This window comes from Oryza brachyantha, chromosome 9 (genome assembly GCF_000231095.2).
Source record: "Oryza brachyantha chromosome 9, ObraRS2, whole genome shotgun sequence".
Classification (NCBI taxonomy): Eukaryota; Viridiplantae; Streptophyta; class Magnoliopsida; order Poales; family Poaceae; genus Oryza; species Oryza brachyantha.
In genome coordinates, this window is record NC_023171.2 from 3,018,909 (window position 1) to 3,163,087 (window position 144,179).

The window sequence follows — 144,179 nt, forward strand, 5'->3', positions numbered from 1 at the left end:
GAGAGTTATATGGGATGTGCCATATAACGTCCTGATTTTTTTGGAGTCCAAAAGTTCCGTTAATCAAATATCCTGATTATCGTACCAAACCCCCGAGCTCAATTGTTTCAGAGAAATAATAAATTATCTATTCTTTTTCTCGACGTCCTTGACTCTCCAAAATCCGTGCGACTAAAATTCTTTTCAGAGAATTTAATCGCACAAATAAAATTTCCCGTCATCGGAAATTTACTTATTTCAGTCCTTAATCGCCTCGACGAATTTTATTCGTCGTATCTAATCTCCGTTCAGAATATTTTATTCCAAACTTCTACCGTCAAATTAAATATCTTTTCCTATCTTCTATCCGTCCCAATATTCCTTTTTATTCTGGACCTGATCGTCCAAATAAATATTAATCGCCTCATCCTTTATCTATTCCTTTTATTGCTAATTTCGATCCACCGACTAAATATCATTCGCCCCGTCCTTTATCTGTTCCATTTATCCCAGACCCTGTTATTTGGTGAAAATCAATTATTCATCTAATCTAAATATTTCCCGGAAGACAAATAAATTGTATTCATCTCTGTTCCATCAATCCAATATAGCACTAATATTTTTCGCGGGTGGCGTATACATTTGCATACACCGCGACAACACAGTAAACGGTCTTCCCCCATCATCAAATCGTTTTGTCACAATCATAGTTACTATACATGCATGCAGCCTACCCCTACTCTCGCATGATGGTTGCCTCCACGATGCACTACTGCATCATACACAATCAAGCACGCAAGCACTGGGAGCATGCATGCACTGCAAGCGCACAAACAACAGCGAATCCCTGCCTGCGCCGCCACGATGCTGCAGTCACCGTCATCGTTGCCCATGCCCTACCTCTCTGCGCCGCTACGACGCTGCAATCGCCGTTGCCCCACGACGTCACCAGCCGGCGTTTGTCCCGCCAAGCCCATCCCCTGCCGCCAACATCGCGTCGCGCCACGCCGCGCCGCCGAGCTGCCCCTCAGCCTCATGGTGCCTGCCCGACGCGTCGTGTCGCTGTCGCGTCGCCGTCGCGCCGCCATCATGTTGCCATCGCGCCGCAAATCGCATCGCCATGCCATGCCGCGCCTACCCATCGCCATTGCGTCACCATGTCTTTGCAGCCCCCTCCGCCACGCTGCGCCTGCCCATCACCGTCGCATCACCGCCGCACCACCCATCGCGCCACCAATCGCATCACCCATTCCCTGTCGTCTCACCCACATTGTCGCTGACCTCGACTGGTGTCAGCCGCTGCCTCGACTCCCTATAAAAGGGCGGGCAGAGCCCTGACGCCGTTGCCCCTCCTCAAGCCAGCCGACAAGCAGCTGCATCCCTGGCTTGCCACTGCATGGCCACACTGCCTGTGCTCGCTGCCTCCCCACTCCTGGCCCTGCCGCCCAGGCCACCGCTTGCCCCTCCCACCGTCGGCGCCCTCTCCTCCTCTGGCCACCGCCCTCTGCCCTGGTCTCCTCTGCTCCGGCTGTCGACCTGCATGCTGGACGCCGCTGTCCTCCCTACAGCCACTAGAGCAGCCACCTCCAGCCGGCCTAGCTGCCCCTACCGCACCTCGTCCTCCCCGCCACCTCTGTGTGAAGAAGAAAGAGAGTGAAAAGAGACTGCGAGAGAAAGATGAGAGAGAGAGAAAAGAGGAGGAAATAAAAGAAAATAAGAAGAAAGAGAAAGAGGTGGAGCCCACCTGGGACCCACCTTGCTGGCTGCTGACGTCAAAATATGAACGTTGATGTGACACACACGAAGATCTGGGAGTCAATCTTAGACAGCTCCAGTGCAGAACCTAAATTCTTAGAAGGTGCGCGAGAGTACTGCGTGCCAGTCAGTTTGATTCTGTAACTGACGAGATGAACAATAAAACAGGCCGATCGGCTATTGAGCCGATAGGTGAATAAAAATCGAGCCGATCGGATGTTGATGTTGCAACGGTTAGCCGATAGGATGAACGATCGGTTGCAAAAAGCTTAGATCGGCTAGAAACTTGATAGAAATAGACTTGAATCAAATATTAGACCAACGTAATCCACCAAGTTACTTATTAATCTTAGTCGATCGGACGAGACCCTTATAACCAGATTGAACCAAACATACATAGATCGGACTTAACCAAGACAGTATGCAGTTGAGCACGATATAATTATAGGAAACATGAAGATCGATAAGGCTAATAAGTAAAACAATGAATTACTTGGAATAATTAAATAAACAATGAATTCTTTCTTGCGATCGGCTAAAACCAATTTGCGTGTAATTCTCGTGAGCCGATGCAACATAAATAACTGCTGATCTAAATAAATCAAGTCGATTGGTGTAAAAATAATGCAATGAGGCAATCGACTACTCTATTGATGTAAATGTAATGAACATGTGGATTGGCAAAGATCATCGGCTATAAACGACTAACAAACGACCAAGATCTAGAAAATATCTAGTCCAGATTGCTAAGAATAATCGTAGAAGATCAGACCCAACCGAGATAGTTCAAGATTACGCCTAGCAATGTCAGGCTAGATACTAAACAGATCTAGATTGCTATTAAGCCAACGAGCCGATGAGCGATAACTTATCGGCTGGTACTCCAATAAAATGATGAGCAAAATACATTGATCTGATATAAACCATATGATAAACGCAATCTACTAAATCGGACTAAACCAAGATAGTATTAGATTGAATATGTTAAATAGCAAATATCAAACCAACGTAGATCGTCCAAAGTGGTCGACCAGATCAACTCAAAACACGAAAGTGATCTAAGCTGAAACTGATACAATAACTAGCAATCGCACAACCAGATTAGAAGATCGGACTGAACCAAGACAGTTCTAATTTAGCCGATGTGATTGCCTTGGCTCGGCAGAACGTAGGACTTACCCCTCTGCTGGAGATCGAGACGATGTAGACCCGCATCAGGTGCCAAGTTTCGCCGGAGTTGAAACCTCGGAAGAGGGTGGCGATGCGCCGAAAGTAGATGATCTAAATTATGATGTAGATAATTTACAATGACCCCGGACATACATATTTATACCCTCGGGTGGATGCTAGTCTGTGTTGGACATGACATATGACTCCTAATAGATAAAAAGAAATAACAAACTCCTATGTAGACTTTATCCCTAACACACAAGTCCCGATCGGACTCTAGCTCTGTTAGAGATAAAGGAAAAATGTAAACTAACCCTAATTAACCGATAAAATTAAATTACACGGACTCTGATTATTCCTAAATCTATCTGTAACATTCTAGGCCCAATCGGACTCTATTTCTTATCTGATCCAGACTCTATCGGCTGAATCTGAGTTGTATTCTGCCTGGCCTTCTATCTGATTGCGCTGTTTCCTGTTCGATTCGGTCTTTAATCACAGTTTAATCTGCAATGGCAATTATCCAAATTCTGGCATTAACATTGGCCCACCACCCCTTTTTCTAGCCTCCATCCAAAAATAAGTCTGATATCCCTCCTTTCCTTTTTGGCCTTTTTTCATCCAGGAAAGGTCTGATTTTCATCCTCTAGTCATCTTTTTAGGGCTGAGGCCCATCAGTCTACTTCGTCACCTTCTGAAGTCCAAATCGCATCCCCCTTTTATTCGGAATCTAAGCCACTCAGGTATAATCCTTCCCGTCCTAATCCATCGAGTGATCGAGAGTAATACCGGGCTATATTTGTTCTATTTATTTCTAAACATATTTGTTCACCTTTATTATTTATTTAATCCTAAAATATTTATTTCGAACTAAGTATTTATTCAAAACTATTTATTAAATACAAGTTTAGTCCCTCCTTTATCTGAAAACATTTTCAACTATAATTATAAGTATATTTATCTATTTTCTAAATAAAGTATCTATTGATTGAAAACCTATATTTTATTTATAACTATTTTATTGGAAAAAACCTTTGTTTTATTTAAAACTCTTTCTAGCTGTCGTCCTCCATTTTAATTAGTTTATTTATTTCCATTTTAGAAGAGATTTATTTTATTTCAAAAACCTTTAATTGCTTTCAAAACCCTTATTTAATTTCAAACCTTTTATTTATTATTTGTTTCCAAAATAAAAGTGTGTTTCCAAAATATTTATAAAAGTCTTTGCCTTTTCCCAATCGTTTATAGAAGTCACATCGACTGCTTTTTATTGCTAGCGACCTCATGATTAAGTCGACCGTTCGCTTTGTTAGTGTTGGGAGTAGCGAGCGAGTCATGTGAGGACGCATGAGTAGCGAGTGAATTGTATGAAGATCCGGGTGTAGCAAGCGAGTCGTGCGAATAACCGGTTTCGCAAGACTTCGAACCAGGCAAGTCACCACACCTTTTGACCATGTTGAACCAATGTTTCGAAAATGCATTCTTTTACTTTAAATTGCATGCAGAACAATTAGAGACCCATTATAGTTAGTTATACCCATCATATGCTTGATTACCCTGAAACCTTTGTAGCTTCATTACTCAACTATAATCTAGTCGACTTATGGCATTGCTTAGCCCTACTATTAGCTGCATTTTATTCAATATTATACTTTTGAAATGATTATGATGATGTTGTGGAATTACTCAGTGGGAGTAATTACATGACAGCAGGTGAAGACATGAGCGCCACCCGACCATGTTGATAATGAGTTGTTAAGATAAAAACTATTTTCGATTGGGGCACAATGGTGAGAATATGGGTGGTTCTAGGGAAAGTTAGCCCACCCTGGCTAGTTAAGGACCGAGCCATGTAGCTATACATGAAACGATCACTGTACAACCATGTTTCTCGAATGGGTATAGACCTACCTAGCTTAGTAAATAGCCGAGCGGAGGCAGTGCCCAAGCCATGGTGGTTGTTATGAGTGTGCACAAGGGATGGCTAGGAAGGTCAGTCCCAGTGAATTGTGAAGTGTTGTGTATGTGTTTGTTGGTTTACTCCTCCCTCGGGAATGCCAGAACTCCCCTCACTGCTAGTAATTGTACGTCTATAGTGCAATGGGGACTAAAGTTTATGGAATGGGCACTATCGAAGTAAGGTTATCGAAAGGCTTTGCCATGACGTCTCATGTGTTGGGACGAGGCTCATGTGTTGGGTAGTCCTGGAACACGGGAAAAGTATACAACCACTGTAGTTTGTTTAAATCTATTCGAATAGCCGCGATCTCGGATATGAGCTGTCACGCCCAGAAATTTCTCACACGAATTTCTGAACTTAATTGTGTATTAAATCCCTGTCTAGGACCAGCCAGGGTACACAAAAAGACAATGTTGATTACATAACCATCGTTCTTAGAAACAACTGAAAATTACACTTATTCTAGCGGAAATGCAGCGGAAAGAAAAACAAATGGGTAGACTAGCTCCAGCGGGTACGGCTCCAGTCCACAGGCAACACTTCGACGGCGGAACAGCTCACTCCTGAGAGGCACCTCCATCGGACTCTGCTTCTAGCTCTGGGTTGGGGAAAGTTAAGCAAGGCTGAGTACAAACCACCGTACTCAACAAGTAACACGGACAAGGGGGAAAATAAATGATGCATAGGGATTAACAAGGACAGGCTAGGGTTAGTTGCGATAAAGCAGCAGTTTAAACAAGTAACAGAGATTAAAAGAATAAAGGTAATTTAAATACAGTAAAGCATAAATAGATAAACAGTTGTAAAATACCACAACACTGTCCAACGTTACACCACGTTGCAACAGGCCCAACCACTACTCAACGTTACACCACGTCGCAGTAGTCCCGAGAGATAACCAATTTACTCAAGTAGAGGTTCACTAATCACAGTGAAGCTGGGAGCTCGCCCGTAACCGTGGGCACGGCTATGCGAATAGTTTATACTCTGATCAGAGGTGCACTACTATACCCACAAGACACGACTCCACTACACTTGAACGTGCGCCGACATACCACCACGGCATACCGGAAAGGAGACCGTGATAGGACCCGTTACACAACCCTCCCTATTTAATCGTACCACACTTCAGGTTTCACCCCCTCCTTTACACCAAGTCGGGCAGTCCCCTCTTGTGCCTTGGTAGATCCGGAAGCAGTAGAAGCTTTCGTTACACCACTATTGCCCGTCCATACTCCATCACGCCTACCCTTGCCTGGGTACGTCAAATAGTTCGAAGTCATGCTCCAAATCCCACCTTACCCATTTCGGCATGTGGTTAGCACTTATTTACTTCCAGGTTTCCCGTGAACCGGTCCTTAATCGCCATGGGTGCGACTCTCAAAACCATGCACCCACAGCCCACCATTATCAATATTTTAGTTGACATTAACCCGAACCGGGTAGTGAATCATTATCTCGGCTATTCAGAACTAAGCATAATTAAATATGATCCCATGAGCTATTTGTTCTAAGCATGGCTAAGCATTAACCTAGGCCTGACTCTAATCAAGTTACCCCTGGTCCAGCAATGAATAAAGTTGGATAAACAACGGCGTAATAATAAGGTTTACCCGAAAACAACATAAAGTAAGTACTTTTAATTAAAACAATGCATATTTGAAATAAATAAGCGGGGAATTTGCAATAATGGGTTCAATATGTTCAAGGGTGAGTGTCACTTGCCTTGCTCTAGCCCTTGGGGAACTTCGGCAACGATCTCGAAGTAAACCGGCTCTTCGGCGGGGTCCGAATCTAAGCGACAAAGCACAAAAATAAATAAAACAGGCACAAACTCTACTGAAACAGCAAAAGAAACTATTTTTAATGGATTCTTGATAATTTTATGAATTTAATGAAATTTGAATGGACCCAAACGGAGACTAGATGAATTACTTATGAATTTTAGAAGTTTTCTGGGTTTTTTTAACTAAACAGAAAAGTCCTAAATCAATTATTGCGCAATTAATGGGGCTGCTGACGTCAGCGAGGAGAGAGGAGGCTGACGGCTGATAGGTGGGGACCACCTGTCGGTGAGAGAAGGGGAGAGGGAGAGACTGACACGCGGGTCCCACGGGAGGAGAGAGGAAGGAGGGGCGCGGGGTGACTGACGGGTGGGGCCCACTCGTCAGCGAGAGGGAACAGAGAGGAGGGAGCAGAGCGCGGCTCGGGCTGACGGCGGCGACCGGCGGGAGCGGCGGGCGACGCGGCGGCAGCGGCGCACGGCGACGGCGGCGCGACGGCGACGGCGCGACGGCGACGACCGGCGAGCGGCGACGGCGCGACGGCGACGACGGCCGAGGCGGCGACGCACGGGCGCAACCTGGCAGAACAGCGGCGACGGCGACTGGCGAGCGGCGACGGCGCGGCACGCGCGGGCGCAAGCGACGGCGGCCAGACGTCGGCGACGCGGAGGCGACGACGACCACGGCGGCCGGCGGGAGCGGCGGGCTTCGGCCTCGTCCGGCGACGATGCACGACTCGGCGGCGGTCGGCCGGAAAGGGGGAGAGAGAGGGGAGGAGGATGGGGATGCTCACCGGCGGCGGCGAGAGCGCGGACGGGTCGGCGAGATCGAGGCGAAGGTGGCGACGCGGGTTGGAGCGGGAGATCGGCAGCGGCGGCGGAGATCGACGGGCGGCGGCGAGGGGCGAGACGCGGCGGCGGAGAGGTCGGAGGAGCTGCGGCGGGCGCGAGACGTCCTCCGGCGACGACGAGAGCCCGGGAAAGGTCGGCGACACCGAGGCGGAGACGATGACGCGGCTAGGCGGCGACGACCGGTGACTGGTGGCGAGATTGCGCGGCGGCGGCGAACGGCGGCAGCGCGGCGGCGGCTCGAGCGACGACGGAAAACGAGCGACGGCGCGCGGCGACTCGGGATTTATAGGGTGGCGGCACCGGCTAGGGCGGGCGGAGGTTGGAGACCGAGTCGGCGACGACGCGGTCTCGGTGGCGGCCGTTGCGGCGGCGGCGGTTGCGGCGCGGCGGCGACTCGGACTCGGCCGGCGCGGGCGCGGGCGCGAGCGCGGGGAAAACGGTCACTGACAGGTGGGGACCACCTGTCAGTGGCGCGAGAGGGGAGGGAGCGGCAATGGACTTCGCGGCGCGGGCGAGCGGGCGAGCGGCGAGCTGGGCCGGAGCCGCGGCCCAGGCGGGAGCGCGCGCGGGCGGAGGGAAGCGGCCGGTGCGGCTGGGCCGGCCGAGCGGGAAGACGGGCCGGTGCGGCTGGGCCGGCCCGGGAAGGAAAAAGAAAAAGAAAAAGAAAAGGAAAAAGAGAGAGGGAGGAAAATTGGACTTCGGCCCAGTTTGAGAAGGAAGGAAAAAGAAAGGAAAAAGGAGGGAAAAAGGAAAACCCCACTTTTGCCGAGTTTTAAATTAATTTGTTTGGCCAAATTTTATACTTCTGCAATTTGAATTTAAATCCTGTTAGTCGATTTGCGAGCCTCGATTTAATTGAATTAATTCCTTTTAGAGGGATTCTTCCTGAGTTAATTAAGCCAATTGTTATTTACGGATTTCTTTTTACGATTTAGGCTTAGGACGAAACTCCGGGTGTGACATGAGCACCGGGACATGACATACACTTGGCTAGACTCATAAAACCCAAAAGATGAGTATGGTGATGAGAATAAAAGATGTCGTGTGTTGTCTAGTTAATTCACTCCTTGAGTAGCAATGGGTTGAATTATCTAGAAGGTGGCATGGAAGGCATGAAGGGAAACCATCAGTGGATGGCAAATAGAACCTTCGTGACTATTTAATTACAAGCATGGTATATAATTTGCTGCTAGAAATAGGTTGTGTGAAAACTACTTGAGAAAGCTGCTTTTACAAAAAGAACCCTATAGCCTTCCTTGTTGTGGCCTTGCATATGTATATTTCCATGGTGATTTGTTGAGTACCTTGTACTCACCCTTGCTAAATCCAAACCTCCAGTGTTCAAGATGATTTGGCTCTAGATCTGTTGTAGAACTATGAAGTTGTCCCAGCTGAAGCGGTCATCTAGCGGTTCTTGTCTCCCAGTCGCCACCTGTGTCGTGTCCGTGTGCTCTTCTGTTCCCTTTCGCTTCCGCCGCTGCTGCTGTAAAGGTTTTGATTTAACCAAAGGTTCGTAATTAAACCCTTTCAACCTTATCTTTTTGTCGTGATACGTGATGATCCAACTATGTATGTGTGTACCAACTACTTATCCAAGGATTGGTACTGATAAACGCATAAGGTTATCGATTAGCAAAATCGGGGGCCCACATGCCATTAGTGTTCTTATTGAGTGTTGATGTATAATCCTTAGACTTGAGATTATCATAGTTCCCAACATGTGTAGTGAATTTGCATGCCATGCCAAAAGTGATTCAGTAGTTAATAACAAGTTAAGTAATCTATGACATGATCAAGTGAATGCTTGAGCTACTGAAGAGATAACACATATTTAGCCTTGAGCTTTAATCAATATCGTGGGGCAAAGGAATTAAGACAAAGGTACACTACAAGTTTAGTTACAAAGGTACACTACAAGTTTAGTCGATGTTATCTTTATGTTTGCTCAGCAGGTGTTAACGCTGAAAATAAAAATCAACGGTCACACACGTAGGCCTGGAAATCAATCTTAGACCATTCCAGTGCAGGATCTAATTCTTACAAATACTAGGCGTGCCAGTTAGTTTGATCCTGTAACTGACAAGATATAACATAGAAAACAGTTAACCCTGAAATCGCTATCGGCCGAACAGCCGATACTGTTCAAGGACCCTAGCCGATAGAGTATATGATCGGCTTTACAGGAATTTCACGATCACAATTATAAACATGTCCGATCGGCTAAATCAGAGGTAGGATAAACACTAAATTAGCCAATCAGCCAATTAATCTTAAAAGATCGGGCCTAACCGAGATAGTCTTAAGATTAATCAGCCGATCGAACTACTCCAGTACTTATCGCACGCGAAATTATTAGCCGACATTAGACTAAACATGGAATAATACGTAAACTGGAATGCTACACTAATTACTAGCATAAAACAATAAACACCAATAACATAGGTGCCCAATCCAGATCTAGAAGATCGAATCTAACCGAGACAATACAGATCTATATATAACCACGCATGATGTCAGATGAATATTATAGCATGCAAATAATGAGATAGCAAAGCAGCGTAATCCACCTACTAATTCATTAATCTCAGCCGATCAGACATACTCCTATGGATAGATCGCACCAAACATACATAGATCTGACCTAACCGAGACAGTATGCAATCTAGTACGATATAACCAAGGGAATGTGAAGATCGATGAAGCTAATAAACTAATCAATAGACTACTTGAGATAATGCCGGCTAGAACTCCAGCAATAAACCCTCGCAAACCCTCCAATCCAATTTGATAACATGAACATAGCAAACCCAATTGATCGGACCGAACCGAACCGAGACAGAATCTGATCAACCAGGCTCATGCGAACAGATCGGACCAAAGAACTCAGGAGGACTTGATCGAGAACTACCATTACCTTAAGCTAAAACAGATTAAAATAATAGTAGAACCCAGCCCGCCGATCAACCATGCAAAAGATCGGACTTAACCAAGACAGTTCTGTCTTAGTTGATCGACGGGTTTTGACAAACAAGAACTTACATTGCGAATCTGACAAACCCCGCGCCGAAAGCTCAAGCAGGTCGAAGATTTGAGGCGATGCACCAAGTTGAATTGATCTCGAGATAATTTACAAGGACCCCGGTCACCTATATTTATAGCCCTCGGGAAATAACTATCTGGATAAGAATCCGCTACTACCTGACTTTACATTGCTTGGACTCTAATTGAATAACAGAATTCTAAAAAAACTTCGAGATAAATCCTAATTAATCTACATGGACTCACAGTTAAACACTGAACCTATCTCCAAGCTTTAGGCCCAATCGGACTCTCACCCCTGTCCGACCCGGACTCTATCGGCTGCAACCACACGGCACCCAGTTTTCCTGTCTCCAGCCGATTCAAACCTTCCTATCCAATTCGGTCTTCAACCGCGTTTCAATCCATAACGACTATTTGCCAAAATCTGGTGTTAACACATGCCCCCCAATTTCGGAATAATTCATTGTTCTGAAATTTTCTCTCTTGTATCCGATTTCCGCCATTGGCCCACTCTGTTGTAATGGTACAATCTCAACGGATCCCCTGTTCTACCGCACTGTGCCAATGGCTCTCTTCGCCTACTTGCGTTATAAGTTTTCGCCCTTTCTAGACTTAACCACTTCTCACCATTGCCTCCTTATTCCCCGAGCTCCGACAATCTTCACTCCCGCATTCAGCACGCTCGCCCTTCTCTCGAGCTTTCACTTTTCGCACGAAATCACCAAGTCAATCGCCGCCACATTCCGCCTTCCGGGCAACCCTTCTGCCTCAAGATACAACCCTTCCTGCACCGTCGAACCTTTGCTAGCAGCAATGGCTTCAACGAGTTCTTCACAGGATACTCCGTACGAGGTCCCCAAGGTAAGTTCTCATCCTGGCACCAACTACCACCGTTGATCCAGCTCCTACCACTGACATGGCACCGGCGCCAGCACATCCAACTTCGCCAGCTGGCCCATCCCCGAGATCTAGTGTGAAACGAAAAATGGTCGTCCGTCGACCTTCTCGGCAAGCCACTTCTTCTACACAGGTATACATCCGATGACTCCTCCATCGTCTAGTCTCGTATCTATGGCTAACGTTCTGTTTCCTCGTGTCAGCTTCCTGATGCCCCCAGCTCACTGACTCCGCTGGCTGATACTGATCCGACATCAGCGTCCGTCCCGGAGGAAGTTCCCTTGCCTGCTAGCACGCCTATCCAGTTGACCGACGTTGCTTCCATGGCACAGCTAATTTTTGTTTGATGTCGGCCAATACCTGGAGCCGTCTGAAGTTGATATCAAATAGCCCGTCCATCTGCCGGCTGATCTCAAAGCACGACTTCAAGACATCCTGGGCAGGCTGGACTACTCGATCGATACACTGATCAATGATGCTGGCTCGATCAGATCGAGAATCGAGGAAGTGCAAGACGAGTTGCCAGATGATCTGATTGACGCCATCGCCCCGGCCGGCTGCATTGAAATTCATAGACTTCCGGTGCTGAGGGCTCGCCGACGGATTAAAGACCACACCTCCCAAGTTGCAGCCCAAGCAAAGGTGCAAGCCGCTCGGGAAAAGGCCATCTTAGAGAAGGCCAAGCTAGACGAACTTCAGTCGGCCGCGCTAGCCATATCGGCCAAGATCGCCGATCTTCTGGCGAAGAAGGCTGTCTTGGAGGCGCAGCTAGCCCAAGTTGTAGAGGATCTCGTGGCTGAAGAAGAGAGACTAGCCAACCTGCCATCGGTCGTCACCGCTCAAGAGCAGACGTTAAAGTCAGCTGTTCAAGCTGCAATTCACCGCCGCCGATCCTTGAAAACAATCGCAGGGACCGACGCCGATGACTTGAGGATCACATTCAGGAGGCCGACGATGTTCACCTGCGTGCGATTGCCGCCTTGAGGAGATATTTGGGCCTGTAATTTTAACTTCTCCTGTGTGACCGACTTGTTGCTACGACTTGATTTTTTATTGTCCCTTGGCACTTTTGGCTTTCAATGAATGGCTACCGTTTCCGTCTTGATTTGTGATGAATTTTGGTCTAATGGCGATGTGTTAACATCGACCATCTTGAGGCGATACTTGATTGTACCGGCTTCCACGTTAATCGGCTTTAGCCGATCAAGTGTTTATCCATACGCTCGGGTAGTATTTCTTTAGGTATTTTCTGTTTAACGCTCTCCCGAATACTTCTCCATCCAGTCCCTCTAGCATGTATGCATTTCCAGGCGCACACTTGTGAATCCGAAAGGGTCCTTCCTAATTCAGTGACCACTTGCCGAAAACGTTATCTCTGGATCCAATCGGCAAGACGAGCTTCCATACCAATTCACCTTCTTCAAAAGTTTTTGACTTACTTTCTTGTTGTAGTGCCTTGATACTCAAGTCTTGTTTTCTTTTATCTTTTCTAGCGCCCTTAACCGGGATTGGGCAACTTCTTGTGATTCGTCCATCATGAGATTATAGTATTCATCCGCTGTCAATTGATCTTGCAACATCAATCTTCTGGAGCCGATGTTATTTTCCCACGGGAGTACTGCCTCGTACCCGTATACCAGCTGATAAGGTGAGACCTGGATGGATCCGTGGCATGCCATCCGATAAGCCCAAAGCGAATCGGCTAGCGAAGTATGCCATCTCCTAGGTTGTTCGGCTATCTTTCTTTTTATTAGCTTGATCAGACTCTTGTTTGAACCTTCTGCCTGTCCATTAGCCTAAGCATAGTAGGGAGATGAATCGAGTAGTTTGATTCCCATGCCAGCGATGAATCGTTGGAACTCCTCTGAGATAAATACTGACCATTAGTCTGTGGTTATTGTTTGAGGAATCCTGAATCGGTATATGATGTGTTCTTTTATAAAACTTATCACATCGGCCGAAGTTACCCTCTTCAATGGTATGGCTTCGACCCACTTGATGAAATAATCTATAGTTGCCAGTATGAACTTATGTCCTTTGCCTGACAGAGGATATATCTGTCCGATCATGTCGATGCCCCAGCCCCTAAATGGCCAAGGTTTGATGATCGGATTCATGGCCGATGCTAGAGATCTCTGCATGTTTCCGAACTTTTGGTAGTCTTGACAACTTTTGTAATACGTGAAGCAATCCTCTAGCATCGTCGGCCAATAGTACCCTACTCTCCTCAGCAGCCACTTCATCCTGTAGGCTGATTGATGGGTGCCACATATGCCGTCGTGCACTTCGCACATTACCACTTTGGCTTCTTTGTCTAGGCATCTCAGCAGCACGCCATCAATTGTCCTGTAGTACAACAGATCTTTGAGTAGCACATATTTGAGCGCTTTGTACTTAACTTTTCGGTTGGCCGATGACGAAGGGTCTTTCAAATAATCGATAATTTCTTGTCGCCAGTCATCGGCCTCCGCGCACGATATACTTGCTTCTTCTACCTGTTCCAGCTGGGTTATCTCTGCTTCTGCATCTGAGTTCATCGGCCGGTAACCCGATGCCTCTTGGGCGAGGGAGTTTGCTTCAGTGTTTTGCTCTCGAGGAATATGGGTCAATGTGATTTGCTTGAAGTCCTCTAGCAGTTCCTTAGCTGCTTCTTGGTAGGTTTTGAGGACGTCATCTTTGCACTCGTATTCCCCAGATAGTTGTTTGATTACCAACTGGGATTCTCCCATGACTTCGACTGCCTCGGCATATATTTCTTTTAGCAGCTCCAGCCCTTTGATTAGTGCTTCATACTCGGCCTGGTTATTGGTCCGATACGGCTTGATTGTGTATGCAAACTCGAAGCATGCCCCCCCGAGGTGAGATTATCATCAGGCCGATGCCGCATCCATGCCTACAAACCGATCTGTCAAAGAATACCGTCCAAGGCGTGACTTCGACGTAATCGGCTTCCTTGTGGTGCTCGACTATGAAGTTGGCCATTACCTGTCCTTTCACTGCCATGGCCTACACGTATTTTAGGTCATATTCTGTTAGTGCCAGGATCCATTTACCCATCCTTCCTTTCAGGACTGGGGCTGATAGCATGTATTTTATCATGTCGGCTTTACACACGACCGTGCATTCGGCCGCCAGCAGGTAATGCCTTAGCTTGGTGCATGAAAAATACAAGCACAGGCATAGTCTCTCGACTTCTGGGTATCTGGTTTTGGCATCCAACAACTTTCTGCTCAAGTAATATACCACCCTTTCTCTGCCTTCTATCTCTTGGATCAGTACCGAGCCGATAGTTTTGTGATCGGCTGATAAATAATGTTTGAAGGGTACCCCTTTTTTGGGTGGCATAATAACTGGAGGGTTCTTCAAGTATTCTTTGATCTTGTCGAACGCCTTCTGGTGATGTCACGCCTAGAAATTTACACCAAATTTCTGAACCATAGCATGTATTAAATCTCGGTCCAGGAATCAGCCCGAGTACACACTATGACAAATTAATACACAGTTCCACGACTTAAAAACAAATAAAAACAATTATCTATCGAAATGCAGCGGAAAAAGAAAAACAAGACTAAACCATCTAATCTTCAGCTTCAGCTGGCGATGATGGCTCCACACCACAGGCATTCTTGACGGCGGACTAAACCTTACTTCAACCTTCGGAACAACCTTCTTCTGACACAGGCTCTGGCACTTGCTCTGGTGGGGGAAAATTACGCAAGGCTGAGTACAAACCACCGTACTCAACAAGTAACACCCAAGAGAGGGAGAATAATGAATGCAATAGGGTATCAAGGGATAGGCTAAGGTTAAATTGCACAAAGCTACAGTAATTTAGCAAAACAGTAGATAAAATAGACTGAAATAAAAGTAAAGTAATATTTAAAATAATCATCCACTGTCCAACGTTACCCCACGTTGTAACAGGCCCAAACCACTGTCGAACGTTACACCACGTAGCGACAGGGTCAACCTTCTGCCCAACGTTAAACCACGTTGCGACAGACCCAAACCACTGCCAACGTTACACCATATTGCGCAGGGTCAAACCAGTTCCAAGATTAATAAAATTATTAAAGGGGTTCAACTAATCCCAGTGAGTCTGTTAGTTCGCCCAATAACCGCGGGCACGGCTATTCGAATAGTTTTACTCTGCAGAGGTGTACGACTTTACCCACAAGACATGGCTCCCAAGCATGTTACCATGCCCCGACGTATCACCATGATACCTCAGTACGGAAACCATGATAAGACCTTTCACCTAACCCTCCCTAGACAATCGCACCACACTTCAGGTTTCACCCCCTCCTTTACACCAAGTCGGGCAGTCCCCTCTTGTGCCTTGGTAGATCCGGAAGCAGCAGAGGCTTTCGTTACACCACGATTGCCCGTCCATACTCCATCACGCCTACCCTTGCCTCGGTACGTCGAATAGGGACAAGCTAGATTACGAGTCTCACCGTTGCCCATTCTGGCTCGTGGTTAGTACGTGTAAGACCTTCAGGGTTTCCTGAGAACCGGTCCTTAATTGCCATGTGCACGACTCTCAAAACCATGCACCCATAGCCCACCATAAGCAATATTTTAGTTGTATTAATCCTCAACGGGATATTAACCATGATCAAAACCATTAAAGGTCTATCAAAGTGTAACAGTAATTAAATAAGAATTGGTGAGCTAGTTGAACTATAAGCATGGCTAAGCATTGCCTAACCCTAATTCTAGTCAAATTAACCCTGGGATGTCAATAATAATGAGTGGGAATCAACGGATATAAAGGTAAATGCCCAATAGATAAATAAAGTAAATACATTTGAATACAATGCATGTTTGAATGTAAAAGCGGGGGATTTTATAATCATAGAGTCAATATGATCAAGGAAGGGTGCCACTTGCCTTGCTTAGACCCACGAGGAACTTCGGCGACGACTTCGAGAACGAACGACGCTGCGACGGGGTCAAAACCTACGACAAACAAGACAAAACAAACAAAACAGGCCATAAAACTATTAAAACAGAGAAGGAAACTATTTTTAATGGATTCTTGGCATTTTTCTGGATTTAATGAAATTTGAATGGACCTAAACGGAGACTAGATGAATTACTTATGAATTTTAGAAGTTTAACTGTGTTTTTAAACTAAACAGAAAAACCTTATTGATTTATTGCGCAATTAATGGGGCTGCTGACGTCAGCGGAGGAGAGAGGGGCTGACGGGTGGGACCCGGGGAGGAGAGAGAGGAAGGGGGTGGCGGACGGCTGATGAGTGGGACCCACTCGTCAGTGGCCCAGAGCAGAGGAGGAGGGGGAGGCAATCCCGGCCGGAAGGGGGAAGACGGCGTAGGCGGCGGAGGGTGGCGACGGCGACGACCGGCGGCGCGAGGGCGACGACGTCGGTGGCATCGACCGGCGACCGGAGGGCGACGACTGCGTCGGCAGCCACCGGCGCGAGGCGACGGGCGGCGGCGCACGCTGTCGAGGGCGACGGCGACGGCGCGCGGGAGGGAGAGACGATGACGGACGCCGGCAGCGGAGGCTTGGCGACCGTGCGAGGACGGTGACAATGAGCGGAGATGCGACGGCTAGCGCCGGCAGCGCACGACACCTAGCGACGGCGCACGGGATCAGGTGGCGGCGGAGGACGTCGGCCGACGGCGAGCGGCGGGGCGCACTCGCGGTGGCACGAAGAAACAGAGGAAGGGAGGAGAGCGGGCTCACCGGGGTGGCGCGGCGACGACGGCCGATGCGACGAGATCGATCGGCGCCGGGCGACGGTGGCGCGGCGGCGCTACGGAATGGCGGCGCGAGGGAGAGGGGGATGGGATGCGGCGTTCGGCCGGGGAGGTGGCGACGACGCATCGCGGCGACGGCGGCGATGGCCGCGCAGGGAGGAAACGGAGGGGGATGCAGCGGGGTGGTGGGACAGCGGCGCGAGCGGGTGCGGCTAGAGGAGCTAGACGGGAGCACGAGGGAGGAGTGAGGTGGCGTCGGCCAAGCAACGACGCAGCTCGGCGGCTGAGCGGCGTACGCGACCGGAGCGGCGGCGCACGACGACGGCGCAACCGGAGCAGTGGCGCATGGCGTCGACGGCGAACGGCACGGCAACGACGGCGTGACGGCGACGACGTCGGGCGGCGACCCTGCGGCGGCGGTGCGTGGCTCCTGACGCTTGCCGACGGCACGGGGAGGTCGGCAGATGTCACACCCGGAGTTTCGTCCTAAGCCTAAATCGTAAGAAGAAATCCGTAAATAACAATTGGCTTAATTAACTCAGGAAAAATCCCTCTAAAAGAACCTAATCCAATCAAATCGAGGCTTGCAAATCGACTAACTGGATTTAAATTCAAATTGCAGAAGTATAAAATTTGGCCAAACAAATTAATTTAAAACTCGGCAAAAGTGGGGTTTTCCTTTTTCCCTCCTTTTTCCTTCCTTTTTCCCTTCCTTCTCAAATTGGGCCGAAGTCCAATTTTCCTCCCTCTTTCTTTTTTTTCCTTTCTTTTTCTTTTTCTTTTTCTTCCCGGGCCGGCCCAGCCGAGCCGGCCCACTCCCCCTCGGCCAGCCCAGCCGCGCCGGCCGCTCCCCTCCGCCCGCGCACGCCCCGCCTGGGCCGCCGCTCGGCCTAGCTCGCCCCGTCACCCGCGCCCGTGAGTCTGCGCCGCCTCCCTCCTCCCCTCGTGCCACTAACAGGTGGGCCCACCTGTCAGTGACCGTTTCGCCGCCTCCGCGCCAGCCCGCGCCCGCACCGCGCCGCGCCGGCCGAGTCCGACTCAGCGCCGCCGCCGCAACGGCCGCCGCCGAGACCGCGTCGTACCCGACTCGGTCTCCAACCTCCGTCCGCCCTAACCAGTGCCGCCACCCTATAATTCCCGAGCCGCCGCGCGCCGTCGCCCACTTTCCGCCATCGCTCGTGTCGCCGCCGCGTTGCCGCCTCTTGCCGCCGTCGCGCAATCTTGCCGCCAGTCGCCGGTCGTCGCCGCCCAGCCGCGTCCTCGTCTCCGCCTCGGTGTCGCCGACCTTTCCCGGGCTCTCATCATCGCCGGCAGACGCCTCGCGCCCGCCGCAGCTCCTCCGACCTCTCCGCCGCCGCGTCTCGCCCGTCGCCGTCACCCGGCGATCTCCGCCGCCGTTGCCGATCTCCCGCTCCCACCCGCGTCGCCACCTCCGCCTCGACCTCGCCGACACACCCGCACCCTCGCCGCCGCCGGTGAGCACCCGCATTTTCCTCAACTCTCTCTTCCCTTTCCGGCCGACCACCGCCGAGTCGCGCGCCGTCGCCGGACGAGTGCGAAACTCGCCCCTCCCGCCGGCCGCTACGGTCGTCATCGCCTTCGGGTCGCCATCATCTACCCGCCGTCGCTTGCGCCCGCGCGTGCCCGCGCTCGCCGCTTGCCAGTCGCCGTCGCCGCTGCTTTGCCGGGTTGCGCCCGTGCGTCGCCGCCTCGGCCGTCGTCGTCGTCGTCGTCGCCGTCGCGCCGTCGCCGGACGTCGGCCGTTGTCGTCGCGCCGTCGCCGTGCGCCGCCGCCGCCGTGACGCCCGCAGCTCCCGCCGGCCACCGCCGTCCGCCCGAGCCGCGCGCTGCGCCTCCCTTCCTCTCTATTCCCCTCTCGCTGACGAGTGGGCCCCACCCGTCAGTCGTCCCCGCGCCCGCCTCCTCTCTCTCCTCCCCGGGCCCGCGTGTCAGTCTCTCCCTCTCCCTCTCTCTCACCGACAGGTGGTCCCCACCTGTCAGCCGTCAGCTTCCTCTCTCCTCGCTGACGTCAGCAGCCCCATTAATTGCGCAATAATTGATTTAGGACTTTTCTGTTTAGCTAAAAAACCCAGAAAACTTCTAAAATTCATAAGTAATTCATCTACTCTCCATTTAGGTCCATTCAAATTTCATTAAATTCATAAAATTGTCAAGAATCCATTAAAAATAGTTTCTTTTGCTGTTTCAGTAGATTTTGTGCCTGTTTTATTTATTTTTGTGCTTTGTCGCTTAGATTCGGACCCCGCCGAAGAGCCGGTTTACTTCGAGATCGTCGCCGAAGTTCCCCAAGGGCCAGAGCAAGGCAAGTGACACTCATCCTTGAACATATTGAACCCATTATTGCAAATTCCCCGCTTATTTGTTTCAAATATGCATTGTTTTAATTAAAGTATTTACTTTATGTTATTTTCGGGTAAACCTTATTGTTATGCCGTTGTTTATCCAACTTTATTCATTGCTGGACCAGGGGTAACTTGATTAGAGTTAGGCTTAGGTTAATGCTTAGCCATGCTTAGATCAAATAGCTCATGAGATCACATATAAACATGCTTAGCCTCTGCTGCTTCCGGATCTACCAAGGCACAAGAGGGGACTGCCCGACATGGTGTAAAGGAGGGGGTGAAACCTGAAGTGTGGTACGATTAAATAGGGAGGGTTGTGTAACGGGTCCTATCACGGTCTCCTTTCCGGTATACCATGGTGGTATGTCGGCGCACGTTCAAGTGTAGTGGAGTCGTGTCTTGTGGGTACAGTAGTACACCTCTGATCAGAGTATAAACTATTCGAATAGCCGTGCCCACGGTTACGGGCGAGCTCCCAGCTTCACTGTGATTAGTGAACCTTAATAATTTGAGTAATTGGTTATCACTCGGGACTACTGCAACGTGGTGTAACGTTGAGTAGTGGTTGGGCCTGTTGCAACGTGGTGTAACGTTGAACAGTGTTGTGGTACTTTACAATTGTTTATTTATTTATGCTTTACTGTATTTAAATTACCTTCTTTCTTTTTAATCTCTGTTATTTGTTTAACTGCCGCTTTATTGCAACTAACCTTAGCCTGTCCTTGTTAATCCCTATGCATCATTTACTTTTTCCCCCTTGTCCGTGTTGCTTGTTGAGTACGGTGGTTTGTACTCAGCCTTGCTTAACTTTCCACCCCAGAGCAAGAAGTCGAGTCCGATGGAGGTGCCTCTCAGGAGTGAGCTGTTCCGCCGTCGAAGTGTTGCCTGTGGACTGGAGCCGTACCCGCTGGAGCTAGTCTACCTTTGTTTTCTTTCCGCTGCATTTCCGCTAGAATAAGTGTAATTTTCAGTTGTTTCTAAGAACGATGGTTATGTAATCAACATTGTCTTTTTGTGTACCCTGATGGGTCCTGGACAGGGATTTAATACACAATTAAGTTCAGAAATTCGTGTGAGGAATTTCTGGGCGTGACAGCAGAGGCGGCGAAGAGGAAAGAAAGAGGGAGAGAGGAGAGGAGAGCTCACCAGCGGCGATGGAAGGCGGCAGCACGTCGGCGAGGAGGAGGAACGGGCGATGCCGAACGGAGCGGGGCGACGACGTCGCGAGCACGGACGGCGACGTGCGGACGACGAAGTCGGGCACGATGGCGAAAAGGGCGAGGAGGCGGCGAGGAAGCTCGGGTGCATACCGGCAGTGACGAAAGCCGGCGGGAGGTCAGCGAGGCCGAGGCGGAGGTGGTGACGCGGGTAGGCGTCGATGTTCGACGGCCGACGAGGAGATCGGCGGCTGACGGCGACGGAGGGAAGCTTCGGGCGGAGAGGGGGAAGTGGCGGCGGGGCAGAGGCACGGGGATTTTATAGGGTGGCGGCGCCGGCTAGGGCGGGATGGCCGGTGGAGACCGAGTCGACGACGCGACGGGCTCGGCGGCGGCCGTTGCGGCAGCGGCGCGGCGTCCGGAGGAGTCGGGGCAGAGGCGGACTCGGCCGGCGCCCGGGTTCGGTCGCTGACAGGCGGGGCCCGCCTGTTAGTGGCGCAAGGGAGGAGGGAGGCGAGGCGGACTTCACCGCGGCACAGGCGCGGGAGTGGGCGAGCTGGGCCGACGGCCCAGGCGGAGGGGAGCGTGCGCGGGAGGCCGGTGCCCTGCTCGGCTGGGCCGGCCGAACGGGGAAAGTGAGTGGCTCGGCTGGGCCGGCCCGGGAAAGAGGAAAAAGAAAAAGAAAAAGGGAGAGTAGGAAAATTGGACTTCGACCCAATTTGAGAAGGAAGGGAAAAAGAAAGGAAAAGGGAGGGAAAAAGGAAAGCCCCACTTTTGCCGAATTTTAAATTAATTTGTTTGGCCAAATTTTATACTTCTGCAATTTGAGTTTAAATCCTGTTAATTGATTTGGAACCTCGATTTAATTAAATTAATTCCTTTTCGAGGGATTTTTCCTGAGTTAATTAGGCCAATTGTTATTTACGAATTTCATTTACATATTTAGGCTTGGGATAAAACTCCGGGCGTGACAGGTGACTCTCCCCCCACAAGAATTCTTGATCGACTTTTAATTCCAGCAAAGGAGAGAAGGATTCGATTCTTCCGGACAGATTTGATATGAATCTCCGGATGAAATTAATCTTGCCGATCAAAGATTGTAATTTCGTTTTGTCTTTCGGGGGTTGAGTGTCATTTATCTCTTGGAGACATACTTGGGTTATCTCGATTCCTTTCTTGTGTACCATGAACCCCAGGAATTCTCCTGCCGAGACGGCAAAGGTACACTTGGTAGGATTCATCATCAGTCCGTATTGCCTTGTTCTTTCTAGTACGCGCCGAAGGTTGCTTAGGTGTTCTTCCACTGTTCCGGATTTGACCACGACATCGTCTATGTAGATTTCTACCAGGGAACCGATCAGATCATGGAAGATGTAGTTCATGGCTCTCTGTTAGGTTGCTCCAACGCTTTTAAGTCCGAACGTCATAATGACCCATTCGAACAAGCCGATTGCCTCCGGGCATCTGAAAGCCGTTTTGTGGATGTCTTCTTCCGCCATAAATATCTGGTTGTAGCCAGCTTTGCCATCCATGAAACTTATCATCTTATGCGCTGAGGCTGCATCTACCAGCTGATCAGCTACTGGCATTGGGTATTCATCTTTGGGGGTTGCCTTGTTCAGATCTCTGAAATCTACGCAGACCCGTAGTTTGCCATTCTTCTTGAGTACCGGGACTATGTTGGATACCTACTCTGCATACCGACAAGGCCGGATGAACTTGGCATCGTATAGCCTAGTAATCTCTGCCTTGATCGGCTCATACATGTCGGGTTTAAACCTTCTCGGTGGTTGTTTGAAGGGCCGACAACCTGGTTTGATCGGCAGTCGATGTTCGACGATCGATCGGCTTAGACCTGGCATCTCATCTCATGATACTCCCATGCAAAACAATCCACGTAGTCTTTCAATAATTTTATTAATGCTTCCCAGAATTCCGGGGTCAAGTTTGCACTTATATATGTCGGCCTTGGCCTGTCTTCAGGTCCTATGTCAATCTCTTCTAACTTATCGGCCGACATAAATCCCTGACCTAGCTTTCCATCTAAGTCGTTGTCACGCCCAGAAATTCCTCACATGAATTTCTGAACTTAATTGTGTATTAAAATCCTTGTACAGGACCAGCCAGGGTACACAAAAAGACAATGTTGATTACATAACCATCGTTCTTAGAAACAACTAAAAATAACACTTATTCTAACGACTCCAGTCCACAGGCAAAGCTTCGACGGCAGACCAGTGTCACACCCGGAGTTTCGTCCCAAGCCTAAAATCGTAAAAAGAAATCCGTAATTAACAATTGGCTTAATTAACTCAGGAAGAATCCCTCTAAAAGGAGCTAATTCAATTAAATCGAGGCTCGCAAATCGCCTAACTGGATTTAAATTTAAATTGCAGAAGTATAAAATTTGGCCAAACAAATTAATTTAAAACTCGGCAAAAGTGGGGTTTTTCTTTTTCCCTCCTTTTTCCTTTCTTTTTCCCTTCCTTCTCAAATTGGGCCCAAGTCCAATTTTCCTCCCTCTTTCTTTTTCCTTTTCTTTTTCTTTTTCTTTTCCTTCCCGGGCCGGCCCAGCCGAGCCGGCCCACTCCCCCTCGGCCGACCCAGCCGCGCCGGCCGTTTTCCTCCGCCCGCGCGCGCCCCGCCTGGGCCGCGGCTCCGGCCCAGCTCCCGTGCCGCGCCCGCGCCGCGAGTCCGCGCCGCCTCCCTCCCCTCTCGCGCCACTGACAGGTGGGGCCCACCTGTCAGTGACCGTTTCCCGCGCCGCGCCGGCCGAGTCCGACCTCTCCGCGCCGCCGCCGCAACCACCGCCGCCGCAACCGCCGCCGCCGAGACCGCGTCGTCCCCGACTCGGTCTCCAACTTCCGCCCGCCCTAGCCGGTGCCGCCACCCTTTAAATCCCGAGCTGCCGCGCGCCGTCGCTCACTTTCCGCCGTTCGCTCGAGTCGCCGCCGCGCTGTCGCCGTTCGCCGCCGCCGCGCAATCTCGCCACCAGTCGCCGGTCCTCGCCGCCTAGCCGCGTCATCACCTCCGCCTCGGTGTTGCCAACCTTTCCCGGGCCCTCGTCGTCGCCGGTGGACGCGTCGCAGCTCCTCCGACCTCGCCGCCGCGTCCGGCCCCGTCGCCGTCACCCGTCGATCTCCGCCGCCGTTGCCGATCTCCCGCTCCCACCCGCGTCGCCACCTCCGCCTCGACCTCGCCGACCCGCCCGCGTTCTTGCCGCCGCCGGTGAGCACCCGCACCCTCCTCCCCTCTGTCTCCCCCTTTCCGGCCGACCGCCGCCAAGTCGCGCGCCGTCGCCAGACGAGTGCGAAGCTCGTCCTCGCCGCCGGCCGCTGCGGTCGACGTCGCCTTCGCGTCGCCGTCGTCTAGCCGCCGTCGCTTGCGCCCGCGCGTGTCCGCGCTCGCCGCTCGCCGGCCGTCGCCGTGCCAGCCGTCGCCGCTGCTCTGCCGGGTTGCGCCGCGTGCATCGCCGCCTCGGCCGTCGTCGCCATCGCACCGTCGCCGCTCGCCGGTCGTCGCCGTCGCGCCGCCGTCGCCGTGCGCCGCCGCCGCCGCGTCGCCCGCCGCTCCCGCCGAAGTCCCCCAAGGGCCAGAGCAAGGCAAGTGACACTCATCCTTGAACATATTGAACCCATTGTTGCAAATTCCCTACTTTATTTATTTCAAATATGCATTGTTTTAATCAAAGTATTTACGTTATTTTTGGGTAAACCTTATTGTTATGCCGTTGTTTATCCAACTTTATTCATTGATGGACCAGGGGTAACTTGATTAGAGTTAGGCCTAGGTTAATGCTTAGCCGTGCTTAGAACAAATAGCTCATGGGATCACATTTAATCATGCTTAGTTCTGAATAGCTGAGATATTGATTCATTACCCGGTTCAGGTTAATGTCAACTAAAATATTGATAATGGTGGGCTGTGGGTGCATGGTTTTGAGAGTCTCACCCATGGCAACTAAGGACCGGTTCACGGGAAACCCTGGAAGTAATTAAGTGCTAACCACATGCCAAAATGGGTAAGGTGGGATTTGAAGCATGACTTCGAACTATTTGACGTACCCAGGCAAGGGTAGGCGTGATGGAGTATGGACGGGCAATCGTGGTGTAACGAAAGCCTCTGCTGCTTCCGGATCTACCAAGGCACAAGAGGGGACTGCCCGACTTGGTGTAAAGGAGGGGGTGAAACCTGAAGTGTGGTACGATTAAATAGGGAGGGTTGTGTAACGGGTCCTATCACGGTCTCCTTTCCGGTATACCATGGTGGTATGTCGGCGCACGTTCAAGTGTAGTGGAGTCGTGTCTTGTGGGTACAGTAGTACACCTCTGATCAGAGTATAAACTATTCGAATAGCCGTGCCCACGGTTACGGGCGAGCTCCCAGCTTCACTGTGATTAGTGAACCTTAATAATTTGAGTAATCGGTTATCACTCGGGACTACTGCAATGTGGTGTAACGTTGAGTAGTGGTTGGGCCTGTTGCAACGTGGTGTAACGTTGGACAGTGTTGTGGTATTTTGCAATTGTTATTTACTTATGCTTTACAGTATTTAATTACCTTTATTCTTTTAAGCTCTATTATTTGTTCAACTGCTGCTTTATCGCAACTAACCCTAGCCTGTCCTTGTTAATCCCTATGCATCATTTATTTCCCCCTTGTCCGTGTTACTTGTTGAGTACGGTGGTTTGTACTCAGCCTTGCTTAACTTTCCCCCCCAGAGCTAGAAGTCGAGTCCGATGGAGGTGCCTCTCAGGAGTGAGCTATTCCGCCGTCGAAGCGTTGCCTGTGGACTGGAGCCGTACCCGCTGGAGCTAGTCTACCTTTGTTTTCTTTCCGCTGCATTTCCGCTAGAATAAGTGTAATTTTCAGTTGTTTTTAAGAACGATGGTTATGTAATCAACATTGTCTTTTTGTGTACCCTGGCTGGTCCTGGATAGGGAATTAATACACAATTAAGTTCAGAAATTCGTGTGAGGAATTTCTGGGCGTGACAACCAGCTCACTCCTGAGAGTCATCTCCATCGGACTCAACTTCTAGCTCTAGAGGGGGAAATTGGGCAAGGCTGAGTACAAACCACCGTACTCAACAAGTATCACGGAAAAGAGGGTAATAAATGCTGCATGAGAACTATCAAGGACAGGCTTAGGGTTAGTTGCAATAAAGCAGCACTTAAATAAATAACAGAGAATAAACCGAATAAAGGTAATTCAATACATTAAAGGATAAGTAAATAACAGTTGTAAAATACCACAACGCTGCCAACGTTACATCACGTTGCAACAGGCCCGACCACTACTCAAAGTTACACCACGTTGCAGTAGTCCCAAGATAAAATCAGTTTACTCAGGTCATTAAAGGTTCACTAATCACAGTGAAGCTGGGAGTTCGCCCGTAACTGTGGGCACGGCTATTCGAATAGGTTATACTCTGATCAGAGGTGTACTACTGTAGCTACAAGACACGACTCCACTACACTTAAACGTGCGCCGACATACCACCATGGTATACAGGAAAGGAGACCGTGATAGGACCCATCACATAACCCTCCCTATTTAATCGCACCGCACTTCAGGTTTCACCCCCTCCTTTACACCAAGTCGGGCAGTCCCCTCTTGTGCCTTGGTAGATCCGGAAGCAGCAGAGGTTTTCGTTACACCACGATTGCCCGTCCATACTCCATCACGCCTACCTTTGCCTTGGTACGTCAAATAGTTCGAAGCCATGCTTCAAATCCCACCTTACCCATTCGGCATGTGGTTAGCACTAACTTACTTCCAGGGTTTCCTGTGAACCGGTCCTTAATTGCCATGGGTGTGACTCTCAAAACCATGCACCCACAGCCCACCATTATCAATATTTTAGTTGACATTAGCCCGAATCGGGTAATGAATCATTATTACAGCTATTCAGAGCTAATCATGATTAAATGTGATCCCATGAGCTATTTGTTCTAAGCACGGTTAAGCATTAACCTAGGCCTAACTCTAATCAAGTTACCCTTGGTCTAGCACCAATAAAGTTAGATAATCAACGGCATAATAATAAGGATTACCCGAAAAATAAATACAGTAAATACATTAATTAAAACAATGCATATTTGAATAAACAAAGCGGGGAATTTGCAATAATGGGTTCAATATGATCAAAGATGAGTGCCACTTGCCTTGCTCTGGCCCCTGGGGTACTTCGGCGACGATCTCAAAGTAAATCGGCTCTTCGGTGGGGTCCGAATCTAAGCGACAAAGCACAAAAATAAATAAAACAGGTACAAACTCTACTGAAACAGTAAAAGAAAGTATTTTTAATGGATTCTTGACAATTTTATGAATTTAATGAAATTTGAAAGGACCTAAACGGAGACTAGATGAATTACTTATGAATTTTAGAAGTTTTCTGGGTTTTTTTTAACTAAATAGAAAAGTCCTAAATCAATTATTGCGCAATTAATGGGGCTGCTGACGTCAGCGAGGAGAGAGGAGGCGCACCGACAGGTGGGGGCCACCTGTCGGCGGGAGATAGGGTGAGGCTGGCAAGCGGGCCCAGGGGAGGAGAGAGTGGGAGAGAGGGGCGAGCGGCTTGCCAGGTGGGCCACGGGGCGAGGGAGAGAGGGTCAGGCCGATGGGTGGGGCCCATCGGTCAGAGAGGAGAGCAGGGGAGTGGGGAGCGTGTGCTCGGCCGACGGTGGCAACTGGCGGCGGTGACAGCGGCGGCGCACGGTGCGGCGGCACGGCAACCACGCGGCGATGACGAGGCGAAGGCGATGGCGCTGGGGCGGTGCGTCGGCGGCAGCGAACGGCGCGCGCATGCGACGGCGACACGCGCATCGGCGGCGGCGACCAAAGAGGGGAAAGGGGAAGGAAGGAGGAAGGGAGATGCTCACCGACGAAGGCGAAGGCAAGGGGAAGCACGGCGAGGACGAGGCGAAGGTGATGACGCGGTCCCGCGGGAACGACTGACAACGAGGCGTGGACGGCGGCGCGTTGGCGACGATGTCAAGCGCAGCGGCGAAGAGGGCGAGGAGGTGACGAGGGCGCTCGGGTGTCCTCCGGCGGCGACGGGGGCGGCGGAAGGTCGACGAGACGGCGGGACACGGGGTGACAGCCGATGGGGAGGGTGGCGAGGCGCAAGCGGCGAGATCGACTGCGGCGGCGAAGTGATGCGGCACGGCGGCGGCTCGGGTTGGACGGGGAAAGCGGCGGCAACGCTCGGGAGAGGGGGATTTATAGGGGAAGGTGGCGCGATTACGGCGGCGAGGTAGTTGGAGACCGAGTCGGCGACGAGGCGGACTCGGCGGCGGCCGTTGCGGCGGCGCGGCGAAGGCGGGGCGGAGGCGGACTCGGGCGTGGCCGGCGCAGCGGGGTGCGGTCGCTGACAAGCGGGCACCGCTGTTAGTGGCGCGAGAAAGAAGGGAGGATGGACTCCGCGGGCGGGCGCAGCGTGCAGGCGAGCTGGGCCGAGGCGGCGGCCCAGGAGGGAGGGAGGGAGGGAGGAGGCGCGCGCGGGAGAGCTACCGGCTCGACTGGGCTGGCCTGGCCTGGAGGGGTTGAGGGATGGGCCGGCTTGGCTGGGCCGGCCCGGGAAGGAAGAGGGGAAAAAGAAAAAGGAAAAAGAAAAAGAGAGAGAGGAGGAAAAGTGGACTTCGGACCAATTTGAGGAAGGGAAAAAGAAAGGAAAAAGAAGGGAAAAAGGGAAACCCCACTTTTGCCGAATTTTAAATTAATTTGTTTGGCCAAATTTTATACTTCTTCAATTTGAGTTTAAATCCAGTTAATCGATTTGTGAACCTCGATTTAATTAAATTAAGTTCTTTTAGAGGGATTTTTCCTGAGTTAATTAAGCCAATTATTATTTACGGATTTCTTTTACGAATTTAGGCTTGGGACAAAACTCCGGGTGTGACAATCGTCAACTGCTCTAGTTAGGGTGTTCACTGGGACTCCTGATCGCGTATCGGCTGGATCCCAGTGTCCGATACGCTCAGGAATTCCCCCGACCAGGGTTTTCCGGAGATGCATTCATAGCCTTTGGCTTCCCATGTGGGAAGGTCTGTTGTGGCTATGTTCACCGATCAGTCAGCTGTGATCCTTTCCACCTGATCTCCATGCCATTGTATCAGACTTTGGTGCATGGTAGAGGGAATGCAGCAGTTGGCGTGGATCCAATCCCGGCTGAGCAGCAGACTGTAAGATCCTTTTCTGTCGATGACGAAGAACTAGTCGGCAGGGTTTTGCTTCCGACTGTAAGTTCTACGTTAAGGAACCCCTTGAAGAGTTGTCCCCGAAGTCTTTGAGCGTCATGTTAGTTTTGATAAGATCTTTAGGGGTCTTGCCTAGCTTTCTATAGGTAGACTACGACATTAGATTCACCGCCGCGCCGCCATCGACTAGCATATTTGCCATTGGCTTTCATCGACATGCCCTTGGATATAGAGCGGCCGAAGGTGACGATGGTCCTTCTCTGCCGACTTCTCGAAGACAGCTGGTTGCGAGGGCAGTACGAGCTGGGCTGTTACCTCTTATACTTCTTCATCAGACCAATCAGCCCTGAATTCTGCTGGTAGAATAACAACCATGTTTATGTTGACCGATGGTTTGTGAACCTCCGACTTGATATGCCACTCTTTGCGTGTCTTTTTGGGTGCTGGCGGTTGTTCTTCATCTTGTTGTTGTTGCTGCAACTCGCATTGATGGAGCCGCTGTAGCCTCCTCTTTTGGTTCTTGGTGAATAGGCCGCTAGGGCACCATTGGTCAGGCTTCATCGATGGCGTATGCTCTTCGTAGTATTGTCCGATCTCCTCTTCATCGTAGTCCTCATAGTCCCGCTCCCGAGGACCCAACCTGTCGTGTACTGTTACATGGCCCCGTGTCGACCGTGGTGGGGTTCTTGATCTCCGGTGACGTGGCAGTCGGCTGGTGCAATCTCGTTCCTCCGGTTTGCATTCAGGGCAGTCTCCCTTGGATGGCAGTTGTATCCTCTCCTCCCAGCAGTACTGGAAGAACAGGCAGTCCCAATGATCATCATATCGGGACAGCCCGTCGTGCCTTTGGCTACTCTCAAAGCGTCAGTGGTACCTATTCATCATCGAGGTGGAAGTAATGTTATTCGCACCTGGACGCCTCCTTCAACTGCTGCTTGACCCATAGCCGATTTTGGTATAGACCATATTAACGGGAAACGGATGTCCGTCAATCTTCATCGGCTTCCTGGTTTCTTCAAACTTGATGCGGCCTTGTTCAACCGCCACTTGGATTTGATGCCGGAAGATCTGGCAATCGTTCGTGTGGTGGGATACAGAATTATGCCACTTTCAATATTTTTTTCTTTTTCAGTTCTTCAACTGATGGTATGACATGCCCTGCTAGCAGCTAGATGTGCTTCTCTTGTAGCAGGAGGTCAAAGATTTTTTCAGCCTTGTTGACATCGAAGTCAAACTTCTCTGTCTATTTTGCTCCCTTGTCCCAAGGACAATTCACCGGCTTTTTGTTTCTGGTCCACTCTGCCAGTCCTATGTCAGATTCTTCGACGTCGGAGTCCGACGACTCTTCAGCCAGGTAGGAGATGCGGCGTTGGAATTTGTCCTTCCTAGCCTCCAGATATCGGACCTCATGGACCGACACCTTCTGCACGAGATGGGCTAAACTCTTGAATTCTTGTGCCGAGAATTTCTTCCTGATTTGGCCGAGCAAGCCCTGGAACGCTAGCTCGGCGAGCTGTTGATCGTTTAAGTTTAGTCGATAGCATCGGCTTCTCACGATGCGGAACCTCTGGACGTAATCATGGACCGATTCGTCTATCTTTTGTTTGACTGTGGTGAGATCGGTCAACGCCATCTCTTGCACTCCCACGAAGTACTTGTGGAACTGCTTTTCGAGATCAGCCTAGCTCCTGACCGAATTCGGTGGTAGGGATGAGAACCAGGTGAAGGCCGATCCGGACAATGAGAGCGGGAAGAAGCGCACTTTTAGCGCATCTTCAGTCGATGCTTCGCCACACTGGGCTAGGAATCGGCTAACGTGCTCAATAGTTGATGTGCCGTCTTGTCCTGAGAATTTAGAGAAGTCCGGTACCCTGTACCGGTGCGGCAACGGCACCCTCTCAAACCACTCTAGGTATGGGCACCGATACATTGTTGTTTGTTCCTTCGGCCTTAGGCCGAAGCACTCTTGCATGATCTCTGCTATGTGGTCTGTCCAATCCTCATTCTTGAACTGCCCCTGGGCACTGGGTCAGGTTGACGGTATTGGTTCCCGTAAATCGGCTCTGGCCGATGTGGCCATGCTGGAGGTGGTTGGTACTATTGGGTATCCTGGTAATATGGATCGGCGTGTCGAGCGTTCCTTGGCGGAATCCTCTCCTGGTAAGGTTGCCTTGGTCTCTCTGGAATCTCCTCCACGTGCACGCGGGGATGTTGTGTTATCGGCTTTTAATCCCTTGGATCTCTTTCATCCCTGTACTGCCGATACTTAGGCCTTTCCCCATCTGGGAAGTATTGTTACACACGGAGTTTTGTCCCAACCCTAAATTCATAAAAGAAATCCGTAAATAATAATTGGCTTAATTAACTCAGGAAAAATCCCTCTAAAAGAACTTAATTTAATTAAATTGAGGTTCGCAAATCGATTAACTGGATTTAAACTCAAATTGAAGAAGTATAAAATTTGGCCAAACAAATTAATTTAAAATTCGGCAAAAGTGGGGTTTCCCTTTTTTCCTTCTTTTTCCTTTCTTTTTCCCTTCCTCCTCAAATTGGGCCGAAGTCCAATTTTCCTCGTCTCTCTTTTTCTTTTTCCTTTTTCTTTTTCCCCTCTTCCTTCCCGGGCCGGCCCAGCCGAGCCGGCCCATCCCTCCACCCCTCTAGGCCGGCCCAGCCGAGCCGGCAGCTCTCCCGCGCGCGCCTCCTCCCTCCCTCCCGGGCCGCCGCCTCGGCCCAGCTCGCCTGCTTGCCTGCGTGCCGCGCCCGCCCACGGAGTCCATCCTCCCTCCTTCCTCGCGCCACTGACAGCCGGGGCCCGCCTGTTAGCGACCGCACCCCACTGCGCCGGCCGCGCCTGAGTCCGCCTTCGCCCCGCCTTCGCCGCGCCGCCGCAACCGCCGCTGCAACCGCCGCCGCCGAGTCCGCCTCGTCGCCGACTTGGTCTCCAACTACCTCGCCGCCCTAACCGCGCCACCTTCCCCTATAAATCCCCTCTCCCGAGCGCCGCCGCCGCTTTTCCCCGTCCGACCTGAGCCGCCGCCGTGCCGCATCACTCACCGCCGCAGTCGATCTCGCCGCTTGCGCCTCGCCACCCTCGCCGTCGGCTGTCACCCCGTGTCCTGCCGTCTCGCCGACCTTCCGCTGCCCCCGTCGCCGCCGGAGGACACCCGAGCGCCCTCGTCACCTCCTCGCCCTCTTCGCCGCCGTGCTTGACGTCGTCGCCAACGCGCTGCCGTCCGCGCCTCGTTTCCGGTCGTTCCCACGGGACCGCGTCATCACCTTCGCCTCGTCCTCTGATCAGAATATAACCTATTCGAATAGCCGTGCCCACGGTTACGGGCGAACTCCCAGCTTCACTGTGATTAGTGAACCTTTAATGACCTGAGTAAACTGGTTTTCACTTGGGACTACTGCAACGTGGTGTAACGTTGAGTAGTGGTTGGGCCTGTTGCAACGTGGTGTAACGTTGGATAGTGTTGTGATATTTTACAACTGTTATTTACTTATCCTTTAATGTATTTAATTACCTTTATTCGGTTTATTTTCTGTTATTTATTTAAGTGCTGCTTTATTGCAACTAACCCTAAGCCTGTCCTTGATAGTCCTTACGCATGATTTATTACCCTCTTTTCCGTGTTACTTGTTGAGTACGGTGGTTTGTACTCAGCCTTGCCCAATTTTCCCCTCCAGAGCTAGAAGTTAAGTCCGATGGAGGTGACTCCCAGGAGTGAGCTGGTCTGCCGTCGAAGCTTTGCCTGTGGACTGGAGCCGTACCCGCTGGAGCTAGTCTACTTTTCTTTCCGCTGCATTTTCGTTAGAATAAGTGTTATTTTCAGTTGTTTCTAAGAGCGATGGTTATGTAATCAACATTGTCTTTTTGTGTACCCTGGCTGGTCTTGGACAGGGATTTTAATACACAATTAAGTTCAAAAATTCGTGTGAGGAATTTCTGGGCGTGACAAGTATCTAGGCCCCCTCTAGTGTGATTCCCCATCAGGAGCCCCATCGGCGGTCACACACGTAGGCCTAAAAATCAATCTTAGACCATTCAAGTGCAGGACCTAATTCTTAGAAATACTGGGCGTGCCAGTTAGTTTGATCCTGTAACTGATAAGATATAACATAGAAAACGGTTAACCATGAAATCGCTATCGGCCGAGCAGCCGGTACCGTTCCAGGACCCTAGGTGATAGAGTATAGGATCGGTTTTATAGGAATTTCATGATCACAATTATAAACATGTCCGATCGGCTAAATCAGAGGTAGGATAAACACTAAATAAGCTAATCAGCCAATTAATCTTAAAGGATCGGGCCTAACCAAGACAGTCTTCAGATTAATCTGCCGATCGAACTACTCCAGCACTTACCGCACGCGAAATCATTAGCCGACATTAGACTAAACATGGAATAATACGTAAACTGGAATACTACACTAATTACTAGCATAAAACAATAAACATCAATAATACGTGCCCAATCCAGATCTAGAAGATTGAATCTAACCGACACAGTACAGATCTAAATATAACCACGCATGATGTCAGATGAATATTATAGCATGCAAATAATGAGATAGCAAAGCAACATAATCCACCGACTAATTCATTAATCTCAGCCGATCAAACATACTCCTATGGATACATCGCACCAAACATACATAGATCAGACCTAACCGAGACAGTATATAATCTAGTACGATATGACCACAGGAATGTGAAGATCGATGAAGCTAATAAACTAATCAATAGACTACTTGAAATAATGTCGGCTAGAACTCCAGCAATAAACCCTTGCAAACCCTCCAATCCAATCTGATAACATGAACTTAGCAAACTCAAATGATCGGACCGAATTGAGACAGAATCAGATCAACCAGGCTCGTACGAACAGATTGGACAGATGAACTCAGGAGAACTTGATCGAGAACTACCATTACCTTAAGCTAAAACAGATTAAAATAATAGGAGAACCCAGCCTGCCGATCAACCAGGCAAAAGATCAGACTTAACCGAGACAGTTCTGTCTTAATTGATTGACGGGTTTCGACGAACAAGAACTTACATTGCGAAGCTGACAAACCCCACGCCGAAAGCTTAAGCAAGTCGAAGATTTGAGGTGATGCGCCAAGTTGAATTGATCTCAAGATAATTTACAAGGACCCCGGGCACCTATATTTATAGCCCCCGAGAAATAACTAACCGGATAAGAATCTGCTACTACCTGACTTTACATTGCTCGAACTCTAATTAAATAACAGAATCCTAAACAAACTTCGAGATAAATCCTAATTAATCTACACGGACTCACAGTTAAACACCGAACATATCTCCAAGATTTAGGCCCAATCGGACTCTCACTCCTGTCCGACCCGGATTCTATCGGCTGCAACCACACGGCACCCAGTTTTCCTGTCCCCAGCCGATTCGAGCCTTCCTATCCAATTCGGTCTTCAACCGCGTTTCAATCCATAACGACTATTTGCCAAAATCTGGCGTTAACAACAGGTCAATATGTTCTGCTAGGAGCCGTTTTTGACACGTGGACCGAAAAGGAGTTCTTGGGTTCCAACAGAGTATTCATGAACCTACGATCACACATTTAATGGGCTAAAATACGGGAATATGATGTTGATCCAATATGGTCTTAGTTTGGATAGGGATCCCAGTAGGACTTCTACGGGCCTTGTAGGCCTGGTTTTAGATATTTTATATACATGGGCGAGGAGGCTGGTTCATCATGTTCAAAATCCCTAGTCATCCTCCTCCCGAGCCAAACCCTAGCCGCACGCGGACACTAGCACATTCACGCATGGCGTTTCTTCCCTGTTCGTGTGGATACCATAAGAGGCACCGCTAGATTGCAGTGTTGATTGACAATGTTGCGTCCTGAGGTGCATGTACATCGAGTAGAGAATATTAGACTACAATGATCAACTACTTCAATTACATCGATGCACGTCGTATGAGAATGATTCATACTTGTATGGCATGGTAGAAAATTTTATTTTATGTTATTGTAGCCTACCCGTATCCCTACAACAACCTCTCTGTACGTGGAAGACACGACGCTTGATGCTGCTGAGTGCATCCTGCCATAGGCCACGATGAAGTCTCAACGCTCGTGTCCTCAACATGCTTGCCCTATATGAATGGTCCTTGCTGACAACATGAGTATAGCACAGCCGTTTTCTCTGATGTGAGATGTAGAAGAAAGGGTATGGTTGAAGATGAATGCATTTTTGGAAAATTTAAATACTTAAAGGGTGGCAGATTGGGAGGGCACTGGGGGTGTCCACGTCGGATGATTTCCTCTTCCTGGAACAGTTCGCTGTTACCACTGTGCTCTCACGCCGCTTTGTTCTCTTGTTGCTTTCTGTCCGGTTTGTGCGTCGCCGTCTACGCTGTGCTGCTTGCTCCCGTCACGCTGGGTCCCGCCGCAGCGCGTGGGGCGCGCTTCCTGGCCCCTCATGCCACGTTCACCGCTGGCCCTCTCTGCCCCTCTTTTTTTTTGTCTTTCTATCTCTTGACACCGCTCCCTGCCGGGTGGGGCCCTGTGGGTTTCTTCAGTCGTCGTGCCTTCCTACCGGCGCCTCGCGCTTTCTTTTTCTCTCCGTCGCGGGGGAGGCGCTGCCATCAGTTGTCGTGCGATCTGTTCGGTGGGTCCAGCTACCCTCTGTTGTCTTGTCAGCAATTACTGCCTTGCCTTTCTTCTCCGTCGCTCAGCTCGCTCTGCTCGTTTTCTTCCTTTTTTTCTCGCTCGCCTCGCCTCGCTCAGCTTCTTGCTTCCGTTCGTTTCTTTTGCACATCTCTTTCTTGCTGCCGTCATGGCATTGGCCGGGTGATGCTCTTGTGTGCTGAGGTTTGTGCGGTCCGGTTCGCTTCCGTTCCTCCTTTGCTTTTGCGGGTTATTTCTCTGGCCTCTAATGTGTTTGTTCTTTCCTGCAGGTTCATTGGTTGCGACGGTCCCGCGGCTCCACACCGCATCGTCGTCTCTCTTGTGCTCTGGTCCGTTCTGGGTGCTCACTTCGTTCCCTGCTCTTTCTGTCCCCTCTCAAGATGGCGGAGATGGACGTCTGGGCGGCTAGCCTGCTGCTGCTCCCCTTTCCCTCCCCGTCGATCGCTCCCCGCCACCCGCCGCTCCCCAGGTTCCTCTTCCTCGGCGCCTTCGTCCCGCCCTGCCCACCCGCGTTGCGCCTCCTCCTGTCCCCCTCCATGCGGCCGACGGTGGTGTCGTACCCCGATGGAGCGACGCAGATGTAGACAACTAACGCCGGCCGCTCCTGGGGCGGTGGACACGTCCGTTGCATGCGTCGGACGTAGGGGGCGGTCGGCGACAGTTGGGTCCGGCAGGCAGCAGCTGCCAGCAGAGGCCGGGGTGGCGGAGGCAGCTGCTGCGCGCGGAGGCCGGCTGGCTACCGGCCGGATGCGGGCAGTGCGGGCAGCGGAGGTCGGGGTGGTCTTCACCGGACCTCGTGTCAATATGAGTCGGCCGTCGGGGCCCTGCCCGCCTGCGCTGCGCCTCCTCCGTCCCGCTCCTCACGGCTGACGCTGGTGTCTGTTTAATATTTTTAGTATTCTTACTACTATATGTCACATACTCCAAGCAGAACGACAAGTTCCAGTGCACGGCCTACTCGGAGGTAAAACCTGTAGCTGACCCAACCCTTTGTTCATTCATTTCCCGGCTTGAGCTGCAGCATGTTGTTGCACCATGAGCTGTTGGTGTTGAACTTGCTTGCAAAATCACTTTGTGGTTTACAAAAAAAATTGTTTGACTAAATGGATTGAAAAATTAGTCCCTTTTGATGCTTTTTCTTGGCTGCATCGTACCTGATTGAATGCTTGGGAGGAGAGGACAGATGGTTTGGTAATGGATTTTGATGCTTTTTCTTGGCTGCACAGATGTCTCTGATGGCGAGCCTCAGCAACCCGTACATCGTCGACTACAAGGACGGTTGGGTTGATGAGGTAAAAAAATCTCAACTTGAATTCTGTTCTGGGAATAATTTGGCATTCCTTTAGATGAAAGGTTTTTAAGTTATTTTTCCCTCTCTCTCTTTGATGGTTGCAGGGGACCTCTGCCTGCATTGTGACAAGTTACTGTGGAGGAGGTGGCATGTAAGACCTCTGCCCCCACATTTTCACACTTTAACTGTTCCTAAAATTTTACCATTCAATTTTCCAAGTTACTGACACCAAAATCACAGGGCTAAGAGGATCAAGAAGGCAAGGGGTGTCCTTTTCTCTGAAGAGGTAAGAACATAAGTCGCCGTGTTAGAATTAATGATTTCTTGATTTCTTCCAAAACCCTAGAGAGGTGGGGTAAATACATAATTAGTATGGGCCTCATGGGCCTCTACATGGGCCACACCAACACCCCCCGCAGTCTGAACTTACCGGCGCAACGGAGTTCAAGACTAGACAAGAAAGAAAGAACACACAAGAACACACCCCACCCACAGTCACAACTAGCCATTGGCGACGTTGAGACTGGAGCGAAACTCCGAGAAGGTCGACAAGGGGAGACCCATGGTGAAGATGTCAGTCAACTGGGAGGTAGTCGAGACATGGAGAACTCGAACGTGGCCGACAGCAACTCAGTCGTGGACAAAGTGCAAGTCGATCTCCACATCCTTCATCCGCCTAATGCTGAACTGGGTTGGTGGAGAGGTAAATAGCGTTGACGTTGTCGCAGTAGACGAGAGTGCTCTTGGCGAGCGGACTATGGAGCTCCGCCAAGAGCTGTTGGAGCCATGAAGCCTCAGCCACACCGTTTGCAATGGCCCGGTACTCCGCCTCAGCATTGGAGCGGGAAACAACGGGCTGACGCTTGGACGACTTTGACGACTAAGAGACAAGGTTGCCGCCGAGGAAAACGGTGTAGCCGGAGGTGGAGCGGCGAGTGTCCGGACAGCTAGCACAGTCAACGTCGGTGTAGACAATGAGCTTAGTGGAACTGGACCGGTGAAGGGCCAGGACATAGTCAACGGTGCCACGAACATAGCGTAGAAGCTGCTTTAGAGCAGCGAGGTAGGACTAGCGGGGATCATGCATATGGAGGCAGATCTGCTGGATGGCGTATGTGATGTCTGGCCTAGTGAAAGTGAGGTACTGCAAGGCACTAGCAAGGCTCCGGTAGGCAGTCGGGTCAGAGACAAGATCGCCTAAGTCTGTAGAAAGCTTGGCCTAAGTGTCGACAGGAGCGGAACACGGCTTGCAATCAGTCATCTCGGCCCGCTCTAGAATGTCAAGAGCATACTATCTACGGTGAAAGAAGAGGCCAGAAGGGCAAGGCTCAACAGTGACCTAGGAAGTGGTGGAGCACACCAAAATCCTTCATAGCAAACTCCTGCTGCAAGGACTAGATGATGCGTTAAAGCAAGGGCTGACCAGACACCGCAAGGATGATGTCATCAACATACAGCAGCAGATAGGCAGTGTCAAGGCCACGATGGTAGGCAAATAGGGAGGTATCCGACTTGCACTCGGTGAACCCCATGGAGACCAAGAACGTGGCAAACCTGTACCAAGCCCGCGGAGCCTGCTCCGGTCCATAGAGGGACTTGTTGAGGCGGCAGACCATGTCAGGACGACTGGAATCCACAAACCCCTCTGGCTGGCTGCAGTAAACTGTCTCAGACAAGGTGCCATGGAGGAACGCGTTCTTGACATCTAGCTAATGCACGGGCCAGGAGCGAGAGAACCGCGCGCACTGTGGCAGGCTTCACGATCGGGTTGAAAGTCTCATCATAATCCACACCAGGCTACTGAGTAAAGCCCCAGAGAACCAAACGAGCCTTGTAGCGGTCCAAGGAGCCATCAAGATGGCCCCGAGTGATTGGGCCGAACCGTCTGGGCCATGGGTCCGGACCGTTCGAACCGGACCTCATGGTCAGGCAGAGGGCTGGGGCCGGACCGTCCAGCCCCTGTGTCCGGACCGGCCGACAGGACCTCACGGCCAGCTAGAGGGTCAGGGTCGGACCGTCTGGCCCCTAGGTTCGGACCGGCCAGCTGCGGAGGCGGTGGTGCCGGCACCAGGGCCGGTGCCGACCTACACCGGTAGACGAGTACCGGTGGGCCAGGAGAGGACGTCGGGGTCGCGCGTGGCATAGCTGTGACCACCGGAAGTGGAGTTCCTACAGGAGAAGGGTACACAGAGACAGGTGGCTGGACCACCGGGTCAGGAGGAAACACGGACTCTAGGGTGGGATCAGGAGAGGGAGTAGTTGAGGTGGAGTAGGGTAAATCTGACTCATCAAACACAACATGCCGGGAGAGATGGACTCGACGAGAGGTGAGGTCGAAGTAGCGGTACTTGTGGTCAGGGGAGTAGCCAAGGAACACGCACCGAGTCGAACGAGATTCCAACTTATGAGGAGTGGTGGCAGAGGTGTTAGGGTAGCAGACGCACCCGAAGACACGGAGGTGATCGTACTGGGGAGGAGTTCCGAAAAGGGCATGGTGTGGGGTGGGAGCTAGGGAGGTAGTGGAGGGGAGTCGGTTGAGAAGGTAGGTGGCAGTATGGAGTCACTTGGCCTAGAAGCGAGCAGGAAGGGAGGCCTGGAGAAGGAGGGTGCGCACCACATCATTCATGGTGCGGATCATCCGCTCAGCCTTGCTGTTCTGCGGGGAGGTGTACGGACAAGACATGCGCATATGAACACCACGGGAGAGGAAGAAGGCACGAGAGGCACTATTGTCGAACCCGCGAACATTGTCAGATTGGACGGCTTTGATGGTGAGGCCGAACTGAGTGGTGACCCAGGCGAAGAAGTGGAGGAGCGTGGAGAACGTGTCAGACTTAGCGCGCAATGGAAAAGTCCAAGAGTAGTGGGATAAATCATCAACAATCACCAGATAATATTTAAAGCTAGAAAGACCGATGACAGGAGAGGTCCACAGATCATAGTGAATAAGATCAAAGGCATGACTCGCATGCAAAGAAGAAGAAGGAAAATGAAGTCTAACATGACGGCCTAACTGACAAGCATGACAAAAATGCCCATCAGTTTCCCTAGTACAAGTAAGATCTGCACTACGACTGAGTCGGGCCAAAACGTCGCGACTGGGATGACCAAGTTGGCGGTGCCAAGTAGTATAAGAAGCGGTAGTGGCAAAACCACGGACGAAGGTGGAGGCGATGAAGCAGCAGAAGCAGGAAGATGGAGGGTGTAAAGGGGTCCCTAGCTGTCACATCAGAGGAGTGGATGCCGGGAAGCCAAATCCTTCACAGTAAGACCATAAGAGTCAAATTCAACAGAACATGAATTGTTACCAGTAAATTTGCGAATGGAAAGAATGTTGTGGACCATCTGTGGAGCAACAAGAACATTAGGAAGGCGAACGGAACCAGGAACAGAGCCCACAGAGGTGACAGGAAGGCAAGAACCATTGCCAACCATGATGGCAGAAGGGCAGGAGGGATGGGGAGGATGGACGGAAGAAAGGATACTAGCATTAGGCGTGGTGTGGTACGAGGCTCCCGAGTCAGTGATCCACTCCGCGCTGACCGGCGGCGTCAGCTACATGGTGCTGAAGGACTGGGCCAGTGCCATCTGGTCCTAGCCCCCCGGCCATGCTGGAGGCGGTCGAGCCAGAGTGGGAAGAGCCCAGGACACCATGGAAGCAGGGCCAACGAACATGGCCACGAGCTGGTGTGGAGGGCGAGCCCCGCTTCCCGAAGTCTGGAACAGCCACATCAAGATGTGCCCTGACCATGGGTTGCTGAAGGATGGCCAGGGAGCACCAGGAGCAGGTGTCGCAGCATGAGGAGCACGACTGCCCCCACCTGAACCACCACCCCCACCTGAACCTCCACCACCACCACTATGCCCACTCTAGTGACGGCGCCCGGTACGAACCCCCCACCCCCGCTTGGCCCGGGGGGAGGAGCGCCAAGGAGAGAAGTGGCAGGCAGGGCCGAGGAAGCCGGTGGCGCAGTGACGAGCGGTGGAGGTGGATGAGGAGGACAAGCCAGGCGAGAGGCCCCGGATGATTTCGTTGAGGCAGCAGTCATCGCGAACCGGCAAGAAAGTGGGGAAGGGCTGCTGTCAAGGAAGCCAAGTCCGGAGAAGGTTGTAGTTGCTGTTGAGACCCCTCAGGACATGGAGCACCAAGATCTTGTCGCACACCAGGCAGCTGTCACGCCCAGAAATTTACACCAAATTTCTGAACAATAGCATGTATTAAATCTCGGTCCAGGCATCAGCCCGAGTACACACTATGACAAATCAATACACAGTTCCACGACTTAAAAACAAGTAAAAACAATTATCTATCGAAATGCAGCGGAAAAGGAAAACAAACTAAACCATCTAATCTTCAGCTTCAGCTGGTGAAGACGGCTCCACACCACAGGCACTCTCGACGGCGGACTGAACCTTACTTCAACCTTCGGAACAACCTTCTTCTGACACAGGCTCTGGCACTTGCTCTGGTGGGGGAAAAATTAAGCAAGGCTGAGTACAAACTACCGTACTCAACAAGTAACACCCAAGAGAGGAAGAATAATGAATGCAACAGGGTATCAAGGATAGGCTAAGGTTAACTTGCACAAAAGCTGCAGTAATTTAGCAAAACAGTAGATAAAATAGACTGAAATAAAAGCAAAGTAACATTTAAAATAATCATCCACTGTCCAACGTTACCCCACGTTGCAACAGGCCCAGACCGCTGTCGAACGTTACACCACGTAGCGACAGGGTCAACCCTCTGTCCAACGTTAAATCACGTTGCGACAGACCCAAACCACTGCCAACGTTACACCACATTGCGCAGGGTCAAACCAGTTCCAAGATTAATAAAATTATTAGAGGTTCAACTAATCCCAGTGAGTCTGTCGGTTCGCCCAATAACCGCGGGCACGGCTATTCGAATAGTTTTACTCTACAGAGGTGTACAACTTTACCCACAAGACATGGCTGCCAAGCATGTTACCATGCCCCAACGTATCACCACGATACCTCAGTATGGAAACCATGATAAGACCTTTCACCTAACCCTCCCTAGACAATCGCACCACACTTCAGGTTTCACCCCCTCCTTTACACCAAGTCGGGCAGTCCCCTCTTGTGCCTTGGTAGATCCGGAAGCAGGAGAAGCTTTCGTTACACCACGATTGCCCGTCCATACTCCATCACACCTACCCTTGCCTGGGTACGTCGAATAGGGACAAGCTAGATTACGAGTCTCACCGTTGCCCATTCTGGCTTGTGGTTAGTACGTGTAAGACCTTCAGGGTTTCCTGAGAACCGGTCCTTAATTGCCATGGGCACGACTCTCAAAACCATGCACCCACAGCCCACCGTAAGCAATATTTTAGTTGTATTAATCCACCTCGGGAAATTAATAATGATCAAAACCATTAAGGGTCTATCGAAGTTTAACCAATAATCAAATAAGAATTGGTGAGCTAGTTGAACTAAGCATGGCTAAGCATTGACTAACCCTAATTCTAGTCAAATAAACCCTGGGATGACAATGATAATAAATGAGAATCAACGGGTATATAGGTAAATACCCAATAGATAAATAAAGTAAATAGATTTGCATAAAACAATGCATGTTTGAATGTAAAAGCAGGGGACTTTATAATCATAGGTTCAATATGATCAAAGAAGGGTGTCACTTGCCTTGCTTAGACCCACGAGAAACTTCGGCGACGACTTCGAGAACGAACGACGCTGCGACGGGGTCAAAACCTACGACAAACAAGGCAAAACCAACAAAACAGGCTATAAAACTACTGAAACAGAGAAGAAACTATTTTTAATGGATTCTTGGCATTTTTCTGGATTTAATGAAACTTGAATGGACCTAAACGGAGACTAGATGAATTACTTATGAATTTTAGAAGATTATCTATGTTTTTAAACTAAACAGAAAAACCTTATTGATTTATTGCGCAATTAATCGGAGGCATGACGTCAGCGCACGAGTGAGAGGAGGCTGACGGCTGGGGCCCATTTGTCAGTGGGAGAGAGGAGAGATTGAGGGGATGACACGTGGGCCCGGGGAGGAGAGGAGAGAGAGAAGGGAGGGGGTGGCTGACGGGTGGACCCCGTTGGGAAGGGAGAGAGAGGGCAGGGTGTCCGGCTGGCATGTGGGCCCCACTAGCCGGCCACACAGAACAGAGAGGAGGGGGAGGACGACTTCGGCCGGGCAGAGGAGGGCACCGGCGTCCGGCGCGGAGGGCGGCGGAGGACGGCGGAGGGCAGCGGGGGTGGCGGTGATGGCGGAGGGTGGTGGACGGCGGCGACGTCCGGCAGGGAGTTGGCGAGCGACGGCGTCAGGTAGCGCGGCGACGACGTGCGACGCGGCGGCGAGGGCCGGGGAGAAAGAGAAGAGGGGAGACCGGGGCGGCGCCGAGCATGGCCGGGGAAAGTAGGAGGAGCGGCGCACGACGACGGCTTGGCGGCGTGGCGCGTGCGCGGGGAGGCAGAGGAGAATGGAGGGGGGAAACTGCGGCGACGACGGCCGGGGACTGGCGGCAGCGTCGGCGCAACGATGGCTTTGCGTCGCGCGGCGTGGAGGAGGTGGTTGTGCGGCACGGACGGGATAAGCGGCATGGCTGTTGGGCCGGCGCGAGCGGAGCGGCGGGATCGGTGGCGACCGTTGCGAGCGACGGCGCGACCGGGGAAAGAGGAGCGATGGTTGCGCGCGGGAGGAGGTGGCGCGGTTAGGCGGCAGGCTGCCGGGAGAACGGTGGTCGACGACGTCGGCGCGACGGCAGCGGACGGCGGCGACGACCGACGGCGCAGCGAGGGGCGGTGCTAAGGATCGGCGGTTAGGCGGGCACCGAGGAAGAGAGGAGGCGCACGGCCGACGGCGGCAACGGCGCCCGACGGCGACGGTGAACGGCGCACGCACGGGGGGGGGGGGGGGGGAGGCGGTGCGGCTCGACGGGTGCGGCCGGCCCGGCGAGCAGTTGGCGGCGGCGGTGCGGCGACACGGCGCAGCGCGGCCAGCGGAGGCTCATGCCCGGTCAGGGTGACGGCGAGGCCGACGTGCAGCGCGGCTGCGGCACAGAGCGAGGCGGGCAAAGGCGCTGACGCGGCGGCGTGCAGCTTGGTCGCGGCGGAGGAGGACGACAGGCACGGGCGATCGAGAAGGAGCGGAGGTGGCCGGGTGGCGACGGAGGGCGTCGGCCGACGGCGAGCGACGGGCGGCGCAACGACACGAAGAAAAAGAGGAAGGGAGGAGAGCGGGCTCACCGACGGACGACGACGGTGAGGGCGCGGGGAGGACGACGCTCGGGCGGCGATCGGTGTCCGGCTGCGCGATGACAACTGCGCACGGGCGACGAGAGCGGTGCTCCGTGGCGACGATCGGTGACATCCCGAGGCGGGGCGTCGGCGCTCGAGCGGCGGGATCGGCCGGGCGTGGGTGAGGCGGAGAAGGGCGGCAACGTAGAGGTGACGACGAAAGGGAGAAGGTGGCGGCCAGGGAGGGGGTTTAAAGGTGGAGGCCACCGCGCGTAGGGCGGGGAGACGGTTAGCGCGACCGGGGTGGACGCGGCGCGGAGAAAGCGGGAGGTGGTTAGCGGCGGCGCGGATTGCGGCTGGTGGTGGCGCCCGGCAGTTGCGGCGCAGCCGTTGGGCCGGCGCGGGCGGAGAGGCGGCTCGACGGACGACGCGGCGGCACGGGCGAGGCACAACCGGCGAGGCGAGGGGCAATGCAGCTCAGCGCGACGGCGGGGTGCGCGGACGCAGGGCGGTGACCAATAGTGCGAGCGGCAACGCGGTCGGCACAGCGAGGTGACGCCGGTCCGAGAGCGGGGCGGCAGCGGCAAGGAGAGGAAGGGGAGGGGCTCGGGAAGAGGCGGCGCACTCCGACAGTGGTGGCAACCTGCGCGTGCAGAGACGAGCAAAGGCGAAAAGGGACCGGCGGCGGCCGGGGAGACGCGGCAGCGGCCAAGCGGCGACGGCGCGCTAGCGGCCACGGCGACCGAGCGATGGTGACGGCGACGCGGAGCAGCGGCGACCCAAGGGCGGCGCGGTGATGACGGCGAGCAGTGGGAGCATGTCACGCCCAGAAATTTACACCAAATTTCTGAACAATAGCATGTATTAAATCTCGGTCCAGGCATCAGCCCGAGTACACACTATGACAAATTAATACACAGTTCCACGGCTTAAAAACAAATAAAAACAATTATCTATCGAAATGCAGCGGAAAGAGGAAAACAAGACTAGACCATCTAATCTTCAGCTTCAGCTTGCGAAGACGGCTCCACACCACAGGCACTCTCGACGGCGGACTGAACCTTACTTCAACCTTCGGAACAACCTTCTTCTGACACCGGCTCTGGCGCTTGCTCTGGTGGGGGGAAAATTAAGCAAGGCTGAGTACAAACCACCGTACTCAACAAGTAACACCCAAGAGAGGGAGAATAATGAATGCAACAGGGTATCAAGGATAGGCTAAGGTTAACTTGCACAAAAGCTGCAGTAATTTAGCAAAACAGTAGATAAAATAGACTGAAATAAAAGTGAAGTAAACATTTAAAATAATCATCCACTGTCCAACGTTACACCACGTTGCAACAGGCCCAGACCGCTGTCGAACGTTACACCACGTAGCGATAGGGTCAACCCTCTGTCCAACGTTAAACCACGTTGCGACAGACCCAAACCACTGCCAACGTTACACCACATTGCGCAGGGTCAAACCAGTTCCAAGATTAATAAAATTATTAAAGGGGTTCAACTAATCCCAGTGAGTCTGTCGGTTCGCCCAATAACCGCGGGCACGGCTATTCGAATAGTTTTACTCTGCAGAGGTGTACAACTTTACCCACAAGACATGGCTGCCAAGCATGTTACCATGCCCGAGTACACACTATGACAAATTAATACACAGTTCCACGGCTTAAAAACAAATAAAAACAATTATCTATCGAAATGCAGCGGAAAGAGGAAAACAAGACTAGACCATCTAATCTTCAGCTTCAGCTTGCGAAGACGGCTCCACACCACAGGCACTCTCGACGGCGGACTGAACCTTACTTCAACCTTCGGAACAACCTTCTTCTGACACCGGCTCTGGCGCTTGCTCTGGTGGGGGGAAAATTAAGCAAGGCTGAGTACAAACCACCGTACTCAACAAGTAACACCCAAGAGAGGGAGAATAATGAATGCAACAGGGTATCAAGGATAGGCTAAGGTTAACTTGCACAAAAGCTGCAGTAATTTAGCAAAACAGTAGATAAAATAGACTGAAATAAAAGTGAAGTAAACATTTAAAATAATCATCCACTGTCCAACGTTACACCACGTTGCAACAGGCCCAGACCGCTGTCGAACGTTACACCACGTAGCGATAGGGTCAACCCTCTGTCCAACGTTAAACCACGTTGCGACAGACCCAAACCACTGCCAACGTTACACCACATTGCGCAGGGTCAAACCAGTTCCAAGATTAATAAAATTATTAAAGGGGTTCAACTAATCCCAGTGAGTCTGTCGGTTCGCCCAATAACCGCGGGCACGGCTATTCGAATAGTTTTACTCTGCAGAGGTGTACAACTTTACCCACAAGACATGGCTGCCAAGCATGTTACCATGCCCCAACGTATCACCACGATACCTCAGTACGGAAACCATGATAAGACCTTTCACCTAACCCTCCCTAGACAATCGCACCACACTTCAGGTTTCACCCCCTCCTTTACACCAAGTCGGGCAGTCCCCTCTTGTGCCTTGGTAGATCCGGAAGCAGGAGAAGCTTTCGTTACACCACGATTGCCCGTCCATACTCCATCACGCCTACCCTTGCCTGGGTACGTCGAATAGGGACAAGCTAGATTACGAGTCTCACCGTTGCCCATTCTGGCTTGTGGTTAGTACGTGTAAGACCTTCAGGGTTTCCCGAGAACCGGTCCTTAATTGCCATGGGCACGACTCTCAAAACCATGCACCCACAGCCCACCATAAGCAATATTTTAGTTGTATTAAACCACATCGGGAAATGAATAATGATAACAACCATTGAAGGTGTACCAAAGTGCAACAATAATTAAATAATAATTGGTGAGCTAGTTGAACTAAGCATGGCTAAGCATTGACTAACCCTAATTCTAGTCAAATTAACCCTGGGATGACAATAATAAATGGGAATCAACGGATATAAAGGTAAACGCCCAATAGATAAATACAATAAATAGATTTGCATAAAACAATGCATGTTTGAATGTAAAAGCGGGGGATTTTATAATCATGGGTTCAATATGATCAAAGAAGGGTGCCACTTGCCTTGCTTAGACCCACGAGGAACTTCGGCGACGACTTCGGGAACGAACGGCGCTGCGACGGGGTCAAAACCTACGACAAACAAGGCAAAACAAACAAAACAGGCTAAAAAACTACTGAAACAGAGAAAGAAACTATTTTTAATGGATTCTTGGCATTTTTCTGGATTTAATGAAACTTGAATGGACCTAAACGGAGACTAGATGGATTACTTATGAATTTTAGAAGTTTTCTGGGTTTTTAACTAAACAGAAAAGTCCTAAATCAATTATTGCGCAATTAATGGGGCTGCTGACGTCAGCGAGGAGAGAGGAACTGACGGCTGACAGGTGGGGACCACCTATCGGTGAGAGAGAGGGGGAGGTGGGCGGCTGACACGCGGGCCCGGGGAGGAGAGAGAGGAAGGGGCTGGCGGGGAACGACTGACGGGTGGGTCCCACTCGTCAGCGAGAGAGGACAGAGAGGAGCGAGCAGAGCGCGCGGCTCGCGGCTCGCGGCGCGACGGCGCGGCGGGCGGCGACCGGCGGACGGCGGCGCGGACCGGCGGGTATGCGGCGGACGGCGGCGATTGGCGGCGGCGGCCGGGAAGCGAGGACGTCGGCGGCGCGAGCAGCGGCGGCGGGAGCGGCGGCGACGGCGAGGGCCGAGGAGGAAAGGGGAGGTGGCGATGGCGATGACCGGCGGCACGAGGGCGTCGACGTCGGCGACACCGACCGGCGACCGAAGGGCGACGACGGCGTCGGCGAGGAGGAGGCAGAGACCGCGGCGGGGTGGCGCGGCTCGGAGCGGCGGCGGAGCAGAGCGGAGGGAGAGGGTGGCTGAGCGGCGGTGGAGCGGAGCGGCCAAGTGGCAGCGAGAGAGGAGAGGAGAGACGGCCTCGACGGCGGCGCGGGGACAGTGACGGCCGGCGACGGCTCGACAGCAGAGCGGCGGTTGGTGGTCAGCGGAGGCGAAGGTGGTGACGAGAACGGCGACGACGAGTCGGCACGGACGAAGACGGCAGGTGGAGGGGCGACGACGATGGCGCCGGAAGGTGGAGGCGACGGCGGGCGCAGGCAGCGAAGGCTTGGTGGCCGCGCGACGATGGTGGCGAAGGGCGGAGATGCAACGGCGAGCACCGGCAGCGCCCGACACCAAACGACGGCTCGCGGGATCGGGTGGCGGCGGAGGACGTCGGCCGACGGCGAGTGGCGGGGCGCACTTGCGGTCGCACGAAGAAACAGAGGAAGGGAGGAGAGCGGGCTCACCGGGGTGGCGCGGCGACGACGGCCGATGCGATGAGATCGGTCGGTGCCGGGCGACGGTGGCGCGACGGCGCTGCGGAGCGGCGGCGCAACCGGATGCGGCCAGAGGAGCTAGGCGGGAGCACGAGGGAGGAGTGGGGTGGAGTCGGCCAGGCAGCGACGCAGCTTGGCGGCTGAGCGGCGGACGCGACCGGAGCGGCGGCGCAACCGGAGCAGTGGCGCACGGTGACGATGGCGAACGGCACGGCAACAACGGCGTGACGGCGACGACGAGAAGGCGACAAGCGGGTGACGCGGCGGACGGCGACCGGCACTTACCGTTTGCACGGGGAGGTCGGCAGCGGCGGCGAAGAGGGGAGAAAGAGGGAGAGAGGAGCGGAGCGCTCACCAGTGGCGACGAGGAGCGGCAGCAGGTCGGCGAGGATGAGGCAGAGGTGATGACGCAGACGAGCGACGGCCTGCGACGTTCGGGGGCGAGATCGGCCGACGGCGTCGAGACGACGGGGCACGGCGGCGGAAGGGACGAAGGGGCGGCGACGAAGCTCGGCGACCACCGGTGGCGACGAGGGCCGGCGGAAGGTCGGCGAGGACGAGGCGGAGGTGGTGACGCGGGTGGGCGGCGACGTCCAACGGCCGACGGGGAAAACGGCGGCTGACGGCGACGGAGGGAAGCTTCGGCGGAAAGGGGGAAAGTGGCGGCGGGGCGGCGGCGCGAGGATTTTATAGGTGGTGGCGCCGGCTAGGGCGGAGCGGCCGGTGGAGACCGAGTCGGCGACGACGCGGCGAACTCGGCGGCGGCGGTTGCGGCGGTGGTTGCAGCGGCGGCGCGGCGGAGGACTCGGGGCGGCGGCGGACTCGGCTGGCGCGACGCGGAGGCGGGGGCGCTGGCGAAACCTGGTCGCTGACAGGTGGGCCCCACCTGTCAGTGGCGCGAGGGGAGGAGGGAGGCGAGACGGACTCGCGGCGAGCGCGGGCGCGGACGCGCGAGCGAGCTGGGCCGGGCGGCGGCCCAGGCGGAGGCGCGCGCGGGCGGAGGAGGCTGGAGCGGGAGGCCGGCTCGGCTGGGCCGGCCGGGCGGGGAGAGGTGGGCCGGCTCGGCTGGGCCGGCCCGGGAAGGAGGAGAGGAAAAAGAAAAAGGAAAAAGAAAAGGAAGGGAGGAAAATTGGACTTCGGCCCAATTTGAGAAGGAAGGGAAAAAGAAAGGAAAAAGGAGGGAAAAAGGAAAACCCCACTTTTGCCGAATTTTAAATTATTTTGTTTGGCCAAATTTTATACTTCTGCAATTTGAATTTAAATCCAGTTAATCGATTTGCGAGCCTCGATTTAATTGAATTAGGTTCTTTTTAGAGGGATTTTTCCTGAGTTAATTAAGCCAATTGTTGCTTACGGATTTCTTTTTACGATTTAGGCTTGGGATAAAACCCCGGGCGTGACAAATCCACCCCCCTTAACAGAATCTCGTCCCCGAGATTCGGAGGAGCTGTTAAAGAGGTGCAGACAAGCAGCCTAGAGTTGGCAGAACTTACCTGGAACAAACTCGGGTGCGGCTTGAGCTTCCTTGGCTGAGACTTGATTGACTTGGGCTTGCACGAATCCTGGTTTGTTGCGTCTTGGCTGTGGACACTCCTTGGCGAAGTGACCCGGTCTGTTGCAGTTGAAACAAACCCCTGGCTTCTGAGCTGGTGTTGCCCGGCTTGGCGGTGGCAGTGCTGATAAGGGCTGCAGTGGTCCTCCATTGCTGTCGTTGTCATGGGGGTTGTAGTTGCTTGGGTTGAAAGGTCGGTGTTGACGAACAATCAGTGTCGAAGACCCCTGTTGTTGTCCAAAGTGCAAACGTGGCTTCTGGTTCTTTCCTGTGTTGACTTGTTCCGCTTTTCTCTTGCGATCCATCTGGTTGCACTGGTCCTCCTGGCAGATTGCTTTGTCCACTAACTTCTCAAAGTCCGCGAAATCCTTTGAGATCAGCTGTTTGGTCAGGTCATCATTCAATCCTTCAAGAAACTTCTCTTGTCTTTCAGCATCGGTGCGCACATCTTCCGGGGCATAACGTGCTAGGCGGTTGAACTCATGGAGATACTCTGTAACTGTCATATCCCCTTGTTGTAGATCACGAAACTCTCGCTTCTTCTGTGCCACTATTCCATCCGGCACATGAGCTTTCCGAAAACTATTGCAGAACTCGTCCCAAGTGATATCTGTAGTGGCAGTCCGAGTAGCCAGAAGGTTATCCCACCAAACGGAGGCGGGTCCCATCAGTTGGTGAGTCGCGAAAGCGACCTTCTCTTGATCACTGCACTCCAAAAGATTCAGCTTCTTTTCGATTGCATGTAGCCAGTCATTTGCTTCCATCGGGTTGGTTGTGCTCGCAAACGTCGGTGGTCGAACTCGAAGAAACTCTGATAACCTTGATTGTGCTGGCAGTGGTCCTTGGTGTTGATTTTGCTGCTGATTCATCCAAAGCTGCATCACCTGTTGGTGTTGTTGTTGCATCTGTTGCATCATCATGGTCATCATCTGAGCCTGGTTGGCTAGAACTTGGGCAATCATCGGGTCCTCTTGTTGCGGCGGTGGCGGTCCATTGCGCGAACCTTCATGGTTTTCTTGACTTCCAGTTGCTCCATTGTTGTTGCGGTTACTGTTCCTTGTGTTCACCATCTTCAGAGCAGAAGGAGAGAACAAAGGCAGAGGAGAAAATCAAAGGGGCTTTTCTTGAATTACTCGAGTGAAATTTTCTGATCTGGATTAAAACACTTAAAAGAGCACTCAACTCCTGGTGGTACGACCATAACGCCTCCACTTGTTATGGTGAACCGCTAACCCCAAAACAAACCTACACACACAAAAACTACCAAGCAACGACTAAAAGGCGATGCTAGGGTAACGTCTACGGCTCGAAACGGCTGCGACGACTGAAGAAGCAACGCTTGACTCTTGAACGACTTGTCTTCAACTTGAGAGCGACGCTTGGAGTAGCGCAGACCTGACTCTTCACCTCGGGAAGAACTTGAATCTTCGGTCTTGACACTTGATCAGCTGAAGTCGTTGTCGACTGCTGCGACGAAGGGACGGGCTCGTCGATGGGATGACACACATCTATAGAGATCAAGGTTTGAGAAGCAAGTATGCTCAGCTAAATTTTCAAAACCAAAAGACTCGACTCTTTTTTTTAAACGACTCAAATTTTGCAAAATCTAATGCATATGAAAGAAGGCTCCTAGGGTTTCCATTTGGCTCATCCTACGGTCAAGATTGGCTCTGATACCAACTTGTCACGCCCAGAAATTTACACCAAATTTCTGAACAATAGCATGTATTAAATCTCGGTCCAGGCATCAGCCCGAGTACACACTATGACAAATTAATACACAGTTCCACGGCTTAAAAACAAATAAAAACAATTATCTATCGAAATGCAGCGGAAAGAGGAAAACAAGACTAGACCATCTAATCTTCAGCTTCAGCTTGCGAAGACGGCTCCACACCACAGGCACTCTCGACGGCGGACTGAACCTTACTTCAACCTTCGGAACAACCTTCTTCTGACACCGGCTCTGGCGCTTGCTCTGGTGGGGGGAAAATTAAGCAAGGCTGAGTACAAACCACCGTACTCAACAAGTAACACCCAAGAGAGGGAGAATAATGAATGCAACAGGGTATCAAGGATAGGCTAAGGTTAACTTGCACAAAAGCTGCAGTAATTTAGCAAAACAGTAGATAAAATAGACTGAAATAAAAGTGAAGTAAACATTTAAAATAATCATCCACTGTCCAACGTTACACCACGTTGCAACAGGCCCAGACCGCTGTCGAACGTTACACCACGTAGCGATAGGGTCAACCCTCTGTCCAACGTTAAACCACGTTGCGACAGACCCAAACCACTGCCAACGTTACACCACATTGCGCAGGGTCAAACCAGTTCCAAGATTAATAAAATTATTAAAGGGGTTCAACTAATCCCAGTGAGTCTGTCGGTTCGCCCAATAACCGCGGGCACGGCTATTCGAATAGTTTTACTCTGCAGAGGTGTACAACTTTACCCACAAGACATGGCTGCCAAGCATGTTACCATGCCCCAACGTATCACCACGATACCTCAGTACGGAAACCATGATAAGACCTTTCACCTAACCCTCCCTAGACAATCGCACCACACTTCAGGTTTCACCCCCTCCTTTACACCAAGTCGGGCAGTCCCCTCTTGTGCCTTGGTAGATCCGGAAGCAGGAGAAGCTTTCGTTACACCACGATTGCCCGTCCATACTCCATCACACCTACCCTTGCCTGGGTACGTCGAATAGGGACAAGCTAGATTACGAGTCTCACCGTTGCCCATTCTGGCTTGTGGTTAGTACGTGTAAGACCTTCAGGGTTTCCCGAGAACCGGTCCTTAATTGCCATGGGCACGACTCTCAAAACCATGCACCCACAGCCCACCATAAGCAATATTTTAGTTGTATTAAACCACATCGGGAAATGAATAATGATAACAACCATTGAAGGTGTACCAAAGTGCAACAATAATTAAATAATAATTGGTGAGCTAGTTGAACTAAGCATGGCTAAGCATTGACTAACCCTAATTCTAGTCAAATTAACCCTGGGATGACAATAATAAATGGGAATCAACGGATATAAAGGTAAACGCCCAATAGATAAATACAATAAATAGATTTGCATAAAACAATGCATGTTTGAATGTAAAAGCGGGGGATTTTATAATCATGGGTTCAATATGATCAAAGAAGGGTGCCACTTGCCTTGCTTAGACCCACGAGGAACTTCGGCGACGACTTCGGGAACGAACGGCGCTGCGACGGGGTCAAAACCTACGACAAACAAGGCAAAACAAACAAAACAGGCTAAAAAACTACTGAAACAGAGAAAGAAACTATTTTTAATGGATTCTTGGCATTTTTCTGGATTTAATGAAACTTGAATGGACCTAAACGGAGACTAGATGGATTACTTATGAATTTTAGAAGTTTTCTGGGTTTTTAACTAAACAGAAAAGTCCTAAATCAATTATTGCGCAATTAATGGGGCTGCTGACGTCAGCGAGGAGAGAGGAACTGACGGCTGACAGGTGGGGACCACCTATCGGTGAGAGAGAGGGGGAGGTGGGCGGCTGACACGCGGGCCCGGGGAGGAGAGAGAGGAAGGGGCTGGCGGGGAACGACTGACGGGTGGGTCCCACTCGTCAGCGAGAGAGGACAGAGAGGAGCGAGCAGAGCGCGCGGCTCGCGGCTCGCGGCGCGACGGCGCGGCGGGCGGCGACCGGCGGACGGCGGCGCGGACCGGCGGGTATGCGGCGGACGGCGGCGATTGGCGGCGGCGGCCGGGAAGCGAGGACGTCGGCGGCGCGAGCAGCGGCGGCGGGAGCGGCGGCGACGGCGAGGGCCGAGGAGGAAAGGGGAGGTGGCGATGGCGATGACCGGCGGCACGAGGGCGTCGACGTCGGCGACACCGACCGGCGACCGAAGGGCGACGACGGCGTCGGCGAGGAGGAGGCAGAGACCGCGGCGGGGTGGCGCGGCTCGGAGCGGCGGCGGAGCAGAGCGGAGGGAGAGGGTGGCTGAGCGGCGGTGGAGCGGAGCGGCCAAGTGGCAGCGAGAGAGGAGAGGAGAGACGGCCTCGACGGCGGCGCGGGGACAGTGACGGCCGGCGACGGCTCGACAGCAGAGCGGCGGTTGGTGGTCAGCGGAGGCGAAGGTGGTGACGAGAACGGCGACGACGAGTCGGCACGGACGAAGACGGCAGGTGGAGGGGCGACGACGATGGCGCCGGAAGGTGGAGGCGACGGCGGGCGCAGGCAGCGAAGGCTTGGTGGCCGCGCGACGATGGTGGCGAAGGGCGGAGATGCAACGGCGAGCACCGGCAGCGCCCGACACCAAACGACGGCTCGCGGGATCGGGTGGCGGCGGAGGACGTCGGCCGACGGCGAGTGGCGGGGCGCACTTGCGGTCGCACGAAGAAACAGAGGAAGGGAGGAGAGCGGGCTCACCGGGGTGGCGCGGCGACGACGGCCGATGCGATGAGATCGGTCGGTGCCGGGCGACGGTGGCGCGACGGCGCTGCGGAGCGGCGGCGCAACCGGATGCGGCCAGAGGAGCTAGGCGGGAGCACGAGGGAGGAGTGGGGTGGAGTCGGCCAGGCAGCGACGCAGCTTGGCGGCTGAGCGGCGGACGCGACCGGAGCGGCGGCGCAACCGGAGCAGTGGCGCACGGTGACGATGGCGAACGGCACGGCAACAACGGCGTGACGGCGACGACGAGAAGGCGACAAGCGGGTGACGCGGCGGACGGCGACCGGCACTTACCGTTTGCACGGGGAGGTCGGCAGCGGCGGCGAAGAGGGGAGAAAGAGGGAGAGAGGAGCGGAGCGCTCACCAGTGGCGACGAGGAGCGGCAGCAGGTCGGCGAGGATGAGGCAGAGGTGATGACGCAGACGAGCGACGGCCTGCGACGTTCGGGGGCGAGATCGGCCGACGGCGTCGAGACGACGGGGCACGGCGGCGGAAGGGACGAAGGGGCGGCGACGAAGCTCGGCGACCACCGGTGGCGACGAGGGCCGGCGGAAGGTCGGCGAGGACGAGGCGGAGGTGGTGACGCGGGTGGGCGGCGACGTCCAACGGCCGACGGGGAAAACGGCGGCTGACGGCGACGGAGGGAAGCTTCGGCGGAAAGGGGGAAAGTGGCGGCGGGGCGGCGGCGCGAGGATTTTATAGGTGGTGGCGCCGGCTAGGGCGGAGCGGCCGGTGGAGACCGAGTCGGCGACGACGCGGCGAACTCGGCGGCGGCGGTTGCGGCGGTGGTTGCAGCGGCGGCGCGGCGGAGGACTCGGGGCGGCGGCGGACTCGGCTGGCGCGACGCGGAGGCGGGGGCGCTGGCGAAACCTGGTCGCTGACAGGTGGGCCCCACCTGTCAGTGGCGCGAGGGGAGGAGGGAGGCGAGACGGACTCGCGGCGAGCGCGGGCGCGGACGCGCGAGCGAGCTGGGCCGGGCGGCGGCCCAGGCGGAGGCGCGCGCGGGCGGAGGAGGCTGGAGCGGGAGGCCGGCTCGGCTGGGCCGGCCGGGCGGGGAGAGGTGGGCCGGCTCGGCTGGGCCGGCCCGGGAAGGAGGAGAGGAAAAAGAAAAAGGAAAAAGAAAAGGAAGGGAGGAAAATTGGACTTCGGCCCAATTTGAGAAGGAAGGGAAAAAGAAAGGAAAAAGGAGGGAAAAAGGAAAACCCCACTTTTGCCGAATTTTAAATTATTTTGTTTGGCCAAATTTTATACTTCTGCAATTTGAATTTAAATCCAGTTAATCGATTTGCGAGCCTCGATTTAATTGAATTAGGTTCTTTTTAGAGGGATTTTTCCTGAGTTAATTAAGCCAATTGTTGCTTACGGATTTCTTTTTACGATTTAGGCTTGGGATAAAACCCCGGGCGTGACAGAGCACGAGGGAGGAGAAGGAAAAGGGGTGGGCCGAAGGAGGCGATGGAGGACGTCGTGTGCGGGTTGGGCCATGACTCGGGAAATTGCAGACAGTACACGCATTCACACGACAGAACCAATTCATGCACGAATTAGAGATTCGTACGACAAATTAGATCCGATACGTGAAACCGTGAACTGTTAGCGAAACAACGGCAGGAGTTAACGGCCCGTGAGATTTAACGACTCGCTAAACTAGAATTAGACGACTTTAACGTTAAACCAATCTACGTGTACGAAATAGAATTTCATACTGTAGATCAATCTCGCGTTAGCTAATAGATTGGAAAACCTAAGCAATTACACGGTAGGTTAATGATAGATTGATTCGCATGAATAAAACGTATGCAAACCTGAGGTTTGGTGGAGAGATCAGCGACGGATTGCGGTTGTTCCTCGCTGTTAGGCTAGAAAACCTGAACAATTAAACGGTAGATTAATTTAGATTGATTCGCAAGAATAAAATATATGCGAACCTGAAATTTGGTGGAGAGAGACCAGTCGGCGACGTGCCGCGAACCAGGATGTAGCAGGGCTGCTAGCGGCTTGCTGCGCAGCTGCTGGGATAGGGGCAGCACAGCTGTAGCGGAGGCGGAAGGGACGACTGGAGATGCACGGGAGAGGGAGACGGGGAAAAGAGGCAAGGGTGTAGGGGGTATTTATAGGAGGAAGCTAGAGATAGATCTTGTTACCCATCTCCTATTAACAAGGAATAGATAAGGTTTCAAAGAGATAAGATTTAGAATTCTAATTAATTGGAATTGATTTCTTTGGTGGAGATAGAGATGAGGCTGCATGGCTTGGGGAGGAGGAGAGGATTGTACAGGGAGGAGACGAGGTGCGACCAGGAGAGAAAAAGAAAGGAAAAGAGAAAAAGAAAAAGGAAAAAGGAAAAAGGGGAGAAGGGAAAAAGAAAAGAAAAAGGAAGGAGGGAAAAAAAAGAAATTGCCTCCAATTTTGCCAATTTTTATTAAGTTTATTAGAGCAAATTTTATTGACTGCAATTCAAATATAAATCCTGTTAATCATTTAAAAAATGCTTCCGGGACATTTTAGAACATCCGAAAAGCTTCCAATTAAATTAAATTAATTTATTACACTGCTTTTCTCCTGAACTTTAATTAACAAATTATTTTTTTATGCATTATTTAATTATTTCTTGCCTGGGGTAAAACTCAGGGCGTGACAGCAGCCGAGGTCATGAAGAGCATCCGCCATACCCTTCATCTTCCGGCAGTACTTGCCAACAGAGGTCCCCCTGCGTGAAGGTGTGGAACTACGCATGAAACTGAAGGGTGCGGGCCTCGGTGTTGCCGAGGAACTGGCCCTTGAGGGCCAGCCAGGCCTGGCGCACGGTGCCGCCGGGAGTGCGGACGACATCTTGGAGATCGAGGGAGATGGTCCCAAAGATCCAGGACACGACGATGCTATCGTGTAGCCAGACCCCGTCCCGCGCCTGCACAGGAGTATCGGCGAGGAGGACTTGGTCCTGCCAACGTCCGTAGGAGGTGGATGATGTTCTAGACCCCGACCGCCTAGAGGTGGAGCTGGGTGACCATCGGGTCGCTGGCGTGGAGTCGGGGACCGGGAACATCGGACGGAGGTGGGCGGGAAGTTGTGTCGATGAAGGGGACGATGGGCCGTGGACTGGCGGAGAGGAGTAGGTAGTGCTCAGCCTCAGCAACCTGGCGAGCTAGAGCCACCGTCACAGTGCGCTCACGTTCCCAAGCGAGAGCCACGGCGTGAACCCGCTCCTGAGCCGCCAGAGACTCAGTCTTCGCTACGAGGAGGGCAGCAGCCAGGGCGGCATCCGCTGTGTTGGACTGTCCGGTCATAGGAGCCAGACCGTTCGACCGGACCATCTGGTCAGACAAAGAGGTTGAGCTGGACTGTCCGGCCCCTGAGCCCGGACCGTCTGGCAGCATCAGGGCAATCGTGGTGAGGTACTCTGGTGGCATGCCCAGGCCGGCGTAGGGGGCAAGGGCGGATGAGGGGAAGGGCGCGGCGACAGTGGTGACGACGTTGGTCGGAGCGGCCAGGAGGGAGGCGGCTAGGGCGGCACCCACGCCCGTGGCATCTGCGCTGGCGGCGGTGGCCGGCCCGCCCGCGCCGGCCGGCGGCGGCAGTGTTGGCGCGCCTGCTTCCTGGCCCACAATGCCAGTGGCCAGGGTGGCGGGGTAGGTGGGAAGGAGGGAAGGAGAGAGAGGAAGGGGGTGGCAGCGGCCTGCGGCCGGCCATGGTTGCCGGCAGCGGCGGCGCCGGCCGGAGGAGGAGGGAGGAGGGGAGGGAGGGAGAGAGAAAAACCCTAGTCTGATACCATGTTAGAATTAATGATTTCTTGAATTCTTCTCAAACCCTAGATAGGCGGGGTAAATACATAATTAGTATGGGCCTCATGGGCCTCTATATGGGCCACACCAACACGCCGTAAGTAGATGAAATGCTGGCAATTACAGCGTCAAGAAGCAATAGAAATCGTAAATGGGTCAGAAACTTACTGCTTCTTTGGTACTTGCTGTGATCGAAGAGGGTGTGCCGATGGTTCACACAATTGCTCTTGGCGCTTGACTATCTGCACTGCAACCGTGTGCTCCACCGTGACCTCAAAGGTAAATGCAAATTGTTCCTATCCACAAGTCCATTCATCAGGTATCATCAATTACCTAACATGTCCTTGACTCCTGTGTTGTTACAGTGTTGAAACATTTTGTTAACGAAGGATGATAACGTCCGGCTTGGTAAGAACATATATATTTCATTACAAATGAAAATGACTACATTTGTCCTCATTCTTGGATAGTATAGTGACCTGAATATCCATTGTTTCTTCATAACAGCTGATTTTGGGCTAGCAAAATTGCTCATGGAGGACCTTGCCTCAACGGTATTGCTTAAACCCATGATATCAAGTTGTGTAAATGTAACTCACAAAAACATTTCCAGTTAGCAAAGGATGAAAGGAAACACAATTATCATGTTACCTACATACAGTCACACATGTATAAATACCCTTCATGCAAAGCCTTTTGCTTTTTAATAGTAATTCATAACTGAGTTATTTATGACTGAACATTGTTCTGTAAAAAAAGTGAGACCATTTCAGTATATTTCAAGCAGCTTTGTTTCTTTTCCATCATCTATTTTTAGAACTATGTATGCACAGTACTTCCCTTCCATACCATCTCCGTTCAAAATATTCTGACATGTCAATGAACTGATAGATCCCATTTCCACTTAATGAATTTTACGTCTATTGTTTTCCAGAGTGTGGGAACCCCGAACTACATGTGCCTAGAAATACTACCGGACATACCTTATGGTTACAAATCTGATGTATGTTCACTTGGTGAGTTCTCAGTACTACAGCTTTTGGAGTAAGTTTCACGTTTTCTGTTGTTCTGCTAGACAGAATTAAACAGCTGCATAATCCTTTTTTCATCTTTTACTGTCAGGTTGCCGTATGTTCGAGCTCTTACCACACCGCCCTGCATTCAAAGCTGCAGTAAGTTCTACTACACAATTCAAATTATGCATTACTGTTTACATATAGCATGAATATTCATGAATTACGCTCTCTTGTTTTCAAAGGACATGGCATCATTAGTCAACAAAATAAACAGGTCTTCAATATCTCCACTGTGAGTACCAATATTATTATTCTTTAATGATTGCCCAATAATATAAATCAGAATTTATTGTTAAACATGATGCCTTTTTTTCGCAGGAAGCAGATAGTTAAGAGCATGCTAAGGACAAATCCAGAACATAGACCCACTGTAAGTACCACAGACTCAGTTTCACTGTTCCAATCGAAGGCACCGACAGAACACTTGCCATTCAAAGTTAAACTGAAAAAGAACAGCAGAGTTACATAGTAGATTACAGAGCCAAGGGACTTTTGTCATCTGTAAAGCATTTGGATGATTATTTTTCTGTAATATTTTCCTTTTGTCTCCCCAGGTACTTGAATGCTATGTTGGAATTATTAATTGGGCTAAGGCCATGTATAGAATAATTCCTAGGAAAATCACAAAAGCCCACCTCATGTAACATGTATGAGACATTTAGTACCACCTTGCTAGTTCTACGAGAGTGAGACCTCCTTAAATAGGAGAGTGCTCTCTAGGCTCTTGAGCAAGAAGGAAATAGAGCAACACGCGTGCGCTCGCTCGCCTGGCTTGGGCCGGGCCGGGTGGCGCGCGCGCATGACATGCGCGTGAATGGTCCGCTAAAATTGGCTCCTCGTGCTTGCGCAGATGCGGCTTCCTTTTGCAGTTTTGTTTTGCTGCATGAAACAGAAATTCCGGTGATCAGTTTTTGGAAACTTACGTATCGGATTCTTTCTTGCGCGAGATAGCATAGAGTCTGGATAGGTTACGTGCGGCCTATCTGGTTCGGTTACAACGTGGTAGGCGTGCTGATCACACGTCCTATAAATACCAGACCGCTATCTCGTTGCAATGTACGTGAAAAACAATCTAGGGTTTGCCTCTCCTCTGCGCTGCGCCGCCACTGTCGTCTACTCCGTCCCCTTTGTCGGCATGCACCAGCGATCAGGAAGGCAGGTCTCCGGAACCATCGTCCTTGTGAAGTCCTGCACCGGGAGAGGGCGAATAAGGTTTTTGGGAAGCGCTCTGCGCGACTGCTTACTGTTCGTCAACGATGGCTCGTCTTCCTCGTCGATCGGTCGCGGCTCGCCGTCGTCAACATCCTACGCCGCGAGTCGTTCGTGCTGCTTCTAATCCTCTTCAAAACAACCTTCGGTACAGGTCAATTATGTTTAATCTAGTTCTGTGTCTATTTAATCTATTCGTGTGTAGCTATTTCATATACATGTTTAGATTAGATCTGTACATGTTGGTTGATCTATGTGCTGCCATGCTTTCGCTTTACAATGTCATGATTTATTTACGCGATAGATTAAATCATTATGTGCTTATACTTTCAACAATCCAAAAACCTTATTATAGGCACTCTGATTTTTCGATGGCTGGTTTTGCCGATGCACTGAGGCCGGATAAATTCACCGGTGTGCACTTTAAGAGATGGCAGATTAGGGTCACTGTGTGGCTGACGGCTATGAAGTGTTTCTGGGTTAGTACCAGTAAACCTGAAGGGGTTCTGACTGCTGAACAACAGAAAGAATTCGAGGAAGCCACTACAAAAGCATTCTTAGCGTTCTTGGTGATCGTCTTGTAGAGTCATATATGCATATGACTAACGCTAAGGAGTTGTGGGATGCGCTAAATACCAAATGCAGTGCCACTGATGCTAGCAATGAGTTGTATATCATGGAGCAGTTTCATGATATTAGGATGGTTGAAAACCATTCTGTGGTCGAACAAGCTCATGATATACAAACTATCGCTAAGGAACTCGAACTCCTAAAGTGCGCCTTACCCGACAAGTTTGTGGCCTCGTGCATTATTGCGAAGCTTCCTCCTACTTGGAGAAATTTCGGCGCTGCACTAAAACACAAGAGATAGGAATATTTTGTTGAGGGTTTGATTTCGTCTCTTGATGTTGAAGAGAAGGCTCGGGCTAAGGATGCTGCGTCTAAAGGCGATGGGGGACAGTCAAGTGCTAATGTGGTGCACAAGCCCTCTCACGAGAACAACGGGAAATTCAAAGCCAAGTAGAACACTAACTTCAAGAAGAAGGGTAACAATGACAACAAAGAAGAGAGAACTTGCTTCATGTGTGGTATGCCTGGCCATCTGGCTAGGAGGTGCCCATGACGCAAGGGCATGAAGGCACCTGCGAGACAGACTTCTAACTCTGTCAATGTGACCATTGGCAAGACTGAAGATGGGACAGGGTATGGTAATTTTCCTACTGTTCTTTCAGTCAGTCAATCTACTAATTGGTGGGTTGATACAGGAGTCAATGTACATGTTTGTGCTGATATCTCATTATTTACCTCTTATCAGGCCATCCAAGATTCCTCCGTCCTAATGGGGAATGGGTCGCATACTTTTGTTCATGGTGTTGATACGGTGGATCTGAAGTTTACTTCGGGAAAGATCGTGCAGCTGAAGAACGTGCAGCATGTCCCTACTATCGACAAGAATCTCGTTAGTGGTTCCCGTCTATGTAGAGACGGATTTAAGTTTAGTGTTTGAGTCTAATAAAGTAGTTATGTCTAAACATGGATATTTTATTGGTAAAGGCTATGAGTGCGGAGGCCTGTTTCGCTTTTCCCTTTCTGATTTTTGCAATAAGTCCGTGAACTATATTTGTGGCAATGTGGATGATGAGGCTAATGTTTGGCACTCACGTTTATGTCATTAATTTTGGTTTGATGTCTCGGCTTTCCAGTATGAGTTTGATTCCTAAATTTTCCATTGTCAAAGGTTCTAAGTGCCATAGTTGTGTGCAATCAAAGCAACCTCGTAAGCCCCACAAGGCTGCCGAGGAGAGAAACTTGGTGCCATTAGAACTCCTTTATTCTGATTTGTGCGAGATGAATGGGGTATTGACTAAGGGTGAAAAACGATACTTCATGACATTGATTGACGATGCTACTAGATTTTGCTATGTGTATTTGCTAAAAACGAAAGATGAGGCTCCAGACTATTTTAAAATCTATAAGGCAGAAGTTGAGAACCAACTTGACAGAAAGATAAAAAGACTTAGGTCAGACCGTGGTGGAGAGTTCTTCTCAAACGAATTTGACTTATTCTGTGAGGAACATGGCATAATACATGAGAGGACGCCTCCCTATTCTCCCGAATCCAACGGGGTTGCCGAAAGGAAGAACCGCACGCTCACTGACTTGGTGAATGCCATGTTAGATACCGTGGGGCTACCTCAGGCATGGTGGGGGGAGGCATTATTGACCTCGAATCATGTACTTAACAGAATTCCTAACAGAAATAAGGACAAAACACCATACGAGGTATGGATTGGGATAAAACCATCACTTTCTTACTTGCGTACGTGGGGGTGCTTGGCAAAAGTCAATGTACCAATTCCTAAGAAACGTAAGTTGGGACCCAAGACTGTGGATTGTCTTTCTAGGATATGCTCATCATAGCATTGCTTATAGATTTTTAATAGTTAAATCTGAGGTACCGGACATGCATGTTGGTACAATTATGAAGTCTCGAGATGCCACTTTCTTTGATAACCTTTTCCCAATGAAAGATGGACATAACACTTCTAGCCAATCTTCTGAGATGGTGCCGAGTTCAGTCACTCCAACTGAACATTCGGAACCTACACATGAAATTGTTATTGAGGAGGATGCCAGTTAAGCTTCTAGGAGGAGCAAGAGACAAAGGACAACTAAGTCCTTTGGAGATATGACTTCACTGTGTATCTCGTGGATGATACTCCCAAGTCAATTTCAGAAGCTTATGCATCCCTAGATGCAGACTACTGGAAGGAGGTTGTCTGTAGTGAAATGGACTCTATTATCGCTAACAGGACTTGGGAGGTGACAGAGTGACCCTATGGATGCAAACCCGTAGGATGCAAGTGGGTATTCAAGAAGAAGCTTAGGTCTGATGGTACTATTGAAAAGTATAAGGCTCGGCTTGTGGCTAAGGGCTATACTCAGAAAGAAGGCGAAGATTTCTTTGACACTTACTCACCTGTTGCACGATTGACCACAATTCGAGTACTACTATCTCTGGCTGCCTCACATGGTCTTCTCGTTCATCAAATGGACGTTAAGACAACTTTCCTCAATGGAGAGTTGGATGAGGAAATTTACATGGATCAGCCTAATGGATTTGTAGTAAAAGGTCAAGAAGGCAAAGTGTGCAAGTTGCTAAAATCTTTGTATGGTCTGAAACAAGCTCCTAAGCAGTGGCATGAGAAATTTGATAACAAGCAAGACCTAAATTCTTAGAATTGATGCGCGGGCGTACTAGTCAGTTTGATCCTGTAACTGACATGATGAAGAATAAAACAAGTTGATCGGCTATCGAGCCAATAGGTAACTAATAATCCAACCGATCAGACGTTGATGCTGCAACGGTTAGCCGATAGGATAAATGATCGACTAAAAAGCTTGGATCGCCTAGAAACTGATACTTGATAGAAATAAACTTGAATTAAATATTAGACCAACGTAATCCGCCAAGTTACTTATTAATCTTAGTCGATCGGACGAGCCCATATAACCAGATCAAACCAAACATACATAGATGACAAATTAGACTTAACCAAGAAAGTATGCAGTCGAGCACGATATAATTATAGGAAACGTGAAGATCAATAAGGCTAATAAATAAACCGACAAATTATTTGGAACAAACGATGAATCATGTGTTACGATCGGCTAAACCCAACTTGCATGCAATTCTCATAAGCCGATGCAACATAAATAACTACCGATCTAAATGAATCCAGTCGATTGGTATAAAAATAATGCAGCAGGGCAATTGGTTACTCTATTGATGTAAATATTATGAACATGTAGATCGGCAAAGATCATTGGCTTTAAATGACTAATAAACAACCAAGATCTATAAAATATCTACCCCAAATTGCTAAGAATAACCATAGAAAATCGGACCCAACCGAGACAGTTCAAGATTACGCCTAGCAATGTCAAGCTAGATACTAAACAGATCTAGATTGCTATCAAGCCAATAAGCCAATGACCGATAACTTATCGGCTGGTACTCCGATAAAACGATGAACAAAATACATTGATCTGATATAAACCATCTGATAAACGCAATCTACTAGATCGGACCAAACCGAGACAGTACTAGATTGAATATGCCAAACAACAAATATCAAACCCACGTAGATCGCCCAAAGTGGCCGACCAGATCAACTCAAGATACATAAGTGTGGGATACCTATACTTGGGGTATCCGTAGACTACACGAGTACGTACGGTCAATAGGGTACCGAATAGGAAGGAGAATATATCTATATGGAATCGGCTAGGAGTCTGGTACGTACCGGATTGCAAGTTGTGTACTTCGGACCCGAGCCACGTCGAGACCCTGAACCTGGGTAAATCGTCTCCCTCTTCATCTTAACCATCGAATTCCGAACCTGATAGTCACCCTATAAGTTTATTGCCGACATCAATCGTCGACAAGAAGTAACTCAAGTTGAAACTGATATGATAACTAGCAATCGCACAACTAAATTAGAAGATCGGACCAAACCGAGAGTCCTAATCTAATAGATGCGATTACCGTGGCTCGGCGGAACGTAGGACTTACCCCTCCACCGAAGATCGAAGCGATGTAGCCCCGCGTCAGGTGCCAAGTTCCACCGAAGTTGAAACCTCGGTTAGGAGGGTGGCGATGCGCCGAGAGTAATTGATCTATTGATGTGTAGATGATTACAATGACCCTGGGCATACATATTTATACCCTCGGGTGGGCGCTTGTTGGACACGACATACGAGTCCTAATAGATAAAAAGAAATAACAAACTCCTATATAGATTCTATCTCTAACACATAAGTCCCGATCGGACTCTAACAACCTTAGAGATAAAGAAAAAAAATCAAAACTAACTCTAATTAACAGATAAAATTAAATTACAGACTCTGATTATTACCAAATCTATCTGTAACATTCTTGGCGTAATCGGACTCTATTTCTTATCCGATCCAGACTCCATCAGCTGAATTCGAGTCGTATTCCGTCTGGCCTTCTATCCGATTGCCCTATTTCCTGTTCGATTCGGTCTTTAATCACAATTTAATCTCTAATGGCTATTATCCAAATTCTGGCGTTAACACCGGCCAACACTTAAGCTCTGGAATATGTCTCGGTCGGACTGTCCGGTCCTAACCGGACTGTCCGGTCTAGGCTCTCTGAAATTTACTCTTCTAGCCTCTAGCACTCATCACTCAACCATGGATGCATGTATTGACTAGGTGACCCCTCCTAATAGTACGGATTGTCCTACGACTCAAAGCGAAAAAGAAAAACGCCTCCTTTTGCTTCGATTCTGTTCGCATTTTTGCCTCAAGGGTCACTTCTAGTTTAACTTGATTATTTCACATTATGAGCATGAGTTAAACTTCACTTGAGTTCTCTGCATTCACAAAGGTTAGTGCACACATGCTTTGACGAGAATTGTCATTAATCATTTAAAATCTACTTTAGGGGCTAGATGCACTTTCAACTTCGGGAGCGGGATACCGTGGGCTGGCCCAGCGGGAGGGAGAGAGAATAGAGAGGAGGAGAGCGAGTGGGCTGAAGTGGACTGGCCCATGCGGGAGAGGGGGAGGAGACCGAAGGGAGAAGAGGGGAGGATGGAGTGGGCCAGGAGGAGTTGGGTTGGCAGAAAAGAGAGGGAGGAGTGGGCTGCTGGCACACTCAGCTGGGAGGGGGAAAAAGAGAAAAGAAGATGGGAAAAAGGGAGGAAGAAAGAAAGAAATGAAAAGGAAAAAGGGAAAGGAAAAAAGAGAGAAGGGAAAAAAAGGAAAAAGAAAAATATTTTGCCTCCAATTTTGTCGATTTTTATTAGATTGATTTAAGCAAATTTTATTCTCTGAAATTTAAAATTTAAATTCTGTTAATAATTTAAAATGCTTTTGGGACATTTTAGAACATCCGAAAAAGCTTCCAATTAAATTTAAATTAAATTACACTGGGTTTTCTCCTGAACTTTAATTAACAAATTATTTTTAATGCATTAATTATTTTTTAGCCTAGGAAAAAAACTCTGGATGTGACGTGCGCCCCTCCACGCGATGCGCTAGATTTCGCATCGTACGGTAACAGCAAAACACCCTCGCGGGTCTACGTACCTCGGCTCCTTCACGCGCCGCGTGTGAGGCTCGGCGGCGTATGCCCTGCTACAGAGTCAAGCTAGATGGGAAGCGTGTACAGCCGAGCCGCCGAGCCTCACCCGCGGCACGTGAAGGAGCCGAGGCAGGTAGACGCGCGGGTGTTTTGCAGTTACCGTACTATGCGAAATCTAGCGGGTGTGTGCACTATGGGCTCATCCATTTTTTTCCAACTTCTACGACCTGAACGTCGGTCTCTTTTCGTGCGCCGGAGATCTATTTACTGTTGCTGCCCTTGTTGCCAAATCCCGAATGAATGCACCCTTCATCGATTCGACCCTGAAGTTGGAAATTGGCCCATGAAGATGGTGTCGCTGGATGCCCCGCGGAAGCCCTACCCGATAACGATCCCCAGTAATGCGCTTCGGCTCAACTACCACATCACCACAACTGTTATCACGCTCGGAGGTAAATATGGCACCGTGGGTTGGGTCGATCTTTGGAGCGGCATCCTGCTCTATGACCTATTCCCTGAGGAGGATCAAGAGAGACCACCTATGCTATGGCACATGCGGCTGCCATTGCCGATGGATCTGGGAAATGGGTAACAATAGTGCTAGGCTGCCCAAAGTCTACTCGTGGAATCACATCTGTCATCAAGGATGGCAAGCCCTATCTCAAGCTTGCTGGCTTGCAAATTATCGAGGAACGTCTTCCCTACGATGACATTGAAACATATATGCCCTGCTACAGAGTCAGCAACTGGGCCATCACCACATGGAGCAACACTATTATGGTCCACTCTGATTCTTCCGACAATAGGCAAGAGGACTTCACCGTATGGGCTCCAGATATAATTATCAGTGATACTGTACGTTCAGAATTGTTGGCCTCTGGTTTGCTACACCGTCTCAAGATGGTGAAGAGACGGTGGAGCTTGCGCTGCAAAATCTTGTGGTGTCTGAGCCCACACCAAGCAATGGTGAAGAAGATGTCGTTTATCTGATGGCCAGGCCAAAGTACTTCCACTCCAAAGCATGGGCCCTTGTTATTGACTGCTAGATGTGGCTGAGTTTGGCACTGCTAAGGCCGGAGTGCTTCCTGATGAGGAAACTAAAAAAGACAATCAATTATAAAAGCACGTTCTCGGGCGATGAGTACATCCACGTGGCACGGCAAGCATCGGCCATTGGACCGCACCTTAAAGCTCTTGTAATAGCTCCTGCTATTACAAGACTATTTTGCCCATAGTGTGCTACGTGAGATGTGGCAAAAACATTTTGTTTGTTTTGAACAGTTACTCCCACCTTACCAAAAATATTTCATTTTTAGTCTATCACACACATATCTATACAAAGCTAAAAAGACAAGAATGATTTCACCTTTTAAACCATTAATATATTTGTCCCCTATTTTTCAAACTTGCATGCATTTGTCCCCTTTTAAATCTCAATGCATTTGCCCTCTATTTTACCAAAATATAATAAAAAATTACTAAATAATAAAGCCTTTATGGACAAACAAGAAATATATAAAATGGAGTATTTTAGGGATGGAAGAAGTATCCTCCAAACCTATAGACTAGCAAGGTATCTATCACTCATTAATCCATAGGCCATAACCTCATAACTAATTACAAGAGCAACATGTCATCACATACACTATATTAGTTCAAAAAGACTTCATCTTTGGTTCTTTTCTTTACACAGACTTTATTTTTGAGTAATTATTACTTCGGAGTTGATAAAGTAATAGACAAATGCATTAAGATTTGAAAAGGTAGCAGACAAATGTACTGTGAAAAGTAGAAAACACATGCATTATGGTTTATAAAAATGAAAGGCACTCTAGACTTTATACTTTATAGCTTTGTATAGTTATATGTAAGACAAGTTAAAGATGAAATCTTTTAAGGACGGAGGAAGTATGTCATTACCTATAACAACCAAAAGAATATACAAGATGTTATATTAATCTTACCAGAGGTCTCACCCTGTCAGATTCATTCATATTAATTTTCATACTTACTCATCTCCAAATAATTTCATTTTTCTTCCATCCCACACATACCAATAAAAAAGATAAAGACTACTATATCATTCGCTTTATCAAATTCGGGTGCAATTATTCTTGACTTTACCTAGATCCAATGTATTTGTTCCCAACATTCACAAACTCTAATACAATAATTGTTCAAAAATATACATATTTTGTGACAAACAAGAGGAAAAGAAAAGATTTTATTTTGGAATGGAGTAAATACAATTCACATCTAATCCTTGCGATGGGCTAACTGGTCTAATGGACTTGCTCAACTGTGTTTCAGCGCGGCAAAGCCGTGCTGCCTAGTGCAACTGAAAGAAAAGGGTGGCATAGCATGATTCACTACACAAGGAAAGGTCGAATAACAGCAAAAAGGAAAGGTAAGTGGTCACTATTCATGCAACTACGTGGACAAAGTGCACATTCGTTTCGATTGCTCAAAGCCACAAATATCTGTAGTAAATATTGCTGCTATATGTATACTTTTTTATGTACATGTTGACTTAATCTTCTATCTTCTATGTACGTGCCTATCTTCAAAATTTGTCGGGTGTCTTGTATAAGGGTGTTGTGATCTGATCATCTCGTTTTGTCATCCATGACAAAAAGTGGTGCTAGTTAGCTATCTGATCTTTTACGACGTGTCTGAATTTGTCTCTTCCCGTCTGATTTCCTGAATCCTTTGCCGTAGCCTTCTCCTGTGGTCATGTATTTTCCACAATCCATGACCAAGAACAATGGCAGAGTATATGCCATGGGTGATCATAGGTGCAAGAATATTATCGGTCTGCCATAATAAATCACATATTAATTAATTTGTTCCTATTATTGATCGACCCATTGTCCACTCATGAAGCACAAGAACACAACAGGATCAAAAGGTTACCTGGATCCACTCAAAGCCAAGGTAGAAAGCCAAGATTCCTTCAAGAAGAGGGGAATATATCTTCCTCATTGTCCTCCTTTCGTACCAAGCTGAAAATCCAAGGCTGGAGACTTCAGTTATCTCTGTAGTATATATGCATGCTAGCTAACCTACGCATGTAGTACGCTGATAGCTACTGTGTTGCACTACTACTACACAAGAATATATATAGACCTGCAAATAGTTTCTTGAGATTCTCCCGCCCAGTGTTTGACCGCATTGCTGGTGTCACCACGTAGGTAGGATCTGCAATGACACAAAATATCACAACATATCACTAGGTTTCAGGAATGCCACTTCCTTCCAAATAGGAAAATGTGCAAATTAAATTTCAGTAAGGTTGTGTTCTTTTGGGTGATGAAAGATTATTTGATATTTTGAACAATGAAATTAACCATTATAAAATTAAAAATCTAATCTACAAAGATGAGAGGATGAACTTTTATATATAATTTTTTTGGCAAAAAAATACGTTGTTTAGTCGATCGGAAAGCGTGCGCATAAAATCTGAGGAATAATACGTTGAAAAAGAACACATACTAAGTTACCTTTTGGAGCAGTAGCCACATAATAGAGCGATCCTGTGAGAGCCGCAGTGATGGCTGCTGCAAACGTTTGAGCAAACGGAACAAATGGAGGCACCATGCCGCTCTGCACATATCAACACAGTTAAGATCAGGGCATCACACAGTCAGGACTCCATTTCTATTGAACTGAGTAGGATTCATACCAGTGATGCCATCCCTCGAGCATCTTTCATAAGCTCTGTGCCTCTCAGAAAAATATCCGCCAATGCACCCTACAATTTCAGTTGTATTTCACTCTACAAAGTGAGAGCGAGAATAAGGGGGAAAAAGGTGCATGCTATTTACTGCACAGATCACTGCTGTAATTATTTACAGTTATAAGGCACATGGTAAGTACTCCGTAATAGGACTTCCAAAGAAATCTGGTAAAAGAGAATGGACATGAAGTAAATACCTGGATGGCAACACGATAGAATAGTTCCTCTCCAATTGAGCTAGCAGTTACAATGAGAATGAACTACAAATTCGAAGATAGTTTTAAATCAGCAGTGCTCCATAAAACATCTACAATAGTTTAGCTTGGCAAAAAGTAAAGGACACTGAAATGGTAAGGAAATTAAAAAGAACAGGCCATATACATATAGTAAACTAAAAGGCAGACTGGCAGAGGAAATTGTTTTTGCCAGGCCAGTCGAAGCAGGCCAACCAATTTCATTACGATTAGGAAATGGAACGAGTTACAAAGAACAGCGACAGAACGATGTTGAAATAGAGGTGCGTAACTTGTGTACAGTTTAATTATAGACATTTACTATTATTTGATTTTGGGTTTGTTCCAACTTTAGTTATGGCTGGATCTTATAGACAGGGCTCTTAATTTTTTAATACAAGTTTCTGTTATGCGCCTAAGGGCCTATGATCAGTTTGGAGTAAAATCAAATTAAGGATTGGAAGGAAATTTTACTTTCCTACAAGTTATAGACAAAAAATCTCTTGTAAAAATTCCTATGAATTGATGTTGGCATGTATTCCTATTCCTCCTCCACTTTGTTTCAATTCAAACCATTATAATCTAGGAACCATCAAAACCAACATATAGATATTCCTTTCTTTCCCCAAATAATTTGATAATTTCTGGTCCTCGAGAGTTGAGAATGTGGACATTTTGACCTTGCTTTAAAACATGTTTTTTTTTGGTGTTTTCACTACCTGCCATGGTGACATGCCATAGAAGAAGCTGCGAAGCTCCTCATCCTCCACATCCCTGATGGCACGAGCATGAGGTGAATATTTGACAACTTCATCCTGTCAGAAATTAAAGGAAGGCTAGCTCGCTTAATTGAGACATACAATTAGTTGTCAAATCAAAGAGAGTATACATTTTATAAAATAATACAACGTACGTCGAGGATGAACAGCAAAGCCATGATTGGCGGAGCTGCGTATCCGAGTCCGTCAACAAGTGCAGAGAGAGATGGATGGAAGCCCCCCGTGCAGTCTATTCCGGCCATCTGGCATATGAATCTCCCAGTCAGTGCCATGGCGGCATAAATCCCTGCATCGTCCGTACCCATCCATCTATCAGTTCTATTATATTATTGTTGATATTGTTATGGGAATAATAAAAATGGATGAAAACGTGTATATATATATTATATGTGTGTGTCAATTAAATAGAAGAAAAAGAAAATACAGTAACCACATGTTAAGTAAAGTAGTAGAGTAGTAATTTAAGTACCAATGCCATAGGTGAGCCTGACAACTGCTCCCAGCCCCTCCCATTTGGCCAGCTCCGGATCTTGGGCTGCAAAGCCCCCACCGCTGACGGTGACCACGGGGGTGACAGGTGCCGTGGCAACCTCGACGACCCTGGGGCCATCGGCAGCCAGGCGGCCGCTCCTCCGTTGGTCGCCACGGCCCTGGTCCTCAGCCGCCGCATGGATCCAGCTGCGAGTCCGAGGGGCGAAGAAGAAGCTGATAGAACCGTGGGTGTAGGTGAGCCTGGGCTTGCAGGAGGAGGAGGCCGCTGCTGCAAAGGGGGCCAGCTCCATTCACAAGATCACTAGCTGCTAGGATGAAAACGGTCGGAAAACATCTTAACCGTTTTCTACTTCTGCATTTGAATATGAAAACGAAAACGAAATCGGTAAAGTCAAACACAAAAACGAACACGAACTTACGGAATATCCCGACTATCGGAAACGAACCAATTCGAACGGAATTATGTCGAACACTTGACAAGCTAATACATATACATATCTATCTAGAACAAGCAATTAAGTAGAAACTAAACTAGAATAGAATAATCAAATCAAATTAAATAATCAAATCAACCACTTGCCAAGCTAAATTGAATAATCAAATCAAATTAAACAACCAATGGTGAACTAGCTTAATTAAGTAAAAATTAAAGCACGAGAAACATTAACCCATAACTTCACATAAGTATTGTTGCATAGTAGGATTAACAATATTATGAACAACTGCTAATCAAATTCACATTGCAACTACAATTCACGTTGCAACTATAAATCGATTGAGGCATGGAAATTGTACCTGCTGCTGGTGCCGCTAGAAGCCGGTACGTGCTAGTGCTACTACAGATGTTGGGGACGAGTTCAGGCAGGCTCGCCGGCGAGATGGAGACTGGAGAGGTCAGGCTCGCCGCTTACGGTCGCGGGAGGAGGGGCAGCAAGAGGACGAGCCACCGGAGGAGCCGCCGACGGGAGGACGAGCAGCAGGAGATGGAGCCGCCGGCGGGGGGCTTATACGGTCCGTCGGCGGGGAGATGAGGCGGCGGCGCCGGCGGATGGATTAGCCGCCCGTGGGAGATGAGGCGGCGGCGGGAAGACCGGAGGCAGCGGCGCCGGCGGGGAGATGAGCGTCCACGCAGACCAGCGGCGCCGACGACGCAGTCACGTTCACGCAGCGACGCACGCAGGACGCAGCCGCCGCCTCTCAGCCGTGGACGGTCGTGACTCCCCTCAGAAGATAGGGTTTTCATCGCTTGGGCTTGGACTGTGAACGGATAGTGGGCCAATTTCGGTTTTAACCGAATTTATAAATAGGGAACGTTCCAAATAAAATATAGAAATATATAAATCGGTCGAAGAACCATTTTCGTTCCGTTTTCGTATTCTGAATTTTATGTTCCGTTTTCGAATTTTTAATATTCTGAATTTGTCCGAAAATACGAATTCGATCGGATCAAATGTAGAAAACGGTGCGGTTCGGTTCGGGATATTTCTGTACCGTTTTCATCCCTTTACGGTCGGAAAACATCTCAATTGTTTTCTACTTCTACATTTGAAACCGAAAACGAAAACGAAATCGGTAAAGTCGAACACGAAAATGAACATGAACTTATGGAATATCTAGAATATCACAAATGAACCAATTCGAATGGAATTATGTCGAACACGTATGAGCCGAACCGAGTGACCTCGGCTATATGATGTAGGGCTCTTCCTAGATCGGAGAGAGCTTGTGTCAGTCTTTCATGGTCTGTACTTTGCATAAGACTAGGTTGCCGACCAGGAACGCCCGACCACGAACGTTTCTGCTATGGTATCGGCGTAATCGTTGCAGGTACCGTGCTGACTGAATAGTTGCGATATCTTGGGCCTCTTCCAACCTGTTGAGGTCGTCTTTCCTGGCTAGGTCTATCGTGGACTCGTTGTAGTTGCATATGTGAAAGGATTTGTAATCGATTTTGGTGGGCAAGACTACTTCTGCTCCGTAGACCAAGAAGAAAGGCAACTGGCCTGTTGCCTAACTGACGGATGTGCGGAGTGCCCAGAGTACTGGGGGGTAGCTCCTATACCCATCGCCCGGCGTACTGAAGAACCATGTCGTTGGCCCTCTTGACTTGCCGGTAGCTCTTCGGATGTGCTACCGATGCGTAGCATATCTTGATGTCATGTTCCTTGCAAAAATCCTAAAAAACTACAGAGATAATTGCCTACCGTTGTTCGTAATGATCCGGTTCAGGATGCCGAAGCAGTAGATGATGTTCTATATGAAGTCTCTCGCATGCGCCGAGTCGATCGTCGTGACTGGTTTGACTTCTATCCACTTGGTGAATTTTTCGATGGCGACAAATAGGTGGGTGAATCCCCTAGGGGCCCGCTTGAAGGGCTCGACGATGTCGAGTCCCCAGACCATGATATTGGGATAGTATGCAACTCCTGTGCTAGCACGTGTGTCTGTCTTGCGAAGAATTGACACCCTTCGCACCTTCTGGCCAGTTCTTGCATGTGCGTGACGACAGTCGGTGTCACACCTAGAAATTTACACCAAATTTTTAAACAATAGCATGCATTGAATCTCGGTCCAGGAATCAGCCCGAGTACACACTATGACAAACTAATATACAGTTCCACGACTTAAAAACAATTATCTATGAAATACAGCGGAAAAAGAAAATAAACTAAACCATCTAATCTTCAGCTTCAGTAGCCGATGATGGCTCCACACCACAGGCATTCTCGACGGCGGATTGAACCTCACTTCAACCTTCGGAACAACCTCCTTCTGACAAAGGCTTTGGCTCTTGCTCTGGTGGGGGAAAAATTAAGCAAGGCTGAGTACAAACCACTGTACTCAACAAGTAACACCCAAGAACCCAAGAGAGGGGAATAATGAATGCAATAGGGTATCAAGGAATAGATTAAGGTTAAATTGCACAAAACAACATTTATTTAGCAAAGCAGTAAATAAAATAGAATGAAACAAGTAAGTTAAAGAGTTAAAATAACTGTCCACTGTCCAACGTTACACCACGTTGCAACAGACCCAGATCACTGTCGAACGTTACACCACGTAGCTACCCAAACCACTACCAACGTTACACCACGTTGCGCAGGGTTAAACTAGTTTCAAGTTCATCAAGTTATTAAGGGTTCATCTAATCCTAGTGAATCTGCAAGTTCGCCACATAACCACGGGCATGGCTATTTGAATAGTTTTACTCTGCAGAGGTGTACAACTTTATCTACACGACATAGCTCTACTATACTTGAACGTGTGCTGGTGTATCACCACGAAACCACCGAAAGGAAACTATGATAGGACCCATCACATAATCCTCCCTATTCAATCACACCGCACTTCAGGTTTCACTCCCTCCTTTAAACCAAGTCGGGCAGTCCCCTCTGGTGCCTTGGTGAATCCGGAAGTAGCAGAGGCTTTCGTTATACCACGATTGCCCATCCATACTCCATCACGCTTACCCTTGCCTTGGTACGTCAAATAGTTCGAGGTCATGCTTCAAATCACATCTTACCCATTTGGGCTTGTGGTTAGTACGGGTAAGACATCCAGGGTTTTTCGAGAACTGGTCCTTAATTGCCATGGTGCGACACTCAAAACCATGCACCCACAGCCCACCATAAGCAATATTTTAGTTATATTTAATCCAAATCGAGAGATTAATCATGATCACAACCATTAAAGGTCTATCAAGTCTAGCAGTAACTAAATGATAATTGGTGAGCTAGTTGAATTAAGCCAGGCTAAGCATTGCTTAATCCTAACTCTAGTCAAATTAACCCTGGGATGACAATAATAAAGAATAGGAACCAACGGATATAACTAAAGGTAATTACCCAATAGATAAATAAAATAAATACATTTAAATACAATGCATGGTTGAATGTAAAAGCAGGGATTTTATAATCATGGGATCAATATGTTCAAGGATAGGGTGCCACTTGCCTTGCTCAGACCCACGAGGAACTTCCGCGACGGCTTCGGGTACGATCGGTGCTGCGACGAGGTCAAATCTACGACAAACAAAGCAAAACAAGCAAAAATAGATTATAAAACTACTGAAACAGAGAAAGAAACTATTTTTTAATGTATTCTTGGCATTTTATGGATTTAATAAAATTTGAATAAGCCTAAACGGAGACAAGATGAATTAGTTATGAATTTTAGAAGGTTAACTGGGTTTTTAAACTAAATAGAAAACCTTAATTGAATTTATTGCGCAATCATTGGAGGCGATGACGTCAGCGGAGGAAAAGCTGGCGCCGACAGGTGGGGTCCACAGGGTAGTGAGAGAGGAGGGAGATGGAACGGTGACAGGTAGGCCCGAGGGGAGGAGAGAGAGGAGGCATGGGTGTTAACGGAGCGGATTCAGACGGATAGTTATCATACCATATCCTAAACCATAATTTTTAAGCAGATGCGGAGTGGGTGCGGATATTTTCAGATGCGGATACGAATGCGGATTATTGCGGATGTCGAAAATGGTGCAGAGTCGGCTCGGAAACGAATTATTATGTCCGGATGTGATATGTGCATGTAATCAATACATTGTCATTCAATATTGAATTAAAAATACTCGGACTATTGATGCACTTTTGATTGAGTACTTTGTGGGCTAAAAACTTGGATTGTCTGCTAAAATGTCTATCGGATAATCCGGTAATAAAATCGGATAATCCGCATCCATCGGATATTAACAATACCACATCCATATCCGAATCCGCAACCCACTATCCGAATCCGACTCCATATCCGCCGGATAGTTGTAAACCCCTACCACATCATCAATTCAAGCAGATTCGGATCGATCAGATCGGTTATTATCCGATCCGTTAACATCCCTAAGAGGAGGGGTGGTGGGCGGCTGCTAGTGGGGCCACAGGGAGGCGAAAGAGAGGGAGATCGATGGGTGGGTCCCGCCGGTCAGAGAGAGGAAGTAGAGAAGAAGGGAGATGAGAGCCAGCGTTCGGCCGGGGAGCTGGCGACGGCGCATCGTGGCTACGGGCGACAGGCGGCAATGACGACCGGTGACCGACGGCAGCGAAGGGGAGCGGCGCACAATGAAGGCCGACGGTGGGAACGACGACGGCCGGGGCGGCAGCCACCGAACGCGGCGCATGGCGGCGACGGCCGGGCGGCGCGCGCACGGAGGAAGATGAGGGGGATGCAGAGGGGCAGCGGCGCAGGAAGGCGAGGGCGGCAAAATGACGGTGTGACGGCAACGATGTCAAGCGGGGACCTGGCGGTGGCGGCGCGCGGCCCCTGGCTCCTGCCGATGGCATGGGCAGCCCGGCGGTGGCGGCGAAGAGGAAAGAGTGGAAAGAGAGGGGGAGAGGGGAGAGGAGTTGCTCATCGGTGGCGGCGAAGGCGGGGTCGCATTGGCGAGGCGGTGCTACACGATGACGGCCGGCGGTGAGTGAGAGCGGCGGCGGCACGCGAGATCGATCGACGGCGTCGGAACTTGGGCATGGCAGAGTCGGACTCGGCCGGCACGGGGAGGTGGCAATGCTAACCGATGCGGCGACATCCGGCAGAGGGTGGTGAACGACGGCTGGCGACGACGACCGTCGGCGAGGAGGGCGAGTCGCGGCGGTCGGCGACGTCCCGAGGCGGCGATGGCGTCGGGAAGACGACGATGGCGTGCGGTGGGTGATGTGGAGAGGAGCAGCGCCCGGCGGAGATCGGCGTCCGATGACGGACGTCGACGTGGAGCGACGGTGAGGGGCGAGCGTGTCACGCCCAGAAATTCCTCACACGAATTTCTGAACTTAATTGTGTATTAAATCCCTGTCCAGGATCAGCCAGGGTACACAAAAAGACAATGTTGATTACATAACCATCGTTCTTAGAAACAACTGAAAATTACACTTATTCTAGCGGAAATGCAGCGGAAAGAAAAACAAAGGGGTAGACTAGCTCCAGCGGGTACGGCTCCAGTCCGCAGGCAACGCTTCGACGGCGGAACAGCTCACTCCTGAGAGGCACCTCCATCTGACTCGACTTCTAGCTCTGGGGTGGGAAAGTTAAGCAAGGCTGAGTACAAACCACCGTACTCAACAAGTAACACGGACAAGGGGAAGAATAAATGATGCAATGGGATTAACAAGGACAGGCTAGGGTTAGTTGCGATAAAACAGCAGTTAAACAAATAACAGAGATTAAAAGAATAAAGGTAATTTAAATACAGTAAAGCATAAATAAATAAACAGTTGTAAAATACCACAACACTGTCCAACGTTACACCACGTTGCAACAGGCCCAACCACTACTCAACGTTACACCACGTTGAAGTAGTCCCGAGAGATAACCAATTTACTCAAGTTATTAGGGAGAAGTTGTGTTCGACCACAAAGTGCAAACCATGTGTATACACAACGTGTGTAGTTATCCTAGAGCTCATGGTCGAATCTTGGTCGACTTGGTTTGAATGGTGAAGTGGATGTTTGCATCCAACTGCACCGGTCGTGCTCTCTAGTTTCACTACCGAAGTTGTGTTCGACCACGAAGTGCAAACCATGTGCATACACAATGTGTGTAGTTATCCCGGAGCTCATGGTCGAATCTTGGTCGACTTGGTATCAATGGTGAAGTTGACGTTTGCATCCAAGTGCCCCGGTCGTGCTCTCTAGTTTCGCTACCGAAGTTGTGTTCGACCACGAAGTGCAAACCATGTGCATACACAATGTGTGTAGTTATCTAGGAGCTCATGGTCGAATCTTGGTCAGCTTGGTATGAATGGTGAAGTTGATGTTTGCATCCATGTGCACCGGTCGTGCTCTCTCGTTTCGCTACTGCAGTTGTGTTCGACCACGAAGTGCAAACCATGTGCATACACAACGTGTGTTGTTATCCCGGAGCTCATGGTCGAGTCTTGGTCGACTTGGTATGAATGGTGAAGTTGTTGATGGTATCCAAGTGCACCGGTCGTGCTCTCTAGTTTCATTACCGAGAAGTTGTGTTCGACCAAAAAGTGCAAACCATGTGTATACACAACGTGTGTAGTTATCCTAGAGGTCATGGTCGAATCTTGGTCGACTTGGTTTGAATGGTGAAGTGGATGTTTGCATCCAACTGCACCGGTCGTGCTCTCTAGTTTCGCTACCGAAGTTGTGTTCGACCACGAAGTGCAAACCATCTGCATACACAATGTGTGTGGTTATCCAGGAGCTCATGGTCGAATCTTGGTCGACTTGGTATGAATGGTGAAGTTGATGTTTGCATCCAAGTGCACCGGTTGTGCTCTCTAGTTTCGCTACCGAAGTTGTGTTCGACCACGAACTGCAAACCATGCGCATACACAATGTGTGTAGTTGTCTCAGAGCTCATGGTCGAATCTCGGTCGACTTGGTATCAATGGTGAAGTCGATGTTTGCATCCAAGTGCACCGGTCGTGCTCTCTAGTTTCGTTACCAAAAAGTGGTGTTCGACCACGAAGTGCAAACCATGTGCATAGACAGTGTGTGTAGTTATCCCGGAGCTCATGGTCGAATCTTGGCTGACGTGGTATGAATGGTTAAGTTGTTGATGGCATCCACCGGTCGTGCTCTTTCGTTTCGCTACCGAAGTTGTGTTCAACCACGAAGTGCAAACCATGTGCATACACAATGTGTGTAGTTATCCCTGAGCTCATGGTCGAATCTTGGTCGACGTGGTATGAATGGTGAAGTTGTTGATGGCATCCAGGTGCACCGGTCGTGCTCTCTAGTTTCATTACCGAGAAGTTGTGTTCGACCACGAAGCGCAAACCATGTGTATACACAACGTGTGTAGTTATCCTGGAGCCCATGGTCGAATCTTGGTCGACGTGGTATGAATGGTGAAGTGGATGTTTGCATCCAAGTTCACCGGTCATGCTCTCTAGTTTCGCTACCGAAGTTGTGTTCGACCACGAAGTGCAAACCATGTGCATACACAATATGTGTAGTTATCCCGGAGCTCATGGTCGAATCTTGCTCGACTTGGTATCAATGGTGAAGTTGATGTTTGCATCCAAGTGCCCCGGTCGTGCTCTCTAGTTTCGCTACCGAAGTTGTGTTCGACCACGAAGTGCAAACCATGTGCATACACAATGTGTGTAGTTATCCCTGAGCTCATGGTCGAATCTTGGTCGACGTGGTATGAATGGTGAAGTTGTTGATGGCATCCAGGTGCACCGGTCGTGCTCTCTAGTTTCATTACCGAGAAATTGTGTTCGACCACGAAGTGCAAACCATGTGCATACACAATGTGTGTAGTTATCCCGGAGCTCATGGTCGAATCTTGGTCGACGTGGTATGAATGGTGAAGTTGTTGATGGCATCCAGGTGCACCGGTCGTGCTCTCTAGTTTCATTACCGAGAAGTTGTGTTCGACCACAAAGTGCAAACCATGTGTATACACAACGTGTGTAGTTATCCTAGAGCTCATGGTCGAATCTTGGTCGTCTTGGTTTGAATGGTGAAGTGGATGTTTGCATCCAACTGCACCGGTCGTGCTCTCTAGTTTCGCTACCGAAGTTGTGTTCGACCACGAAGTGCAAACCATCTGCATACACAATGTGTGTGGTTATCCAGGAGCTCATGGTCGAATCTTGGTCGACTTGGTATGAATGGTGAAGTTGATGTTTGCATCCAAGTGCACCGGTCGTGCTCTCTAGTTTCGCTACTGAAGTTGTGTTCGACCACGAAGTGCAAACCATGTGCATACACAATGTGTGTAGTTATCCCGGAGCTCATGGTCGAATCTTGGTCGACTTGGTATCAATGGTGAAGTTGACGTTTGCATCCAAGTGCCCCGGTCGTGCTCTCTAGTTTCGCTACCGAAGTTGTGTTCGACCACGAAGTGCAAACCATGTGCATACACAATGTGTGTAGTTATCTAGGAGCTCATGGTCGAATCTTGGTCAGCTTGGTATGAATGGTGAAGTTGATGTTTGCATCCATGTGCACCGGTCGTGCTCTCTCGTTTCGCTACTGCAGTTGTGTTCGACCACGAAGTGCAAACCATGTGCATACACAACGTGTGTTGTTATCCCGGAGCTCATGGTCGAGTCTTGGTCGACTTGGTATGAATGGTGAAGTTGTTGATGGTATCCAAGTGCACCGGTCGTGCTCTCTAGTTTCATTACCGAGAAGTTGTGTTCGACCAAAAAGTGCAAACCATGTGTATACACAACGTGTGTAGTTATCCTAGAGGTCATGGTCGAATCTTGGTCGACTTGGTTTGAATGGTGAAGTGGATGTTTGCATCCAACTGCACCGGTCGTGCTCTCTAGTTTCGCTACCGAAGTTGTGTTCGACCACGAAGTGCAAACCATCTGCATACACAATGTGTGTGGTTATCCAGGAGCTCATGGTCGAATCTTGGTCGACTTGGTATGAATGGTGAAGTTGATGTTTGCATCCAAGTGCACCGGTTGTGCTCTCTAGTTTCGCTACCGAAGTTGTGTTCGACCACGAACTGCAAACCATGCGCATACACAATGTGTGTAGTTGTCTCAGAGCTCATGGTCGAATCTCGGTCGACTTGGTATCAATGGTGAAGTCGATGTTTGCATCCAAGTGCACCGGTCGTGCTCTCTAGTTTCGTTACCAAAAAGTGGTGTTCGACCACGAAGTGCAAACCATGTGCATAGACAGTGTGTGTAGTTATCCCGGAGCTCATGGTCGAATCTTGGCTGACGTGGTATGAATGGTTAAGTTGTTGATGGCATCCACCGGTCGTGCTCTTTCGTTTCGCTACCGAAGTTGTGTTCAACCACGAAGTGCAAACCATGTGCATACACAATGTGTGTAGTTATCCCTGAGCTCATGGTCGAATCTTGGTCGACGTGGTATGAATGGTGAAGTTGTTGATGGCATCCAGGTGCACCGGTCGTGCTCTCTAGTTTCATTACCGAGAAGTTGTGTTCGACCACGAAGCGCAAACCATGTGTATACACAACGTGTGTAGTTATCCTGGAGCCCATGGTCGAATCTTGGTCGACGTGGTATGAATGGTGAAGTGGATGTTTGCATCCAAGTTCACCGGTCATGCTCTCTAGTTTCGCTACCGAAGTTGTGTTCGACCACGAAGTGCAAACCATGTGCATACACAATATGTGTAGTTATCCCGGAGCTCATGGTCGAATCTTGCTCGACTTGGTATCAATGGTGAAGTTGATGTTTGCATCCAAGTGCCCCGGTCGTGCTCTCTAGTTTCGCTACCGAAGTTGTGTTCGACCACGAAGTGCAAACCATGTGCATACACAATGTGTGTAGTTATCCCTGAGCTCATGGTCGAATCTTGGTCGACGTGGTATGAATGGTGAAGTTGTTGATGGCATCCAGGTGCACCGGTCGTGCTCTCTAGTTTCATTACCGAGAAATTGTGTTCGACCACGAAGTGCAAACCATGTGCATACACAATGTGTGTAGTTATCCCGGAGCTCATGGTCGAATCTTGGTCGACGTGGTATGAATGGTGAAGTTGTTGATGGCATCCAGGTGCACCGGTCGTGCTCTCTAGTTTCATTACCGAGAAGTTGTGTTCGACCACAAAGTGCAAACCATGTGTATACACAACGTGTGTAGTTATCCTAGAGCTCATGGTCGAATCTTGGTCGTCTTGGTTTGAATGGTGAAGTGGATGTTTGCATCCAACTGCACCGGTCGTGCTCTCTAGTTTCGCTACCGAAGTTGTGTTCGACCACGAAGTGCAAACCATCTGCATACACAATGTGTGTGGTTATCCAGGAGCTCATGGTCGAATCTTGGTCGACTTGGTATGAATGGTGAAGTTGATGTTTGCATCCAAGTGCACCGGTCGTGCTCTCTAGTTTCGCTACCGAAGTTGTGTTCGACCACGAACTGCAAACCATGTGCATACACAATGTGTGTAGTTATCCCAGAGCTCATGGTCGAATCTAGGTCGACTTGGTATGAATGGTGAAGTTGTTGATGGCATCCAGGTGCACCGGTCGTGCTCTCTAGTTTCATTACCGAGAAATTGTGTTCGACCACGAAGTGCAAACCATGTGCATACACAATGTGTGTAGTTATCCCGGAGCTCATGGTCGAATCTTGGTCGACGTCGTATGAATGGTGAAGTTGTTGATGGCATCCAGGTGCACCGGTCGTGCTCTCTAGTTTCATTACCGAGAAGTTGTGTTCGACCACAAAGTGCAAACCATGTGTATACACAACGTGTGTAGTTATCCTAGAGCTCTTGGTCGAATCTTGGTTGACTTGGTTTGAATGGTGAAGTGGATGTTTGCATCCAACTGCACCGGTCGTGCTCTCTAGTTTCACTACCGAAGTTGTGTTCGACCACGAAGTGCAAACCATGTGCATACACAATGTGTGTAGTTATCCCGGAGCTCATGGTCGAATCTTGGTCGACTTGGTATCAATGGTGAAGTTGACGTTTGCAACCAAGTGCCCCGGTCGTGCTCTCTAGTTTCGCTACCGAAGTTGTGTTCGACCACGAAGTGCAAACCATGTGCATACACAATGTGTGTAGTTATCCAGGAGCTCATGGTCGAATCTTGGTCAGCTTGGTATGAATGGTGAAGTTGATGTTTGCATCCATGTGCACCGGTCGTGCTCTCTCGTTTCGCTACTGCAGTTGTGTTCGACCACGAAGTGCAAACCATGTGCATACACAATGTGTGTAGTTATCCCGGAGCTCATGGTCGAATCTTGGTCGACTTGGTATCAATGGTGAAGTTGACGTTTGCATCCAAGTGCCCCGGTCGTGCTCTCTAGTTTCGCTACCGAAGTTGTGTTCGACCACGAAGTGCAAACCATGTGCATACACAATGTGTGTAGTTATCCAGGAGCTCATGGTCGAATCTTGGTCAGCTTGGTATGAATGGTGAAGTTGATGTTTGCATCCATGTGCACCGGTCGTGCTCTCTCGTTTCGCTACTGCAGTTGTGTTCGACCACGAAGTGCAAACCATGTGCATACACAACGTGTGTTGTTATCCCGGAGCTCATGGTCGAGTCTTGGTCGACTTGGTATGAATGGTGAAGTTGTTGATGGTATCCAAGTGCACCGGTCGTGCTCTCTAGTTTCATTACCGAGAAGTTGTGTTCGACCAAAAAGTGCAAACCATGTGTATACACAACGTGTGTAGTTATCCTAGAGCTCATGGTCGAATCTTGGTCGACTTGGTTTGAATGGTGAAGTGGATGTTTGCATCCAACTGCACCGGTCGTGCTCTCTAGTTTCGCTACCGAAGTTGTGTTCGACCACGAAGTGCAAACCATCTGCATACACAATGTGTGTGGTTATCCAGGAGCTCATGGTCGAATCTTGGTCGACTTGGTATGAATGGTGAAGTTGATGTTTACATCCAAGTGCACCGGTTGTGCTCTCTAGTTTCGCTACCGAAGTTGTGTTCGACCACGAACTGCAAACCATGTGCATACACAATGTGTGTAGTTGTCTCAGAGCTCATGGTCGAATCTCGGTCGACTTGGTATCAATGTTGAAGTCGATGTTTGCATCCAAGTGCACCGGTCGTGCTCTCTAGTTTCGTTACCAAAAAGTGGTGTTCGACCACGAAGTGCAAACCATGTGCATAGACAGTGTGTGTAGTTCTCCCGGAGCTCATGGTCGAATCTTGGCTGACGTGGTATGAATGGTTAAGTTGTTGATGGCATCCACCGGTCATGCTCTTTCGTTTCGCTACCGAAGTTGTGTTCAACCACGAAGTGCAAACCATGTGCATACACAATGTGTGTAGTTATCCCTGAGCTCATGGTCGAATCTTGGTCGACGTGGTATGAATGGTGAAGTTGTTGATGGCATCCAGGTGCACCGGTCGTGCTCTCTAGTTTCATTACCGAGAAGTTGTGTTCGACCACGAAGCGCAAACCATGTGTATACACAACGTGTGTAGTTATCCTGGAGCCCATGGTCGAATCTTGGTCGACGTGGTATGAATGGTGAAGTGGATGTTTGCATCCAAGTTCACCGGTCATGCTCTCTAGTTTCGCTACCGAAGTTGTGTTCGACCACGAAGTGCAAACCATGTGCATACACAATATGTGTAGTTATCCCGGAGCTCATGGTCGAATCTTGCTCGACTTGGTATCAATGGTGAAGTTGATGTTTGCATCCAAGTGCCCCGGTCGTGCTCTCTAGTTTCGCTACCGAAGTTGTGTTCGACCACGAAGTGCAAACCATGTGCATACACAATGTGTGTAGTTATCCCTGAGCTCATGGTCGAATCTTGGTCGACGTGGTATGAATGGTGAAGTTGTTGATGGCATCCAGGTGCACCGGTCGTGCTCTCTAGTTTCATTACCGAGAAATTGTGTTCGACCACGAAGTGCAAACCATGTGCATACACAATGTGTGTAGTTATCCCGGAGCTCATGGTCGAATCTTGGTCGACGTGGTATGAATGGTGAAGTTGTTGATGGCATCCAGGTGCACCGGTCGTGCTCTCTAGTTTCATTACCGAGAAGTTGTGTTCGACCACAAAGTGCAAACCATGTGTATACACAACGTGTGTAGTTATCCTAGAGCTCATGGTCGAATCTTGGTCGTCTTGGTTTGAATGGTGAAGTGGATGTTTGCATCCAACTGCACCGGTCGTGCTCTCTAGTTTCGCTACCGAAGTTGTGTTCGACCACGAAGTGCAAACCATCTGCATACACAATGTGTGTGGTTATCCAGGAGCTCATGGTCGAATCTTGGTCGACTTGGTATGAATGGTGAAGTTGATGTTTGCATCCAAGTGCACCGGTCGTGCTCTCTAGTTTCGCTACTGAAGTTGTGTTCGACCACGAACTGCAAACCATGTGCATACACAATGTGTGTAGTTATCCCAGAGCTCATGGTCGAATCTAGGTCGACTTGGTATGAATGGTGAAGTTGTTGATGGCATCCAGGTGCACCGGTCGTGCTCTCTAGTTTCATTACCGAGAAATTGTGTTCGACCACGAAGTGCAAACCATGTGCATACACAATGTGTGTAGTTATCCCGGAGCTCATGGTCGAATCTTGGTCGACGTCGTATGAATGGTGAAGTTGTTGATGGCATCCAGGTGCACCGGTCGTGCTCTCTAGTTTCATTACCGAGAAGTTGTGTTCGACCACAAAGTGCAAACCATGTGTATACACAACGTGTGTAGTTATCCTAGAGCTCATGGTCGAATCTTGGTCGACTTGGTTTGAATGGTGAAGTGGATGTTTGCATCCAACTGCACCGGTCGTGCTCTCTAGTTTCACTACCGAAGTTGTGTTCGACCACGAAGTGCAAACCATGTGCATACACAATGTGTGTAGTTATCCCGGAGCTCATGGTCGAATCTTGGTCGACTTGGTATCAATGGTGAAGTTGACGTTTGCATCCAAGTGCCCCGGTCGTGCTCTCTAGTTTCGCTACCGAAGTTGTGTTCGACCACGAAGTGCAAACCATGTGCATACACAATGTGTGTAGTTATCCAGGAGCTCATGGTCGAATCTTGGTCAGCTTGGTATGAATGGTGAAGTTGATGTTTGCATCCATGTGCACCGGTCGTGCTCTCTCGTTTCGCTACTGCAGTTGTGTTCGACCACGAAGTGCAAACCATGTGCATACACAATGTGTGTAGTTATCCCGGAGCTCATGGTCGAATCTTGGTCGACTTGGTATCAATGGTGAAGTTGACGTTTGCATCCAAGTGCCCCGGTCGTGCTCTCTAGTTTCGCTACCGAAGTTGTGTTTGACCACGAAGTGCAAACCATGTGCATACACAATGTGTGTAGTTATCCAGGAGCTCATGGTCGAATCTTGGTCAGCTTGGTATGAATGGTGAAGTTGATGTTTGCATCCATGTGCACCGGTCGTGCTCTCTCGTTTCGCTACTGCAGTTGTGTTCGACCACGAAGTGCAAACCATGTGCATACACAACGTGTGTTGTTATCCCGGAGCTCATGGTCGAGTCCTTGTCGACTTGGTATGAATGGTGAAGTTGTTGATGGTATCCAAGTGCACCGGTCGTGCTCTCTAGTTTCATTACCGAGAAGTTGTGTTCGACCACGAAGCGCAAACCATGTGTATACACAACGTGTGTAGTTATCCTGGAGCCCATGATCGAATCTTGGTCGACGTGGTATGAATGGTGAAGTGGATGTTTGCATCCAAGTTCACCGGTCATGCTCTCTAGTTTCGCTACCGAAGTTGTGTTCGACTACGAAGTGCAAACCATGTGCATACACAATGTGTGTAGTTATCCTGGAGCTCATGGTCGAATCTTGGTCGACTTGGTATCAATGGTGAAGTTGACGTTTGCATCCAAGTGCCCCGGTCGTGCTCTCTAGTTTCGCTACCGAAGTTGTGTTTGACCACGAAGTGCAAACCATGTGCATACACAATGTGTGTAGTTATCCAGGAGCTCATGGTCGAATCTTGGTCAGCTTGGTATGAATGGTGAAGTTGATGTTTGCATCCAAGTGCCCCGGTTGTGCTCTGTAGTTTCGCTACTGAAGTTGTGTTCGACCACGAAGTGCAAACCATGTGCATACACAATGTGTGTAGTTATCCCTGAGCTCATGGTCGAATCTTGGTCGACGTGGTATGAATGGTGAAGTTGTTGATGGCATCCAGGTGCACCGGTCGTGCTCTCTAGTTTCATTACCGAGAAGTTGTGTTCGACCACGAAGCGCAAACCATGTGTATACACAACGTGTGTAGTTATCCTGGAGCCCATGGTCGAATCTTGGTCGACGTGGTATGAATGGTGAAGTGGATGTTTGCATCCAAGTTCACCGGTCATGCTCTCTAGTTTCGCTACCGAAGTTGTGTTCGACTACGACGTGCAAACCATGTGCATACACAATGTGTGTAGTTATCCTGGAGCTCATGGTCGAATCTTGGTCGACTTGGTATCAATGGTGAAGTTGATGTTTGCATCCAAGTGCCCCGGTCGTGCTCTGTAGTTTCGCTACCGAAGTTGTGTTCGACCACGAAGTGCAAACCATGTGCATACACAACGTGTGTTGTTATCCCGGAGCTCATGGTCGAATATTGGTCGACTTGGTATGAATGGTGAAGTTGATGTTTGCATCCATGTGCACCGGTCGTGCTCTCTAGTTTCGCTACCGAAGTTGTGTTCGACCACGAACTGCAAACCATGTGCATACACAATGTGTGTAGTTATCCCAGAGCTCATGGTCGAATCTCGGTCGACTTGGTATCAATGGTGAAGTTGATGTTTGCATCCAAGTGCACCGGTCGTGCTCTCTAGTTTCGTTACCAAAAAGTTGTGTTCGACCACGAAGTGCAAACCATGTGCATAGACAATGTGTGTAGTTATCCCGGAGCTCATGGTCGAATCTTGGCTGACGTGGTATGAATGGTTAAGTTGTTGATGGCATCCACCGGTCGTGCTCTTTCGTTTCGCTACCGAAGTTGTGTTCAACCACGAAGTGCAAACCATGTGCATACACAATGTGTGTAGTTATCCCTGAGCTCATGGTCGAATCTTGGTCGACGTGGTATGAATGGTGAAGTTGTTGATGGCATCCAGGTGCACCGGTCGTGCTCTCTAGTTTCATTACCGAGAAGTTGTGTTCGACCACGAAGTGCAAACCATGTGTATACACAACGTGTGTAGTTATCCTGGAGCCCATGGTCGAATCTTGGTCGACGTGGTATGAAGGGTGAAGTGGATGTTTGCATCCAAGTTCACCGGTCATGCTCTCTAGTTTCGCTACCGAAGTTGTGTTCGACCACGAAGTGCAAACCATGTGCATACACAATGTGTGTAGTTATCCTGGAGCTCATGGTCGAATCTTGGTCGACTTGGTATCAATGGTGAAGTTGATGTTTGCATCCAAGTGCCCCGGTCGTGCTCTCTAGTTTCGCTACCGAAGTTGTGTTCGACCACGAAGTGCAAACCATGTGCATACACAATGTGTGTAGTTATCTAGGAGCTCATGGTCGAATCTTGGTCGACTTGGTATGAATGGTGAAGTTGATGTTTGCATCCATGTGCACCGGTCGTGCTCTCTCGTTTTGCTACCGCAGTTGTGTTCGACCACGAAGTGCAAACCATGTGCATACACAATGTGTGTTGTTATCCAGGAGCTCATGGTCGAATATTGGTCGACTTGGTATGAATGGTGAAGTTGATGTTTGCATCCATGTGCACCGGTCGTGCTCTCTAGTTTCGCTACCGAAGTTGTGTTCGACCACGAACTACAAACCATGTGCATACACAATGTGTGTAGTTATCCCAGAGCTCATGGTCGAATCTCGGTCGACTTGGTATCAATGGTGAAGTTGATGTTTGCATCCAAGTGCACCGGTCGTGCTCTCTAGTTTCGTTACCAAAAAGTTGTGTTCGACCACGAAGTGCAAACCATGTGCATAGACAATGTGTGTAGTTATCCCGGAGCTCATGGTCGAATCTTGGCTGACGTGGTATGAATGGTTAAGTTGTTGATGGCATCCACCGGTCGTGCTCTTTCGTTTCGCTACCGAAGTTGTGTTCAACCACGAAGTGCAAACCATGTGCATACACAATGTGTGTAGTTATCCCTGAGCTCATGGTCGAATCTTGGTCGACGTGGTATGAATGGTGAAGTTGTTGATGGCATCCAGGTGCACCGGTCGTGCTCTCTAGTTTCATTACCGAGAAGTTGTGTTCGACCACGAAGTGCAAACCATGTGTATACACAACGTGTGTAGTTATCCTGGAGCCCATGGTCGAATCTTGGTCGACGTGGTATGAAGGGTGAAGTGGATGTTTGCATCCAAGTTCACCGGTCATGCTCTCTAGTTTCGCTACCGAAGTTGTGTTCGACCACGAAGTGCAAACCATGTGCATACACAATGTGTGTAGTTATCCTGGAGCTCATGGTCGAATCTTGGTCGACTTGGTATCAATGGTGAAGTTGATGTTTGCATCCAAGTGCCCCGGTCGTGCTCTCTAGTTTCGCTACCGAAGTTGTGTTCGACCACGAAGTGCAAACCATGTGCATACACAATGTGTGTAGTTATCTAGGAGCTCATGGTCGAATCTTGGTCGACTTGGTATGAATGGTGAAGTTGATGTTTGCATCCATGTGCACCGGTCGTGCTCTCTCGTTTTGCTACCGCAGTTGTGTTCGACCACGAAGTGCAAACCATGTGCATACACAATGTGTGTTGTTATCCAGGAGCTCATGGTCGAATATTGGTCGACTTGGTATGAATGGTGAAGTTGATGTTTGCATCCATGTGCACCGGTCGTGCTCTCTAGTTTCGCTACCGAAGTTGTGTTCGACCACGAACTACAAACCATGTGCATACACAATGTGTGTAGTTATCCCAGAGCTCATGGTCGAATCTCGGTCGACTTGGTATCAATGGTGAAGTTGATGTTTGCATCCAAGTGCACCGGTCGTGCTCTCTAGTTTCGTTACCAAAAAGTTGTGTTCGACCACGAAGTGCAAACCATGTGCATAGACAATGTGTGTAGTTATCCCGGAGCTCATGGTCGAATCTTGGCTGACGTGGTATGAATGGTTAAGTTGTTGATGGCATCCACCGGTCGTGCTCTTTCGTTTCGCTACCGAAGTTGTGTTCAACCACGAAGTGCAAACCATGTGCATACACAATGTGTGTAGTTATCCCTGAGCTCATGGTCGAATCTTGGTCGACGTGGTATGAATGGTGAAGTTGTTGATGGCATCCAGGTGCACCGGTCGTGCTCTCTAGTTTCATTACCGAGAAGTTGTGTTCGACCACGAAGTGCAAACCATGTGTATACACAACGTGTGTAGTTATCCTGGAGCCCATGGTCGAATCTTGGTCGACGTGGTATGAATGGTGAAGTGGATGTTTGCATCCAAGTTCACCGGTCATGCTCTCTAGTTTCGCTACCGAAGTTGTGTTCGACCACGAAGTGCAAACCATGTGCATACACAATGTGTGTAGTTATCCTGGAGCTCATGGTCGAATCTTGGTCGACTTGGTATCAATGGTGAAGTTGATGTTTGCATCCAAGTGCCCCGGTCGTGCTCTCTAGTTTCGCTACCGAAGTTGTGTTCGACCACGAAGTGCAAACCATGTGCATACACAATGTGTGTAGTTATCCAGGAGCTCATGGTCGAATATTGGTCGACTTGGTATGAATGGTGAAGTTGATGTTTGCATCCATGTGCACCGGTCGTGCTCTCTCGTTTCGCTACCGCAGTTGTGTTCGACCATGACCTGCAAACCATGTGCATACACAATGTGTGTAGTTATCCTGGAGCTCATGGTCGAATCTTGGTCGACTTGGTATCAATGGTGAAGTTGATGTTTGCATCCAAGTGCCCCGGTCGTGCTCTGTAGTTTCGCTACCGAAGTTGTGTTCGACCACGAAGTGCAAACCATGTGCATACACAATGTGTGTTGTTATCCTGGAGCTCATGGTCGAGTCTTGGTCGACTTGGTATGAATGGTGAAGTTGTTGATGGTATCCAAGTGCACCGGTCGTGCTCTCTAGTTTCATTACCGAGAAGTTGTGTTCGACCACAAAGTGCAAACAATGTGTATACACAACGTGTGTAGTTATCCTAGAGCTCATTGTCGAATCTTGGTCGACTTGGTTTGAATGGTGAAGTGGATGTTTGCATCCAATTGCACCGGTCGTGCTCTCTAGTTTCGCTACCGAAGTTGTGTTCGACCACGAAGTGCAAACCATGTGCATACACAATGTGTGTAGTTATCCCGGAGCTCCTGGTCGAATCTTGGTCGACTTGGTACCAATGGTGAAGTTGATGTTTGCATCCAAGTGCCCCGGTCGTGCTCTGTAGTTTCGCTACCGAAGTTGTGTTCGACCACGAAGTGCAAACAATGTGCATACACAATGTGTGTAGTTATCTGTCACGCCCAGAAATTCCTCACATGAATTTCTGAACTTAATTGTGTATTAAATCCCTGTCCAGGACCAGCCAGGGTACACAAAAAGACAATGTTGATTACATAACCATCGTTCTTAGAAACAACTGAAAATTACACTTATTCTAGCGGAAATGCAGCGGACAGAAAAACAAAGGGGTAGACTAGCTCCAGCGGGTACGGCTCCAGTCCACAGGCAACACTTCGACGGCGGAACAGCTCACTCCTGAGAGGCACCTCCATCGGACTCTGTTTCTAGCTCTGGGTTGGGAAAGTTAAGCAAGGCTGAGTACAAACCACCGTACTCAACAAGTAACACGGACAAGGGGGAAAAATAAATGATGCAATGGGATTAACAAGGACAGGCTAGGGTTAGTTGCGACAAAGCAGCAGTTTAAATAAATAACAGAGATTGAAAGAATAAAGGTAATTTAAATACAGTAAAGCATAAATAAATAAACAGTTGTAAAGTACCACAACACTGTCCAACGTTACACCACGTTGCAACAGGCCCAACCACTACTCAACGTTACACCACGTTGCAGTAGTCCCAAGTGATAACAAATTTACTCAAGTTATTAGGGTTCACTAATCACAGTGAAGCTGGGAGTTCGCCCGTAACCGTGGGCACGGCTATTCGAATAGTTTATACTCTGATCAGAGGTGTACTACTGTACCCACAAGACACGACTCCACTACACTTGAACGTGCGCCGACATACCACCATGGTATACCGGAAAGGAGACCGTGATAGGACCCGTTACACAACCCTCCCTATTTAATCGTACCACACTTCAGGTTTCACCCCCTCCTTTACACCAAGTCGGGCAGTCCCCTCTTGTGCCTTGGTAGATCCGGAAGGAGGAGAAGCTTTCGTTACACCACGATTGCCCGTCCATACTCCATCACGCCTACCCTTGCCTGGGTACGTCAAATAGTTCGAAGTCATGCTCCAAATCCCACCTTACCCATTTCGGCATGTGGTTAGCACTTAACGACTTCCAGGGTTTCCCGTGAACCGGTCCTTAATCGCCATGGGTGCGACTCTCAAAACCATGCACCCATAGCCCACCATTATCAATATTTTAGTTGACATTAACCCGAACCGGGTAGTGAATCATTATCTCGGCTATTCAGAACTAAGCATAATTATATGTGATCCCATGAGCTATTTGTTCTAAGCATGGCTAAGCATTAACCTAGGCCTGACCCTAATCAAGTTACCCCTGGTCCAGAAACGAATAAAGTTGGATAAACAACGGCATAATAATAAGGTTTACCCGAAAATAGCATAAAGTAAGTACTTTAATTAAAACAATGCATATTTGAAATAATAAAGCGGGGAATTTGCAATAATGGGTTCAATATGCTCAAGGATGAGTGTTACTTGCCTTGCTCTGGCCCTTGGGGAACTTCGGCGACGATCTCGAAGTAAACCGGCTCTTCGGCGGGGTCCAAATCTAAGCGACAAAGCACAAAAATAAATAAAACAAGCACAAACTCTACTGAAACAGCAAAAGAAACTATTTTTAATGGATTCTTGATAATTTTATGAATTTAATGAAATTTGAATGGACCTAAACGGAGACTAGATGAATTACTTATGAATTTTAGAAGTTTTCTGGGTTTTTTAACTAAACAGAAAAGTCCTAAATCAATTATTGCGCAATTAATGGGGCTGCTGACGTCAGCGAGGAGAGAGGGTACTGACGGCTGACAGGTGGGGACCACCTGTCGGTGAGAGAGAGAGGGAGAGAGGCGCTGACAGCTGGGCCCGGGAGGAGAGAGAGAAGGCGGGCGCGGGGAGCGACTGACGAGTGGGTCCCACTCGTTAGCGAGAGAGGACAGAGAGGAGCGCGGCTCGGGCGGGCGGCGGCGACCGGCGGGAGCGGCGGGCGACGCGGCGGCGGCGGCGCACGACGACGGCGGCGCGACGGCGACGGCGCGACGGCGACGACCGGCGGGCGGCACGGCGCGACGGCGACGACGGCCGAGGCGGCGATGCACGGCGACGGTGGAAGGACAGCGGCGACGGCGACTGGCAAGCGGCGACGGCGCGGCACGCGCGGGCGCAAGCAACGGCGGCCAGACGTCGGCGACGCAGAGACGACGACGACCACGGCGGCCGGTGGGAGCGGCGGGCTTCGGCCTCGTCCGGCGACGGCGCGCGACTCGGCCGGAGAGGGGGAGAAAGAGGGGAGGAGGGTGCGGAGGCTCACCGGCGGCGGCGAGGGTGCGGACGGGTCGGCGAGACCGAGGCGAAGGTGGCGACGCGGGCGGGTGCGGGAGATCGGCGGTGGCGGCGGAGATCGATCGGCGGCGGCGAGGTGACCGGGCGCGACGGCGATGACGCGACGGAGGAATGCGCGGCGCGGGGACGCTCACCGGCGACGACGAGGATGGCGACCGGTCGGCGACAGCGGTGCGGAGGTGATGACGCGGCTGGACAGCGGCGAAGGTGTCCGACGGCGAAGTGGCGCGGCGGTGGCGAGAGGCAGCAGCGCGACGGCGACACGAGCGACGGCGGGAAGTGGGCGACGGCGCGACGGCGACGGGGATTTATAGGGTTGCGGCGACCGGCTAGGGCGGGCGGAGGTTGGAGACCGAGTCGGCGACGACGCGGTCTCGGCGGCGGCCGTTGCGGCGGCGGCTGTAAGAGCCCTAGGTTCATAACCAGGTATTTATAAATTCATTTGTTATCCTTTAGATTGCACATTTACTATATTGCAATTTGATCATATGCAATAACAAAATTAACTCTAATCGGTAAAATTGAAACCACTTCTATTTGAGCAATAACCTGAACAGAAGTATACATATTTAATATTTTATTCCAATATTAGTTTATTTATCATCACTAAATATAAATTTTGTTGAATTCTAACTCTCTATTTTGGTCTCCTAAAAATTCAAACCAAGTTTCAGCCTAACCCAATTCATCTTTTCACCAGATTTAAAATACTTGGGATTTATGTGTGAAACTTTCAAAAATGGAAACTAGGTGACTCCATCTATCTCAACACCAAAACATACATTTTTCACACTCTTGTAGCTTAATCAAATTGAATTTACCAAGAGAGAGAAATAAAATAAATCCTGAAAACTGCAAGAGTGAATCTGTACTCAATTTTTCACCCACCTCTCTCACCCTCCTAAACAGCCATGACTTGGGCCCACTTGTCATTGACCTTGGGTGTCTCTTTAGCCCCCACAACACCCTCTTGGGCGTGCTCCCACCTCAGGATTTAAGGGGGAGGGGCAGAGAAAACCCCTTCATCTCCCTCCCATTCTGTTCTTGTTGCTGTTCTGTTCTTCCATGAGCTAAGCTCCCTCCTCATTTTCCTCCTCCCCAAATCTTCACAAAAATGCAAGGATCCAGCCCTGCATGTCACACCACAAGATCCCCAAGGTTGTAAGCTTTCCATCCATCCAAATAGCCTGCACATGCATCGGTTGCTGAGGGAGATCGAGAAGAAAAGAGGAGCTTGCTGCTTGGTGCAGAGCAGCAGCAGCAGCAGTTGTTTTCCTCCTCTTGGTGAGCTTTCTTCCCCATCCATAGCTACTCTCTTAGGTTCCCCATCATGCTGAGCATTCCTAGTCTCCTCCATAGGTCACCGGTTCAAGATTTGAAGGCTAGTAGCAGGCTGCAAGCTGTTTTCTCTTCTTCGGTGACAACAGCTCGGTGTCTTTGCTTCCCTGTTTTGGTGAGTTTTCAGCTTCTTCAACTCAAGCTGAAAAGTGTCTTCTTAGCAGTAGAATCAAGTCCTTAATGTATGTTTTCTTGCATGTGATGCTCTTGGCATTCATGCACTAGATCGAGCCATCCACACGTGCTGTTTTGGCTGAAAAATGAGTGAACTTTGAAAATCCATAACTAATTCATATGAACTCCGATTTCAGTGAAACAAATTCTTATTGCTTCATAAAACAGATCTCTTCATTGTTGTAAAATAAAAATGACCAACTTTTTACTGTTTTTCTCTGTAGGAATATAAATAGCTATATGTCTCCCTTGTGTGGTCTAGCTCTTCATAGATTCGTAAGAAATTATTGGTAAAAGCTAAAATTGTGAAACCAATTTTGTTGAGCTTATATTTTGTTACTCTTTGCTGTTGTGAAAATAAGCTTGACAATACTCCCCTTAAATCATGTTTAGGAGTGTATTTAGCATTCCCATGATTTTAACTTCTAAGATCCATAAATAAATAATGACAATACATAAAGCTGTGGAATAATTTTTCTTAGCACCTGTGAATGATGTACTGCCCACTAAAAATAATTATACATGTAAAAACTTGGTTTGAGTTGCAAGTTACTTGTAATGCTCTAAAGTAGACTTAATTATTTTTGGAGCTGTCATTATCTGACCTGAAAGCTTGTCATTTTCATATCTCCTAAACAATAAGTGATAATCTAGTGATTCTTTCACCTAAATTCAAGTTAACATGTGCTCTACTCACTGTATTTATTTCATGATTTATTGATCATTTCGCATGTGCATGTTTATTTGGCTCTTATTCGCATATTGCTTCTTTTCGGTAGATTTGGAGAATCCGGAGAGTACCGAGCCATATCCAGAGGAGGATAGTGACTACCCTCAGCAGGAAGGCAAGCACCTAAGCATATAGAACCTATGCTTTCTCTATAAATATCTTTGGTTGCAAAACTATACCTATATATGCATGTGTTTCCTAGATGTTAAAACGTCTGTTTTGGGTGAATTGGTAGATCCTAATTATGCATTTATTCCCTGTTATATTGCTGACCTTATCCCTTGTCACCACCGTATAGGAGTGTTAGGCTTGTTTACTTCATTCATGCTTAGCCATGCTTAATGCTAATAGAAGTATAAGGATTGACAGTACTATCATTTGTGGTGTATAGACAACTTGTACTAATGGGCATAAAACTTGAGCACTTACACTAAATTATGGTTGATGAAATATGTTGGACTTGGACGGGTGGTAGGGCGATGAAGGAAGGTTGGTTTCCCCTGATGCAAGTAGCCCCGTCTGGGTCGTTAAGGACCGAACATTTTGACATCTATTCAAGCACCCTTCGTACTTACCACATGCCTTATTTGGGACCGGCTTGTTCTTTACTAGCTCTACTGTGATTATTTATACCACGTTGGAGAGACGTGAGGGCAGGTAGCCCTTTGGAGGGCCTCGGGTGCCTATGTTGGCCGGGGGTGCCTCCCGCGTGGTGCGCCCGCCTTGGTCACACCACACAGGCACGTGACTAAGTCGTCGGGAACCCCGGTGTGGTATAGGTGGTTGGGGTGGGATTAGGAAAGACATGTAATGAGCTTGTATCACTCGCGTACCGCACTCGACGGGGTGTGTAGCTTTTGATCCTTGTTCATTTCATGTGGGTACAGTTGTACACCTCTGATCAGAGTATAATCTATTCGAATAGCCGCGTCCTCGGTTATGGACATTGCTTGATGTGTTAGTCAGTTATGTTAGCATCAAGTGTGGATTAATATGGATGAGTTTGTGTTTGATGGTGGTGTTGGCATGCTGTGCCATGATGGTGTGGACTTGGGTAGTCCCTTGTTGTTGGTGAGAGCGCCGTTTGGACTCTTTTGCTTATGCATTTCAGAATTGTATACTTGCTGTCCATAAGTTAAAATGATGTTAAATTTACTATTACTTAACCACTTTTACTGTTATTTGCTCAATAAAATTGGCTTTATGCAACCTAGATGGCTTAGGTTAAGGTAGACCTTGCATACTCCTCTCTCCTTTTTATATATAGTTTTGGGTAAGACTTGCGAGTACAATCTTGTACTTAATCCGGTGTCTGCAATTTCAGGTGAGGATTCCGGGTATGAGTTGTGCTTCTTGTGTGGTCACTGCTCTGCCGGGGGTGGCGAGGGCAGTGAGTGATCCCTTCTCTTGCAGCTTGGCTCTTGCCCGGTTGGTTTGCCCTTGTGGGGTTGTGGCACCACCGGCTTTCGTTTTATGCTTATGAGCTTTACTTGAGTCTTCCGCTGCTACTCATTCTGTGTATGTTGGGACCTTGGACCCTATGTTGTATCATGTACCTTGCCACTTATTATTCATGATATGGTACTGTTATGACTATTAATTGCTTACGATGAAAATGTGAGGCTAGTCGCATTCCTGGGGACTAGCTCAGCATGAGTAACGGGTTTTGATCGCTTGAGATAATCGGAGATAGCGGTTTGGATCGAGTCACTGGGGTATGCTTTTAGTCGCTACCTTCGAGTGGTTGATGGGCATATGACGGAGTAGACTGGCAAACTATCTTACGGTTATGTCTTGCGCTCACTACTCGGCATTCCGATTATTATAACAGAAGGTTGTCAACCGTGATCATGGACACATTGAGGACGAGTGGCTATTTATGCGTGTTTGGATCTCACTCCTCCAATAGTATGTGATGGTCACGTTGGACATTGGATGTTATAATACTTGGGGTGTCCACAGCGGCGGTTGCGGCGCGGCGGCGTGGAGTCCGGCTCGGACGCGGCGCGGCGCGGGCGAGCGGCGAAGCAGTCACTGACAGGTGGGCCCCACCTGTCAGTGGCGCGAGAGGGAGGAGGGAGGCGGCGCGGACTCGCGGCGCGGGCGTCGCGCGAGCTGGGCCGAAGCCGCGGCCCAGGCGGGGCGCGCGTTGGCGGGCGGAGGGAGGCCGGTCGGCTGGGCCGGCCGAGGAGGAGTGGGCCGGCTCGGCTGGGCCGTCCCGGGAAGGAAAAGAAAAAGAAAAAGAAAAAGGAAAAAGAGAGAGGGAGGAAAATTGGACTTCGGCCCAATTTGTGATGGAAGGGAAAAAGAAAGGAAAAAGGAGGGAAAAAGGAAAACCCCACTTTCGCCGAGTTTTAAATTAATTTGTTTGGCCAAATTTTATACTTCTGCAATTTGAATTTAAATCCTGTTAGTCGATTTGCGAGCCTCGATTTAATTGAATTAATTCCTTTTAGAGGGATTTTTCCTGACTTAATTAAGCCAATTGTTATTTACGGATTTCTTTTTACGATTTAGGCTTAGGACGAAACTCCGGGTGTGACAAACCTACCCTCCTTAAACGGAATCTCTACCCCGAGATTCGGAGGCACTGGCGAAGAGGTGCGGATGGGCGGCCTTGAGCTCATCTTCTCTTTCCCATGTTGCTTCTTCTTCTGAGTGGTGACTCCACTGAACTCTGCAGAATCTGATCACACGGTTCCGAGTCTTCCTTTCACTGGTTTCTAGAATCCGTGCTGGCTTCTCCACATAAGTCAGATCCTCCTGCAGATCGATGTGCTCGGAGTTGGTCTGTTCCTCAGGCACACGGAGACACTTCTTGAGCTGCGACACATGGAACACGTCATGGATTCCAGCCATGTTAGCGGGGAGTTCCAACTGATACGCAACTTCTCCCCTGCGTTCCACTATCCGGTATGGTCCCACGAAACGTGGTGCCAATTTTCCTTTGGTCTGAAACCGGTGTCTCCTGCTTCGAAGGCTAAGTCCCTTCGACGATTATCTGCATAACTCTTCTGTCTGGTTTGGGCCGTTTTCAACCTTTCACGGATTATTCTGACTTTTTCTTCCGCTTGGCTTAAAACTTCAGTCCCAAAAACTTGACGTTCTCCTATTTGATCCCAGAAGAGGGGTGTACGACACTTTCGCCCATACAATGCTTCAAAAGGTGCCATCTGCAGACTGGCTTGATAACTGTTGTTGTATGAGAACTCTGCATACGGTAGATTCTTATCCCAAGTTCCACCAAAGTCGAGAGCACAAGCTCTGAGCATATCTTCAAGAATCTGATTTACCCTCTCTGTCTGACCATCTGTCTGGGGATGATAGGCTGTACTGAAGTTCAGTCGGGTTCCCAATTCTTCCTGTAGCTTCTGCCAAAACTTTGAAGTAAACTGACTCCCATGGTCAGAAACGATCTTCTTCGGTACTCCATGTAAACACATGATCCTAGCCAAGTAAATCTCGGCTAATCTTTTCCCTGAGTAGGTAGTGTGAACTGGTATGAAATGAGCGACCTTTGTCAATCGATCAACAATTACCCAAATCGAGTCATGACCAGCAGCAGTCCTTGGTAAACCAGTGATGAAATCCATCCCGATTTCTTCCCATTTCCATTCTGGAATCTGGAGAGGTTGCAATAGTCCTGCTGGCCTTTGGTGTTCTGCTTTGACTCGTTGACAAACATCGCACAAGGCGACGTATTCTGCAATCTCTCTCTTCATACTAACCCACCAAAACTTTTCTTTGAGGTCCTGATACATCTTAGTACTCCCAGGGTGAATAGAGTACTGGGTTTGATGAGCTTCTTGGAGTATCAACTCCTTCAACTCCTTGTTATCTGGTACGCACAACCTGTTTCCCATCCAGATTGTTCCATGTTCATCTTCTGAAAAATCTCGAGCCTTACCAACTCGCATATTTTTCTTTAGTTCGGCTATCTCCGGATCATTTTGCTTGGGATTGGCGTACTTGATCCACCAAAGTGGGCTGCGCTTCTAGGGTTGCCACAAAACCTTCGTCGACTAAACCCAAATTTAGTCGTTCAAACTCCTGTTGCAACTGCTCACAAACTTCTGTTGACATCGCAGCGTTGCAGTAATTCTTCCGGCTCAAGGCATCTGCAACTACATTTGCTTTGCCTGGATGGTAATGGATACTTAGATCATAATCCTTGATCAATTCCAACCATCTTCGCTGACGGAGATTCAAATCCGGTTGTGTAAAGATATACTTTAAACTCTTATGATCCGTATACACTTCACACTTGTTACTGATCAAGTAGTGTCGCCAGATCTTTAGGGCATGCACTACAGCTGCTAATTCCAAATCGTGAGTCGGGTAGTTACCCTCATGTGGTCTCAACTGACGAGAGGCGTAAGCAACCACCCTTCCTTCTTGCATTAGCACACATCCCAGTCCTGATCTGGATGCGTCACAGTAAACCTGGAAGTCCTTCGTTTGATCCGGCAAAACCAACACGGGTGCCGAAACCAACCTTTGCTTGAGTTCTTCAAAACTCCTATCGCACTCACTTGACCACTTGAACTTCTCTTCCTTTTTCAACAACTGTGTCATTGGCTTGGCTATCTTTGAGAAATTCTCAATGAACCGGCGGTAATAGCCCGCAAGTCCTAAGAAACTCCTGATTTGGGAAACCGTCTTAGGCGGGGTCCACTTGATCACTGACTCCACATTACTGGGGTCCACTGCTACACCTTGGGCATTGATCACATGGCCAAGGAACTTCACTTCATGCAGCCAAAAATCACACTTGCTGAACTTGGCATACAACTGGTGTTCTCTTAGCTTCTCTAGCACAATCCGCAAATGTTGCTCGTGCTCTTCTTCGGACTTGGAGTAGATAAGAATGTCGTCGATGAAGACAACCACAAACTTATCCAGGTATTCCATGAACACCTTATTCATGAGATTCATGAAGAATGCCGGGGCATTAGTAAGTCCAAACGACATTACCGTACACTCATACAAGCCATAGCGAGTAGTGAATGCCGTCTTGGGGATATCTTCTTCCCGAATTCTCAACTGGTGATACCCTGATCTCAAATCGATCTTGGAGAAAACTCTGGCTCCCTTCAACTGATCAAACAGATCATCAATCCTTGGCAGAGGATACTTATTCTTGATGGTAACATCGTTCAAAGCACGATAGTCCACACACATTCTCTTAGTTTTGTCCTTCTTCTCAACAAAAATAACCGGGGCACCCCAAGGCGAGGTACTTGGTCGGATATAACCTTTCTGAAGCTGTTCATCCACTTGCTTCTTCACTTCTGCCATCTCATTGGCGGCCATCCTGTAGGGTCTCTTATAGATCGGTGCGGTTCCGGGTACCAAGTCGATACGGAACTCGATCTCTTTTTCTGGTGGCATCATTGTGAGATCATCTGGAAACACCTCCGGATATTCACAAACCACTGGTATGTCTTCCAACTTCTTTGGGTCTTTGGCTTTTTCCGAGGGCTGCTCTTCGGCTTCCATCTGATTCAAACAAGTCCTGGTTGGCACCGACTCCAGCGACTGATAAGCCACCACTTTACCTTCTTCACTGGTCAGGGTGACTGTACGCTTGGCACAGTTGATCACTCCTTGATGCTTGGTAAGCCAGTCCATTCCCAAAATGACATCTAGGTCTTTAGATTCGAGAAGGATGAGATTGGCTAGAAAGGGTGTCCCTTGGATTTCTATGGGCACGTTAGGGCTATAAAGGTCCGAAAACATACTATGCCCTGGAGTATTAACCCGCATCGGGTCTCTTAACTTTTCCCTTTTTAACCCAAGCATTCCCACAAAGTTCGTTGAAATAAAAGAGTGTGTAGCACCAGAATCAAAAAATACTATAGCAGGTACGGAGTTGACAGGAAACGTACCCAGTATTACTTCTGGCGCAGCCTGTGCTTCTTCGGCGGTGACGTGATTCACACGAGCTTGCACAAACCTTTGCCCACTGCGCTTCGGCTTCGGGCACTTGTCAGCAAAGTGACCTGGGTCGCCACAGTTGTAGCACACCCCAGGCTTTGCACCTGCATCCTTCCTGGCTGGAGGAGGCTGAGCTGTCGGTGGAGGAGCATTCTGTTGCCGGGGAGCTGGTGCAGGAAGAGCGCGTTGAGGTGGAGCACGCTGGGACGAAGCACTGGAGAAGTTGTTGGGATTGTAAGGACGATGTTGGCGGACAATGAAGGTTGATTGCCCGTGCTGCTGATTCGAAGGATAGGGGCCGGTGTGGAATCGGGGCTTCTGAGGAGGCGGCTGGTTAGACCTGAACTGCGAGGCCTTCCTCTTCTTGTCCATCTGGAGGTGCTGGTCCTCTTGACGGATGGCCTTGTCCACTAGCTTCTCAAAGTCAGCATAGTCGCCCGAAAGCAACTGCTTCTTCAGTTCATCATCCAAGCCTCCGAGGAACTTTTCTTGCCTTTCGGCGTCGGTGCGGACATCCTCGGGAGCGTATCGCACTAGGCGATTGAACTCATGAAGGTACTCTGTCACTGTCTTAGCACCTTGCTGCAGAGCGCGGAACTCACGCTTCTTCTGGGTGACTATCCCGTCGGGAATATGTGCCTTGCGGAAGTTAAGACAGAATTCCGCCCAAGTCACTTCCGTGGTAGCAGTGCGGGTAGCCAGGAAATTATCCCACCAAGCAGAGGTGGGACCCATCAGTTGATGTGCGGCGAAAGAGACTTTCTCTTGGTCAGTGCACTGCAGTAGATTGAGCTTCTTCTCAATGGCATGGAGCCAATCACTTGCCTCCATGGGGTTGGTGGTGCTTGAGAAAGTTGGGGGACGGACACGGAGAAACTCTGGTAACTTGGACTGCACAGGGGGTGGTCCATGCTGTTGCTGGTTATTCTGATTCTGATTTAGAAGCTGCTGTAGCACTTGTTGGTGTTGCTGCTGCTGCTGTTGCATCTGCTGCATCATCCAAGAGAGCATCTGCGTCTGGCTAGCAAGAATCTGGGCAAGCGACGGGTTCTCTGGTGGAGGCGGCGGGGGTGGTCCTCCGGTGCTGGACTGGTCGGTGTCGCGGTTGCCGTGGCGGGTGTTCACCATCTGCGGGGCGGGAGGAATAGAAAGAGAAAGAAGAAAAAGAAACGACTAAGCAAACAGGGGCTTTATTTAATTAGTGAACTGTAATTGTCTTGCTTAAGAAACACACATAAAAACCACACAACTCCTAGCGGCACAACCATAACCCCACTACTGCTATGGTTCACCACTAGCCCCAAGCGAAGCAAACCTAACACACCAAAACTAGCACACAACGACTAAAATGAAGCTAAGGGCGGCGTCTAGGGCACGGAAGGAGAGCGACGATCGACGACCGGAGACGGATCTTCTTCCTCGTCTTCAGAGCGGCTTCTTGAGTTGCTGGGGAGGCCATCTTCATCTTCACCAGAAGCGGACTCACTGCTGCTCGAGACCGTGACGATCCTGTTGCGGTTCCTTGCTGTGTTGAACGGGGAGACACCTTCCTCAGGCACTGGGGTCGGAGAGGTTGGCACCATCTGCATCAAGGGTCTTGGTTCATCCGGGGCACCGGGGTAAGACTGAACTCTTGGCGGCCCACGGGTTCGCTTCCTTGCCGTCGTGCGACACCTCGCACCTCCGGGCTTTGGGAGTCCTTTAAGCCTAGCGTTCTCCTTCTTCAACCGATCGACCTCATCTTGCAGGCGAACGATCTGGGTGAGCTTGGCGTCGTTCAGAGCCTTGGACGCTTCGTGGAGGTCGTGATGCATCTGGTCGAGGCCCTGCAGCACCGTGCACATCCTACCGAAGGTAGGGTCTTGCTCACTTCGGGTAGACCGAAACCTACTGACCATGGAATTGGGTCCACGACCAGGGAGATACCGGTAAGCCGAATGTCGGAACGTCAGGTCATGCCTGGCCCTGAGCGTCGTCATCAGACTGTAGGCAGCTTCCTGGCAGGCATGCTCATGCGAACCTCCAGCTCCTTCTGCTTCCAAGTTAGGGAGGAAACCGGGGATTCCATGCAGCTCCAACCTTACTCGGTGGGGAAACTCGCCTTCCAGAGGATGGATCGTGGTGTACTCCGGCTCATAGGGGTATCCTGCTGTGAACGAGACTCTTGCCAACTCTGCCACGAATCCAGTCATTCCGTTTCCACGATGGTACAAGGGATGGTCAGCCATCTAAAAAACACAAGGATTTGGAATCAATAGATGCAAAATTTTATTTCAAGATAAATAAATCATAAAAGAAAGAAAGTAAATAAAGTTTTATCCGTAAATCGATTTACTCACGCTTTTCAATCAAAGGGGTTTTGTCATTTTAAAACACTCACGCTTTTGAAAAGCACTAACCCATTTTCAAAACACTCCCACTTTCGCAAACTATGCACAAACATGAAAAGCAGAGGGCTCTTAGGGTTTCCATTGGGCTGATCCTACGGTCAAAGGAGGCTCTGATACCAACTTGTCACGCCCAGAAATTCCTCACATGAATTTCTGAACTTAATTGTGTATTAAATCCCTGTCCAGGACCAGCCAGGGTACACAAAAAGACAATGTTGATTACATAACCATCGTTCTTAGAAACAACTGAAAATTACACTTATTCTAGCGGAAATGCAGCGGAAAGAAAAACAAAGGGGTAGACTAGCTCCAGCGGGTACAGCTCCAGTCCACAGGCAACACTTCGACGACGGAACAGCTCACTCCTGAGAGGCACCTTCATCGGACTCTGCTTCTAGCTCTGGGTTGGGAAAGTTAAGCAAGGCTGAGTACAAACCACCGTACTCAACAAGTAACACGGACAAGGGGGAAAAATAAATGATGCAATGGGATTAACAAGGACAGGCTAGGGTTAGTTGCGACAAAGCAGCAGTTTAAATAAATAACAGAGATTGAAAGAATAAAGGTAATTTAAATACAGTAAAGCATAAATAAATAAACAGTTGTAAAGTACCACAACACTGTCCAACGTTACACCACGTTGCAACAGGCCCAACCACTACTCAACGTTACACCACGTTGCAGTAGTCCCAAGTGATAACAAATTTACTCAAGTTATTAGGGTTCACTAATCACAGTGAAGCTGGGAGTTCGCCCGTAACCGTGGGCACGGCTATTCGAATAGTTTATACTCTGATCAGAGGTGTACTACTGTACCCACAAGACACGACTCCACTACACTTGAACGTGCGCCGACATACCACCATGGTATACCGGAAAGGAGACCGTGATAGGACCCGTTACACAACCCTCCCTATTTAATCGTACCACACTTCAGGTTTCACCCCCTCCTTTACACCAAGTCGGGCAGTCCCCTCTTGTGCCTTGGTAGATCCGGAAGCAGGAGAAGCTTTCGTCACACCACGATTGCCCGTCCATACTCCATCACGCCTACCCTTGCCTGGGTACGTCAAATAGTTCGAAGTCATGCTCCAAATCCCACCTTACACATTTCGGCATGTGGTTAGCACTTAACGACTTCCAGGGTTTCCCGTGAACCGGTCCTTAATCGCCATGGGTGCGACTCTCAAAACCATGCACCCATAGCCCACCATTATCAATATTTTAGTTGACATTAACCCGAACCGGGTAGTGAATCATTATCTCGGCTATTCAGAACTAAGCATAATTATATGTGATCCCATGAGCTATTTGTTCTAAGCATGGCTAAGCATTAACCTAGGCCTGACCCTAATCAAGTTACCCCTGGTCCAGCAACGAATAAAGTTGGATAAACAACGGCATAATAATAAGGTTTACCCGAAAATAGCATAAAGTAAGTACTTTAATTAAAACAATGCATATTTGAAATAATAAAGCGGGGAATTTGCAATAATGGGTTCAATATGCTCAAGGATGAGTGTTACTTGCCTTGCTCTGGCCCTTGGGGAACTTCGGCGACGATCTCGAAGTAAACCGGCTCTTCGGCGGGGTCCAAATCTAAGCGACAAAGCACAAAAATAAATAAAACAGGCACAAACTCTACTGAAACAGCAAAAGAAACTATTTTTAATGGATTCTTGATAATTTTATGAATTTAATGAAATTTGAATGGACCTAAACGGAGACTAGATGAATTACTTATGAATTTTAGAAGTTTTCTGGGTTTTTTAACTAAACAGAAAAGTCCTAAATCAATTATTGCGCAATTAATGGGGCTGCTGACGTCAGCGAGGAGAGAGGGTACTGACGGCTGACAGGTGGGGACCACCTGTCGGTGAGAGAGAGGGAGAGAGGCGCTGACAGCTGGGCCCGGGAGGAGAGAGAGAAGGCGGGCGCGGGGAGCGACTGACGAGTGGGTCCCACTCGTCAGCGAGAGAGGACAGAGAGGAGCGCGGCTCGGGCGGGCGGCGGCGACCGGCGGGAGCGGCGGGCGACGCGGCGGCGGCGGCGCACGGCGACGGCGGCGCGACGGCGACGGCGTGACGGCGACGACCGGCGGGCGGCGACGGCGCGACGGCGACGACGGCCGAGGCGGCGATGCACGGCGACGGTGGAAGGACAGCGGCGACGGCGACTGGCAAGTGGCGACGGCGCGGCACGCGCGGGCGCAAGCAACGGCGGCCAGACGTCGGTGACGCGGAGACGACGACGACCACGGCGGCCGGCGGGAGCGGCGGGCTTCGGCCTCGTCCGGCGACGGCGCGCGACTCGGCGGCGGTCGGCCGGAGAGGGGGAGAAAGAGGGGAGGAGGGTGCGGAGGCTCACCGGCGGCGGCGAGGGTGCGGACGGGTCGGCGAGACCGAGGCGAAGGTGGCGACGCGGGCGGGTGCGGGAGATCGGCGGTGGCGGCGGAGATCGATCGGCGGCGGCGAGGTAACCGGGCGCGACGGCGATGACGCGACGGAGGAATGCGCGGCGCGGGGACGCTCACCGGCGACGACGAGGATGGCGACCGGTCGGCGACAGCGGCGCGGAGGTGATGACGCGGCTAGACAGCGGCGAAGGCGTCCGACGGCGAAGTGGCGCGGCGGCGGCGAGAGGCAGCAGCGCGGCGGCGACACGAGCGACGGCGGGAAGTGGGCGACGGCGCGGCGGCGACGGGGATTTATAGGGTGGCGGCGACCGGCTAGGGCGGGCGGAGGTTGGAGACCGAGTCGGCGACGACGCGGTCTCGGCGGCGGCCGTTGCGGCGGCGGCGGTTGCGGCGCGGCGGCGCGGAGTCCGGCTCGGACGCGGCGCGGCGCGGGCGAGCGGCGAAGCAGTCACTGACAGGTGGGCCCCACCTGTCAGTGGCGCGAGAGGGAGGAGGGAGGCGGCGCGGACTCGCGGCGCGGGCGTCGCGCGAGCTGGGCCGAAGCCGCGGCCCAGGCGGGGCGCGCGCTGGCGGGCGGAGGGAGGCCGGTCGGCTGGGCCGGCCGAGGAGGAGTGGGCCGGCTCGGCTGGGCCGGCCCGGGAAGGAAAAGAAAAAGAAAAAGAAAAAGGAAAAAGAGAGAGGGACGAAAATTGGACTTCGGCCCAATTTGAGAAGGAAGGGAAAAAGAAAGGAAAAAGGAGGGAAAAAGGAAAACCCCACTTTCACCGAGTTTTAAATTAATTTGTTTGGCCAAATTTTATAATTCTGCAATTTGAATTTAAATCCTGTTAGTCGATTTGCGAGCCTCGATTTAATTGAATTAATTCCTTTTAGAGGGATTTTTCCTGAGTTAATTAAGCCAATTGTTATTTACGGATTTCTTTTTACGATTTAGGCTTAGGACGAAACTCCGGGTGTGACATTATCCAGGAGCTCATGGTCGAATCTTGGTCGACTTGGTATGAATGGTGAAGTTGATGTTTGTATCCATGTGCACCGGTCGTGCTCTCTCGTTTCGCTACCGCAGTTTTGTTCGACCACGAAGTGCAAACCATGTGCATACACAATGTGTGTTGTTATCCTGGAGCTCATGGTCGAGTCTTGGTCGACTTGGTATGAATGGTGAAGTTGATGTTTGCATCCAAGTGCCCCGGTCGTGCTCTGTAGTTTCGCTACCGAAGTTGTGTTCGACCGCGAAGTGCAAACCATGTGCATACACAATGTGTGTAGTTATCCAGGAGCTCATGGTCGAATCTTGGTGGACTTGGTATGAATGGTGAAGTTGATGTTTGCATCCATGTGCACCGGTCGTGCTCTCTCGTTTTGCTTCCGTAGTTGTGTTCGACCACGAAGTGCAAACCATGTGCATACACAATGTGTGTTGTTATCCTGGAGCTCATGGTCGAGTCTTGGTCGACTTGGTATGAATGGTGAAGTTGTTGATGGTATCCAAGTGCACCGGTCGTGCTCTCTAGTTTCATTACCGAGAAGTTGTGTTCGACCACAAAGTGCAAACCATGTGTATACACAACGTGTGTAGTTATCCTAGAGCTCATGGTCGAATCTTGGTCGACTTGGTTTGAATGGTGAAGTGGATGTTTGCATCCAACTGCACCGGTCGTGCTCTCTAGTTTCGCTACCGAAGTTATGTTCGACCACGAAGTGCAAACCATGTGCATACACAATGTGTGTAGTTATCTCGGAGCTCATGGTCGAATCTTGGTCGACTTGGTATCAATGGTGAAGTTGATGTTTGCATCCAAGTGCCCCGGTCGTGCTCTGTAGTTTCGCTACCGAAGTTGTGTTCGACCACGAAGTGCAAACCATGTGCATACACAATGTGTGTAGTTATCCAGGAGCTCATGGTCGAATCTTGGTCGACTTGGTATGAATGGTGAAGTTGATGTTTGCATCCATGTGCACCGGTCGTGCTCTGTAGTTTCGCTACCGAAGATGTGTTCGACCACGAAGTGCAAACCATGTGCATACACAATGTGTGTAGTTATCTAGGAGCTCATGGTCGAATCTTGGTCGACTTGGTATGAATGGTGAAGTTGATGTTTGCATCCAAGTGCACCGGTCGTGCTCTCTCGTTTTGCTACCGCAGTTGTGTTCGACCACGAAGTGCAAACCATGTGCATACACAATGTGTGTTGTTATCCTGGAGCTCATGGTCGAGTCTTGGTCGACTTGGTATGAATGGTGAAGTTGTTGATGGTATCCAAGTGCACCGGTCGTGCTCTCTAGTTTCATTACCGAGAAGTTGTGTTCGACCACAAAGTGGAAACCATGTGTATACACAACGTGTGTAGTTATCCTAGAGCTCATGGTCGAATCTTGGTCGACTTGGTGTGAATAGTGAAGTTGATGTTTGCATCCATGTGCGCCGGTCGTGCTCTCTCGTTTCGCTACCGCAGTTGTGTTCGACCACGAAGTGCAAACCATGTGCATACACAATGTATGTTGTTATCCTGGAGCTCATGGTCGAGTCTTGGTCGACTTGGTATGAATGGTGAAGTTGTTGATGGTATCCAAGTGCACCGGTCGTGCTCTCTAGTTTCATTACCGAGAAGTTGTGTTCGACCACAAAGTGCAAACCATGTGTATACACAACGTGTGTAGTTATCCTAGAGCTCATGGTCGAATCTTGGTCGACTTGGTTTGAATGGTGAAGTGGATGTTTGCATCCAACTGCACCGGTCGTGCTCTCTAGTTTCGCTACCGAAGTTGTGTTCAACCACGAAGTGCAAACCATGTGCATACACAATGTGTGTAGTTATCCCGGAGCTCATGGTCGAATCTTGGTCGACTTGGTATCAATGGTGAAGTTGATGTTTGCATCCAAGTGCCCTGGTCGTGCTCTGTAGTTTCGCTACCGAAGTTGTGTTCGACCACGAAGTGCAAACCATGTGCATACACAATGTGTGTAGTTATCCAGGAGCTCATGGTCGAATCTTGGTCGACTTGGTATGAATGGTGAAGTTGATGTTTGCATCCATGTGCACCGGTCATGCTCTCTCGTTTCGCTACCGCAGTTTTGTTCGACCACGAAGTGCAAACCATGTGCATACACAATGTGTGTTGTTATCCTGGAGCTCATGGTCGAGTCTTGGTCGACTTGGTATGAATGGTGAAGTTGATGTTTGCATCCAAGTGCCCCGGTCGTGCTCTGTAGTTTCGCTACCGAAGTTGTGTTCGACCACGAAGTGCAAACCATGTGCATACACAATGTGTGTAGTTATCCAGGAGCTCATGGTCGAATCTTGGTCGACTTGGTATGAATGGTGAAGTTGATGTTTGCATCCATGTGCACCGGTCGTGCTCTGTAGTTTCGCTACCGAAGATGTGTTCGACCACGAAGTGCAAAGCATGTGCATACACAATGTGTGTAGTTATCTAGGAGCTCATGGTCGAATCTTGGTCGACTTGGTATGAATGGTGAAGTTGATGTTTGCATCCATGTGCACCGGTCGTGCTCTCTCGTTTTGCTACCGCAGTTGTGTTCGACCACGAAGTGCAAACCATGTGCATACACAATGTGTGTTGTTATCCTGGAGCTCATGGTCGAGTCTTGGTCGACTTGGTATGAATGGTGAAGTTGTTGATGGTATCCAAGTGCACCGGTCGTGCTCTCTAGTTTCATTACCGAGAAGTTGTGTTCGACCACAAAGTGCAAACCATGTGTATACACAACGTGTGTAGTTATCCTAGAGCTCATGGTCGAATCTTGGTCGACTTGGTATGAATGGTGAAGTTGATGTTTGCATCCATGTGCGCCGGTCGTGCTCTCTCGTTTCGCTACCGCAGTTGTGTTCGACCGCGAAGTGCAAACCATGTGCATACACAATGTGTGTTGTTATCCTGGAGCTCATGGTCGAGTCTTGGTCGACTTGGTATGAATGGTGAAGTTGTTGATGGTATCCAAGTGCACCGGTCGTGCTCTCTAGTTTCATTACCGAGAAGTTGTGTTCGACCACAAAGTGCAAACCATGTGTATACACAACGTGTGTAGTTATCCTAGAGCTCATGGTCGAATCTTGGTCGACTTGGTTTGAATGGTGAAGTGGATGTTTGCATCCAACTGCACCGGTCGTGCTCTCTAGTTTCGCTACCGAAGTTGTGTTCGACCACGAAGTGCAAACCATGTGCATACACAATGTGTGTAGTTATCCCGGAGCTCATGGTCGAATCTTGGTCGACTTGGTATCAATGGTGAAGTTGATGTTTGCATCCAAGTGCCCTGGTCGTGCTCTGTAGTTTCGCTACCGAAGTTGTGTTCGACCACGAAGTGCAAACCATGTGCATACACAATGTGTGTAGTTATCCAGGAGCTCATGGTCGAATCTTGGTTGACTTGGTATGAATGGTGAAGTTGATGTTTGCATCCATGTGCACCGGTCATGCTCTCTCGTTTCGCTACCGCAGTTTTGTTCGACCACGAAGTGCAAACCATGTGCATACACAATGTGTGTTGTTATCCTGGAGCTCATGGTCGAGTCTTGGTCGACTTGGTATGAATGGTGAAGTTGATGTTTGCATCCAAGTGCCCCGGTCGTGCTCTGTAGTTTCGCTACCGAAGTTGTGTTCGACCACGAAGTGCAAACCATGTGCATACACAATGTGTGTAGTTATCCAGGAGCTCATGGTCGAATCTTGGTCGACTTGGTATGAATGGTGAAGTTGATGTTTGCATCCATGTGCACCGGTCGTGCTCTGTAGTTTCGCTACCGAAGATGTGTTCGACCACGAAGTGCAAAGCATGTGCATACACAATGTGTGTAGTTATCTAGGAGCTCATGGTCGAATCTTGGTCGACTTGGTATGAATGGTGAAGTTGATGTTTGCATCCATGTGCACCGGTCGTGCTCTCTCGTTTTGCTACCGCAGTTGTGTTCGACCACGAAGTGCAAACCATGTGCATACACAATGTGTGTTGTTATCCTGGAGCTCATGGTCGAGTCTTGGTCGACTTGGTATGAATGGTGAAGTTGTTGATGGTATCCAAGTGCACCGGTCGTGCTCTCTAGTTTCATTACCGAGAAGTTGTGTTCGACCACAAAGTGCAAACCATGTGTATACACAACGTGTGTAGTTATCCTAGAGCTCATGGTCGAATCTTGGTCGACTTGGTATGAATGGTGAAGTTGATGTTTGCATCCATGTGCGCCGGTCGTGCTCTCTCGTTTCGCTACCGCAGTTGTGTTCGACCGCGAAGTGCAAACCATGTGCATATACAATGTGTGTTGTTATCCTGGAGCTCATGGTCGAGTCTTGGTCGACTTGGTATGAATGGTGAAGTTGTTGATGGTATCCAAGTGCACCGGTCGTGCTCTCTAGTTTCATTACCGAGAAGTTGTGTTCGACCACAAAGTGCAAACCATGTGTATACACAACGTGTGTAGTTATCCTAGAGCTCATGGTCGAATCTTTGTCGACTTGGTTTGAATGGTGAAGTGGATGTTTGCATCCAACTGCACCGGTCGTGCTCTCTAGTTTCGCTACCGAAGTTGTGTTCGACCACGAAGTGCAAACCATGTGCATACACAATGTGTGTAGTTATCCCGGAGCTCATGGTCGAATCTTGGTCGACTTGGTATCAATGGTGAAGTTGATGTTTGCATCCAAGTGCCCTGGTTGTGCTCTGTAGTTTCGCTACCGAAGTTGTGTTCGACCACGAAGTGCAAACCATGTGCATACACAATGTGTGTAGTTATCCAGGAGCTCATGGTCGAATCTTGGTTGACTTGGTATGAATGGTGAAGTTGATGTTTGCATCCATGTGCACCGGTCGTGCTCTCTCATTTCGCTACCGCAGTTTTGTTCGACCACGAAGTGCAAACCATGTGCATACACAATGTGTGTTGTTATCCTAGAGCTCATGGTCGAGTCTTGGTCGACTTGGTATGAATGGTGAAGTTGATGTTTGCATCCATGTGCCCCGGTCGTGCTCTGTAGTTTCGCTACTGAAGTTGTGTTCGACCACGAAGTGCAAACCATGTGCATACACAATGTGTGTAGTTATCCAGGAGCTCATGGTCGAATCTTGGTCGACTTGGTATGAATGGTGAAGTTGATGTTTGCATCCATGTGCACCGCTGTGCTCTCTCGTTTCGCTACCGCAGTTTTGTTCGACCACGAAGTGCAAACCATGTGCATACACAATGTGTGTTGTTATCCTGGAGCTCATGGTCGAATTTTGGTCGACTTGGTATGAATGGTGAAGTTGATGTTTGCATCCATGTGCACCGGTCGTGCTCTGTATTTTCGCTACCGAAGATGTGTTCGACCACGAAGTGCAAACCATGTGCATACAGAATGTGTGTAGTTATCTAGGAGCTCATGGTCGAATCTTGGTCGACTTGGTATGAATGGTGAAGTTGATGTTTGCATCCATGTGCACCGGTCGTGCTCTCTCGTTTTGCTACCGCAGTTGTGTTCGACCACGAAGTGCAAACCATGTGCATACACAATGTGTGTTGTTATCCTGGAGGTCATGGTCGAGTCTTGGTCGACTTGGTATGAATGGTGAAGTTGTTGATGGTATCCAAGTGCACCGGTCGTGCTCTCTAGTTTCATTACCGAGAAGTTGTGTTCGACCACAAAGTGCAAACCATGTGTATACACAACGTGTGTAGTTATCCTAGAGCTCATGGTCGAATCTTGGTCGACTTGGTATGAATGGTGAAGTTGATGTTTGCATCCATGTGCGCCGGTCGTGCTCTCTCGTTTCGCTACCGCAGTTGTGTTCGACCGCGAAGTGCAAACCATGTGCATACACAATGTGTGTTGTTATCCTGGAGCTCATGCTCGAGTCTTGGTCGACTTGGTATGAATGGTGAAGTTGTTGATGGTATCCAAGTGCACCGGTCGTGCTCTCTAGTTTCATTACCGAGAAGTTGTGTTCGACCACAAAGTGCAAACCTTGTGTATACACAACGTGTGTAGTTATCCTAGAGCTCATGGTCGAATCTTGGTCGACTTGGTTTGAATGGTGAAGTGGATGTTTGCATCCAACTGCACCGGTCGTGCTCTCTAGTTTCGCTACCGAAGTTGTGTTCGACCACGAAGTGCAAACCATGTGCATACACAATGTGTGTAGTTATCCCGGAGCTCATGGTCGAATCTTGGTCGACTTGGTATCAATGGTGAAGTTGATGTTTGCATCCAAGTGCCCTGGTCGTGCTCTGTAGTTTCGCTACCGAAGTTGTGTTCGTCCACGAAGTGCAAACCATGTGCATACACAATGTGTGTAGTTATCCAGGAGCTCATGGTCGAATCTTGGTTGACTTGGTATGAATGGTGAAGTTGATGTTTGCATCCATGTGCACCGGTCGTGCTCTCTCGTTTCGCTACCGCAGTTTTGTTCGACCACGAAGTGCAAACCATGTGCATACACAATGTGTGTTGTTATCCTAGAGCTCATGGTCGAGTCTTGGTCGACTTGGTATGAATGGTGAAGTTGATGTTTGCATCCAAGTGCCCCGGTCGTGCTCTGTAGTTTCGCTACTGAAGTTGTGTTCGACCACGAAGTGCAAACCATGTGCATACACAATGTGTGTAGTTATCCAGGAGCTCATGGTCGAATCTTGGTCGACTTGGTATGAATGGTGAAGTTGATGTTTGCATCCATGTGCACCGCTGTGCTCTCTCGTTTCGCTACCGCAGTTTTGTTCGACCACGAAGTGCAAACCATGTGCATACACAATGTGTGTTGTTATCCTGGAGCTCATGGTCGAGTCTTGGTCGACTTGGTATGAATGGTGAAGTTGATGTTTGCATCCAAGTGCCCCGGTCGTGCTCTGTAGTTTCGCTACCGAAGTTGTGTTCGACCACGAAGTGCAAACCATGTGCATACACAATGTGTGTAGTTATCTAGGAGCTCAGGGTCGAATCTTGGTCGACTTGGTATGAATGGTGAAGTTGATGTTTGCATCCAAATGCACCGGTCGTGCTCTCTCGTTTTGCTACCGCAGTTGTGTTCGACCACGAAGTGCAAACCATGTGCATACACAATGTGTGTTGTTATCCTGGAGCTCATGGTCGAGTCTTGGTCGACTTGGTATGAATGGTGAAGTTGTTGATGGTATCCAAGTGCACCGGTCGTGCTCTCTAGTTTCATTACCGAGAAGTTGTGTTCGACCACAAAGTGCAAACCATGTGTATACACAACGTGTGTAGTTATCCTAGAGCTCATGGTCGAATCTTGGTCGACTTGGTTTGAATGGTGAAGTGGATGTTTGCATCCAAGTTCACCGGTCGTGCTCTCTAGTTTCGCTACCGAAGTTGTGTTCGACCACGAAGTGCAAACCATGTGCATACACAATGTGTGTAGTTATCCCGGAGCTCATGGTCGAATCTTGGTCGACTTGGTATCCATGGTGAAGTTGATGTTTGCATCCAAGTGCCCTGGTCGTGCTCTGTAGTTTCGCTACCGAAGTTGTGTTCGACCACGAAGTGCAAACCATGTGCATACACAATGTGTGTAGTTATCCAGGAGCTCATGGTCGAATCTTGGTTGACTTGGTATGAATGGTGAAGTTGATGTTTGCATCCATGTGCACCGGTCATGCTCTCTCGTTTCGCTACCGCAGTTTTGTTCGACCACGAAGTGCAAACCATGTGCATACACAATGTGTGTTGTTATCCTGGAGCTCATGGTCGAGTCTTGGTTGACTTGGTATGAATGGTGAAGTTGATGTTTGCATCCAAGTGCCCCGGTCGTGCTCTGTAGTTTCGCTACCGAAGTTGTGTTCGACCACGAAGTGCAAACCATGTGCATACACAATGTGTGTAGTTATCCAGGAGCTCATGGTCGAATCTTGGTCGACTTGGTATGAATGGTGAAGTTGATGTTTGCATCCATGTGCACCGGTCGTGCTGTGTAGTTTCGCTACCGAAGATGTGTTCGACCACGAAGTGCAAACCATGTGCATACACAATGTGTGTAGTTATCTAGGAGCTCATGGTCGAATCTTGGTCGACTTGGTATGAATGGTGAAGTTGATGTTTGCATCCATGTGCACCGGTCGTGCTCTCTCGTTTTGCTACCGCAGTTGTGTTCGACCACGAAGTGCAAACCATGTGCATACACAATGTGTGTTGTTATCCTGGAGCTCATGGTCGAGTCTTGGTCGACTTGGTATGAATGGTGAAGTTGTTGATGGTATCCAAGTGCACCGGTCGTGCTCTCTAGTTTCATTACCGAGAAGTTGTGTTCGACCACAAAGTGCAAACCATGTGTATACACAACGTGTGTAGTTATCCTAGAGCTCATGGTCGAATCTTGGTCGACTTGGTATGAATGGTGAAGTTGATGTTTGCATCCATGTGCGCCGGTCGTGCTCTCTCGTTTCGCTACCGCAGTTGTGTTCGACCGCGAAGTGCAAACCATGTGCATACACAATGTGTGTTGTTATCCTGGAGCTCATGGTCGAGTCTTGGTCGACTTGGTATGAATGGTGAAGTTGTTGATGGTATCCAAGTGCACCGGTCGTGCTCTCTAATTTCATTACCGAGAAGTTGTGTTCGACCACAAAGTGCAAACCATGTGTATACACAACGTGTGTAGTTATCCTAGAGCTCATGGTCGAATCTTGGTCGACTTGGTTTGAATGGTGAAGTGGATGTTTGCATCCAACTGCACCGGTCGTGCTCTCTAGTTTCGCTACCGAAGTTGTGTTCGACCACGAAGTGCAAACCATGTGTATACACAACGTGTGTAGTTATCCTGGAGCCCATGGTTCAATCTTGGTCGACTTAGTTTGAATGGTGAAGTGGATCTTTGCATCCAAGTTCACCGGTCGTGCTCTCTAGTTTCGCTACCGAAGTTGTGTTCGACCACGAAGTGCAAACCATGTGCGTACACAATGTGTGTAGTTATCCCGGAGCTCATGGTCGAATCTTGGTCGACTTGGTATCCATGGTGAAGTTGATGTTTGCATCCAAGTGCCCCGGTCGTGCTCTCTAGTTTCGCTACCGAAGTTGTGTTCGACCACGAAGTGCAAACTATGTGCATACACAATGTGTGTAGTTATCCCAGAGCTCATGGTCGAATCTCGGTCGACTTGGTATCAATGGTGAAGTTGATGTTTGCATCCAAGTGCACCGGTCGTGCTCTCTAGTTTTGTTACCAAAAAGTTGTGTTCGAGCACGAAGTGCAAACCGTGTGCATAGACAATGTGTGTAGTTATCCCGGAGCTCATGGTCGAATCTTGGCCGACGTGGTATGAATGGTTAACTTGTTGATATCATCCACCGGTCGTGCTCTTTCGTTTCGCTACCGAAGTTGTGTTCAACCACGAAGTGCAAACCATGTCCATACACAATGTGTGTAGTTATCCCTGAGCTCATGGTCGAATCTTGGTCGACGTGGTATAAATGGTGAAGTTGTTGATGGCATCCAGGTGCACCGGTCGTGCTCTCTAGTTTCATTACCGAGAAGTTGTGTTCGACCACGAAGTGCAAACCATGTGTATACACAACGTGTGTAGTTATCCTGGAGCCCATGGTTCAATCTTGGTCGACTTAGTTTGAATGGTGAAGTGGATCTTTGCATCCAAGTTCACCGGTCGTGCTCTCTAGTTTCGCTACCGAAGTTGTGTTCGACCACGAAGTGCAAACCATGTGCGTACACAATGTGTGTAGTTATCCCGGAGCTCATGGTCGAATCTTGGTCGACTTGGTATCCATGGTGAAGTTGATGTTTGCATCCAAGTGCCCCGGTCGTGCTCTCTAGTTTCGCTACCGAAGTTGTGTTTGACCACGAAGTGCAAACCATGTGCATACACAATGTGTGTAGTTATCCAGGAGCTCATGGTCGAATCTTGGTCGACTTGGTATCAATGGTGAAGTTGATGTTTGCATCCAAGTGCACTGGTCGTGCTCTCTAGTTTCGTTACCAAAAAGTTGTGTTCGACCACAAAGTGCAAACCATGTGCATAGACAATGTGTGTAGTTATCCCGGAGCTCATGGTCGAATCTTGGCCGACGTGGTATGAATGGTTAAGTTGTTGATGGCATCCACTGGTCGTGCTCTTTCGTTTCGCTACCGAAGATGTGATCGACCACGAAGTGCAAACCATGTGCATACACAATGTGTGTAGTTATCCCCGAACTCATGGTCGAATCTTGGTCGACGTAGTATGAATGGTGAAGTTGTTGATGGCATCCAGGTGCACCGGTCGTGCTCTCTAGTTTCATTACCGAGAAGTTGTGTTCGACCACGAAGTGCAAACCATGTGTATACACAACGTGTGTAGTTATCCTGGAGCCCATGGTTCAATCTTGGTCGACTTGGTTTGAATGGTGAAGTGGATGTTTGCATCCAAGTTCACCGGTCGTGGTCTCTAGTTTCGCTACCGAAGTTGTGTTCGACCACGAAGTGCAAACCATGTGCATACACAATATATGTAGTTATCCCGGAGCTCATGGTCGAATCTTGGTCGACTTGGTATCAATGGTGAAGTTGATGTTTGCATCCAAGTGCCCCGGTCGTGCTCTCTAGTTTCGCTACCGAAGTTGTGTTCGACCACGAAGTGCAAACTATGTGCATACACAATGTGTGTAGTTATCCCAGAGCTCATGGTCGAATCTCGGTCGACTTGGTATCAATGGTGAAGTTGATGTTTGCATCCAAGTGCACCGGTCGTGCTCTCTAGTTTTGTTACCAAAAAGTTGTGTTCGACCACGAAGTGCAAACCATGTGCAAAGACAATGTGTGTAGTTTTCCCGGAGCTCATGGTCGAATCTTGGCCGACGTGGTATGAATGGTTAAGTTGTTGATGGCATCCACCGGTCGTGCTCTTTCGTTTCGCTACCGAAGTTGTGTTCAACCACGAAGTGCAAACCATGTGCATACACAATGTGTGTAGTTATCCCTGAGCTCATGGTCGAATCTTGGTCGACTTGGTTTGAATGGTGAAGTGGATGTTTGCATCCAAGTTCACCGGTCGTGCTCTGTAGTTTCGCTACCGCAGTTGTGTTCGACCACGAAGTGCAAACCATGTGCATACACAATGTGTGTAGTTATCCGGGAGCTCATGGTCGAATCTTGGTCGACTTGGTATGAATGGTGAAGTTGATGTTTGCATCCATGTGCACCGGTCGTGCTCTCTCGTTTCGCTACCGCAGTTGTGTTCGACCACGAAGTGCAAACCATGTGCATACACAATGTGTGTTGTTATCCCGGAGCTCATGGTCGAGTCTTGGTCGACTTGGTATGAATGGTGAAGTTGTTGATGGTATCCAAGTGCACCGGTCGTGCTCTCTTGTTTCATTACCGAGAAGTTGTGTTCGACCACAAAGTGCATACCATGTTTATACACAACGTGTGTAGTTATCCTAGAGCTCATGGTCGAATCTTGGTCGACATGGTTTGAATAGTGAAGTGGATGTTTGCATCCCACTGCACCGGTCGTGCTCTCTAGTTTCGCTACCGAAGTTGTGTTCGACCACGAAGTGCAAACCATCTGCATACACAATGTGTGTAGTTATCCAGGAGCTCATGGTCGAATCTTGGTCGACTTGGTATGAATGGTGAAGTTGATGTTTGCATCCAAGTGCACCGGTCGTGCTCTCTAGTTTCGCTATCGAAGTTGTGTTCGACCACGAACTGCAAACCATGTGCATACACAATGTGTGTAGTTATCCCTGAGCTCATGGTCGAATCTTGGTCGACGTGGTTTGAATGGTGAAGTTGTTGATGGCATCCAGGTGCACCGGTCGTGCTCTCTAGTTTCATTACCGAGAAGTTGTGTTCGACCACAAAGTGCGAACCATGTGTATACACAACGTGTGTAGTTATCCTGGAGCCCATGGTCGAATCTTCGTCGACTTGGTTTGAATGGTGAAGTGGAAGTTTGCATCCAAGTTTACCGGTCGTGCTCTCTAGTTTCGCTACTGAAGTTGTGTTCAACCACGAAGTGCAAACCATGTGCATACACAATGTGTGTAGTTATCCCGGAGCTCATGGTCGAGTCTTGGTCGACTTGGTATGAATGGTGAAGTTGTTGATGGTATCCAAGTGCACCGGTCGTTCTCTCTAGTTTCATTACCGAGAAGTTGTGTTCGACCACGGAGTGCAAACCATGTGCATACACAATGTGTGTAGTTATCCAGGAGCTCATGGTCGAATCTTGGCCGACTTGGTATGAATGGTGAAGTTGATGTTTGCATCCATGTGCACCGGTCGTGCTCTCTCGTTTCGGTACCGCAGTTGTGTTCGACCACGAAGTGCAAACCATGTGCATACACAATGTGTGTTGTTATCCCGGAGCTCATGGTCGAGTCTTGGTCGACTTGGTATGAATGGTGAAGTTGTTGATGGTATCCAAGTGCACCGGTCGTGCTCTCTAGTTTCATTACCTTGAAGTTGTGTTCGACCACAAAGTGCAAACCATGTGTATACACAACGTGTGTAGTTATCCTAGAGCTCATGGTCGAATCTTGGTCGACTTGGTTTGAATGGTGAAGTGGATGTTTGCATCCAACTGCACCGGTCGTGCTCTCTAGTTTCGCTACCGAAGTTGTGTTCGACCACGAAGTGCAAACCATCTGCATACACAATGTGTGTAGTTATCCAGGAGCTCAGGGTCGAATCTTGGTCGACTTGGTATGAATGGTGAAGTTGATGTTTGCATCCAAGTGCACCGGTCGTGCTCTCTAGTTTCGCTACCGAAGTTGTGTTTGACCACGAAGTGCAAACCATGTGCATACACAATGTATGTAATTATCCCAGAGCTCATGGTCGAATCTCGGTCGACTTGGTATCAATGGTGAAGTTGATGTTTGCATCCAAGTGCACCAGTCGTGCTCTCTAGTTTCGTTACCAAAAAGTTGTGTTCGACCACGAAGTGCAAACCATGTGCAAAGACAATGTGTGTAGTTTTCCCGAAGCTCATGGTCGAATCTTGGCCGACGTGCTATGAATGGTTAAGTTGTTGATGGCATCCACCGGTCGTGCTCTTTCGTTTTGCTACCGAAGTTGTGTTCAACCACGAAGTGCAAACCATGTGCATACACAATGTGTGTAGTTATCCCTGAGCTCATGGTCGAATCTTGGTCGACGTGGTATGAATGGTGAAGTTGTTGATGGCAACCAGGTGCACCGGTCATGCTCTCTAGTTTCATTACCGAGAAGTTGTGTTCGACCACGAAGTGCAAACCATGTGTATACACAACGTGTGTAGTTATCCTTGAGCCCATGGTCGAATCTTGGTCTACTTGGTTTGAATGGTGAAGTGGATGTTTGCATGCAAGTTCACCGGTCGTGCTCTCTAGTTTCGCTACCGAAGTTGTGTTCGACCACGAAGTGCAAACCATGTGCATACACAATGTGTGGAGTTATCCCAGAGCTCATGGTCGAATCTTGGTCGACTTGGTATCAATGGTGAAGTTGATGTTTGCATCCAAATGCCCCGGTCGTGCTCTCTAGTTTCACTACCGAAGTTGTGTTCGACCACGAAGTGCAAACCATGTGCATACACAATGTATGTAGTTATCCTGGAGCTCATGGTCGAATCTTGGTCGACTTAGTTTGAATGGTGAAGTGGATGTTTGCATCCAACTGCACCGATCGTGCTCTCTAGTTTCGCTACCGAAGTTGTGTTCGACCACGAAGTGCAAACTATCTGCATACACAATGTGTGTAGTTATCCCGGAGCTCATGGTCGAATCTTGGTCGACGTGGTATGAATGGTGAAGTTGTTGACGGCATCCAAGTGCACCGGTCGTGCTCTCTAGTTTCGTTACCGAGAAGTTGTGTTCGACCACGAAGTGGCAATAATGTGTATACACAACGTATGTAGTTATCCTGGAGCTCATGGTCGAATCTTGGTCGACTTGGTATGAATGGTGAAGTTGATGTTTGCATCCAAGTGCACCGCTCGTGCTCTACTGTTTCGCTACCGAAGTTGTGTTCGACCACGAACTGGAAACCATGTGCATACACAATGTGTGTAGTTATCCCGGAGCTCATGGTAGAATCTTGGTCGACTTGGTATGAATGGTGAAGTTGATGTTTGCATCCAAGTGCACCGGTCGTGCTTTCTAGTTTCGCTACCGAAGTTGTGTTCGAACACGAAGTGCAAACCACGTGCATACACAATGTGTGTAGTTATCCCGGAGCTCATGGTCGAATCTTGGTCGACTTGGTATGAATGGTGAAGTTGATGTTTGCATCCAAGTGCACCGGTCGTGGTCTCTAGTTACATTACCGAGAAGTTGTGTTCGACCACGAAGTGCAAACCATGTGTATACACAACGTGTGTAGTTATCCTGGAGCTCATGGTCGAATCTTGGTCGACCAGGTTTGAATGGTGAATTGGATGTTTGCATCCAAGTTCACCGGTCGTGCTCTCTAGTTTCGCTACCGAAGTTGTGTTCGACCACGAAGTGCAAACCATGTGCATACACAATATATGTAGTTATCCCGGAGCTCATGGTCGAATCTTGGTCGACTTGGTATCAATGGTGAAGTTGATGTTTGCATCCAAGTGCCCCGGTCGTGCTCTCTAGTTTCGCTACCGAAGTTGTGTTCGACCACGAAGTGCAAACTATGTGCATACACAATGTGTGTAGTTATCCCAGAGCTCATGGTCGAATCTCGGTCGACATGGTATCAATGGTGAAGTTGATGTTTGCATCCAAGTGCACCGGTCGTGCTCTCTAGTTTCGTTACCAAAAAGTTGTGTTCGACCACGAAGTGCAAACCATGTGCATAGACAATGTGTGTAGTTATCCCGGAGCTCATGGTCGAATCTTGGCCGACGTGGTATGAATTGTTAAGTTGTTGATGGCATCCACCGGTCGTGCTCTTTCGTTTCGCTACCGAAGTTGTGTTCAACCACGAAGTGCAAACCATGTGCATACACAATGTGTGTAGTTATCCCTGAGCTCATGGTCGAATCTTGGTCGACGTGGTATGAATGGTGAAGTTGTTGATGGCATCCAGGTGCACCGGTCGTGCTCTCTAGTTTCATTACCGAGAAGTTGTGTTCGACCACGAAGTGCGAACCATGTGTATACACAACGTGTGTAGTTATCCTGGAGCCCATGGTCGAATCTTGGTCGACTTGGTTTGAATGGTGAAGTGGAAGTTTGCATCCAAGTTTACCGGTCGTGCTCTCTAGTTTCGCTACTGAAGTTGTGTTCAACCACGAAGTGCAAACCATGTGCATACACAATGTGTGTAGTTATCCCGGAGCTCATGGTCGAGTCTTGGTCGACTTGGTATGAATGGTGAAGTTGTTGATGGTATCCAAGTGCACCGGTCGTTCTCTCTAGTTTCATTACCGAGAAGTTGTGTTCGACCACGGAGTGCAAACCATGTGCATACACAATGTGTGTAGTTATCCAGGAGCTCATGGTCGAATCTTGGCCGACTTGGTATGAATGGTGAAGTTGATGTTTGCATCCATGTGCACCGGTCGTGCTCTCTCGTTTCGGTACCGCAGTTGTGTTCGACCACGAAGTGCAAACCATGTGCATACACAATGTGTGTTGTTATCCCGGAGCTCATGGTCGAGTCTTGGTCGACTTGGTATGAATGGTGAAGTTGTTGATGGTATCCAAGTGCACCGGTCGTGCTCTCTAGTTTCATTACCGAGAAGTTGTGTTCGACCACAAAGTGCAAACCATGTGTATACACAACGTGTGTAGTTATCCTAGAGCTCATGGTCGAATCTTGGTCGACTTGGTTTGAATGGTGAAGTGGATGTTTGCATCCAACTGCACCGGTCGTGCTCTCTAGTTTCGCTACCGAAGTTGTGTTCGACCACGAAGTGCAAACCATCTGCATACACAATGTGTGTAGTTATCCAGGAGCTCAGGGTCGAATCTTGGTCGACTTGGTATGAATTGTGAAGTTGATGTTTGCATCCAAGTGCACCGGTCGTGCTCTCTAGTTTCACTACCGAAGTTGTGTTTGACCACGAAGTGCAAACCATGTGCATACACAATGTATGTAGTTATCCCAGAGCTCATGGTCGAATCTCGGTCGACTTGGTATCAATGGTGAAGTTGATGTTTGCATCCAAGTGCACCAGTCGTGCTCTCTAGTTTCGTTACCAAAAAGTTGTGTTCGACCACGAAGTGCAAACCATGTGCAAAGACAATGTGTGTAGTTTTCCCGAAGCTCATGGTCGAATCTTGGCCGACGTGCTATGAATGGTTAAGTTGTTGATGGCATCCACCGGTCGTGCTCTTTCGTTTTGCTACCGAAGTTGTGTTCAACCACGAAGTGCAAACCATGTGCATACACAATGTGTGTAGTTATCCCTGAGCTCATGGTCGAATCTTGGTCGACGTGGTATGAATGGTGAAGTTGTTGATGGCAACCAGGTGCACCGGTCATGCTCTCTAGTTTCATTACCGAGAAGTTGTGTTCGACCACGAAGTGCAAACCATGTGTATACACAACGTGTGTAGTTATCCTTGAGCCCATGGTCGAATCTTGGTCTACTTGGTTTGAATGGTGAAGTGGATGTTTGCATGCAAGTTCACCGGTCGTGCTCTCTAGTTTCGCTACCGAAGTTGTGTTCGACCACGAAGTGCAAACCATGTGCATACACAATGTGTGGAGTTATCCCAGAGCTCATGGTCGAATCTTGGTCGACTTGGTATCAATGGTGAAGTTGATGTTTGCATCCAAATGCCCCGGTCGTGCTCTCTAGTTTCACTACCGAAGTTGTGTTCGACCACGAAGTGCAAACCATGTGCATACACAATGTGTGTAGTTATCCTGGAGCTCATGGTCGAATCTTGGTCGACTTAGTTTGAATGGTGAAGTGGATGTTTGCATCCAACTGCACCGATCGTGCTCTCTAGTTTCGCTACCGAAGTTGTGTTCGACCACGAAGTGCAAACTATCTGCATACACAATGTGTGTAGTTATCCCGGAGCTCATGGTCGAATCTTGGTCGACGTGGTATGAATGGTGAAGTTGTTGACGGCATCCAAGTGCACCGGTCGTGCTCTCTAGTTTCGTTACCGAGAAGTTGTGTTCGACCACGAAGTGGCAATAATGTGTATACACAACGTATGTAGTTATCCTGGAGCTCATGGTCGAATCTTGGTCGACTTGGTATGAATGGTGAAGTTGATGTTTGCATCCAAGTGCACCGCTCGTGCTCTACTGTTTCGCTACCGAAGTTGTGTTCGACCACGAACTGGAAACCATGTGCATACACAATGTGTGTAGATATCCCGGAGCTCATGGTAGAATCTTGGTCGACTTGGTATGAATGGTGAAGTTGATGTTTGCATCCAAGTGCACCGGTCGTGCTCTCTAGTTTCGCTACCGAAGTTGTGTTCGAACACGAAGTGCAAACGACGTGCATACACAATGTGTGTAGTTATCCCGGAGCTCATGGTCGAATCTTGGTCGACTTGGTATGAATGGTGAAGTTGATGTTTGCATCCAAGTGCACCGGTCGTGGTCTCTAGTTTCATTACCGAGAAGTTGTGTTCGACCACGAAGTGCAAACCATGTGTATACACAACGTGTGTAGTTATCCTGGAGCTCATGGTCGAATCTTGGTCGACCAGGTTTGAATGGTGAATTGGATGTTTGCATCCAAGTTCACCGGTCGAGCTCTCTAGTTTCGCTACCGAAGTTGTGTTCGACCACGAAGTGCAAACCATGTGCATACACAATGTGTGTAGTTATCCCGGAGCTCATGGTCGAATCTTGGTCGACTTGGTATCAATGGTGAAGTTGATGTTTGCATCCAAGTGCCCCGGTCGTGCGCTCTAGTTTCGCTACCGAAGTTGTGTTCGACCACGAAGTGCAAACCATGTGCATACACAATGTGTGTAGTTATCCAGGAGCTCATGGTCGAATCTTGGTCGACTTGGTTTGAATGGTGAAGTGGATGTTTGCATACAACTGCACCGGTCGTGCTCTCTAGTTTCGCTACCGAAGTTGTGTTCGACCACGAAGTGCAAACCATCTGCATACACAATGTGTGTAGTTATCCCGGAGCTCATGGTCGAATCTTGGTCGACGTGGAATGAATGGTGAAGTTGTTGACGGCATCCAAGTGCACCGGTCGTGCTCTCTAGTTTCCTTACCGAGACGTTGTGTTCGACCACGAAGTGGAAACAATGTGTATACACAACGTATGTAGTTATCCTTGAGCTCATGGTCGAATCTTGGTCGACTTGGTATGAATGGTGAAGTTGATGTTTGCATCCAAGTGCACCGCTCGTGCTCTATTGTTTCGCTACCGAAGTTGTGTTCGACCACGAACTGTAAACCATGTGCATACACAATGTGTGTAGTTATCCCGGAGCTCATGGAAGAATCTTGGTCGACTTGGTATGAATGGTGAAGTTGATGTTTGCATCCAAGTGCACCGCTCGTGCTCTCCAGTTTCGTTACCAAAAAGTTGTGTTCGACCACGAAGTGCAAACCATGTGCATAGACAATGTGTGTAGTTATCCCGGAGCTCATGGTCGAATCTTGGCCGACGTGGTACAAATGGTTAAGTTGTTGATGGCATCCACTGGTCGTGCTCTCTAGTTTCGCTACCGAAGTTGTGTTCAACCACGAAGTGCAAACCATGTGCATACACAATGTGTGTAGTTATCTCGGAGCTCATGTTCGAATCTTGGTCGACGTGGTATGAATGGCGATGTTGTTGATGGCATCCAAGTGCACCGGTCGTGCTCTCTAGTTTCATTACCGAGAAGTTGTATTCGTCCACGAAGTACAAACCATGTGTATGCACAACGTGTGTAGTTATCCTGGAGCCCATGGTCGAATCTTGCTCGACTTGGTTTGAATGGTGAAGTGGATGTTCGCATCCATGTGCGCCGGTCATGCTCTCTAGTTTCGCTACCAAAGTTGTGTTCGACCACGAAGTGCAAACCATCTGCATACACAATGTGTAGTTATCCCGGAGCTCATGGTCGAATCTTGGTCGACGTGGTATGAATGGTGAAGTTGTTGATGGCATCCAAGTGCACCAGTCGTGCCCTATTGATTCGCTACCGATGTTGTGTTCGACCACGAACTGCAAACCATGTGCATACACAATGTGTGTAGCTATGCCGGAGCTCATGGTAGAATCTTGGTCGACTTGGCATGAATGGTAAAGTTGATGTTTGCATCCAAGTGCACCGGTCGTGCTCTCTAGCTTCGCTATCGAAGTTGTGTTCGATCACGAAGTTCAAACCATGTGCATACACAATGTGTGTAGTTATCCCGGAGCTCATGGTCGAATCTTGGTCGACGTGGTATGAAAGGTGAAGTTGTTGATGGCATCCAAGTGCACCGGTCGTGCTCTCTAGTTTCATTACCGAGAAGTAGTGTTCGACCACGAAGTGCAAACCATGTGTATATACATCGTGTGTAGTTATCCTGGAGCTCATGGTCGAATCTTGGTCGACTTGGTTTGAATGGTGAAGTGGATGTTTGCATCCAACTACACCGGTTGTGCTCTCTAGTTTCGGTACCGAAGTTGTGTTCGACCACGAAGTGCAAACCATGTGCATAGACAATGTGTGTAGTTATCCCGGAGCTCATGGTCGAATCTTGGCCGACGTGGTATGAATGGTTAAGTTGTTGATGGCGTCCACCGGCCGTGCTATTTCGTTTCGCTACCGAAGTTGTGTTCAACCACGCAATGCAAACCATGTGCATACACAAAGTGTGTAGTTATCCCGGAGCTCATGGTCGAAGCTTGGTCGACGTGGTACGAATGGTGAAGTTGATGATGGCATCCAAGTGCACCGGTCGTGCTCGCTAGTTTCATGACCGAGAAGATGTGTTCGACCACGAAGTGCAAACCATGTGTATACACAACGTGTGTAGTTATCCTGGAGCTCATGGTCGAATCTTGGTCGACTTGGTTTGAATGGTGAAGTTGATGTTTGCATCCAAGTGCACCGCTCGTGCTCTATTGTTTCGCTACCGAAGTTGTGTTCGACCACGAACTGTAAACCATGTGCATACACAATGTGTGTAGTTATCCCGGAGCTCATGGAAGAATCTTGGTCGACTTGGTATGAATGGTGAAGTTGATGTTTGCATCCAGGTGCACCGCTCGTGCTCTCCAGTTTCGTTACCAAAAAGTTGTGTTCGACCACGAAGTGCAAACCATGTGCATAGACAATGTGTGTAGTTATCCCGGAGCTCATGGTCGAATCTTGGCCGACGTGGTACAAATGGTTAAGTTGTTGATGGCATCCACTGGTCGTGCTCTCTAGTTTCGCTACCGAAGTTGTGTTCAACCACGAAGTGCAAACCATGTGCATACACAATGTGTGTAGTTATCTCGGAGCTCATGTTCGAATCTTGGTCGACGTGGTATGAATGGCGATGTTGTTGATGGCATCCAAGTGCACCGGTCGTGCTCTCTAGTTTCATTACCGAGAAGTTGTATTCGTCCACGAAGTACAAACCATGTGTATGCACAACGTGTGTAGTTATCCTGGAGCCCATGGTCGAATCTTGCTCGACTTGGTTTGAATGGTGAAGTGGATGTTCGCATCCATGTGCGCCGGTCATGCTCTCTAGTTTCGCTACCAAAGTTGTGTTCGACCACGAAGTGCAAACCATCTGCATACACAATGTGTAGTTATCCCGGAGCTCATGGTCGAATCTTGGTCGACGTGGTATGAATGGTGAAGTTGTTGATGGCATCCAAGTGCACCAGTCGTGCCCTATTGATTCGCTACCGATGTTGTGTTCGACCACGAACTGCAAACCATGTGCATACACAATGTGTGTAGCTATGCCGGAGCTCATGGTAGAATCTTGGTCGACTTGGCATGAATGGTAAAGTTGATGTTTGCATCCAAGTGCACCGGTCGTGCTCTCTAGCTTCGCTATCGAAGTTGTGTTCGATCACGAAGTTCAAACCATGTGCATACACAATGTGTGTAGTTATCCCGGAGCTCATGGTCGAATCTTGGTCGACGTGGTATGAAAGGTGAAGTTGTTGATGGCATCCAAGTGCACCGGTCGTGCTCTCTAGTTTCATTACCGAGAAGTAGTGTTCGACCACGAAGTGCAAACCATGTGTATATACATCGTGTGTAGTTATCCTGGAGCTCATGGTCGAATCTTGGTCGACTTGGTTTGAATGGTGAAGTGGATGTTTGCATCCAACTACACCGGTTGTGCTCTCTAGTTTCGGTACCGAAGTTGTGTTCGACCACGAAGTGCAAACCATGTGCATAGACAATGTGTGTAGTTATCCCGGAGCTCATGGTCGAATCTTGGCCGACGTGGTATGAATGGTTAAGTTGTTGATGGCGTCCACCGGCCGTGCTATTTCGTTTCGCTACCGAAGTTGTGTTCAACCACGCAATGCAAACCATGTGCATACACAAAGTGTGTAGTTATCCCGGAGCTCATGGTCGAAGCTTGGTCGACGTGGTACGAATGGTGAAGTTGATGATGGCATCCAAGTGCACCGGTCGTGCTCGCTAGTTTCATGACCGAGAAGATGTGTTCGACCACGAAGTGCAAACCATGTGTATACACAACGTGTGTAGTTATCCTGGAGCTCATGGTCGAATCTTGGTCGACTTGGTTTGAATGGTGAAGTTGATGTTTGCATCCATGTGCACCGATCGTGCTCTATTGTTTCGCTACCGAAGTTGTGTTCGACCACGAACTGCAAACCATGTGCATACACAATGTGTGTAGTTATCTCGGAGCTCATCATAGAATCTTGGTCGACTTGGTATGAATGGTGAAGTTGATGTTTGCATCCAAGTGCACCGGTCGTGCTCTCTAGTTTCGTTACCGAAGTTGTGTTCGACCACGAAGTGCAAACCATGTGCATACACAATGTGTGTAGTTATCCCCGAGCTCATGGTCGAATCTTGGTCGACTTGCTATCAATGGTGAAGTTGATGTTTGCATCCAAGTGCACCGGTCGTGCTCTCTAGTTTCGTTACCAAAAAGTTGTGTTCAACCACGAAGTGCAAACCATGTGCATAGACAATGTGTGTAGTTATCCCGAACCTCATGGTCGAGTCTTGGTCGACGCGGTATGAAGGTGAAGTTGTTGATGGTATCCAAGTGCACCGGTCGTGCTCTCTAGTTTCATTACCGAGAAGTTGTGTTCGACCACGAAGTGCAAACCATGTGTATACACAACGTGTGTAGTTGTCCTGGAGCTCATGGTCGAATCTTGGTCGACTTGGTTTGAATGGTGAAGTGGATGTTTGCATCCAAATGCACCGGCCGTGCTCTTTCGTTTTGCTACCGAAGTTGTGTTCAACCACCCAGTGCAAACCATGTGCATACACAAAGTGTGTAGTTATCCCGGAGCTCATGGTCAAAGCTTGGTCGACGTGGTATGAATGGTGAAGTTGATGATGGCATCCAAGTGCACCGGTCGTGCTCTCTAGTTTCATTACCGAGAAGTTGTGTTCGACCACGAAGTGCAAACCATGTGTATACACAACGTGTGTAGTTATCCAGGAGCTCATGGTCGAATCTTGGTCGACTTGGTATGAATGGTGAAGTTGATGTTTGCATCCATGTGCACCGGTCGTGCTCTCTAGTTTCGCTACCGAAGTTGTGTTCGACCACGAAGTGCAAACCATGTGCATAGACAATGTGTGTAGTTATCCCAGAGCTCATGGTTGAAACTTGGTTGACTTGGTATCAATGCTGAAGTTTATGTTTGCATCCAAGTGCACCGGTCGTGCTCTCTAGTATCGCTACCGAAGTTGTGTTCAACCACGCAATGCAAACCATGTGCATACACAAAGTATGTAGTTATCCCGGAGCTCATGGTCGAAGCTTGGTAGACGTGGTATGAATGGTGAAGTTGATGATGGCATCCAAGTGCACCGGTCGTGCTCTCTAGTTTCATGACCGAGAAGATGTGTTCGACCACGAAGTGCAAACCATGTGTATACACAACGTGTGTAGTTATCCTGGAGCTCATGGTCGAATCTTGGTCGACTTGGTTTGAATGGTGAAGTGGATGTTTGCATCCAAATGCACCGGCCGTGCTCTTTCGTTTTGCTACCGAAGTTGTGTTCAACCACGCAGTGCAAACCATGTGCATACACAAAGTGTGTAGTTATCCCGGAGCTCATGGTCGAAGCTTGGTCGACGTGGTATCAATGGTGAAGTTGATGATGGCATCCAAGTGCACCGGTCGTGCTCTCTAGTTTCATTACCGAGAAGTTGTGTTCGACCACGAAGTGCAAACCATGTGTATACACAACATGTGTAGTTATCCTCGAGCTCATGGTCGAATCTTGGTCGACTTGGTTTGAATGGTGAAGTGGATGTTTGCATCCAACTACACCGGTCGTGCTCTCTAGTTTCGCTAACGAAGTTGTGTTCGACCACGAAGTGCAAACCATGTGCATAGACAATGTGTGTAGTTATCCTGGAGCTCATGGTCGAATCTTGGCCGACGTGGTATGAATGGTTAAGTTGTTGATGGCGTCCACCGGCCGTGCTCTTTCGTTTTGCTACCGAAGTTGTGTTCAACCACGCAGTGCAAACCATGTGCATACACAAAGTGTGTAGTTATCCCGGAGCTCATGGTCGAAGCTTGGTCGACGTGGTATGAATGGTGAAGTTGATGATGGCATCCAAGTGCACCGGTCGTGCTCTCTAGTTTCATTACCGAGAAGTTGTGTTCGACCACGAAGTGTAAACCATGTGTATATACAACGTGTGTAGTTATCCTGGAGCTCATGGTCGAATCTTGGTCGACTTGGTTTGAATGGTGAAGTGGATGTTTGCATCCAACTGCACCGGTCGTGCTCTCTAGTTTCGCTACCGAAGTTCTGTTCGACCACGAAGTGCAAACCATGTGCATAGACAATGTGTGTAGTTATCCCGGAGCTCATGGTCGAATCTTGGCCGACGTGGTATGAATGGTTAAGTTGTTGATGGCGTCCACCGGCCGTGCTATTTCGTTTCGCTACCGAAGTTGTGTTCAACCACGCAATGCAAACCATGTGCATACACAAAGTATGTAGTTATCCCGGAGCTCATGGTCGAAGCTTGGTCGACGTGGTATGAATGGTGAAGTTGATGATGGCATCCATGTGCACCGCTCATGCTCTCTAGTTTCATGACCGAGAAGTTGTGTTCGACCACGAAGTGCAAACCACGTGTATACACAACGTGTGTAGTTATCCTGGAGCTCATGGTCGAACCTTGGTCGACTTGGTTTGAATGGTGAAGTGGATGTTTGCATCCAAGTGCACCGGTCGTGCTATCTAGTTTCGCTACCGAAGTTGTGTTCGACCACGCAGTGCAAACCATGTGCATACACAAAGTGTGTAGTTATCCCGGAGCTCATGGTCGAATCTTGGTCGACTTGGTATCAATGGTGAAGTTGATGTTTGCATCCTAGTGCCCCGGTCGTGCTCTCTAGTTTCGCTACCGAAGTTGTGTTCGACCACGAAGTGCAAACCATGTGCATACACAATGTGTGTAGTTCTCCCGGAGCTCATGGTCGAATCTTGGTCGACTTGGTATCAATGGTGAAGTCGATGTTTGCATCCAAGTGCCCCGGTCGTGCTCTCTAGTTTCGCTACCGAAGTTGTGTTCGACCACGAAGTGCAAACCATGTGCATACACAATGTGTGTTGTTATCCAGGAGCTCATGGTCGAATCTTGGTCGACTTGGTATGAATGGTGAAGTTGATGTTTGCATCCATGTGCACCGGTCGTACTCTCTAGTTTCGCTACCGAAGTTGTGTTCGACCACGAAGTGCAAACCATGTGCATAGACAATGTGTGTAGTTATCCCGGAGCTCATGGTCGAATCTTGGCCGACGTGGTATGAATGGTTAAGTTGTTGATGGCGTCCACCGGCCGTGCTCTTTCGTTTCGCTACCGATGTTGTGTTCAACCATGCAGTGCAAACCATGTGCATACACAAAGTGTGTAGTTATCCCGGAGCTCATGGTCGAAGCTGGGTCGACGTGGTATGAATGGTGAAGTTGATGTTTGCATCCAAGTGCACCGGTCGTGCTATCTAGTTTCGCTACCGAAGTTGTGTTCGACCACGAAGTGCAAACCATGTGCATACACAATGTGTGTAGTTATCCCGGAGCTCATGGTCGAATCTTGGTCGACGTGGTATGAATGGTGAAGTTGATGTTTGCATCCAAGTGCACCGGTCGTGCTATCTAGTTTCGCTACCGAAGTTGTGTTCGACCACGAAGTGCAAACCATGTGCATACACAATGTGTGTAGTTCTCCCGGAGCTCATGGTCGAATCTTGGTCGACTTGGTATCAATGGTGAAGTCGATGTTTGCATCCAAGTGCCCCGGTCGTGCTCTCTAGTTTCGCTACCGAAGTTGTGTTCGACCACGAAGTGCAAACCATGTGCATACACAATGTGTGTAGTTATCCAGGAGCTCATGGTCGAATCTTGGTCGACTTGGTATGAATGGTGAAGTTGATGTTTGCATCCATGTGCACCGGTCGTACTCTCTAGTTTCGCTACCGAAGTTGTGTTCGACCACGAAGTGCAAACCATGTGCATAGAGAATGTGTGGTGTTATCCCGGAGCTCATGGTCGAATCTTGGTCGACGTGGTATGAATGGTGAAGTTGTTGACGGCATCCAAGTGCACCGGTCGTGCTCTCTAGTTTCGTTACCGAGAAGTTGTGTTCGACCACGAAGTGGAAACAATGTGTATACACAACGTATGTAGTTATCCTGGAGCTCATGGTCGAATCTTGGTCGACTTGGTATGAATGGTGAAGTTGATGTTTGCATCCAAGTGCACCGCTCGTGCCCTATTGTTTCACTACCAAAGTTGTGTTCGACCAGGAACTGCAAACCATGTGCATACACAATGCGTGTAGTTATCCCGGAGCTCATGGTAGAATCTTGGTCGACTTGGTATGAATGGTGAAGTTGATGTTTGCATCGAAGTGCCCCGGTCGTGCTCTCTAGTTTCGCTACCGAAGTTGTGTTCGACCACGAAGTGCAAACCATGTGCATACACAATGTGTGTAGTTATCCAGGAGCTCATGGTCGAATCTTGGTCGACGTGATATGAATGGTGAAGTTGATGTTTGCATCCAAGTGCACCGGTCGTGCTATCTAGTTTCGCTACCGAAGTTGTGTTCGACCACGAAGTGCAAACCATGTGCATACACAATGTGTGTAGTTCTCCCGGAGCTCATGGTCGAATCTTGGTCGACTTGGTATCAATGGTGAAGTCGATGTTTGCATCCAAGTGCCCCGGTCGTGCTCTCTAGTTTCGCTACCGAAGTTGTGTTCGACCACGAAGTGCAAACCATGTGCATACACAATGTGTGTAGTTATCCAGGAGCTCATGGTCGAATCTTGGTCGACTTGGTATGAATGGTGAAGTTGATGTTTGCATCCATGTGCACCGGTCGTACTCTCTAGTTTCGCTACCGAAGTTGTGTTCGACCACGAAGTGCAAACCATGTGCATAGAGAATGTGTGTTGTTATCCCGGAGCTCATGGTCGAATCTTGGTCGACGTGGTATGAATGGTGAAGTTGTTGACGGCATCCAAGTGCACCGGTCGTGCTCTCTAGTTTCGTTACCGAGAAGTTGTGTTCGACCACGAAGTGGAAACAATGTGTATACACAACGTATGTAGTTATCCTGGAGCTCATGGTCGAATCTTGGTCGACTTGGTATGAATGGTGAAGTTGATGTTTGCATCCAAGTGCACCGCTCGTGCCCTATTGTTTCACTACCAAAGTTGTGTTCGACCAGGAACTGCAAACCATGTGCATACACAATGCGTGTAGTTATCCCGGAGCTCATGGTAGAATCTTGGTCGACTTGGTATGAATGGTGAAGTTGATGTTTGCATCGAAGTGCCCCGGTCGTGCTCTCTAGTTTCGCTACCGAAGTTGTGTTCGACCACGAAGTGCAAACCATGTGCATACACAATGTGTGTAGTTATCCAGGAGCTCATGGTCGAATCTTGGCCGACGTGGTATGAATGGTTAAGTTGTAAATGGCGTCCACCGGCCGTGCTCTTTCGTTTTGCTACCGAAGTTGTGTTCAACCACGCAGTGCAAACCATGTGCATACACAAAGTGTGTAGTTATCCCGGAGCTCATGGTCGAAGCTTGGTCAACGTGGTATGACTGGTGAAGTTGATGATGGCATCCAAGTGCACCGGTCGTGCTCTCTAGTTTCATTACCGAGAAGTTGTGTTCGACCAAGAAGTGCAAACCATGTGTATACACAACGTGTGTAGTTATCCTAGAGCTCATGGTCGAATCTTGGTCGACTTGGTTTGAATGGTGAAGTGGATGTTTGCATCCAAGTGCACCGGTCGTGCTATCTAGTTTCGCTACCGAAGTTGTGTTCGACCACGAAGTGCAAACCATGTGCATACACAATGTGTGTAGTTATCCCGGAGATCATGGTCGAATCTTGGTCGACTTGGTATCAATGGTGAAGTCGATGTTTGCATCCAAGTGCCCCGGTCGTGCTCTCTAGTTTCGCTACCGAAGTTGTGTTCGACCACGAAGTGCAAACCATGTGCATACACAATGTGTGTAGTTATCCAGGAGCTCATGGTCGAATCTTGGTCGACTTGGTATGAATGGTGAAGTTGATGTTTGCATCCATGTGCACCGGTCGTGCTCTCTAGTTTCGCTACCGAAGTTGTGTTCGACCACGAAGTGCAAACCATGTGCATAGAGAATGTGTGTTGTTATCCCGGAGCTCATGGTCGAATCTTGGTCGACGTGGTATGAATGGTGAAGTTGTTGACGGCATCCAAGTGCACCGGTCGTGCTCTCTAGTTTCGTTACCGAGAAGTTGTGTTCGACCACGAAGTGGAAACAATGTGTATACACAACGTATGTAGTTATCCTGGAGCTCATGGTCGAATCTTGGTCGACTTGGTATGAATGGTGAAGTTGATGTTTGCATCCAAGTGCACCGCTCGTGCTCTATTGTTTCACTACCAAAGTTGTGTTCGACCAGGAACTGCAAACCATGTGCATACACAATGCGTGTAGTTATCCCGGAGCTCATGGTAGAATCTTGGTCGACTTGGTATGAATGGTGAAGTTGATGTTTGCATCGAAGTGCCCCGGTCGTGCTCTCTAGTTTCGCTACCGAAGTTGTGTTCGACCACGAAGTGCAAACCATGTGCATACACAATGTGTGTAGTTATCCAGGAGCTCATGGTCGAATCTTGGTCGACTTGGTATGAATGGTGAAGTTGATGTTTGCATCCATGTGCACCGGTCGTGCTCTCTAGTTTCGCTACCGAAGTTGTGTTCGACCACGAAGTGCAAACCATGTGCATAGACAATGTGTGTAGTTATCCCAGAGCTCATGGTTGAAACTTGGTTGACTTGGTATCAATGCTGAAGTTTATGTTTGCATCCAAGTGCACCGGTCGTGCTCTCTAGTATCGCTACCGAAGTTGTGTTCGACCACGAAGTGCAAACCATATGCATACACAATGTGTGTAGTTATCCCGGAGCTCATGGTCGAAGCTTGGCCGACGTGGTACGAATGGTTAAGTGGTTGATGGCATCCACCGGTCGTGCTCTCTAGTTTCGCTACCGAAGTTGTGTTCAACCACGAAGTGCAAACCATGTGCATACACAATGTGTGTAGTTATCCCAGAGCTCATGGTCGAATCTTGGTCGACTTGGTATCAATGCTGAAGTTTATGTTTGCATCCAAGTGCACCGGTCATGCTCTCTAGTTTTGCTACCGAAGTTGTGTTCGACCACGAAGTGCAAACCATCTGCATACACAATGTGTGTAGTTATCCCGGAGCTCATGGTCGAATCTTGGTCGACGTGGTATGAATGGTGAAGTTGTTGACGGCATCCAAGTGCACCGGTCGTGCTCTCTTGTTTCGTTACCGAGAAGTTGTGTTCGACCACGAAGTGGAAACAATGTGTATACACAACGTATGTAGTTATCCTGGAGCTCATGGTCGAATCTTGGTCGACTTGGTATGAATGGTGAAGTTGATGTTTGCATCCAAGTGCACCGCTCGTGCTCTATTGTTTCACTACCAAAGTTGTGTTCGACCAGGAACTGCAAACCATGTGCATACACAATGCGTGTAGTTATCCCGGAGCTCATGGTAGAATCTTGGTCGACTTGGTATGAATGGTGAAGTTGATGTTTGCATCCAAGTGCACCGGTCGTGGTCTCTAGCTTCGCTACCGAAGTTGTGTTCGACCACGAAGTTCAAACCATGTGCATTCACAATGTGTGTAATTATCCCGGAGCTCATGGTCGAATCTTGGTCGACTTGGTATCAATGGTGAAGTTGATGTTTGCATCCAAGTGCACCGGTCGTGCTCTCTAGTTTCGTTACCAAAAAGTTGTGTTCGACCACGAAGTGCAAACCACATGCGTAGACAATGTGTGTAGTTATCCCGGAGCTCATGGTTGAATCTTGGCCGACGTGGTATGAATGGTTAAGTTGTTGATGGCATCCACCGGTCGTGCTCTTTAGGTTCGCTACCGAAGTTGTGTTCAACCACGAAGTGCAAACCATGTGCACACACAATGTGTGTAGTTATCCCGGAGCTCATGGTCGAATCTTGGTCGACGTGGTGTGAATATTGAAGTTGTTGATGGCATCCAAGTGCACCGGTCGTGCTCTCTAGTTTCGTTACCGAGAAGTTGGGTTCGACCACGAAGTGGAAACAATGTGTATACACAACATATGTAGTTATCCTGGAGCTCATGGTCGAATCTTGGTCGACTTGGTATGAATGGTGAAGTTGTTGATGGCATCCAAGTGCACCGGTCGTGCTCTCTAGTTTCACTACCGAGAAGTTGTGTTCGACCACGAAGTGCAAACCATGTGTATACACAACATGTGTAGTTATCCGGGAGCTCATGGTCGAATCTTGGTCGACTTGGTTTGAATGATGAAGTGGATGTTTGCATCCAAGTGCACCGGTCGTGCTCTCTAGTTTCGGTACCGAAGTTGTGTTCGACCACGAAGTGCAAACCATGTGCATACACGATGTGTGTAGTTATCCCGGAGGTCATGGTCGAATCTTGGTCGACTTGGTATCAATGCTGAAGTTGATGTTTGCATCCAAGTGCACCGGTCGTGCTCTCTAGTTTCGCTACCTAAGTTGTGTTCGACCACGAAGTGCAAACCATGTGCATACACAATGTGTGTAGTTATCCCGGAGCTCATGGTCGAAGCTTGGTCGACGTGGTATGAATGGTGAAGTTGATGATGGCATCCAAGTGCACCGGTCGTGCTCTCTAGTTTCATGACCGAGAAGTTGTGTTCGACCACGAAGTGCAAACCACGTGTATACACAACGTGTGTAGTTATCCTGGAGCTCATGGTCGAACCTTGGTCGACTTGGTTTGAATGGTGAAGTGGATGTTTGCATCCAAGTGCACCGGTCGTGCTATCTAGTTTCGCTACCGAAGTTGTGTTCGACGACGAAGAGCAAACCATGTGCATGCACAACGTGTGTAGTTATCCCAGAGCTCATGGTCGAATCTTGGTCGACTTGGTATCAATGGTGAAGTTGATGTTTGCATCCAAGTGCCCCGGTCGTGCTCTCTAGTTTCGCTACCGAAGTTGTGTTCGACCACGAAGTGCAAACCATGTGCATACACAATGTGTGTAGTTATCCAGGAGCTCATGGTCGAATCTTGGTCGACTTGGTATGAATGGTGAAGTTGATGTTTGCATTCATGTGCACCGGTCGTGCTCTCTAGTTTCGCTACCGAAGTTGTGTTCGACCACGAAGTGCAAATCATGTGCATAGACAATGTGTGTAGTTATCCCGGAGCTCATGGTCGAATCTTGGCCGACGTGGTATGAATGGTTAAGTTGTTGATGGCGTCCACCGGCCGTGCTCTTTCGTTTCGCTACCGAAGTTGTGTTCAACCACGCAGTGCAAACCATGTGCCTACACAAAGTGTGTAGTTATCCCGGAGCTCATGGTCGAAGCTTGGCCGACGTGGTATGAATGGTGAAGTTGATGATGGCATCCAAGTGCACCGGTCGTGCTCTCTAGTTTCATTACCGTGAAGTTGTGTTCGACCACGAAGTGCAAACCATGTGTATACACAACGTGTGTAGTTATCCTGGAGCTCATGGTCGAATCTTGGTCGACTTGGTTTGAATGGTGAAGTGGATGTTTGCATCCAACTACACCGGTCGTGCTCTCTAGTTTCGCTAACGAAGTTGTGTTCGACCACGAAGTGCAAACCATGTGCATAGACAATGTGTGTAGTTATCCCGGAGCTCATGGTCGAATCTTGGCCGACGTGGTATGAATGGTTAAGTTGTTGATGGCGTCCACCGGCCGTGCTCTTTCGTTTTGCTACCGAAGTTGTGTTCAACCACGCAGTGCAAACCATGTGCATACACAAAGTGTGTAGTTATCCCGGAGCTCATGGTCGAAGCTTGGTCAACGTGGTATGAATGGTGAAGTTGATGATGGCATCCAAGTGCACCGGTCGTGCTCTCTAGTTTCATTACCGAGAAGTTGTGTTCGACCACGAAGTGCAAACCATGTGTATACACAACATGTGTAGTTATCCGGGAGCTCATGGTCGAATCTTGGTCGACTTGGTTTGAATGATGAAGTGGATGTTTGCATCCAAGTGCACCGGTCGTGCTCTCTAGTTTCGGTACCGAAGTTGTGTTCGACCACGAAGTGCAAACCATGTGCATACACGATGTGTGTAGTTATCCCGGAGGTCATGGTCGAATCTTGGTCGACTTGGTATCAATGCTGAAGTTGATGTTTGCATCCAAGTGCACCGGTCGTGCTCTCTAGTTTCGCTACCTAAGTTGTGTTCGACCACGAAGTGCAAACCATGTGCATACACAATGTGTGTAGTTATCCCGGAGCTCATGGTCGAAGCTTGGTCGACGTGGTATGAATGGTGAAGTTGATGATGGCATCCAAGTGCACCGGTCGTGCTCTCTAGTTTCATGACCGAGAAGTTGTGTTCGACCACGAAGTGCAAACCACGTGTATACACAACGTGTGTAGTTATCCTGCAGCTCATGGTCGAACCTTGGTCGACTTGGTTTGAATGGTGAAGTGGATGTTTGCATCCAAGTGCACCGGTCGTGCTATCTAGTTTCGCTACCGAAGTTGTGTTCGACGACGAAGAGCAAACCATGTGCATGCACAACGTGTGTAGTTATCCCAGAGCTCATGGTCGAATCTTGGTCGACTTGGTATCAATGGTGAAGTTGATGTTTGCATCCAAGTGCCCCGGTCGTGCTCTCTAGTTTCGCTACCGAAGTTGTGTTCGACCACGAAGTGCAAACCATGTGCATACACAATGTGTGTAGTTATCCAGGAGCTCATGGTCGAATCTTGGTCGACTTGGTATGAATGGTGAAGTTGATGTTTGCATTCATGTGCACCGGTCGTGCTCTCTAGTTTCGCTACCGAAGTTGTGTTCGACCACGAAGTGCAAATCATGTGCATAGACAATGTGTGTAGTTATCCCGGAGCTCATGGTCGAATCTTGGCCGACGTGGTATGAATGGTTAAGTTGTTGATGGCGTCCACCGGCCGTGCTCTTTCGTTTCGCTACCGAAGTTGTGTTCAACCACGCAGTGCAAACCATGTGCCTACACAAAGTGTGTAGTTATCCCGGAGCTCATGGTCGAAGCTTGGCCGACGTGGTATGAATGGTGAAGTTGATGATGGCATCCAAGTGCACCGGTCGTGCTCTGTAGTTTCATTACCGTGAAGTTGTGTTCGACCACGAAGTGCAAACCATGTGTATACACAACGTGTGTAGTTATCCTGGAGCTCATGGTCGAATCTTGGTCGACTTGGTTTGAATGGTGAAGTGGATGTTTGCATCCAACTACACCGGTCGTGCTCTCTAGTTTCGCTAACGAAGTTGTGTTCGACCACGAAGTGCAAACCATGTGCATAGACAATGTGTGTAGTTATCCCGGAGCTCATGGTCGAATCTTGGCCGACGTGGTATGAATGGTTAAGTTGTTGATGGCGTCCACCGGCCGTGCTCTTTCGTTTTGCTACCGAAGTTGTGTTCAACCACGCAGTGCAAACCATGTGCATACACAAAGTGTGTAGTTATCCCGGAGCTCATGGTCGAAGCTTGGTCAACGTGGTATGAATGGTGAAGTTGATGATGGCATCCAAGTGCACCGGTCGTGCTCTCTAGTTTCATTACCGAGAAGTTGTGTTCGACCACGAAGTGCAAACCATGTGTATACACAACATGTGTAGTTATCCGGGAGCTCATGGTCGAATCTTGGTCGACTTGGTTTGAATGATGAAGTGGATGTTTGCATCCAAGTGCACCGGTCGTGCTCTCTAGTTTCGGTACCGAAGTTGTGTTCGACCACGAAGTGCAAATCATGTGCATACACGATGTGTGTAGTTATCCCGGAGCTCATGGTCGAATCTTGGTCGACTTGGTATCAATGGTGAAGTTGATGTTTGCATCCAAGTGCCCCGGTCGTGCTCTCTAGTTTCGCTACCGAAGTTGTGTTCGACCACGAAGTGCAAACCATGTGCATACACAATGTGTGTAGTTATCCAGGAGCTCATGGTCGAATCTTGGTCGACTTGGTATGAATGGTGAAGTTGATGTTTGCAACCATGTGCACCGGTCGTGCTCTCTAGTTTCGCTACCGAAGTTGTGTTCGACCACGAAGTGCAAACCATGTGCATAGACAATGTGTGTTGTTATCCCGGAGCTCATGGTCGAATCTTGGTCGACGTGGTATGAATGGTGAAGTTGTTGACGGCATCCAACTGCACCGGTCGTGCTCTCTAGTTTCGTTACCGAGAAGTTGTGTTCGACCACGAAGTGGAAACAATGTGTATACACAACGTATGTAGTTATCCTGAAGCTCATGGTAGAATCTTGGTCGACTTGGTATGAATGGTGAAGTTGATGTTTGCATCGAAGTGCCCCGGTCGTGCTCTCTAGTTTCGCTACCGAAGTTGTGTTCGACCACGAAGTGCAAACCATGTGCATACACAATGTGTGTAGTTATCCAGGAGCTCATGGTCGAATCTTGGCCGACGTGGTATGAATGGTTAAGTTGTTGATGGCGTCCACCGGCCGTGCTCTTTCGTTTTGCTACCGAAGTTGTGTTCAACCACGCAGTGCAAACCATGTGCATACACAAAGTGTGTAGTTATCCCGGAGCTCATGGTCGAAGCTTGGTCAACGTGGTATGAATGGTGAAGTTGATGATGGCATCCAAGTGCACCGGTCGTGCTCTCTAGTTTCATTACCGAGAAGTTGTGTTCGGCCACGAAGTGCAAACCATGTGTATACACAACGTGTGTAGTTATCCTAGAGCTCATGGTCGAATCTTGGTCGACTTGGTTTGAATGGTGAAGTGGATGTTTGCATCCAAGTGCACCGGTCGTGCTATCTAGTTTCGCTACCGAAGTTGTGTTCGACCACGAAGTGCAAACCATGTGCATACACAATGTGTGTAGTTATCCCGGAGCTCATGGTCGAATCTTGGTCGACTTGGTATCAATGGTGAAGTTGATGTTTGCATCCATGTGCACCGGTCGTGCTATCTAGTTTCGCTACCGAAGTTGTGTTCGACCACGAAGTGCAAACCATGTGCATACACAATGTGTGTAGTTCTCCCGGAGCTCATGGTCGAATCTTGGTCGACTTGGTATCAATGGTGAAGTCGATGTTTGCATCCAAGTGCCCCGGTCGTGCTCTCTAGTTTCGCTACCGAAGTTGTGTTCGACCACGAAGTGCAAACCATGTGCATACACAATGTGTGTAGTTATCCAGGAGCTCATGGTCGAATCTTGGTCGACTTGGTATGAATGGTGAAGTTGATGTTTGCATCCATGTGCACCGGTCGTGCTCTCTAGTTTCGCTACCGAAGTTGTGTTCGACCACGAAGTGCAAACCATGTGCATAGAGAATGTGTGTTGTTATCCCAGAGCTCATGGTCGAATCTTGGTCGACGTGGTATGAATGGTGTAGTTGTTGACGGCATCCAAGTGCACCGGTCGTGCTCTCTAGTTTCGTTACCGAGAAGTTGTGTTCAACCACGAAGTGGAAACAATGTGTATACACAACGTATGTAGTTATCCTGGAGCTCATGGTCGAATCTTGGTCGACTTGGTATGAATGGTGAAGTTGATGTTTGCATCCAAGTGCACCGCTCGTGCTCTATTGTTTCACTACCAAAGTTGTGTTCGACCAGGAACTGCAAACCATGTGCATTCACAATGCGTGTAGTTATCCCGGAGCTCATGGTAGAATCTTGGTCGACTTGGTATGAATGGTGAAGTTGATGTTTGCATCGAAGTGCCCCGGTCGTGCTCTCTAGTTTCGCTACCGAAGTTGTGTTCGACCACGAAGTGCAAACCATGTGCATACACAATGTGTGTAGTTATCCAGGAGCTCATGGTCGAATCTTGGTCGACTTGGTATGAATGGTGAAGTTGATGTTTGCATCCATGTGCACCGGTCGTGCTCTCTAGTTTCGCTACCGAAGTTGTGTTCGACCACGAAGTCCAAACCATGTGCATAGACAATGTGTGTAGTTATCCCAGAGCTCATGGTTGAATCTTGGTCGACTTGGTATCAATGCTGAAGTTTATGTTTGCATCCAAGTGCACCGGTCGTGCTCTCTAGTTTCGCTACCGAAGTTGTGTTCGACCACGAAGTGCAAACCATCTGCATACACAATGTGTGTAGTTATCCCGGAGCTCATGGTCGAAGCTTGGCCGACGTGGTACGAATGGTTAAGTGGTTGATGGCATCCACCGGTCGTGCTCTCTAGTTTCGCTACCGAAGTTGTGTTCAACCACGAAGTGCAAACCATGTGCATACACAATGTGTGTAGTTATCCCACAGCTCATGGTCGAATCTTGGTCGACTTGGTATCAATGCTGAAGTTTATGTTTGCATTCAAGTGCACCGGTCGTGCTCTCTAGTTTCGCTACCGAAGTTGTGTTCGACCACGAAGTGCAAACCATCTGCATACACAATGTGTGTAGTTATCCCGGAGCTCATGGTCGAATCTTGGTCGACGTGGTATGAATGGTGAAGTTGTTGACGGCATCCAAGTGCACCGGTCGTGCTCTCTTGTTTCGTTACCGAGAAGTTGTGTTCGACCACGAAGTGGAAACAATGTGTATACACAACGTATGTAGTTATCCTGGAGCTCATGGTCGAATCTTGGTCGACTTGGTATGAATGGTGAAGTTGATGTTTGCATCCAAGTGCACCGCTCGTGCTCTATTGTTTCACTACCAAAGTTGTGTTCGACCAGGAACTGCAAACCATGTGCAT

At 49.3% G+C, this 144,179-nt stretch overlaps 2 protein-coding genes across 7 annotated transcripts; one reads left to right on the forward strand and one right to left on the reverse strand.

Annotated features, from left to right (window-relative positions):
• The first annotated feature begins 35,668 nt into the window (after window positions 1-35,668).
• On the forward strand, window positions 35,669-97,707 carry LOC107305519 (serine/threonine-protein kinase Nek6-like). 5 transcript variants are annotated; one of them, XR_005812418.1, is made up of 13 exons: window positions 35,797-36,526; window positions 36,789-36,854; window positions 36,958-37,004; window positions 37,094-37,139; window positions 58,383-58,464; window positions 58,551-58,593; window positions 58,693-58,739; window positions 59,120-59,201; window positions 59,308-59,357; window positions 59,444-59,493; window positions 59,580-59,631; window positions 61,390-61,673; window positions 61,786-62,160. XR_005812418.1 is itself a non-coding variant. In XM_040527405.1 (9 exons), the coding sequence occupies exons 3-9, from the start codon at window positions 58,719-58,721 to the stop codon at window positions 97,632-97,634; spliced, it is 480 nt and encodes a 159-aa protein (XP_040383339.1). In that variant the 5' UTR covers window positions 58,140-58,464; window positions 58,551-58,593; window positions 58,693-58,718; the 3' UTR covers window positions 97,635-97,707. The 5 variants fall into 5 exon arrangements, 1 of the variants encoding a protein (XP_040383339.1); XR_005812417.1 differs by lacking the exons at window positions 61,390-61,673; window positions 61,786-62,160 and adding an exon at window positions 35,669-35,745 and having other exon boundaries at window positions 35,832-36,526; window positions 59,580-60,614; XR_005812419.1 differs by lacking the exons at window positions 61,390-61,673; window positions 61,786-62,160 and adding an exon at window positions 59,816-60,615.
• On the reverse strand, window positions 68,681-73,077 carry LOC102712417. Of its 2 annotated transcripts, none has more exons than XM_015843552.2 (10): window positions 72,621-73,077; window positions 71,803-72,177; window positions 71,468-71,619; window positions 71,274-71,369; window positions 70,519-70,581; window positions 70,268-70,336; window positions 70,086-70,188; window positions 69,712-69,783; window positions 69,499-69,587; window positions 68,681-69,399 (listed from the first exon to the last, which is right to left on the reverse strand). In XM_015843552.2, the coding sequence occupies exons 2-10, from the start codon at window positions 72,113-72,115 to the stop codon at window positions 69,247-69,249; spliced, it is 1,110 nt and encodes a 369-aa protein (XP_015699038.2). In that variant the 5' UTR covers window positions 72,116-72,177; window positions 72,621-73,077; the 3' UTR covers window positions 68,681-69,246. The 2 variants fall into 2 exon arrangements, with proteins under 2 accessions (XP_015699038.2, XP_015699039.2); XM_015843553.2 differs by having other exon boundaries at window positions 69,101-69,399; window positions 71,803-72,130.
• Window positions 97,708-144,179: the final 46,472 nt, after the last annotated feature.

Excerpts from the sequence above, each read along its gene's own strand:
- LOC107305519 (XM_040527405.1), top strand. The coding sequence starts at position 58,719 with ATGGAGGACCTTGCCTCAACG. Across the intron at positions 58,740-59,119 it reads TGGAGGACCTTGCCTCAACG|AGTGTGGGAACCCCGAACTA; the intron begins GTATTGCTTAAA and ends ATTGTTTTCCAG. Across the intron at positions 59,494-59,579 it reads AGGTCTTCAATATCTCCACT|GAAGCAGATAGTTAAGAGCA; the intron begins GTGAGTACCAAT and ends TTTTTTTCGCAG.
- LOC102712417 (XM_015843552.2), bottom strand. The coding sequence starts at position 72,115 with ATGGAGCTGGCCCCCTTTGCAGCAGCGGCCTCCTCCTCCTGCAAGCCC. Across the intron at positions 70,582-71,273 it reads ATGGCATGTCACCATGGCAG|TTCATTCTCATTGTAACTGC; the intron begins GTAGTGAAAACA and ends TCGAATTTGTAG. Across the intron at positions 69,784-70,085 it reads TGTGGCTACTGCTCCAAAAG|ATCCTACCTACGTGGTGACA; the intron begins GTAACTTAGTAT and ends GTGTCATTGCAG.